Source organism: Heteronotia binoei, chromosome 14 (genome assembly GCF_032191835.1).
Source record: "Heteronotia binoei isolate CCM8104 ecotype False Entrance Well chromosome 14, APGP_CSIRO_Hbin_v1, whole genome shotgun sequence".
Classification (NCBI taxonomy): Eukaryota; Metazoa; Chordata; class Lepidosauria; order Squamata; family Gekkonidae; genus Heteronotia; species Heteronotia binoei.
The window spans coordinates 56284177-56427144 of NC_083236.1; the positions used below are offsets into that span (position 1 = coordinate 56284177).

At 46.8% G+C, this 142968-nt stretch overlaps 2 protein-coding genes across 5 annotated transcripts; one reads left to right on the forward strand and one right to left on the reverse strand.

Annotated features, from left to right (window-relative positions):
- Nucleotides 1-26919: 26919 nt before the first annotated feature.
- On the reverse strand, nucleotides 26920-34163 carry SNX20 (sorting nexin 20). The gene is made up of 3 exons (XM_060254083.1): nucleotides 34001-34163; nucleotides 28275-28438; nucleotides 26920-27595 (listed from the first exon to the last, which is right to left on the reverse strand). The coding sequence occupies exons 1-3, from the start codon at nucleotides 34161-34163 to the stop codon at nucleotides 26927-26929; spliced, it is 996 nt and encodes a 331-aa protein (XP_060110066.1). The 3' UTR covers nucleotides 26920-26926.
- A 32274-nt stretch (nucleotides 34164-66437) lies between these two features.
- Nucleotides 66438-112915, forward strand: CYLD (CYLD lysine 63 deubiquitinase). 4 transcript variants are annotated; one of them, XM_060254027.1, is made up of 17 exons: nucleotides 66438-66534; nucleotides 72131-72799; nucleotides 73511-73813; nucleotides 75549-75654; nucleotides 80627-80722; nucleotides 82957-83073; nucleotides 86943-87322; nucleotides 94732-94897; nucleotides 96105-96246; nucleotides 97247-97369; nucleotides 98230-98321; nucleotides 99714-99780; nucleotides 101822-101954; nucleotides 104675-104783; nucleotides 109132-109250; nucleotides 110279-110495; nucleotides 112400-112915. In XM_060254027.1, the coding sequence occupies exons 2-17, from the start codon at nucleotides 72296-72298 to the stop codon at nucleotides 112582-112584; spliced, it is 2859 nt and encodes a 952-aa protein (XP_060110010.1). In that variant the 5' UTR covers nucleotides 66438-66534; nucleotides 72131-72295; the 3' UTR covers nucleotides 112585-112915. The 4 variants fall into 4 exon arrangements, with proteins under 4 accessions (XP_060110010.1, XP_060110009.1, XP_060110013.1 ...); XM_060254026.1 differs by having other exon boundaries at nucleotides 66485-66745; XM_060254030.1 differs by having other exon boundaries at nucleotides 66485-66745; nucleotides 73511-73678.
- The last annotated feature ends 30053 nt before the right edge of the window (nucleotides 112916-142968 follow it).

Genomic DNA, 142968 nt, shown 5'->3' on the forward strand with positions numbered 1-142968 from the left:
AGGGCAGGGAAAGCTCCTGGGCAGCCCTCAGTCTCTGTATTGCTCCCTGAGTGTCCTCCGCCCAGACCATGGGGAAGGGACCAGGCCACAGAGGGGAAAAGTTTGGGAAACCCTGAACTATATTAGTCAAAGACTGAAAGACGAATTTGAAAACAACTGGCAAATTTTCTATGATGACTATAATCTGTTTTTGTAGTTAGACCTTTGAATGGAATCCAATATCTTTAGGACCAACAAAGTTTTATTCAGAATGTAAGCTTTCGTGTGCTAAAAGCACACTTCTTCAGACGAGGGGATAGGTACAGTGGGCTGAAATACATGCAGTTTGTTGATTAAGAGGGCAAACTCATACAGAGCTGGGATCACATGGTGGAACAGTGTGACAATTTAGAAGGCCATTTGGTCTGGATAGCCATAAAAGGTAATAAAAGTTGGCTGCCAATTGGTATTTCTGCAAGTCTAGGGAAATTACAAAAGGACATGTATTTCCTTGTTGTTGTACACCTAATTTACTTCTCAGCATCAATCTATACATTATAAACATCATTCTAGTCTGCCATTAGAAAAAAAAGAATACAAATGTAAACGGGTTAAATATATGTAATGAGATAAACAGCCAATATACCTATTTTGAGTATGTCAGTTCCAAAAATTATTGTGATACACTATTCTAAAAGAGAAATACATTGGAATACTCAGTGAGAGTGGGTTTGGCATCTGGAATGAGATAAAAAACCCAATATCCCTGTTCAGTCCTGGGAAGGTATAATAATTTGCAATTCAGCAATGTTCTTGAAGTTCCTCTGCTTAGTAATTCCTCATATATGTAAACAATTGCTGTTTTACCCAATTTTTCTTTTAAATAATAATTTAGTGCACCTTTCCGTTGATGTCAGGGGTGCGTGGCGTATGGAAATGAGTTGTGCTAATGAGCTCTGGCACCTCTTTTTCTTCAAAATGACCCCTGCCTGGAAGTTGGCATCCTATAACCCTTGAGAACTGTAACTCGATGTAGGTGATCACAATCGATTAGAGAATCCCTGGCTTGTTCCCTTCGTTGGTGATATTTGAATACCACCCCAAAGAAACCAGCAAGCACAGATTCCAGGCCGAGATATTTTTTTTTTTTATAATTTAAATTTTATTCAAAAAAGTTTCAATAAATTACAACAAATAACACACCCCCATATGGGGTCCAAACCACATCCATATGATTACCGTCACATCTGGTCATATTAGTTAGGCGTTGTAGAAAAACTTCTCGAATTATACACATAAATCAGACAGTCAAAAAGCATTGAAATACATCCAATGAGTATCAGTATATCATAAAGTTTACATATTTTGCGGGTAGTTTCCCGAAAATAGTATCAGAACTGTTCACATACTCAAGGAAGTTGAACCACTTCTGAAGAAACCAATCTCCCGCTTTAGTATTATCCATCATAGCAATAGTGGTAGTCAGTTTATCCTGTAGCAGGACATCCCACACCTTATTGCACCAAATTTGGAGTGGAGGACAGTTAGGTTGTTTCCGGTAGGATGCAATAGAAATTTTGCCAGCAAGCAATAGTAACAAAACAGTAACAAAAGCAATTTGTTAAATTTCTGGTCCAACCAGGTGCTCTCTACTTTGAAACAGGAACTAGTTGCGAGACTTTTTTTTTTTAACCAGTTTCCATAGGTTTGTATGGACATAGGCAAGGCAAGTACCTTGCTGCTTTCTGATGGAACTTGGGTGGTGGCGTGCACAGGTTTTCCCAAGCTAACTGGGGGGAAAATGGAACAAAGGTTGAGTCCAGAGCCAGTTTGGTGTAGTGGTTAAGTGTGCAAGCTCTTATCTGGGAGAATCAGGTTAGATTCCCCACTCCTCCACTTGCACCTGCTGGAATGACCTTGGGTCAGCCCTAGCTCTCGCAGAGCTGTCCTCGAAAGGGTAGCTTCTGTGAGAGCTCTCTCAGCCTCACTTACCGCACAGGGTGTTTGTTGTGTGGGGAGAAAGGTAAAGGAGACTGTAAATCACTCTGAGACTCTGAGATTCAGAGTGAAGGGCAGGGTATAAATCCAATATCATCATCAACAACAACAAAAATTTCTTCTTCTTCTTCTTCTTCTTCTTCTTCTTCTTCTTCTTCTTCTTCTTCTTCTTCTTCTTCTTCTTCTTCTTCTTCTTCTTCTTCTTCTTCTTCTTCTTCTTCTTCTTCTTCTTCTTCCTTAAGGTCTTAATGGTGCCACTGGGCTCAAACTTAGTTCTATTGCTTTAGACCAACATGGCTACCAACCTGAATCTATATTCATGGAAAAAAATTGAGGCGGTGGTGTGACTCTTCCTCCCACCCCACACCCCGCATCTGTTCCCAATCCTTAATAATTTGCTCTCTTCTGTGTGTATAATAGGTTTCCTTATTTAAAAAATCCCCAAAAGATGCTATGGTTTGTATAATGAGCTTAAAGCTTCTAATGGCCGTCTTGCTCCAAATTGCTTCAAGTTCCTTCACTCACTGCACCATATGTGGTGTATTAATTTCCCTCAAGGAATTTAAGTTTAATACATCGCTTTAAAAGGCAGCCATGGAAATTATGGATTTTTCCCCTCCCCACCCTCTTGCTGTCTGCCCCCTTCGGTTTAATTCGGTCCAGCCAAGCAGAGCTTCAAGAATACGTTAAAGTGGGGGTCAGGAAAGCAGACCAGGGAATGGTCACAAACAGGCAGCCAATGTGTATTTTGGGCAAATGACCAATAATGTGATGTGCACGGCTTGCTCTGTGAGATCTCCATGGTGGTCAGATCAGGACCAATGAACAGGTGAAGTGTATTTCACAGAATACTGATAAACACAATTAAAAAAAAGAAGAACCCAGCTGGATGAGACCAATGGTCCATCTAGTCCAGCATCCCACCTCACACAGTGTCCAACCAAATGCCCTGGGGGGAGAGCCAACAAACAGGGCATAGAGGCTGAGGCCTTCATAAGAACATCAGAAGAGCCCTGCTGGATTAGACCAATGGTCCATCTAGTCCAGCATCATGCCTCACACAGTGGCCAACCAGTTCCTCTGGAGGTCCAACAACAGGGCATAGAGGCTGAGGCCTTCATAAGAACATCAGAAGAGCCTTGCAGGATCAGACCAATGGTCCATCTAGTAAAGCATCCTGTCTCACACAGTGGCTAACCAGCTCCTCTGGAGGTCCAACAACAGGGCATAGAGGCTGAGGCCTTCGTAAGAACATCAGAAGAGCCCTGCTGGATCAGACCAGTGGTCCATCTAGTCCAGCATCATGCCTCACACCGTGGCCAACCAGTTCCTCCCAAGGTCCGTCCAACAACAGGGCACAGAGGCTAAGGCCTTCCCCCCCCCCTTTAGTCAATGAAGTTTATGAAATATATTAACAAGAACCATACAAATAAATAACAATATGTGCACAAGGTGGCATACAACCGAAGAGGGCTGTGCTACAGAAGACCAATGCTTTCACATACAGGAACAATATGAACACAATACTTTCCCATCATGCTGCTAGAAGTTATCACTGAAGGAGAATCAATTAGATCCTCCATTAGGAGTAGCAGTTAGTGCTCTGTGGTGGAATGAAAGGGTGCCTCTTGGCTCTGGGATTCAGAATGTGAAGGTTTCCTTTAGCCACCCTGGCTAGCAGCCACTAATAGACATCCTCCACAAATCTGTCTAATCCCCTTTTAAAGCTTTCTATGCCTGTGACCATCACTACATCCTCTGTTAGCAAACTCCACATTTTAATCACTTGTCGTGTAAAGAAGCACACAACAAGCCACAAGTTCAGAAGTCAACTGAAAGAGTGGATCATCTTAGCTGGCAAAAAACATTTGCATTTTTGGCTTTTCGTGAACTTGATAGCTTGTCATGAATTTTGCATACATGCATAGTCGGACGAGGATCCTTGCCAATGGTCGAAAAGCAGAGGCTCCCTCAGAACGTGTTCTTCCCGAGGTCCAAACAGGTTTCTGGTCCTCAGAGGGGCAGGCATGTGTTGGAAGAAATGGAGCTGTTGACCCACACAAGAGAAGCCCATTCATGAGTCTGAATCTCTGAAAGGATCAACTGCAGTTTAGAGTCCTCCTATCAAGTGGTCATTTAGTTACATGCAACACCATTGGATGTGCTGCGTTGTCGTCGCTTCTGACTTACGGTGACCCTATGAATTAACGCCCTCCCAAACATCCCACCATTAACAGCCTTGCTCAGGCCTTGCAAATTGAAGGACAGGGCTTCCTTTACTATATCTATCTATCTATCTATCTATCTATCTATCTATCTATCTATCTATCTATCTATCTATCTATCTATCTATCTATCTATCTATCTATCTATCTATCTATCTATCTATCTATCCATCCATAAATCCATCTATCTATCTATCTATCTATCTATCTATCTATCTATCTATCTATCTATCTATCTATCTATCTATCTATCTATCTATCTATCTATCTATCTATCTATCTATCTATCTATCCATCCATCCATCCATCCATCCACCCACCCATCCATCTACCATCCATCCATCATCTATCCGTCCGTCTGTCAGTCTGCTTATCCATCTGTCTGTTGGTTAGTCGGTCCACTGGTCTGTCTGCAAATCTGTCCATCTGTCAGTCTCTTGCTCTGCTCATCCATCCATCATCTCTCTCTCTCTCTCTCTCTCTCTCTCCATCCATCCACCTACTTACCTACCTATCAGACATTAACTTTATAATCCACTCTCCCCAAAACCCGGCTCAGAGAGGGTAACAACAATGTATGGAACAGGCATGGCCAAACTGTGGCTTGGGATCTGCATATGGATATTTCACACATATTGGTTGGCTCTTGAAGCCCCCCCCCCCGCCCCCATCAGCCAGCTTGGAGAAGGCATTTCTTTCTTTAAATCACTTCTCCAAGCCAAGCCAGCCAGCAGCTTGGAGAATGCATTTAAAGTTAGTTGCTTTCTCTTCACCTCTGCAATCCTTCCTCCTCCACCTACCTACCTACCTTCCTTCCTTCCTTCCTTCCTTCCTTCCTTCCTTCCTTCCTTCCTTCCTTCCTTCCTTCCTACCTACCTACCTACCTCTGACAATCATGTCTTGTGGCTTTTAAAAATCCTATGTGGCTCATGTTAAGCAAGTTTGGCGACCTCTGGCATGGAATAAACAGCCTAAAACAATATGACTACAATAAATATTCTAACAAATTAAATGATTATAATAAAAGCAATACAATACAACTACTACACAGCGAAAAGGCTGAGTCTTTTTTTTAAATAAATAGTCTTTATTTGTTATTCTATTTAGTCCATTACAACAAATATTTGTATTTCCAACACACCCTTCCTCCCCCCCCCCCCGCACCCTTTACTCCTAGTCTCTTCCCCCCAGCCATGGGCACAAAGTCTTAGTCTTCCACGGAATGTCCGTCCCTCCTTCTATCGCTGTCCATTCTAGGTAGGTCTTCCATCTGGTCGTAATTTCCTTGGTTTTCACATCGCATGTTGTCTCCTTGTTAAGTACTGCCACGATGTCTGACTGTATAAATTCAAACAAATAGTTGTGCCAGATTTCTACTGTCCATTTACTTTTGTCCTTCCAACCCAAAGCGATGACCGCCTTACCCACCAATACCATAGCCTTGACTAAATTTTGCATACTCCTTATTATCGGGCCACCTATTGTGCTTACCAACATAAGATTAAACTCTATGGTTAATGTTATATTGCATACTTTTCTGATTATTTCGATAATTGTGTTCCAAAAGGTCTTTACTACCGGGCATTCCCACCACATACGAGCATACCAACCTTTAGAAAGTTTACAATGCCGGCGTAGCGGACTCAATCCTGGAATCATATTAGCTAATTGTGCTGGGGTCTTATACCATTTTGTAAGAAATTTATATTCAAGTTCTTTAAATTTAGTTACTTTGATTTCTTCTATTCCTTTCTTAATTTTTTTCCACCGTCCTCACCGCGAAAAGGCGGAATCTAAATCATAGTGGAGGGGCAATGTAAAATCATCTGATAAGAAGGAAAGGGGGGGGGAGGGGGAAGGAGGTGAAAGAGGAGGAGGCAATTCTAGATGAAACCTATTAGAAAGGAGTCTGTCGCTGCCTTCAACTAGAAGCTTGGTGGACCTGAAGTAGGTCCTGCAGGACCCTGATCTCTTGGAAGCACGGCTTCTTTTTTTTTTGTAGCAGGAACACCTTTGCATATTAGGCCACACACCCACTGATGTAGCCAATCCTCCTGGAGCTTACAGTAGGCCCTGTACGAAGAGGTCTGTAAGCAGGGCTCTTTTTCAAGCAGGAGCTCCTTTGCATATTAGGTCACTCACCCCTGATGTAGCCGCTCCTCCAAGAGCTTACAGGGCTCTTAGTACAGGGTCTGCTGTAAGCTCCAGGAGGATTGGCTACATCAGGGGTGTGTGGCCTAATATGCAAAGGAGCTCCTGCTACAAAAGAAGCCCTGCTCCCGGGAGAGAGTTCCACCGTCTCATGCAGGGTCTTCCTCTTTTCCTGTTGCTGTCGATTTATTGATCTTTTTCTGTTTCAATTTCCTTTGCAAGAAGACTTGACGGGTTTCAGTTATTTAACAAACAGGGCGGGGGGTAAGCAAAAACACCCTCCTCCCCGAACTTTAAAGCATTTCAATTCTTCCCTTCTGTAATCACATCCCTTTTGCATTACTGGCCACCCTCCAATCTGTAGTTGCCTCTATAAATAAATAGAGATAAAAGAAGGCTTTATGATGAAGGAAATGGCAGGTGTCCCTTCATACATACAGAGCTCTCCTTTCTTTTGAAGCGATCAGGGGGCCAGCAAAACTTTGTGTTGGCCTCACTTATGGAAGAGGGGCAGGAAAGAGAGGGGCTCTGGTTCAGTGATAGAGCACCTCCTTGGCAAGCCGAAAGTCCTAGGTTCAATCCCTGCCGTCTGGAGAGCAGTTCTGGGAGAGCACAAGCAAACTTTGAGAGATCCTGCCCAGACAACGGTGAGCTAGAGGTACCAGCGGTAGAAAGTAGCTGCTTCGTGTGCTTACAAAGAGACCAGGCGTGACTTCTGTTCTGGAGTTGCCAGGTGTCAAGGGAAATTTCTAGAGATTCGGGGGGAAAGCCATGGGAAGGAGCTCAGTGAGGATGTGATGTCATAGAGTCCGCCCTCTGAAGGTTTCGTTTCCTTCTGGGGAGCCAGTTTGGTGTTGTGGTTAAGTGTGCGGACTCTTATCTGGGAGAACCGGGTTTGATTCCCCACTCCTCCACTTGCACCTGCTGGAACGGCCTTGGGTCAGCCTTAGCTATCGCAGGAGTTGTCCTTGAAAGGGCAGCTGCTGTGGGAGCCCTCTCAGCCGCACCCACCTCACAGGGTGTCTGTTGTGGGGGGAGAAGATATAGGAGATTGTAAGCCGCTCTGAGTCTCTGATTCAGAGAGAAGGACAGGGTATAAATCTGCATTCTTCTTCTCAGTTGTCTGGAGCTCCGATGTAATTCCCGGAGAACTCCAGGCCCAAACTGGAAGTTGGCAAAGCTAAAATGTGTGAAAATGTGTTTCTTTCCAAAAAGAGAGACGATTTATGCCTTGTCCTTTATTGGATTCATGCCTTGTCTTTTATTACCCAAAGGAGTCTCAGAGTGGCTTACAATCTCCTTTCCCTTCCCCTCCCCACAACAGGCAACCTGTGAGATAGGTGGGGCTGAGAAAGCTCTGACAGAAACTGTTCTTGAGAGGAACAGCTTTGCGAGAACTTGCTACTGACTCAAGGTCACATCAGCAGGTGCAAGTGGAGGAGTGGGGACTCAAACCCAGTTCTCCCAGATAAGAGTCAGCACACTTAACCACTACACCAAACTGGCTCCCCAGGCTGAGGGTACGTCAAACTGGCGCTCAGAGAGCAGCGAGTGCCCCAAAAGACCCCCAAACCATGGCGTAGGCTTTGATCTTTTCTCGGGAGCAGCTTCTCTCACAACATGATAACATTTACCAGCTGAAATTTTCGCCTACCTTGTCATTAAAGGGAACATCTGGTTATCTTAGACAACCTCCATTTCTTAGAGGTTTGGTAAGCAGATCTGGGAATCTGTGTCTGTACTGAACATCTCAAGGAGGGGGGCATGTTTGAAAGGGTGAAAAAGTCAGGGGCGGAATTCTAGCAGGATTTCCTTTGTACATTAGGCCATACCTTCCTGATGTAGCCAATCCTCCCAGAGCTTACAAAAAAGAGCCTTGTAAGCTCTTGGAGGATTGGCTACATCAGGGGTGTGTGGCCTAATATGCAAAGGAGCTTCTGCTAGAATTCCACCCCTGGAAAAAGCAATGGGTGTGTACTCTAACCCGCTGTTCTGCTGTCAGAAAACCTCAGCCTCTTCTCCCCTCTTATGTCTTATGCTGGTGTCTAATTTCCTACCACTTTAAAAATATTTAGCTAAGACCCTCTCTGCTGCCAGTTATCTAGCATGGCCTTTCCACCAGTTCTGTACATAACTGTGCCAGGGCTTTTTTAGTAGCAGGAACTCCTTTGCATATTAGGCCACACCTCCCTAATGTAGCCAGTCCTCCTTGAGTTTACAGTAGGCCCTATACTAAGAGCCCTGTACGCTCCAGGAGGATCGGCTTCATCAGGGGGTATGACCTAATATGCAAAGAGTTCCTGCTGCAAAAATAACCCTGCTGAGCACAGTCAATTTATCCATTTGCAGATTCTCCAGGCAGAAACTCCAGAAACCCCATGGAGGATTAAGCCAGTAGAACTACAGCTTTCCTAGATCAACATTTAACCTGATAACTTTAGATTTCAAAAATATAAGATTAGTGGCATTCATATCCTGGCGGGCTTGGAAGACTGTGGAAACTCAATAGCAATAGGGGCAGGAATCTGGATTTTTGTGGGAGGAGCCTGATGGAATCTGGGATGTTGTAGTAGGTGGGGCCTGGCAGAATCTGGGACATTGTCGCTGAGGCCTGGTGAAATCTGGATTTTTGTGCGTGGGGCCTGGCAGATTCTGGGACATTGTCGCTGAGGCCTGGTGGAATCTGGCTTTTTGTGGGTGGAGCCTGGTGGAATCTGGAATGTTGTAGGTGGGGCTTGGCAGATTCTGGAACATTGTCGCTGAGGCCTGGTGGAATCTGGCTTTTTGTGGGTGGAGCCTGGTGGAATCTGGGATGTTGTAGGTGGGGCCTGGCAGATTCAAGGACATTGTCACTGAGGCCTGGTGGAATCTGGATTTTTGTGGGTGGAGCCTGGGGGAATCTGAGATGTTGTGGGTGGGGCCTGGTAGAATCTGGATTTTTGTTGGTGGAGCCTGGTGGAATCTGGGATGTTGTGGGTAGGGCCTGGTGGAATCTGGATTTTTGTGGTTGGAGCCTGGTGGAATCTGGGATGTTGTAGGTGGGGCCTGACAGAATCTGGGACATTATTGCTGAGGCCTGGTGAAATTCTGATTTTTGTTGGTGGAGTCTGGTGGAATCTGGGATGTTGTGGGTGGGGCCTGGTGGAATCTGGATTTTTGTGGGTGGAGCCTGGTGGAATCTGAGATGTTGTGGGTGGGGCCTGGCAGATTCTGGGACATTGTCGCTGAGGCCTGGTGGAATCTGGATTTTTGTGGGTGGGGCCTGGCAGAATCTGGGACATTGTGGCTGAAGCCTGGTGGAATCTGGATTTTTGTGGGCGGAGCCTGGTTGAATTTGGGGTGTCATGGGTGGAGCCTAACAGAGTCTAGATTTTATGGTCTTCTCAGATCTCAGTATTGATTAAAACTGATTGTACAATGACAAAGTCTAGTTAGCAACCTACTCAATGACTTTCATTATTTTATAAAGGGTCATAAAAGATATTGTTGAAAAGGCACAATAAAGGCACGCACAAACCATTTCACCGAAGATTCTGTTGTTTTCATTTTTGTTTTAAAAAAACCCCATGCCTAGATGGAGCCTCTTGATTGGAATAAGATTTCCTTTTCACCGCTGTCCTGTTTTGTTTCTTTGACAAAAGCTGCCCCCCCTGTACCCTGCTTCCTACTGCCTTTGTAGCTAGCATTTGCGCTCCCCCCCTCCCCTCCCTTAAAAGGTTTGATGATGCATTGTGATTTTCCCTTTTCTACGGGGGCTTTATGAAGGGAGCTGGAGGCAGTTCTCATTAGTCTCTCTGACATCTTTTATCACTTATCAGAGGAACAAGCAAACGGAGAGCAATTCCTTTGATCATGGCAAAAGTAGAAAGACTATTTAAAAAAAAAACCCTATGAAGATTTGCTAAGTAGAAAGTGGGGAAGACAGTCGGCAGCGTGTTTCAAAGGAAGAAACATGATTTAAAGTTGCCAGATTTGCTTGTATGTATTAAAGAATTGTTAATGATGCTACATTCTCTCTCCACCACCCCCTTCCCATATCCTTCATTTTCTTCCTTTGCTTTTTCTTTCTTTTAAACAGGCAAACAAGTGATCGGAGGCAGCAAGGGCAGGTATCAATGAAGTGCGGGGGAAAATAGCTTGAAAGATGGGTTGTCTCAAAGGGATTCGTGGCTTCATCGGGGAAAAAAAAATGGCTGGAAGTGAAGATGGGGGGAAAAAATAAAACAAAAATAGGAGCGTGCAATTTAGCTCTCCCGGGAGAGCAGTGCTGAATGCCGTAAAGGGTCCGGCTCCTTTGAGAGGAAGCAGGATTTTGTCGCGGTGAATGGGGCGTCGGGGAAGGATGTCTGAGGAAATTGGAAACCTTGTCGTTATCCTTCTGTAACGCAGGCCCCTCGATGCTCAAAGAGACCCGGAGAAAAAGGGCCGTCTCTCGAATCGGTATTGTAGGTGAGAAGAAAGCATCATATCTGGGGAATAGACTATTTTGTCAAGCTGATTCTTTCCCCTGTTCCTTCCGTCCTTGTTACTGGAGGACCTTGATGCTTCAGATGGAGCGGAAAGTTCAGTGGCTTGCTTTAACCGGCACCAAGTCGTGTGGCGATGGCTGTCGCTGTCAAGGACATGGGAGGGGGAGATGCCCCGATGTGACCGGCAGGGTCCCATCTCTCCTGTGAGCTCTGTGGAACATTAGCCCCCAAGGTCAATCTTGCTCTATCCAAGGACTTCCTATGTTGGGGGGAGACCATTGCTCAGCGGCAAAGTATCAGCTTGGCATGCAGAAAGTCCCAGGTTTCAGCCCCAGCACCCCCAATTAAAGGATTTTGCAGTAGGTCAGGGGTGTCAAACCTGCGGCCCGGGGGCTGAATCAGCCCCCCCCCCCCCGAGCAACTAGCTCTTATCTGCTTCCTTCTCGCTCTCTCTTGCTTCCTTCTGCATCTCAGCTTGCTTTGCAATCGCGCTTGAGCTACAGAGCAAAACCTCAATTTTTTCCATTGGTTGAGGCTTCTCCCTCTCCTGGTCTCCTGGGAAGGGAAAGAGCCAGAGCTTCCTTTGTCCAGTTCCCTGGATCCCATGGGAGAAATACAAAGAAAAGCACCTTTAAAACCAATAAGTGCTAATGTTTTAAGCATGCTTTATTTTAAGTTTTTAAAGCTTTAGTCATGTTTACTTGTGTCCTTTAAAAAGTTTTTATCTCTGCTACCTAATCTTAAATAGGTATACACATGAGGAGGGCGATGAAGGTGGTGAGGGGTCTGGAGACTAAGTCCTATGAAGAAAGGTTGAAGGAGCTGGGCATGTTTAGCCTGGAGAGGTGGTGGCTGAGAGATTATATGATCACTATCTTCAAGTATTTGAAGGGCTGTCATAGAGAGGATGGTGTGGAATTGTTTTCTGTGGCCCCAGAAGGTAGAACCAGAACAAATGGGTTGAAATTAAATCAAAAGAGTTTCCAGCTCAACATTAGGAAGAACTTCCTGACCGTTAGAGCGATTCCTCAGTGGAACAGGCTTCCTTGGGAGGTGGTGGGCTCTCCTTCCTTGGAGGTTTTTAAACAGAGGCTAGATGGCCATCTGACAGCAATGCAGATCCTGTGAATTTAGGGGGAGGTATTTGTGAGTTTCCTGCATTGTGCAAGGGGTTGGACTAGGTGACCCTGGAGGCCCCTTCCAATTCTTTGATTCTATGGACCTTCACAATAATCCTTTGAGGGCTCATCCAGTTTAGTGTAGTGGTTAAGAGTGGGGGATTCTAATCTGGGAGAACTGGGTTTGATTCCCCACTTCTCCACATGCACCTGCTGATGTGACCTTGGGTCAGTCATAATGCTCTCAGAGCTGTTCTCTCAAGAGCAATTCTTGAAAGAGCTCTCTCAGCCCCACCTACCTCACAGAATGTCTGTTGTGAGGAGGGGAAGGGAGAGGAGATTGTAAGCTGCTCTGAGACACCTTCAGATAGTGTAGAGTGGAATATAAAACCAATTCCTCCTCTCCTTCTCCTCTGAGTGACATGTGGTCTGTCCTTAATGCATTTTATTCTGGTTTCCAAGGGGGTTCAGTGTACTATATATTATTTGAAAATTTTCTGTGACTTGCAGACCACCAACCTGGTTTTGCAAGTAACAGAAAACTTTGGCGTTCTTAACCTGAATCTGAAAATATTAATGTGAAGCTTGAAAAAGCAAATGCGAAACGAGGGCACAGGTACGCCCTTGTTGCATTTCAATGAATTGCCAGTTGTACTCCAAAAAAGGACTTCTGGATCGATTTGACATCCCTGTTATACCTTAATCTTCTTGCGCTTCACCACCAGACTTCCTAGCAAGAAACAACATTGAATTGCGCTAAAGATTATCAAGACTCTTTAAAGTTAAAAAAAGAGGTAAAGGTAGTCCCCTGTGCAAGCACCAGTGGTTTTCAACTCTGGGGTGACGTTGCTTTCACAGAGTTTTCACGGCAGACTTTTTACGGGGTGGTTTGCCATTGGCTTCCCCAGTCATCTACACTTCCCTCCCAGCAAGCTGGGGACTCATTTGACCGACCTCAGAAGGATGGAAGGCTGAGTCAACCTGGAGCCGGCTACCTGAACCAGCTTTCGCTGGGATCGAACTCAGGTCGTGAGCAGAGAGCTCATACTGCAGTACTGCAGCTTTACCACTCTGTGCCGTGGGGCTGCTTCAGGATTCTTTACTGCTGGCTTTTGATACGTTCCGTTTGTTTTGTGTGGCAGACTGATAGTAGCTTATTTCAACATTTGTATTCAATATTCTTTACTAAATTCTTTATTTCAGCTTCATAATTTGAGGCTGGTAATTGCAGAAGCTACGGGCTTTTATCTCAATTTCCAAATTGGGGTTTGCCAACCATACTGCTGCCCCCCAGAATGCCCACTTCCGTTCAGAAGTGCATCCTCCAGAAATGTACTTTCTCTTGTTTAATTTCTAAAACCAGAAGCATGGATATCTGAGTTAGATCCTGAGTCCTCCAGACCTTTGGATCTAGCCCCAAAAGATCTGGTTAGGCAGTGATAAGAAGCAAAGAAACTCTGCATATGCTTTGAGCCAGCTTGGTGGAGAGTACAGACAAGGTTCTGGAAGACCCAGGGTTGAATCTTCACCAGTGTTCTCTCTAAGCTGAGTAAGTGTGAGCTAGCCCACAGTTTTTTTAGCCTCCAGCTCACACATTTTTGTCTTAGCTCAGGAAACATGGCCCCAGAGCAAACTAATGTATGCAGTGGCTCACAATTTGAATGCCAGTAGCTCACAAAGTAGCATTTTTGCTCACAAGACTCCACAGCTTAGAGAGAATATTGCGAACTAATGTATGCAGTGGCTCACAACTTGAATGCCGGTAGCTCACAAAGTAGGAGTTTTGCTCACAGAACTCCACAGCTTAGAAGGAATATTGAGCATCACTCTGGCATGATGGAAGCCAGTTCCTCTCTCTCGGCTTCACCTACTTTACAGGGTTGTTGTCAGGTGGAATTCTAGCAGGAGCTCCTTTGCATATTAAGCCACACACCTCTGATGTAGCCAATCCTCCAAGAGCTTACAAAAAGAGCCTTGAAAGCTCTTGGAGGATTGGCTACATCAGGGGTGTGTGTGACCTAATATGCAAAGGAGCTCCTGCTAGAATTCCGCTCTGGGTTGCTGTGGAGATTAAATGGGAGAAGAGAGCTTGTAAGGCGCTTTGCTTCCCTACTGGAGAGAAAAGGGGCTATAAATTAAACATAGACATGAAGGTTCTCTGTCATATTCCCTACATGAGCCACAGAGTTGAAAATTTTTTTTGAGGGGGGCGGGTTGCTGACTAGGGATGGCAGCCTCCAAGTGGGACCGGGAGATCCCCTGGAATTACTGCTCATCTCCAGACTACAGAGATCAGTTCCCCTGGAGAAAAAGGATGCTTTGGAGGGTGGCATCGCACCCCACTGAGGTCCCTGTCCTCCCCAGGCTCCACACCCAAAGCTCCAGGCTCCACCCCCAAAGCTTCAGGCTCCACCCCAAAGCTCCAGGCTCCACCCCCAAAGCTCTAGGTTTTTTGACCTGGATCTGGCAATTCTACCCCCCCCCCCCGCAAGGTCCCGCAACAGTTTGCATGTTTGCTTGTTTTATTCGATTTTTAGCCTTCCCTTCCCATAGAACAGGCTCAGGGCGGGTTGCATCATAAAAACAATCGACAGTAAAAAAAACCCCAAACAATTTAAAACACATAAAATCTAAAATTACAGCAAGTCTACCCCGCCCGCCCCCAAGGTTCCTCAATAGTTGGAGAACCGTAATCCTGACACAAATGAATTTCATTTGGAGAGCCAGTTTGGTGTAGTGGTGAAGTGCACGGACTCTTATGTGGGAGAACCGGGTTTGATCCCCCACTTGCAGCTGCTGGAATGGCCTTGGGTCAGCCAGAGCTCTTGCATATGGATAAACATACGGAGCAGAGGTCCATCAGTGGCTGTTAACCACAGCATATTGATGGAACTCTGTCTGGGGGTTAGTGATGCTCTGTATTCTTGGTGCATGGGGGAGGAACAGTGGGAGGGCTTCAAGTGTCGTGGCCCCACTGATAGACCTCCTGAGGGCACCTCAGGTTTTTTTTGGGCCACTGGGTGACACAGAGTGTTGGACTGGATGGGCCATTGACCTGATTCAACACGGCTTCTCTTAGGTCCTTGAAAAGGCAGCTTCTGTGAGAGCTCTCTCAGCCCCACCCACCTATAGGGTGTCTGTTGGGGGTGAAGAAGATAAAGATATTGTAAGCTGCTCAGAGACTTTGATTCAGAGAGAAGGGCGGGATAGAAATCTATGGTGGTCTCCTTCTCCTTCTCCTTCTTCTTCTTCTTCTTCTTCTTCTTCTTCTTCTTCTTCTTCTTCTTCTTCTTCTTCTTCTTCTTCTTCTTCTTCTTCTTCTTCATTTCATTATCCTGCTGGCCTCTTTGCGTTCCATCCCCTAGATCCATTGTTTTTGACTCTGCCAATGGGGCTCCCTGGCCAACCTAAGCTAAAACCTTGAAATGGCAGCTGCATTGGCTTCCTATTTTCCTTTGCGCCGCTCAGGGGGGGGGGAAAGAAAAGGTGGGTTTGCTTTTTCTCCTCTCCTCCCCTCATTATTTGATAGTTCTTTTAGGAGTTGCGAGTTTTAACTTTGTCTCCTTTTGATCAGGAGGAAATGGTGGAGCAGGAATGCAGGCGCTGCGGTGACTCCGGCTTTGAACTCACCAGGCCTAAAAGTCTGCAAGAATATTTTTTTTCTCTTTCAGCTTTCTGGCTGGCTCATACCGCTTCCTGATAAAGAGAGATATTAAACTGTCCTTAAGGACGGCTAGAAAAGTAAAGCTTTTCCCATTCCAAAACTCACGATGGAATTGGTTTTTTTAATTATTAAAGGATATAAAAAATTTAAATGCTAGACTTTGGGAATTATTTATTTCTAACGCTTTCTTTTTTTAAAAGCCCCCCTTTTGCTATTTAAAATTAAAAGTTTTGATTCTTTTTTTTTAAACGCACCTGGTTTCTGGTTCATGCCTAGAATGCCTGGCTTGCAGTCGATGCCACAGCACCATCTAGTGGCTGATTAGAGAGCCTTCAGGGTGAAACGCTTCCTGCTGCGTATTCTGAAACTTTTTATAGGAGAATTGTACTTTTCCAGAAAAGCGGCTAGGAAAAAGGGGTGTGGTCCTGGTGGTCTTCGGTGCAAATCCTGCAGCAGCTGCAAATGAACGAGGCGATCTCCAACAATGTTCTCTCTAAGCTGAATTCGTGTGAGCTAGCTCACCGTTTTTAAGCCTCTGGCTCACACATTTTTGTCTTTGCTCAGGAAAAAAATGGCCCCAGAGCAAGCTAATATATGCAACGTCAACGCCAGTAGCTCACAAAGTAGAATTTTTGCCCACAAGACTTCACAGCTTAGAGGGAGCATTCAAGCACGCTGCTTCCCCCCCCCGCCCCCCCTCCCACAGTGGGTTATTGCAGGGAGGGGCTCCAGCAAGACGGTTACATTCAGAGCTTTTTTTGTAGCAGGAACTCCTTTGCGTATTAGGCCATATTGCGGTTGGGGAGGTCATCAGAAAGCACAGGAGGAGGGAAATGTCTGTTGGGCACTCCATTATTCCCTATGGAGACCAATTCCCACGGGGTATGATGGAGAATTTATCTGTGAGTATCTGGGGCTCGGGGGGGGGGGGCTGTTTGTTGAGGTAGAGGCACCAATATTTATTTATTTATATTTATTTATTTATATTTCGATTTATATCCCGCCCTTCCCACCGAAGTGGCTCAGTATAGCATCTGGTGCCTCTCCTCAACCCACCCACCCCCAAGTTTCAAAAACATTGGATCAGGGGGTCCAATTCTATGAGCCCCAAAAGAAGGTGTCCCTATCCTTCATTATTTAAACCAGGGGTGTCATTTGTTATGAGAACTGGATCTGACCTAAATGAGACCTGGTTGGGCTGGGACATGTTGGGCCAGGCCATGTGTGTACCTATTTAAGAGTAAGTAGAAGAGATAAACTTTATAAAGGACACAAACACAATTAAAAAAAAAACTTAAAACATGTTTCAAACATTCGCACTCATTGGTCTTAAAGGTGCTTTCTTTGTATTTCTCCCATGGGATCCAGGGAACTGGGCAAAGGAATCTCTAGCTCTTTCCTTCCTTCCTTCCTTCCTCTGGGGACTGGGGGGGGGGGAGCCTCAGCCAATAGAAGGAAGAGAGGCTTGGCTCAGTAGCTCTGCTGTGGGATTGAGAGAGCCTGGCAAAGCAAGCTCTGCCTTCCCCCCCTTCCTCCCCAAGGGAGGAGCCTCAGCCAATGGAGAAAATAGAGGTTTTGCTCTGTAGCTCCTGTGCAATTGAGCAAGCCTTGGAAAACAAGCTGTGATGCAGAAGGAAGTAAGAGAGAGGGAGAAGGAAGCAGACGGCAGCCAGTTGCTCGGGGGCCTAATAGGAGTCCTCTGGGGGCCTGATTTGGCCCCCAGGCTGCATGTTTGACACTCCTGATTTAAATGATGGCATTTAAAAGGCATGTGGTCCCTTTAAATGTGATGGCCGGAACTCCCTTTGGAGTTCAATCGTTCTTGTCACACCCTTGCTCCTGGCTCCACTCCCAAAGTCTCCTGGCTCCAAAGTCCCCAGATATTTCTTGAGTCAGACCTGGCAACCCTAAATCTCCAGGAATTTCCAAACCCAGAATTGGCAATCCTAGAAGGATGCCCTAGAAACAAGGTGTTGCATTGCAGCTGGGAGCAGCTGGCTTTCCTGCATATTTCCGAAAGAACCAGACATTGTCCTGGACCCCTTCATTTGTTTTCAAGAGTGATATAAGAGCTATTATTTCTTTAATGGCCCAAATGATCTATTAATTGATATGGAAATAGGCCCAGGCTCAGTAGTTTGTAGTGCAAATCCCCGAGGCAGTTTAAACGGATCTGCTGAGATTTTATTTAAATTTGTGGGGGGGGGGGAGTGGATATGAGCTATCTGAGGTTTGTGAGGCAAACTAGGCAGATGGCCGCTGTCTCCTCTTTCCGCTGAGATGAAACCACTCCAGTTATATGTTTTGACTGACGCACCATTACAGGTTTGTCGAGTGAGAGCCGTCATATTGAGGCTCCAAAATCTGCTGTCATGGAAGAGAAAAGGTATAAAAGCTTTTGTGTTTTTTTTGCTGTCAAATCGCAACTGACTTAAGCCCCCCCCCCCCCGGTGGGATTTTCGAGGCATGAGACGAACAGAGGTGGTTTGCCGTTGTCTGCCTCTGCATTGGGCCCCTGGACTTTCTTGGGCAGACCCTGCTTAGCTTCTGAGATCTGATGAGTTCAAACTAGCTGGTCATAAGAACGTCAGAGGAGCCATGTTGGATCAGGCCAATGGCCCATCTAGACCAACACTCAGTGGCCAAAAAAACCCCAGGCACCATCAGGAGGCCCATCGGTGGGGCCAGGACACTAGAAGCCCTTCTGCTGTTGCCCCACCCAAGCACCAAGAATACAGAGCATCACTTGCCCCAGACAGAAAGTTCCTTCTATGCCAAGGGTGGCCAAGCAGTGGCTCTCAAAGCCTCCACTGTCCCATCAGCCAGCTTGGAGAACACATTTTTCTCTTTATATCACTCCCCCAAGCCAAGCTGCTGGCAGCTTGAATAATGCATTTAAAGTTAAATTTGCTTTCTTTCTACCTCTTGCTCCCCTCAACATCTACACTTTCCTTCCTTCCTTCCTTCCTTCCTTCCTTCCTTCCTTCCTTCCTTCCTTCCTTCCTTCCTTCCTTCCTTCCTTCCTTCCTTCCTTCTCTCATACATCTGGCATTCATGACTTGCAGCTCTGAAACATCTGTCGTTTATTCTATGTGGCTCTTAATGTTAAGCAAGTTTGGCCACCCCTGATCTATATCTTGTGGCTAATAGCCACTCATGGTATAGTTATCAGGTTGCCATAAGTCGTCTGACTTTAAAAAAAAAGAAAAAAAAGTTTAATCTGCTGTTCTCTAGGGGTAGCTTCAGTTTCAATGCACCTTATCAGCATATGAGGACAACAATATCATGTTCTTTCTCCCCCACTTCTCATCCCCAGTGGCAAAGGGTTATGTGCAGGTATAGGCAACCTGAAGTGATGCTCATTCACACTGGTATGTTTGTATCTGGTGGGTTCACAGTTTTCTCGAAACAGAAAAAGCCATTGCATGCAATTCCAACGTTTAATAAATCTTCTTAAAATGAAAGATTTGAGTAACAGTCACTCTAGCGAGGTGGTATAACAAGCTTCCAAGGAGGATAAATATTATTTTGGAAGGTCTCCTATATGCTTCAGTTCTCAGTAGATCTGTACTAAGCTGGAAAGTATGAATCTCTATTAAGGGTCGCAGACGTGGAAGCTGTCTCAATATTTCCTTCCAAAAATGGATGCTGATAAATATCAAAAAAATCTAGCAGTACACTAGACCTTTTTTTGTAGGAAAAAAGCCCAGCAGGAACTCATTTGTATATTAGGCCACACCCCCTGACACCACCATTGTTCGCACAGGGCTTTTTTTTTGTAGAAAAAGCCCAGCAGGAACTCATTTGTAAATTAGGCCACAGCCCCTGACACCAAGCCAGCTGGAACTGTGTTCCTGTGCATTCCTGCACAAAAAAAGAACAAGAAGAAAAACCCTGGCAGTACATATAGATAAACAGTTTAGCTAAAAAAACTGCTGCTCTTCTCTGCAGCATTTTTGGGGGCCATACATAGTCATCATCAGAATTGTCTGTTAAGTTTGAACTAGGGAAATCTGCATGGCAATAGGGCTGGGCGGGGAATATTTCGTCAGCATCAGGACTTGTCTTGTAGAAAAAGCCCAACAGGAACCAATTTGCATATTAGGCCACACACCCTTGACATCACCATTTTTTCACACAGGGTTTGTTTTGTAGGGAAAGCGCAACAGGAACTCATTTACATATTAGGCCACACCCCCTGGCACCAAAGCGGCCCCGTGGTGCAGCGGTAAAGCGGCAGTACTGCAGTGCTGTGATCTGAACTCTCTGCTCACGACCTGAGTTCGATCCCAGCGAAAGCTGGTTCAGATAGCTGGCCCAAAGTTGATTCAGCCTTCCATCCTTCTGAGGTCGGTAAAACGAGTCCTCAGCTTGCTGGGGGGAAAGTGAAAAAGACTGGGGAAGGCAATGGCAAACCACCCCATAAAAAGTCTTCCGTGAAAACTTTGTGAAAGCAGCGTCACCCCAGAGTCGGAAACGACTGGTGCTTGCACTGGGGACCTTTCCTTTCCTGGCACCAAGCCAGCCGGAACTGCATTCCTGTGCAAAAAAACCCCAAACAAACCTGGTCAGCATAAATGTTCTTCAGAAGTTCCTCAAAGTCGGCTTCCAGTTCCATGCTGGCATCTGCTACTTCTGCATCAGGTTCATTATACACAGCACAGTTTTGGAAGATCAGTCAGAAATCAGCTACAAAAGCTTCTGGTTTTCTGTACAGTGGGTGATGGGCCTGCAATCTACCCTTAATGGTTGACAAGTCCATTGGCTTCTTAATTATTTTGCAGTAGTAAGAGCGCCGTGGTGCGGAGTGGTAAAGCTGCAGTACTGCAGTCTAAGCTCTGCTCACGACCTGAGTTCGATCCCGGTGGAAGCTGGGTTCAGGTAGCCATCTTGAGGTTGACTCAGCCTTCCATCCTTCCAAGGTCTGTAAAATGAGTAGCTTGCTGGGGAAGGCAGTGGCAAACTACCCCGTAAAAAGTTTGCTGTGAGAACGTTGTGAAAGCAACATCGCCCCAGAGTCAGAAACGACCGGTGCTTGCATAGGGGACTACCTTTTTAGTAAGGCACCATAGCGGGGGACAGGCTCTTGAAAAGCATGAACATGTGAACATATGAAGCTGCCTTATACTGAATCAGACCTTTGGTCCATCAAAGTCAGTATTGTCTTCTCAGACTGGCAGCGGCTCTCCAGGGTCTCAAGCTGAGGTTTTTTTCACACCTATTTGCCTGGATCCTTTTTTGGAGATGCCAGGGATTGAACCTGGGACCTTCTGCTTCCCAAGATGCTCTACCACTGAGCCACCATGGGCTCCTCTCATGGCAGTAAAAGGTACAGCAGTGATCTTTCACGCTTCCTTTGATCTGAAGGAGACAGTCCCATATTGCCCTCCAATTTTGCTTTCCCTTCAGACGTACGGCTTAGACACATTCTATTTGTGGGCTGTACAGATGGCGGCAGAATGGGGACATTCACTCTCCACTTGGAAAATTCCTGAGCGTCGGGACATGGTAGGGTTGCCGGGTGCAACTCAAGAAATTTCTGAGGGTTTTGGGGGTGGAGCCAAGAGGAAGGTTGTGGCTAGGGTTGCCAAGTCCAATTAAAGAAAAATCTGGGGACTTTGGGGGTGGAGCCAGGAGACTTTGGGGGTGGAGCCAGGAGACTTTGGGGGGTGGAGCCAAGAACAAGGATGTGACAAGCATAATTGAACTCCAAGGGAGTTCTGGCCATCACATTTAAAGGGACAGCACACCTTTTAAAATTCCTTTCTTCCATAGGAAATAATGAAGTATAGGGGCACCATTTTTTGGGGCTCATAGAATTGGACCCTCTGGTCCAATCGTTTTGAAACTTGGGGGGTATTTTGGGGAGAGGCACTAGATGTTATACTAAAAATTTGGTGCCTCTACCTCAAAAAATAGCCCCCCCCCCAGAGCCCCCAATACCAACTGATGAATTCCCTATTATTCCCTATGGGAATCATTCTCCATAGGGAATAATAGAATGCCCAGTAGACATTTCCCTCCCCCCCCCACGCTTTCTAAAAGGGGGGAGGGCCTCCAAACCAGGGAATCCCCTGCCCCCTCCCTCACACACACACACACACACACTTACCAGATCTTCTTCCGGAGAACTCTTGCTGTGAAAGTGAAAGCAAAAGAAAGGGCGGGGCTGTTCTCCCAAGCCCTTCCTGCTCCCTGCCCAGCCTTAAAGCGGCAGACATTTTACAAACGGCTCAGGAGCTCTATAATGAAGCCTACAGGTATGTTCTCCCCCCCCCACCCCCCGCTTCTCACTTCTTGAAGACCGGGAGATGAGGCTGCAAACCCAGGGGACTCCCGCCAGAGCGGGAGGGTTGGGAAGGCTAGTTGTGGCAAGCATGACTGAATTCCAAAGGGAGTTCTGGCCAAATTTAAAGGGAACACATTTAAAGGGACTGTAATGTACTGAGTTGTGAGATGGGTTGAAGGCAACATGCTTTATTCGGTGGTACATTACAAGAGAGGGAACATGCGGGCCGGGCCCCGCTTATATACATTACCCGGAACTGCCCCCCAGTCTGACCAGTCCAATCCTGGTCAGTCAAACTTCCCGCCACAGATCTTGATGGGCGACCCGTGGGGTCGCCTCTGTAGCGATCGCCATGCCTCTGTAGCGATCGCCATGCTTATGTTTCAAGACATAACAGGGACTATAAACTGGTACTTGTGGCGTTTGTATTCTAGCAACTGGCAATCCCCAAGATGTCAAGTGAAGCCAGCCAGCTTGCAATCTTGTTTTCCCCACTTGACGCAGCGAGGAAAGCTCCACTCTGGCCAGGGGCTTGCCCATTGCTGCAAGGCAGCTGAGACCTGAGGGACCAACCACTGCTGCCTCCCAACAGCCACTGTCTGCCCAAGCATAACATTTGCAATCAGCTGTGATTTTGATGGCACTTTCCACGACCACAGTTGCTGTAGTCCTGTGGTGTCATGATCCTGGGCCTAGCGAGGCCTGCAGGCCCCAGGGAAGCCTGCTTAGGAGTACTTGGAAGAGCCTACATTTCCCAGGATCCCCTTTATCCCTCTGATTGGGTAGCTAGGGTTTTGGAGGGAAACTGGGCCAGAGAGGGGTGGGGCCTGGGAGGAGAAGATAAAAAGGCCAAGCCCATGAAGGGGGTGTTCTTTTCCCAGGAGGCAGAGCTGAAGAGGAGCTGCTGCCAGGAAGAGACCCTTGCCCTTAGAGGAAGGGTGAGTAGGTTAGGTCTGACTGAGACAGCAGGGAAGCTAAGTTCAGACGGGTTAGGGCATTTGTTTATTTTCCCTTCACCCTTTTACTGTTTTATTGCACCTTGTTAATTTATATTGCACTGAAATAAACCTTTTTGTTGTTGTTGTTCACTCTGCCTGGTCCTCATGCCTATTATTTGGCCTAAACTACAGGAGGCCTAAAGGGCTTGGGATGGGACTCTGGGCCTTCTCAAGGGGAACCCTTAACCCAGAGTGGTGGCAGCACTTGGGAAGACCCCCCTGAGTCGTGACATGTGGGAACAGAGGTTGCACAGGCAGAATGTTTTTCACGTTTTATTGTCAGTGACAGACCCCTGGTGGCTACAGAAGTGTGGTGGCAGAAGCCAGGCCTTCCAGCCTAACAGGAACCTTGCAGGCTGCCTTTGCCTAACCAAGGTCCCTGCCTGATGTAAAGTGCTGAATGCTAGAACTTGGTGGCATCCTATGAATTCAACAGGCAGTAGATTTAGGACAGACAAAAGGAAGTATGATGTGTAGTTAGCTTGTGGAAGTAGGGTTGCCAACCTCCAGGTGAGGCCAGTATTACAGTCTGTCATCTGGAGATTGGGGTGAGGCCAGTATTACAGTACATCATCTGGAGATTGGGGTAGGTATTTGTGGGTTTCCTGCATTGTGCAGGAGGTTGTGCAGTGTTTGTGACCAACACTGAAGTCCTCAAGAGGGCGGAGGTTACAAGCATCGAGGCACTGCTGTTGAAGACGCAACTGCGCTGGGCAGGGCATATTTCTAGGATGGAAAACCACTGCCTTCCCAAGATTGCTCTGTATGGTGAACTTTCCACCGGCCATCGAAATAGAGGGGCACCAAAGAAGAGGTACAAGGACTCCTTGAAGAAATCCCTTGGCACCTGTTGCATCAGCCATCACCAGTGGTCTGACCTAGCCTCAGATCGCAAAGCATGGAGGCACACCATCCACCAGGCTGTCTCTTCCTTTGAGAACGCACGCATAGCTGGTCTTGAGGACAAAAGGAGATTGAGGAAGAATCGCACTGCTACAGCACCAACCCCAAATCACTTTTCCCTGCAGCCACTGTCCCGCATTGGTCTTGTCAGCCACCAGCGAGCCTGCAGCAGACGTGGACTACTGCACCCTTCTTAAATCTTCGTTCGCGAAGTCAAGCCGAGAGAGAGAGAGAGCAGGAGGTTGGACTAGATTACCCTGGAGGTCCCTTCCAACTATGATTCTATGAACAGTTCCCCCTCGAGAAAATGACTGCTTTGGAGGTTGGACTTTGTGGCACGATACTTTTTTGAGGTTCCTCCCCAAATCCCACCAACCCCAGGCACCACTCCCAAATCTCCAGGAATTTCCCAACCTGGAATTGACAACCGTATCTGGAACACTGTGCCACAAGATGGTTTTAAAAGAGATTTAGTCACATTCATGGAGAATCTGAATCCATCAGCGGTGGTCAGCTGCAGTGGCTAAATGGATCCTCCATCATCAGAGGCAGTGTACCTGTGAATACCAGTTGCTGGTGGGTGGCGGGGAAAGACAACTGTGGAAACAAGTTTTGATCTCTTTGTTTCGCTTGTAGGCTTTCTGGGGGTCTACTGTGGGAAACAAGATGGTGGCCTAGAATGGGCCATTGGTTGAATTCAGCAAGGCTCTTCCTATAATCTTAAAAACTGCTCATAATCCTTCCATGCCAGGAAAAGGCCATGGGCTACCTAAGTGGACCATGTCATCACATAAGAACGTCTTGTATACCAGCCGAATCCACAGTTGTAAAGAGCCAATACAATGAAGAAATCCCAATGGTGTAGCGCTATAATAAAATGTTTTCTCACATGGAGAGGAGGTGGCTAAGAGGTGATATTATCACCATCTTCAAGTACTTGAAGGGCTGTCATATAGAGGATGGTGTGGAATTGTTTTCTGTGGCCCCAGAAGGTAGAACCAACAGGTTGAAATTAAATCAAAAGAGTTTCCAGCTCAACATTAGGAAGAACTTCCTGACCGTTAGAGCGGTTCCTCAGTGGAACAGGCTTCCTCGGGAGGTGGTGGGCTCTCCTTCCTTGGAGGTTTTTAAACAGAGGCTAGATGGCCATCTGACAGCGATGAAGATCCTCCAAATTTAGGGGGAGGTATTTGTAAGTTTCCTGCGCTGTGCAGGGGGTTGGACTAGATGACCCTGGGGGGGTCTCTCCCAACTCTATGATTCTATGATTTAAGTCCAATGTTTCTGTGCCATTATTCATATCGTAATCACTACAGGGAACAATAATGTGACAGTCAACAAGGAGAGTATCTGTTGAGCTTGCACATCTCAGAAGGCTAAATTCCAGTGCCCTACATATGGGGAAAGTTCTGTTGCTATTTCAGGAGAATCTATGCCAGCAACAGAAGTGATTGAGCTGTTGTTGGCTTTATTTATGTAATGACGTTCTGGGTCTTGGAAGTTTAGAAACATTGATCAGATCTGGGATCAGCGTCACCCATCCTTGTCAAACCTTGGGAGAAACTTCACGGAAGCTTTGGGTACAATTGGAACGTCTTCCACATGGAGGGCGTTGGAACTGAGCCCTTCGGATGTACAAACTCAACAGGCCCTCTCCTTGTTGACTGTCATGCTATTACTCCCCGTAGCGATTCTGATGTAAATACTGACACAGCAACACTGCACTTTATTGCGAGAAAAACATTTTATTATAGTGCTACACGGTTGGAATTTCTTCATAAGAATGTTCTGTAGACGATTGTTTCAGAGGGGGGTAGCCTGGCTTGTAGAACAGGCAGATTCGAGTCCGGTAGCCAGGGCTCATGTTACAGCAGGAGCTCCTTTGCATATTAGGCCATACACCCCTGATGTAGCCAATCCTCTTGGAACTTACAGTAGGCCCTGTAATAAAAGCCCTGTAAGCTCCAGGAGGATTGGCTACATCAGGGGTGTGTGGCCTAATATGCAAACCTCCTGCTACAAAATGAGCCCTGCCGGTAGCACCTTTGGGACTAGCAAGATTTTGGGGGCATCAGCTTTCAAGAAAGAGTCCAAGCTCCTTTCATCAGATACAAGCTGGAATGGAGACCTCTGAGTCCTTCTATCCCAGTAAGAATGTGGGAGCCATGTAGCGAAGAGGGAACTTAGGATATAGAGCTGAAGTGAGCTATTGTAGACAAGAGCAGGGGTCCCCAACCCCTGGACCATGGATCAGTACCGGTCCGTGGCTTGTTAGCAACCAGGCTGTGGAGTGAGGCAGAGACCTTTGCCTACTCAATTAAAGACCCCCCATGGGGGGCAGGGATAGGGTGTGGGCGAGGGGGCAGTCTGGGGCAGCAAAAACCCCAGTAGAAGAAGAAGATGATATTGGATTTATATCCTGCCCTCCACTCCGAAGAGTCTCAGAGTGGCTCACAATCTCCTTTACCTTCCCCCTCCTCACAACAGACACCCTGTGAGGTAGATGAAGATATTGGATTTATATCTCGCCCTCCACTCCGAAGAGTCTCAGAACGGCTCACAATCTCCTTTACCTTCCTCCCCCACAACAGACACCCTGTGAGGTAGATGAAGATATTGGATTTATATCCCGCCCTCCACTCCGAAGAGTCTCAGAGCGTCTCACAATCTCCTTTACCTTCCCCCACAACAGACACCCTGTGAGGTAGATGAAGATATTGGATGTATATCCCGCCCTCCACTCCGAAGAGTCTCAGAGCAGCTCACAATCTCCTTTACCTTCCCCCTCCTCACAACAGACACCCTGTGAGGTGGGTGGGGCTGAGAGGGCTCTCACAGCAGCTGCCCTTTCAAGGACAACCTCTGCCAGAGCTATGGCTGACCCAAGGCCATGCTAGCAGGTGCAAGTGGAGGAGTGGGGAATCAAACCCGGTTCTCCCAGATAAGAGTCCGCACACTTAACCACTACACCAAACTGGCTCTCCTCCCCCACCGGTCTGTGGAAAAATTGTCTTCCACAAAACTGGTCCTTGGTGCCAAAAAGGTTGTGGGCCATTGGACTAGAGGATACTGTAGCCTTCCAAGTGTATATCACTAGTTCTTGTGGCTCCTGAGAAGACCCACATTTTCTACTCATTGTATGTATTCCTGGACAGCAAGTTCTTTCAGGGTGACCACTTTTCTAGGTCCTTTCTTGGCTTTTCTCTCTTCCAGCTTCTCTTGTAAGGTTATAAAGTCCTTGCCAAGGGCATAAGCCAAGGAGATCATTGTTTCCAGCAGGGGCATAAAATATCTGTGGTTGGGATGGTTCTGGAGGCGCAATAAAGCTTTCTCTCCAAATTCGTAGGCGCTTCTGGGATCGTCCAGGTCTTTGTGGCAGATCAGTATGGCGCAAAGGGCTGGGACCAGCAGAATCGGCTTGTGCTTGGTTAGTTTTTCCTGCAGGGGCACGACTTGCAGAAATATTTCCAAACCTTTGGTGTACTGTCCTCCGCGTAGGCAACTGTAGGCTTCCGCCATTTCAGGTTCTATTAAGAAATTGATAAATATTCTCGAAGTCTGGATGCATTCTATGGAATAGAGAAGTCGCAGATAATCTTGGAAGGCTAATTTCCTCTCTGTGATGATTTCTTCTGAGAAGTTCCCAGTCAAGCTTTTTTTGGGAAAGGGAATGTCTTCCATTTCATCGTAAAATGTCTTCAAAAGATCTGCGTGCAGCCTTTCGAAATCTGAGTACCGGCGCTCAATTATTGATCTGTTGCTGTCAAAACTGCCAGTTTGGATAATGATGATTTGGTATTTCTAACAGGAAACAAACCAATAGGAAAAGAAGAAAAGAAATTAAAGATTTTCAAGCATAGCACAAGTAGAAAGTTGGCGCTATGGCAAACTCAGGACGTTTGTTTGGGTTTTTTGCAAACCAAGGTTAGCTCAAACAACAATTCACAGTTTACAGGTTGCAGCTAACCATGGCTGATGAAAACACTAATACTGGTGGGATGCTAACGCCCACTGTATGCTAACAACGTTATTGCAGTTTTCCTCTATGAGCTCAAGATAGCATATATGGTTTCCTCCCAATTTAGTAACACTGTGAGGTAGATAAGGCCAGGGCTTTTTTTGAAGCAGGAACTCCTTTGCATATTAGGCCACGCACCCCTGATGTAGCCATTCCTCCAAGAGCTTACAAGGCTGTTAGCTTTCAGGCCTACTGTAATCTCCAGGAGGATTGGCTACATCAGGGGTGCGTGGCCTGATATGTGAAGAAGTTCCTGTTACAAAAAAGGCTGAGAGAGATCGACTGGCCTAGTGTCATAGCTGATCGAAGGATATAAATTTGGATCTTCTTGTTCCAACACTCTAAATATTACCTCATACTAGCTCTGGATTAGTCAGTTGACTCTGAAAACAAAACGGAGGAGAGAATTCCGTGATGAGGCAACAGGTCAAGGCTGTTTGGTACTGTTTCACACGAACTTACCACATACTTAGAGAAGGCCTTCTCTACAATTCTGGCAGATGAGATTTCAAAAAGTACTCTGACTGCTCGGAAGCTGAGTTTCTCATTCCTCCAATATTCCTGAAGTTCTTTTGTTGTCATGGAAGAGCTGGGACTCGGGGAGTTCTCCACACTTTGACGAGCACCTGAAACATGATAATCAAGCGCAGGAGTGGAATTCTAGCAGGAGCTCATTTGCATATTAGGCCACACACACCAGGGGGTCCAATTCTGTGAGCCCCCAAAGAAAGTGCCTCTATCCTACATTATTTCCAATGAATGGAAGGCATTTAAAAGGTGTACGGTCCCTTCTAATGCGATGGCCAGAACTCCCTTTGGAGTTCAATTATGCTTGTCACAACCTTGCTCCTGGCTCCACCCCAATGTCAACTGGCTCCACCCCCAAAGTCTGCAGATATTTCTTGGACTTGGCAACCCTAAGAAAGCATGGGCCTTCGTCACACAGCAGGGGCCTTCTACTGGCTGCTACCACTCTGATCAGGATCTGCATGGGAGGGCCCGCCCAGAGCACCCAACCACCCCTGTATCTTCCTTATGAGTAAATACCTCTTAACTGTGACCAGGGAGACGTGAGGACCCAGGCAGTTCAACAACAACACCTGCTTATTTACAGTGCTCAAACAATACTAAGTGGGTGATAAACATTTAGTGCAATAGTAAAATATATATACAGTAAAGGTGATGGGGGAAAAAAAAAGCCCAAACACGACTTGCTAAATGTTCCCTGCTCTAATACCAAAACTCACCCCCTTGGGTAAGGGATCTCACCTGTTGCCTTCTCTCCTGTAGCCTTTTCCAGAGAGAACACACCCTGTCTGTGCCTTGGGCCCTTTTATGCTTTCCTCCCAGGTCCAACCCCTCTCTGGACAAATTTTCCCTCCAAAACCTTGCCACTCAATCAGAAGGACAGAGGGAATCCTGGGAAATGTAGGCCCTCTGTAATTACTCCTAGGCAGGCTTCTGGAGTCTGTAGGCCTCACTAGGCCTGGAATCATAATACCTTCTTTCTTCCAGCTCTCCCAGGAGCTAATCCTTCTCTCTTGGACCTACTTCCGCCTTTAAACCCCACACAATTGCAAGGAGGCTCCATAGACCTCTCTCCCTGCTCCCATTTTAGCTGTATCTGAAGAAGTGAGCAGTGATTTATGAAATAGAGTTGCCAATCCCCAGGTGGGGGCAGGGGATCCCCTGGTTTGGAAGCCCTCCCCCCCACTTCAGGGTCATCAGAAAGCGGGGAGGGCGGGAGGGACATGTCTGCTGGAAACTCCATTATTTTCTATGGAGACTGATTCCCATAGGGTATAATGGAGAATTGATCATGTGGTTCTGGGGGGGCACCAAATTTGCAGCACAGAATCCAGTGCCTCTCCTCAAAAGGCCCTCCACATTTCAAAAGGATTGGACCGGGGGGGGGGGGGTCCAATTCTATGAGCCCCCAAAGGTGCCCCTATCCTTCATTATTTCCAATGGAGGGAAGGTATTTAAAAAGTGTGTGGTCCCTTTAAATGTGATGGCCAGTGCTCCCTTTGGAGTTCAGTTATGCTTGTCGCAACCTTGATCTTGGCTCCACCCCCCAAAGTCCCCAGATATTTCTTGCATTGGACTTGGCAACCCTATCCTGAAAGCTTCTTCCCTGCCACATCTTGTGTTAGTCTTTAAGGTGCTCCTGAACTGCTACAAACAGTCCAACGTGGCTACCAGCAATCTCTTTAGTACAGTGCAACTCTATTGCTTGTGTAGAAAATAGGGGTTGCCAGATTCAACTCAGGAAATACCTGGGGATTCAACTCAGGAAATACCTCCTAGAGAGGCAGGAAGTTCTTTTGTTTCTCCTTATTTGAATTAGAGGGGAACAGGCAGTCTGCAGCTGGCGCTCAAAAGGAAGAGGTGGCCAGTGTGGGGCTCCTGCTTCTGGGAGAGGCCTATTCAAGATTGTGAATTCTGGCAATCACATTTAAAGAGACCACACTCCTTTTAAATGCCTTCCCTTTACTGGAAATGATGGAGGATGGGGCACCTTATTTGGGGGATTACATAATTGGACTCCCTGGGCCAATCTTTTCAAAACTTGGGGAGTTTTTTTTTTAGAAAAGGCACCAGATGCTATGCTGAAACTTTGGTACCTGTAACTCAGATACCAATGGCTTGATTCTCCATTATACTTTATGGCAGAGAGACCAAACTTGCTTAATGTAAGAGCCACATAGAATAAATATCAGATGTTTGAGAGCTACAAGACATGAATGTCAGATGTTTGAAAGCCACAAGGCAGGCAGGAAGGCAGGTAGTAAGGAAGGAAGGATTTTGCAAACCACCCTGTGGAGAAATGCCATCCTTAGTCATGATGATGCTTGGTTGGGAGGGAACATGAAACTGCCAGGCAGGCTGCGGCCTAGTCTTCCCTTTACTCCCCCCCTCCCTTCTGGAGTTAAACCATCGACTCTTGGAGGAAAGCCTCCTAGAGAGGCAGGAAGTTCTTTTGTTTCTCCTTATTTGAATTAGAGGGGAACAGGCAGTCTGCAGCTGGCGCTCAAAAGGAAGAGGTGGCCAGTGTGGGGCTCCTGCTTCTGGGAGAGGCCTATTCAAGAGAAAAAGGACCCCAGGCAGGCAGACCGAGTAAGACATCCACAAGGAAAGGCAAGTTTAGCCCAGGGACAGTAGGATGCATTTAAATCAACCTCTTGTTTGTTGTGCTGTGCTGTGCTGTGTGGAACGTTAACATGCAACTGTTTTTGTTTTGTTTTGTTTTGTTTTTCTTTCCTTTTTCTCTTTTAATTAAATATTTTTACTATTTTGAATGCTGGCAGTCAAACTCTGTACCACATAGATCCCGACCGCTTAGACCACGCTGCTTTATGAAGGGGGGCCTGGGGAAGGGGGAAGGCCTGCAGGTGGATAAGGTGCCAATCCTCCAGGGGTTCCCCGAAGAAGTGCGGTGGTCTCTGTGATACCCAAGTACAGGGTGGCAGAGGACCTTGAGGCCTGGCCTCTGAGCTGGAGAGGGGGATTGGGAATCCTGTTCCTCTCAATCTGAACCCCTAGACTGAGCAGGTGGTGGCAGCAAGCCCAAGTGACCGGAGGAGAAATAGCTCCCTCCAGGAGTTGGCGACTCAACAGGGAGTTGACGGGACCGGGTCTGAAGGCAGAATCGGGCCGGTTCCGTCACACACCCACCAGGCTTGGCTTGACAGTGCCGGATTAAATCCTGTGGAGGCCTCTAGGCAGTCAAAATCTTGGGGGGCCCCTTGCAAATTGTCTCAGAGTTGAAGCACCCGCCCCGCCACCCACGGCCCCTGCTACAGCCTACAGGCACCTTCTCAAAAGCCCCTTTGACAGAGCTATGGGGTGGAGGGGGAGGCAGAGAGAGGCAAACTTGGCAATGACGCCAGCAGCAGCCGCACCAGGCAAGTCGGGCAAAGAGCGGCTCAGATGCTGGCTGCGCATGCAGGCTGGGTGGGCTGCAAGCAGGGGGGAACCAGGGGGGAAAGCTGCCCCGGGGCCCCTAAAGGCATGGGGCCCATAGGCCAGTGCCTACTTTGCCTAATTGTTAATCCGGCCCTGCTTGGAGAAGCGATTTAAAGAGACAAATGCCTCCTCCAAGCTGGCCGATGGGGCGGTGGAGGCTTCAAAAGCCACACAATATGCGTGAAAAAGCCACAGTTTGGCCCCCCTCCCTATGGGGATCGGGCTCCATGGGGTATAATGAGTGCCCAGCGGACATTCGATTCCCCCCCCCCCCCAATTTTTGGATAACCCTGAATTGTGGGGAGGGCAACCTTTGTAGAAATGCTCTCTTGAATAATTTGGTTTTGTGTAGTTCACGGAAACCCAGAAGAGCGGGAGCCTGCCTGAAATGATCAGGAACATATTGAAAACATTTCTTCCACTTCTCCTGGAGAAACCGGCTGCTTTGGAAGGTGGAATTAATAGTATTATATTCCATAAAGGGGAAGGGCACAATGAAGATATGAACATATGAAGCCGCCTTCTACTGAATCAGACCCTCGGTCTACTCAGACTGGCAGCGGCTCTCCAGCTGAGGTTTTTCACACCTACTTGCCTGGACCCTTTTTAGTTGGAGATGCCGGGGATCGAACCTGGGACCTTCTGCTTACCGAGCAGATGCTCTACCACTGAGCCACTGTCCCTACCCAATGGAGAAGGCATGCGCATGGGCAGTTGTTGATTTTGCCCATTTGCATTTCGGCACCTGCGGAAGCCCTTGCTGAGATGGGCGAGACTGTTGCGGCAGCGCTTAGGAAGAGAGCAGGCAACCAGTGCTGTTTTAAACCATGTGGAGGCCCCTAGGTGGTCAAAATCTTGGGGACCCCCTCGCAAATTATCTCAGAGTCGGAGCGCCCGCCCTGCCACCCACGGCCCCTGTTGCAGCCTGCAAGCACCTTCTCAAAAGGCCCTTTGACAAAGCTGCGAGGGGGGGGGGAGCAGAGAGAGGCAAACTTGGTGGCAACGGCAGCAGTGGCCGCACAAGGCAAGTTTTTTTGAGAACCTGGACCTTGTTGGTCCTCCATGAATGTATTGTAAAGATTGGGTTCCAGTGATAACGAAGCCTCCAAACTGAAGAAAGACGGATGAAACGTTTTGATATCTAGAACAGACGTCTTTGGAAGGGCTTCCTTTAGTTCTGTGAACTAAATACCGGGATATTGTTACTCCTTTGTGATTGGAAAGACTGCTTTTAAACTGTCGTCTGTGAATATCTTTTTGTTACATGCCCCATGGTACAGAATGGTAAAGCTACAGTACAGCAGTTGGAGCCCTCTGCTCACAACCTGAGTTTAATCCCAGCAGAAGCTGGGCTCAGGTAGCCGGCTCCAGGTTGACTCAGCCTTCCTTCCGAGGTCGGTAAAATGAGTCCCCAGCTTGCTGGGGGGAAAGTGTAGATGACTGGGGAAGGCAACGGCAAACCACCCCGTAAAAAGTCTGCCGCGAAAACGTCGTGCTGTGACGTCACCCCAGAGTCGGAAACGACTGCTGCTTGCACAGGGGACTACCTTTACCTTTTTTAACTTGTTTATTTGAAGTTCTGTGTGCAAGCTTGGTCAAAACACCGCTGGCCTCTACATTACACTGTCTGGGTGCTTAAAATGTATGTTGTCTCTTAGCGTTTTTTTATTTACACACCAGGCAAATTGGGCAAAAAGTGGCTCAGTTGCTGGCTGTGCGTGCAGGCTGAGAGAGCTGCAAGCAGGGGGGAAATGGGGGGAGGGGGAGACGGCCTGGGCCCCTAAAGGCGTGGGGGCCCATAGATCAGTGCCTAATTGGCCTAATTGTTAATCCGGCTCTGCAGGCAACACAGACCTTTCTAGAAGAACAGCCTGCCTCGAGACAACTTCATTTGTTCAGGCATGACCTGGTAGGATGGCAGGTTATAAATCTTCACTTTGGAAGGGGGAGGTGTTGTTGGCAAAGGTATATTTCGGAGCTGGTATTTGAACACCACCCCCAAGGTGGGTTTTGTTAAGTGGGTACGTATGTCATCTGTTTTGCCTGGTATGCATGTGAAGCCATTTCATTCGAAGTTCCTGTTTTCAGCTGCCAAGTGGCAGGCGGGCTTCGTGCTATTTCAGTTCCGACGCTGAAGGGAATTTCTATTTGAGCGAAATTAAATTTGGTGTAACTCAGGGCAACCAGATGCGAAAATGAGGAAGGCACGTCGCCAGCCTAACCTGGGAGCTCGCTGGTTTCTTTCTGTTCCTGGCTTGCTGGAAACGAAGTCAGGACTTCGTAGCCGTCGTCTTCGTCTGAAGGGGCAGCTGCAGGAGAATCAGGCATGATCCGTGTTGCTTCTTGTTCGTTGCTTTCTCTGGAGTAGGGCTGGCCTCCGTCCATGGCAGAGCTGTCAGAAAAGGAAAAAGGAATCATGAGCGCTTGCTTTTGGGTTGCCAGCTTGGGAAATCCCCAAAGTTTTGAGCATGCTTCCTAGGGAGAGCAGAGTTTGGGGCTGGGAGGGAGGTCAGCATGGGATATGATACAACAGAGCCCTCTCCAAAACAGCCATTTCCCCCTTAGTGTTGCCAACCTCCAGGTGGGAGCAGGAGCACCCAAGGTTTCGTGAAACCAGCCTCAAATAAGAAATCAAAGAAATAAGAAATTCATATTGTTTTACGTCACCAAATGTTATGTCCTGCATTCAAATCCCTATGTACAGCACAGCGCACGCTACAGAGGCGACCAGTGGAACCCAACTGGTCCCCGGATGTAGTTCGCTAATACGCACTGCCAATCAAGATCTGTGGCGGGAAGTTTAACTGACCAGGATTGGACCTGGCCTCACGGAGGGTTGTTCCGGGGCATGTATATAATCGGGACCTGGCCCGCCATTCTCTCTCTTGTGATGTGCCCGCTAATAAAGTATGTTGCCTTCAACACGTCTCGTCACTGAGTACATTACACTGGCGACGAAGGTGGGATCTGGCTAGGAGGACTCCCCAAGCGGGAAGTCGCTGACCTGGCTGGAGATGAGAAAGGCACGGAGCCGCAAGAGACAGAAGCGCCCGCCGCCGCCATGGCGAACCCGAGTGTAATGACGGGCCATCTTGTTGAGTTCAACCCCGCCAACCCTGAGAGGTGGGAGACCTACACGGAGCGGGTCGAATGCTACCTACGCACAAACATGATTATCGACGACAGCCGCATGAGGGGAGATCGCCAGAGGTCTCTCAGCCCCTGCAATGCTCACCGAGAGAACGTACGGGGAGAACATCAGACTCCTCACTGGGCTTTTCTTGCCCCAGCCTTCCATCATTGCCCGCCGATTCCTCTTCCACAAGAGAGATCAAGGGCCCGGAGAAACGGCTGCCGTCTACCTGGTCGCTCTCCGCCAGATCGCAGGGAACTGCAGTTTCGACAAGTGGGAGGAAGCCTTGAGAGACCAATTCGTATGGGGCCTCCGAGACGAAAGGCTGCAGCAAAAGCTCTTCGCAAAGGAGGAGCTCGCCCTTCAACAAGCTTTCAACGAAGCAACCGCGTTTGAAAGAACCACCAAAGCATACAACAACCCGCGAGGAGAAGTCCACCAGGAAGAGATGGTGCCCGGCGACCCAGAGGACAAAGAGGCCTTCCAGCTCCGCCGCCAACAAGGAATGGGCCCGAGAGCCCCCACGCGGCAACGAGCCACAGAGAGACCGACCAACAGCAAGTATGCCAGCTGTGGCGACCCCCACGAGAGACGGGACTGCCCCTATCGCAACATGGACTGCAGGAACAGCGGGAAGGTGGGCCACATAGCATGGGCTTGCCGGGCCAAGGTAACTCGCAGACACCAGGCTGCTCACCATGACTCGACTGATGCTCACACAACAGCATCGACCAGCCTGCAGGTAATGAACTTGCCCCTCACCGCCCCCGACAAAGTTAGACTGTCAGTCCTAATCGAAGGCGTTCCATGCAAAATGGAGGTGGACTCGGGCTCCTCCATATCTATAATTTCGGAGGAGACCCTAAGAAAACTGTGCCCCCGTTGCCGGCTCCAATTGAGATGGCTGATTTTATACTGCGGGACTTTCAGAAAAACCCCGTACACATTTTGGGCTGGGCCATGGTACAGGTAGAGAGGAAGAACTTCAGGGGGCCACTGGACATTCTAGTGGTTAAGCGCCAGCTCACCACATTACTGGGGCTGGCCTGGTTTAGACCGCTAGGTATTCAATTAGTGGGCGTGCAGCAGATGCAAACGAATAACTTCGAGAACGTTTGCCGGGAATTCCCCGAAGTTTTTGATGGGACCCTGGGTGGTTACCTGGGTGGCTGCCCATCACCTTACCTCTCGATCCCCTCGTTAGACCGATAAGACTGAAGGCCAGGCGAGTTCCGTTCGCTCTAAAACCTAAAATAGAAGTGGAGCTGGACCAACTCATGGCCCAGGGAGTGCTGGAACCGGTATCCTATGCTGCCTGGGAAACACCCATAGTCACCCCAGTGAAGCAGAACGAGGATGTGCGAATATGCGCTGACTACAACTGCACTATCAATAAAGCACTACAGGACAACCCATACCCCGTCCCAGTGGTCAGCCACGTCCTGGCAGCCCTAGCGGGTTCCAAGGTTTTTGGAAAACTAGACCTGGCCCAGGGTTGGAGGCTGGCAACCCTAATTGCACTCGATGGACATCTTTGGATGTATGTTCTGGATTTAGGGTTCCTATTCCTCCAACCCCAGCAGGACTTGCCCCGATTTCGGGGCCTCCAACCTGCTGCCACAGAACTGGCCTGCAGGGGGCATGATTATGTCACCTAGAAGTGACGTCATCGTGTAGGGCACACCGCACCCAGCATGATTATGTCACCTAGAAGTGACGTCATCGTGTAGGGCACATCCTGCGGGGACGTGCTAGCATTTGGGAAGAACTCCATGATAACCATAGAGTTTGCCTTCAAATGCTAGAGCAAGGGTGTCAAACTTGCAGCCCGGAGGCCGAATGAGGCCCCCAAGCAACTGGCTGTCGTCTGCTTCCTTCTCCCTCTCTCTGCTTCCTTCTGCATCACAGCTTGCTTTGCCGGGGTTGCTCAATTGCACAGGAGCTACAGAGCAAAACCTCTATTTTCTCAATTGGCTGAGGCTCCTCCCTGGGGGAGGAAGGGGGGGGAGAGCTTGTTTTGCCAGGCTCTCACAATCACACAATCACACAGCAGAGCTACTGAGCCAAGCCTCTCCTCCTTCTATTGACTGAGGCTCCTCCCTCTCCTGTTCCCCTGAGGAAGGAAGGAAAGAGCCAGAGCTTCCTTTGCCCAGTTCCCTGGGTCCCATGGGAGAAATACAAAGAAAGCACCTTTAAGGTCGATGAGTGCTAAGCATATTTTAATTTTTTTTAAAAAAATTGTTTTCTGCATCCTTTATAAAGTTTCTATCTCTGCTACCTAATCTTAAATAGGAACACACATGGCCCAGCCCAACAGGGTCTCATTTATGTCAAATCTGGCCCTTATAACAAATGAGTTTGACACCCCTGTGCTAGAGCATTCCCTGGGTAACGTGCCCTGTGTGATGATGTCACTTCTGGGTAACATCATCGCAGTATGCATGTTTCACATTGAGAATATCACAGGGAAAAGGACTATCGTCATCCCCCCACCACCACCGGCAGCCAGGTAAGACCTGGCAACCCTATTGGGATTTGTTCTTCTGGTTTAGAGTCTGGGTCAGTTTGGTATATTGAAGCTGTGTAACTGGGTTAAAAAGGTAAAAGGTGAAGGTAGTCCCCTGTGCATGCATCAGTCATTTCCGACTCTGGGGTGATGTTGCATCATGACGTTTTCACGGCAGACTTTTTACGGGGTGGTTTGCCGTTGCCTTCCTCAGTCATCTACACTTTACCCCCAACAAGCTGGGTACTCATTTTATAGACCTTGGAAGGAAAGAAGAAGAAAAAGAAGATGACAAAGATGATGATGATAATACTGGATTTATATCCCGCCCTTCACTCTGAATCTTAGAGCGGTCACAATCTCCTTTACCTTCCTTCCCCCACAACAAACACCCTGTGAGTAAGTGGGGCTGAGAGAGCTCTCACAGAAGTTGTCCTTTTAAGTACAACTCCTGCGATAGCTATGGCTGACCCAAGGCCATTCCAGCAGGTGCATGTGGAGGCGTGGGGAATCAACCCGGTTATCCCAGATAAGATTCCGCTCACTTAACCAATACACCAAACTGACTGAGTCAACCTTGAGCCTGCTACCTGGAAAGACTTACCTCCCAGGAAGGGAAGGAGGAAGAGAGAGGGAGGAATAAATCTTCCTAAGAAGTAATTCTCCCTGAAGATAGTTCATATTCCACATTGGCAGCTATCAGCCAATCATAGTAAGAGGGAAGGCAAAGGTGGCCTAAATTATGACCAGTTTATATATTAAAATATATTTAGGCGACTCTCTCCATTAAAAATGCTTACAGTGGCTTAGAAGCTTAGAAACGTAAAATGATAAATCAATGTTAATTAGAACAGATTAAAGGGGGCAGGTCAAGTCCTTCAAAGCAGCAGATAAGAAAGGCATTCAGTCTCGTGGAAAATAAAGATCAAACAGCATGCGGAAACAATTCAGTTCCAGTTCAGAGTGGTAACTAGAGAACAGATTAAATGTACTAGAGAGCATCCTATATAAACAGACGAAAATGGGGGGGAAAGGGGAATACGTGAAACAGCAACAGAGGGGGAGGAGAACCCAGTTCCTCACTTCCGTGATGCGTTCGCCAGCCAGGGCCAGATTAAACCCTGTGGAGGCCCCTGGGCAGTCAAAATCTTGGGGGCCCCCTTGCAAATTATCTCAGAGTTGGAGCACCCGCCCCGCCGCCTGCAGTCCCTGCTACAGCCTTTAGGCACCTTCTCAAAAGCCTCTTTGAGCAAAGCTGCGGGGGAGAGGGAGAGAGAGGCAAACATGGTGATGATGCCAACTGCAGCCGCACCAGGCAAGTTGGGCAAAGGCTCAGTTGCTGGCTGCACCTGCAGGCTGGGTGGGCTGCAGGCAGGGGGGAAACCGGCAGGGGGGGGAGCTGTCCCCGGGCCTCTAAAGGTATGTGGGCCCTTAGGCCAGTGCCTGCTCGGCCTAATTGCTAATCCAGCCCTGTTGCCAGCTACTGTTTTTAAAAGGCCACGAGGGCATGATACGCTCATGATTTATTATACAGTTGCCAACCTCCAGGTGGTACAAATATAGGGACTGTGGTGGATTGAACAAAATGGAAAACTTTAGGTCACGCCGTGTCAAACAGAAACCATCTTGCTCAAGATTTATTCAAATAATATAAACAGCGAAAATCCAGATGCTATTAGTATAGCTATAGAAAGCCTTAATAAAGAAATATGATTCATATGAAATATGATATATAGAATCCTAGAATCACAAAGTTGGAAGGGGTCATACAGGTCATCTAGTCCAACCCCCTGCTCAATGCAGGATCAACCTAGAGCAAGGGTGTCAAACTCATTTGTTATGAGGGCCAGATCTGAAATAAATGAGACCTTGTTGGGCCGGCCCATGTCTGGTTGGGCTGGGCCATGTCGGGCTAGGCCATGTGTGTACCTATTTAAGATGAGGTAGAAGAGATATAAACTTTATAAAGGACATAGACAAACACAATTTTTAAAAACCCTGAAAACATGCTTAAAACATTAGCACTTGTTCAAGTTCAAGTTTATTTATATCTCACCCTTCCCACCGAAGTGGCTCAGGGCAGCTCACAACACATAAAAATCTAACATAATTTGAATTTAAAACATGTTACACAGTTAAAACAATAGAATAATAAAACATATAATGGCGGTCTATCAGAACTACACTCAGCTTCCAATGCCAATTAGTTATAAGCCAGCCGGAAGAGGGCTGTCTTACAGGCCCTGCAGAACTGACCAAGGTCCCGCAGGGCCCTCACCTCTTCTGGCAGTTGGTTCCACCAGAAAGGAGCCATTATAGAGAAGGCCCTGTCCCTGGTGGATTGCAGGCGGGCCTCCTTTGGCCCGGGGATAACAAGCAGATTTTGAGATCCCGATCTCAGTACTCTCTGGGGAACATGTGGGGAGAGACGGTCCCTAAGGTAGGCAGGTCCTAGGCCATATAGGGCTTTAAAGGTAATAACCAGCACCTTGTACTGAACTCGGTATATTATTGGCAGCCAGAGCAGAGTCCGGAGCCCTGGCCGAATGTGCTCCCATCTTGGGAGCCCCAATAACAACCGGGCCGTGGCATTCTGCACTAACTGCAACTTCTGGGTTTGGCACAAGGGCAGCCCCATGTAGAGGGCATTACAGTAGTCCAACCTCGAGGTGACCGTTGCATGGATCACCATTGCTAGGTCGTCGCGCTCCAGGAAAGGAGCCAGCTGCCTCGTCCGCCTAAGATGAAAAAATGCGGATTTAGCAGTGGCTGCTATCTGAGCCTCCATTGTTAAGGAAGGCTCCAATAGTACCCCCAAACTCCTGACCTTGTGCGCCACTAACACTAACAAAAACTGGCAGGGGGATTTCCCCTCCCGGACCACGACGACCCAAGCAAAGGACCTCTGTCTTTGCCAGATTTAGCCTCAGCCCGCTCAGCCTGAGCCACCTGGCCACGGCTTGTAACGCCCGGTCCAAGTTTTCTGGGACGCAGGCCAGCCGGCCATCCATAAACAGATAGAGCTGGGTGTCATCAGCGTACTGGTGACAACCCAGCCCATACCTTCGGGCAATCTGCGCAAGGGGGCGCATATAGATGTTAAATAATGTCGGGGAGAGAACCACTCCCTGAGGCACTCCGCTATCAAGCGTGTGTCTCCGGGACAGCTCACCCCCAATCACGACCCTTTGTCCCCGACCCTCAAGGAAAGAGGAAAGCCAGTGTAAGGCCAGCCCCTGAATCCCCGCGTCGGCGAGGCGGCAGGTCAGTAGCCAATGGTCGACCTTGTCGAACGCTGCCGACAGGTGCAACAACATCAGCACCGCCGAGCCGCCCCTGCCCAGATGCCGTTGAAGGTCATCTACCAGGGCAACCAACACTGTCTCCGTCCCATAGCCCGGGCGAAAGCCGGACTGAAAGGGATCAAGGACGGAAGCATCCTCCAGGAAACTCTGTAGCTGCATCACCACTGCCCTCTCGATAAGTTTGCCCAAAAAGGGCAAGTTCGAGACCGGCCAGTAGTGTGCCAATTCGGCCGGGTCTAATGTTTTTTTCAGGAGGGGGCAGACCACCGCCTCTTTAAGCGGTGTTGGAAAATGCCCCTCCCTCAGGGATCTATTTATGATATCCCGTACAGGATATCTAAGCTCCCTCTGGCAGGATTTAATCAGCCAGGAAGGGCATGGGTCCAAATTGCAAGTTGTTGGGTGTGCAGATAAGAGGATCCTGTCAACTTCCTCCAGGCTGAGAGCACCGAAACCATCCAGAACATGATCCGAAGAGAGGCATGGTGCCTCGGGTTCACAAACTGTCTCTAATATGGCAGGGAGGTTGTGGCGGAGCGACGCGATCTTATCCGCAAAAAAATTCGCGAAAGCCTCACAGCCAATCTCCAATTCGTTAGAATTTGGTCTGCCTTGTGGCAGCGTTGTAAGATTCCGAATTATATTGAATAGTTGTGCTGGGCGCGAAGTTGCAGACGCAATCTTAGCCGCAAAGTATGTTTTCTTTGCGGTTTTGATTGCCATCTCATAAGGCTTCATAATTTCTCTATAAGATGTTCAAGTTGCTTTGTCTCGAGTACACCGCCATTGCCTCTCTAGTCATCTGAGTCCCTGTTTTAATTGCCGCAACTCTTGATTATACCAAGGTGTCGGCTTTAAACGCGGGCGCAGAGGACGCCTAGGTGCGATCTCATCGACGGCTCTGGAGAGCCTATCATTCCAAGACTCCACCAGATCATCCAAGGAATCGCCAGGGAGCCAGGGATCCCATAGCACCATCAGGAACCGTTTCGGGTCCATCAGGCTCCGCAGGCGAGCTAAAATACGCTCTCCGCCTAAACAGGTTTGGGGTGGCACATCCACACGAGCCTTGAGGGCATAGTGATCCGACCATGGCACTGCTTTAGCAGTAATATCGTTCACTAAAACTCCCGCCGCGAAGACCAAGTCTAACATGTGCCCTGCCTGATGGGTGGGCGTTGTAACAATTTGGGAGAGTCCCAGTGTCGCCATGGATGACACCAGGTCCATCGCCCGATTGGAGGCCGCGTTATCGGCATGAACATTGAAGTCACCCAAGACCAGAAGCCTTGGGCACTCCAACGCCCAGCCCGCCGCAGCCTCCATCAGGGATGGTAAGGCGCCAGCCGGTGCGTTAGGCGGATGGTACACCAGCCAGATCGCCAACCCCTCCCCAACGTCCCACATCAGACCGGCACATTCAATGCCCTTGATCTCCAGGGCCGGGAGAGCCCAAAAGGAGTAAGCCTCTTGTATGAATAGTGGCACTCCTCCCCCCTGCCCACTAGTCCGCAACTGGTGAAAGACCGAGTATCCCGGGGGGGGTGCATCTGGGTGAGAGCTACAGTCTCCCCATCGCGCACCCAGGTCTCGGTCACGCATGCCAGGTCCACGTCCTGCTCTAGCAGGAATTCCCGAAGGGTAGCGGTCTTATTATTGATGGACCTGGCATTACATAACACCAGTGACGGAGGCGAGTAATTTCGCCTGGCCCCACTACCTGTCACTGTCGGGATGGGACGCAGGCTGGAAGGTGGCCGAGCGCTGTCATGTCTCAGCCTCCTTCCCTTATAATTCTGCCTGTTCCCACTGTCACACCTTCCCCTCCCCAGGAGTACAGGAATCCCCAGGCCCGTCATTTCCTACTGGTGGCCACCAGCCCCTCAACTGGCAGAATAGTTATACCTATTCCCTCTTCACTCTCCCACCTCCAACCAATAAACTGCCAACTACCAGTAACTAATAGTTATTTAATTTAAATCCCTCCCCCAATCAATCTCTAATTCATTAGCTAACAATAATCAAATTAATACTTCAGTTGGCTCCATAAATAAAAACCTTCCCCAACCTATAACCCATCTCTAATTAGTTTGTCATAAATAAATTTCCAATTTGCTAATCAATAAATATCATTTAAATAACCAATAAATAATTATCCAATTCTATTTAAAAAATTTGGCAGTTAAAATTCATTGGAATTTGTTGGTCTTAAAGGTGCTTTCTTTGTATCTCTTTCGTGGGATCCAGGGAACTGGGCAAAGGAAGCTCTGGCTCTTTCCTTCCTTCCCCAGGGGGACCAGGAGGGGGAGGAACCTCAGCCAATAGAAGGAGGAGAGGCTTGGCTCAGTAGCTCTGCTGTGGGATTGAGAGAGCCTTTCAAAGCAAGCTCTGCCTTTCCCCCTTGGGGAGGACCCTCAGCCAATGGAGAAAATAGAGGTTTTGCTCTCTAGCCCCTGTGCAATTGAGCAAGCCTGGCAAAGCAAGTTGTGATGCAGAAGGAAGCAAGAGAGAGAAGGAAGCATGGGAGAAATACAAAGAAAGCACCTTTAAGACCAATGAGTGCTAATGTTTTAAGCATGTTTTAAGGGTTTTTTTTTTAAAAAAAATCTTTAATTGTGTTTGTTGGTGTCCTTTATAAAGTTTATATGTCTGCTATCTAATCTTAAATAGGTACACATGTGGCCCGGCCCAACACGGCCCAGCCTGACAAGGTCTCATTTATGTCATAACAACATAAGAAATGAGTTTGACACCCCTGCTCTAAGCTGTGGAGTCTTGTGAGCAAAGATTCTACTTTGTGAGTTACTGGCGTGAAAGTTGTGAGCTCCTGCATACATTAGTTTGCTCTAGGCCATTTTTCCTGAGCTAAGACAGAAATGTGTGAGCCAGAGGGTAAAAAAATATGAGCCGGCTCACACTAACTCAGCTTTGAGGGAACACTGCTTGTGAGGTAAGTGGGGCTGAGAGAGCTCTCGAGAGAACTGCTCTGGACAGAACAGAGTTTGTGACTCTTAAGGACTACCCCAGGGATGGCCAAACTTACTTAACATAAAAGCCACAGAATATATGTCAGATGTTTGAGAGCCACAAGACGTGAACATCAGAAGGCTGAGAGCCGGAAGGAAGGCTAGCCAGATAGAGGGAGGTGAAAAGAAAGCAACTTGAACTTTTAATGCATTCTCTAAGCCGCTGGCTGGCTTGGTTTGAAGAAGTGATTTAAAGAGAGAAATGCCTTTTCTTAGCCGACCGATGGGGCAGTGGGGGCTTTGAGAACCACACAATATGTTTGAAAGGGCCACAGTTTGGCCACCCCTAGACTACACCAAACCGGCTACACCAGAGCACTTACACACACACACATGTGCTGCTTCCTGACAAGATATAGCTAGCCAGATACCTTTGGGAAGCTTTCAAGGAGGCAATGAAAAGAACAGCTGTCCCAACCTATTGGTGTTCCTACCTTGCAAGGGACATTTTGCAACATAGAAGTCTTCTCCAATTGCTTTTAATCATTTCCCCCCCCTTTGCCACGAATAACCCATAAAACCCCATCTTATTGCCTGGCACCCAGCAATATATAAAGCAATAAATACAATACTGACCTGCGGCGTTCAGGCAATCGCTGCAAAGCTGCAACCGGGTTTAAAAAGTCCCTAGAATTTTCTGCAAGTATTGCTTTTGGTTCCTCCCCATTCTGAGAATAGCAGCTTTCGCTTGGCACTAAAGTCGCCAGCAAGAAGAAGGAAGTGCTCTATCTGGCTTCCTGGCTCAATTTATTTTCGGTGTTTGAAGAGGGTGGCGACGTCGTAAATAAGAGCAGGATTCAAGGTCTGGTGATCTTTCGTGCTGGGCTGAGTATCCTGTACTTTGAGGGCTGCAAGAGCCTTGATGCATCTTTTCTGTACATTCTGCAGGGGCTAGGATTGCCAGTGGGGAGCTGAGGCCCGGAGACCTTCCAGCACTGGCAGTGACTCTCCAGGCTACAGAGATGAATTCCCCTGGAGCAAAGGGCTACTTTGGAGGGTGGACTCTACATCACTGTACTTCACTGAGGTCCACCCCCTCCCCTAGGTTGCCCGGTCTGACTCAGGAAATATCTGAGGACTTTGGGGGTGGAGCCAGAAGACTTTGGGGGTGGAGCCAAGATCAAGGCTGTGACAAGCGCAATTGAACTCCAAAGGGAGTTCTGGCCATCACATTTAAAGGGACTGCGCACCTTTTAAATGCCTTCCTTCCATTGGAAATGATGGATAGTGGCACCTTCTTTGGGGTTCATAGAATGGGACCCCTTGGTCCAACCTTTTTGAAACTTGTAGGATGTTTTGAGGAGACATTCCAGATGCTATACTGAAAATTTGGTGCCTCTACCTAAAAAAACAGGGGGCCCCAGAGCACCAGATACCCGCGGAACTGGTCTCCATAGGGAATAATGCCCAGCAGACATTTCCCTCCCCTCCCCTGCTTTCTGATGACCCTGAAGTGGGGGAGAGCCTCCAAACCAGAAGATCCCCTGCCCCAACCTGGGGATTGGCAACCCTACTACTCACCGTTTCCCACCCGGCCCATCACCTGAGGAAATCCCACCTCCAAATGTGACATGTTGACATCACATGGAAGTGACATCATTCACTGCAGAATTTTCCTTGGTGGTCACCCATCCAAGTACTAACCCTGCTTAGTTTCTGAGGGCTGAGGCCAAACATGGGCTTTATTTCTTTTTCTCTCCTACTATATCATTGGGAGCTTTGTTTTTCGGTTACAGTGTGTGTTCCCTATTCACTGTGAGTGCCACCAATGACACAGAGCATGAAACTTAACATGCCAGCAGATATATCCGCCACGACGATATGTGGCGAATATTTCTGGGCTGTAATTCACAAGGCACAAAGCCCCCTTGATCTGACTAAAAGCAAAAGGAAATGAAGTAGCGTGATATCTTTTTCTTATTTCCACTGAGCTCAGCAAACTTGAAACCTCAACAGCTTGGTTATTGGCTGATAAGCAGGTCACTGTTAAAATAAGATCCACAGATGTGTGAGGGCTGTACAACTAAAAAAGAAAGAAAAGGGGGAGAAATCATTTTCAACCAGCTTCCTGTCAAAAACATAAAAAGCGGTGCCAGAAAACAGCCTGATCATCTCACCCACAACAAGGAAGAAGCTGTTAAAGATGATTTGCTTTAAAATCTGGGGTAAGATAATAAAATACTAGAGACAAATGAGTTCTTGAAAATTCTCTATTTCTGAGAGTGTTCCAAAAATACAATTCCTTTTTATATTTGAAATGAGGGTTTTGGAGGTTTTTTATTTTTAAACAAGTGAATACTCCTAAAGAAACAACACTGGATTAAGTCAAGATACTCATTCGGGTAGATTGAGGGACCCTGCAACTCTATATATAATGTGTGGCCCCCATCTGTGGGTATCTAAATCTGTGGATTGGAGTCACATGGGGATAGAGAGCCAGTGTGGTGTAGTGATTAAGTGTGCTGACTCTTATCTGGGAGAACCGGGTTTGATCCCCCACTCCTCCACTTGCACCTGCTGGTATGGCCTTGGGTCAGCCATAGCTTTCGCAGAGTTGTCCTTGAAAGGGCAGCTTCTGGGAGGGCTCTCTCAGTCCTAGGTATTTCACAGGGTACTTGTTGTGGGGGAGGAAGGTAAAAGAGATCGTGAGCCACTCTGAGATTCAGAGAGAAGGGTGGGATACAAATCCAATATCTTCATCATCATCATCAGGGGTTGTTTTGTAGAAAAATAGGTGGTGGAGCTCATTAGCATATGTTGCCATTACCCCACCAGCTAAAAGCAACCTGACACAAGAAAGGAGAGCCCTGGGTGAGTGAGACCTGCTTGGGCTGGCTAGAGAACCAGCCAGCCCAAGCAGGCCTTGCTCATTTGGGGTTCTCCTTGCCCCGCCCCCCACAGTCAAAAGGCTAGCAAGCCACCTGCCACCCAAAAATTACATAAGTGGAGAAAGGGTGGCGTGGGCTTCTCCAGGGGTTAATGAGGGTTGCTAGGGGTGTGGCAAAGCCCCTGGTGACTGGCTGGCTGCCCACTCTCCTAATCTCCAGGGATTGTTATGCAGCTGCACCTACTATTCAATGGACAAGGTAGGTGGGGAGGAAGAGGGGGGGCGTCAGAAAGGTTCAGGAGCTGTGCTCCTGTGAGATCCTGTTGAATTCAAGGCCTGAGCATCATCCAGGTGGGGCCAGGAGGTCTCCTGGAATTACAACTGATCTCCAAACAACAGAGGTCAGTGGAGGAAATGGCAGCTTTGGGGGATGGACTCCGTGGCATCACATCCCTCCTGAGCTCCTTCCCCTCCCCAAACCCTGTCCTCCCCAGGCTCCACCGCCAAATCTCCAGGAATTTCCCAGCCCTGAGAGAGCAACCTTACATGAACACTAAACAGATTTCCCTGCAAATGTGGCAGCATCAATGTCCAGGAGCTACTCCAGGCCTGACTGTGGTGGCGTCTGGGAGCCACTCTATGCCCAGCCCAGAGCACGTCCCAGTAGAGCTGTCAAGCCCCGGTCCGGGCGGGGGTTCCCCACCCGGGAGGTTCCCAACCTGCCGGCCCTCCCCCGGCGTTGCCAGCCCCATGATGTCACCCGGAAGTGACATCATCGCACGGCGTCCACTCTAGCAGTTTCCGGGAAAACTCTATTGTTTCCCCAGACAATCTAGCCATTTTTGGGGGGAAACTATGGTACAATAGGTACCATAGAGTTTCCCCCTCCCAAATGGCTAGAGCGTCTGGGAAAACCACAGAGTTTTCCCTGAAATGCCTAGAGTGGATGCCACACGATGTCACCAGTGTGATGACATCACTTTCGGATGATGTCATCGAGCCACGCGTACAACGCACGCACAAAGATAGTCCCCCCCGCCAGAGGCATGGAGGTACTTGGCATCCCTACCTCCCAGATACCGCTGTGGCTGGAGGCTTGGAGCTTGGTTTGCCAGCCTCCAGGTGGGTTAAACAAAGAGAGAAGTCACCAGAGAACTGCAAAACAAAACACAACCTCAAGGTTATGATGACAAAATTACTAGTATTGCAACAGATAACAGTACATAAAGAGAACAAGTTCCTTGATGAAAAATCATGAAGCGTCACTATCCAGTATCCAAACGGACTTGATACCGACTCCAGTAGAGGCAAAGGCATTCAAGTCTCACACGTAGTTGAAGTTGGAATTCCCCGGAACAGGTCGTTGACTTCTGCCACACCTGTTTCAGTCCTTTGTCAACATGGGGATATTCCACAGTACTTATATAGAATACAGTTTGCAATATTCAAACATTATACATAGGGATCAACCAGTCTCCACAAAATCCTCTCTCACATAGGGCACACACTCCTACCGGCTCAAGGCCACCAGGGATCTCCTACTTTTACAACTGAACTCCAGCTGGCAGAGATCAGCTCCCCTGGAGAAAATACAATATAAGTAACTGGTACCGATGTCTATATGGAAAATCTGCAAAACCACCGGTCAGCAATAAAGATATTCACACTCTCAATGTGCGTACATGCATTTGATTTAGTGCAACTATAAGACAAAATAATACCAAATAATACAAAGGAACAATAAGGTATCTGTACTCTCCCAGTTCATGCACTCTGAAATTTCTACACCGCAAACAGCCTTATAGTCCATAGCGAAGTGATGTAGGGTGGAGTCCTTAATAGTTCCGCTTGCGATGTTGTAATGGAGAGAATAAGGAACCATATAAAAAGGAATCCTCATGGCTTCGCTTGTCCAATACTTCGTCAGCCTCTTCTTTCACCGTTTTCCGGAGCCACAGTAACTTTGTTTCAAACCCGGACCAACGCATGCTCTAAACCTTTGCTGGTGGCAGAAGGGTGGACTCTGTGGCATTCTACCATGCTGAGGCCTCTCCCCTCCCCAAACGTCACCCTCTCCCGGATCCACCCCCAAAGTCTCCAGGTATTTTACAGCATAGAACTGGCGACCTCCTACTGGGAGCCATACCTGGCTCAGCAACTGGGGAGTGCAGATGCCAAGGCCAGGTCCAGAGGTGCCTGCTGAGGCCTGAAGCCATGCTGAGCTCAGTGATGTGTGTGAGGGAATCCCATCCTACCCTCACCCGGGGCTTTCTTTTTGTAGCAGGAGCTCCCCTGCATATTAGGAGCTCCTCTGCATGCCCCCCTGATGTAGCCAATCCTCCAAGAGCTTACAGGGCTCTTAGTCCACGGCCTACTGCAGTGGTGGCCAAACTTCCTTAATGTAACAGCCACATAGAATAAATGTCAGCTTTTTGAGAGCCACAAGATATGAATGTCAGATGTTTGAGACCTGGAAGGGAGGGAGGAAGGAAGGAAGGAAGGAAGGAAGGAAGGAAGGAAGGAAGGAAGGAAGGAAGGAAGGAAGGAAGATGTGTTGCAGGAAATTCACTACAAAGCAGCACCACGCAGGTTAGGTGAAGCAAACAGTTCTTTATTAAAGGCGCCAAAACACTTAGCTGTGTCTAGTGACTCAAAGGAGCTAAGTGTCCTTCTAACATCTGCACAGAGGTAGGTAGGTATGCGTGGGTAGCATAATACAAATCTTATTCATAGCCCTACCCAATGCCTGCAATTCTTGCTGTGTGATTAAATAGCCCAACTGTTCTAGCCCCCCTCCCCTTGGTCTAATAATCAGAAGTACGGGGAGCGACTGAACAGGCAACTGCCATATTCTGACACATACGCGTCCTCTGCTTATTTCTCTAATTACTTGATTATTGGCGCACACTGGGCGGCAGGGGGTGTGTGCGGATTGGCTTTGATGAACCGATCGCTGCTGCTGTTTTCAGCTGCCTCAGGGATCTCTATAGGAAACGGCAACTGTTGAGACTGTTGCTGTTCTGCCTTGGCTTGAATGCTGTCCATCTGGTGGATGTGACCATCCCCTACACTCTCCAGGTTGAAAACAATTCCCTCAGAGTCCTTTTTCAATTTAGAAAGTTCAACCAGAGTTTTCTCATAGCTAGGAATGACTGGCCACACAATAGGTTTAATCTTGCTCTTCCAAAATAATAGGGTCAGAGAAATTAGGATGAGCAGTATGAGGAAGGCCACAGAGGATATTACCATTAGGACTATTTTATTATTTATTTCCTTCGGCGTTTCCTGTGCAGTCTGGATGTAGGCAGGAGAGCTCCATGCACTCCACGAGCCTTGGGCCGAACTTTTAGTTTATACCGTGAGCTTGGCTGAAACTCCCTTTTCAAAAGTGTTAATGGGACATGTTGAAATATCTTGGTGTTGTCACTCGTGGTCCAATTGGCAACTTCAGGCCAGTAGGCTATCTCATATATTAAAGAATCCTTTAAATAGCCTTGCGACAAATGGGGAATGGAGAACTGAACCAGATATTCATCTTCCTTTTCTTGGTATGTGATTTTTAAGTCAAGCACCGCATCAGGCTTAATGATTTCAGTGATTTTCAGTTCCTGGCAGTGTCTACATTGTTGTTCTGTTTGTATTGTCAGGCAGGCTCTGACAGAATGATAGATGAGATCGCCCCTGAGAAAGTATTTGCATCCCAGCTGGTTTTCCACTGGGCACGCATGCTCATTCCCATTGTAACGTAAAGTGAAAAGGATGGGAGTTTCATTTAAATTTATCTCCATCCCTGAGATCTGGCAAGTTAGGGCAATATCTCCATCTAACTGGTCTGCAAATCGACTGAAGCACTCAAAAGTGAGGCTCAGTTCTTCATCTGCACAAATTCCCCATCCAGACAGTGCCCAAGTCCCACTTTCTGCAGTAATAGCAGGAAGGAGAATTAGGAAAAGAACTTGACGCAGCCATCTTGAGCTCCTATTCCATCCCATGCTGATAAGTATGCCTGTAAATTAGACAATTAAAATGGGGCTCGGTGAGTAGAGCTACACATGGCTGATGGGAAATGATTAAGTATGCTAGATAATACCAAGTCTGAATTTCTATCGCTCTAGGTTCTTAAACTGGGTTACAGCTCTAACAGTTTGCTCCTCTGAGCAGTTCATTTGATCATATTATGTTTCCTAGCTCTTCTGGGTTACGTCACCTTGAGCTCAGGGGTGTCCGCAGATCGTCCCCCTGCGGCACCTTTGAATCAGGCAGCTGGAGGGGGGTCACAGACGCGGCACCCCCATAGAGAGACCCTGAAGGGGTTTTCCTTTGGCATGGGAAGTCAGGGGCACAGCGGCAGCTGCTCCTGTCCTTCTTGCATGTCCCAAGGCTCCGCCGCCATGATAGCTGACACAGCAGGAAAAGGTGATCATCCGACTGCTTTCGTCACTCCTTTCAATAAGCTTTTGATGTATCGTTTCTCTACCCCAGGCATGGCAATTCTTCTTGACAAGTAAGTGTGCTTCCAATACCACTGGCTAATGGGTCGTTTTACATAGCAAGCGGGCAGCTCAAAGGAAGGGAAAAAGGTTGACTACACACCTACTTTTCCTGTGAATGAGGCCTAGGGTTGCCAAGTCCAATTAAAGAAAAATCTGGGGACTTTGGGGGCGGAGCCAGGAGACTTTGGGGGTGGAGCCAGGAGACATTGGGGGTGGAGCCAGGAACAAGGATGTGACAAGCATAATTGAACTCCAAGGGAGTTCTGGCCATCACATTTAAATAGACAGCACACCTTTTTAAATGCCTTTCTTCCATAGGAAATAATTAAGGATAGGGGCACCATTTTGGGGGGCTCATAGAATTGGACCCTCTGGTCCAATCGTTTTGAAACTTGGGGGGGTATTTTGGGGAGAGGCACTAGATGCTATACTAAAAATTTGGTGCCTCTACCTCAAAAAATAGCCCCCCCAGAGCCCCCAATACCCACGGATCAATTTCCTATTATTCCCTATGGGAATCGTTCTCCATAGGGAATAATAGAATGCCTAGTAGACATTTCCCTCCTCCCCACGCTTTCTAAAGGGGGGGAGGGCCTCCATACCAGGGAATCCCCCATCCCTGCCCCCTCCCTCTCTCTCACACAAAAATACTTACTTGGTCTTCTTCCAGCAGAACTTGGCTTGCTGTGAAAATGAAAGCAGGGCTGCACAGGAAAAGAAAGGGAGGGGCTGTTCTCCATGGAAACTGTTACTGACCCTTTCCCATGAAGCCCTTCCTGTTTCCTGTGCAGCCTTAAAGGGACACATTTTAAAAACGGATCAGAAGCTCTACAATAACATGATGCCTACAGGTATGTTCTCTCCCCCCCCGCCCCCAGATTTTTTGAGAGCGGGGGAGGAGGCTGCAAATTTGGGGGTCCCCCGCCAGGGCGGGAGGGTTGGGAAGCCTAATGAGGCCTTGAAAAGTTAAAGAGCAACTTAAAGTATCGGTAACAATCTGAATTGGACTGAATACAAATACTGAAATTGTCCTGGATTATAATTGGATATATGTTAAGGAGACTATTATTTGACTGCAATATAGTCTGAACATAAATGAGATTTTTTTAGAGAGATCTGTACCTGTCGTCCGACTGCAATTGAAATGATAACATTTAAAATCACAGCTGGAGGAGATTTGGAATGACGGACTAATTGTATCTTTAAGTTACTTTTGAACTTGGATGAAGAGACCGAGTTTGCTGACAGAAAAATGGCACTGCCAAGAGAAATGTTTTACAAAAAAGATATACTATGGAGTATTACTTATCTGAAACAGGATCTTGGTTCATTAACAGAGTTGATTAGAAAGCAAATGGGAGCTTTTATGCTGAAAGCTAGCGAAATCTCAAATCTACATGAGCAGAATGCTAAAGAGATTCTGGTGACATCTATGGAATTAGAAGGGGAGAGTGATCCGCTGCGAAATGAACAACCCCCCCCCCCCCCAAATGGAACCTTATGGCGCAGTTAAAAAACAAGACCGGAAATTGAGATTGAGTGAAGTTTTGCTGAGAGGAACAAATGGCATAGAATCTTTTCCACCATTACCTGACAACTGTTAGACTCGGTTGGATGTCACTGACTGGCCCAATCGTTTGGGAAAATGAAGGTTAAATGGGAACAAAAGAGATGACCCCCCTTGGACTATCCACAAAGAGAGAAAGAGTTCAAAAATCCTTCTTCCTGAAAAATTTCTACATCTTGATTTGTTGGCTGAGATGCACCTTCTCTCTTCTCAATGCAGTCATCCCTGTCGGTAACTGTCATCACCTTCAGGGGTCTCGGGGATTTGAAGAATATGTGATGTCTCTTTCTTCTTCCTTATACTAGTTCTCCTAATCTTTTCCTAGGGCAACACAAAAAGGGCTAAGTGTTACAGAATACTAGAAATTGTTCCGGGAACACAGTGCTATGAATCTTTTAGGGGTTGACCTCAAAACACAATTTTCTCCAAGAATTTCCTTGAAATAAGCAATCATTTACTCCAGTGGAGTCGAGAGCTAGTTTGGTGTAGTGGTTAAGTGTGCAGAGTCTTATCTGGGAGAACCGGGTTTGATTCCCCACTCCTCCACTTGCACCTGCTGGCATGGCCTTGGGTCAGCCATAGCTCTGGCAGAGGTTGTCCTTGAAAGGGCAGCTGCTGTGAGAGCCCTCTCAGCCCCACCCACCTCACAGGGTGTCTGTTGTGGGGGAGGAAGGTAAAGGAGATTGTGAGCTGCTCTGAGACTCTTCGGAGTGGAGGGCGGGATATAAATCCAATATCATCATCATGATTCTTGACTGACTCCCTCCTATGGTACCAGACAGACAAGACTTGAACACAAAGGGTAAAGGGCTCTGGTACCCTGGAACACAAAGAGGGTTCCCTTCTCCAAGCGCTTCCTCCTTTTCCTGACCCAAATGCGGTCTCCCGATTGGTAAATGCAGTACTGAGGAGTTCAGCAATCACTTGGAAATTTGATTGCCTCTTATTCACACACACACAAGCCACAAATTCCCAGCCCAAACCTTATCACCGACGGTCAAACAGGATCCCTCTGGTCCGCTCTAAAGGTCGGGATATTAGGGGGTGATCAAGCCGCTCCTCACTCCAAATGGGAGTGGCCAGAAACCCAGTTACATATACTCACCTCTGGAGGATTTTCCCAAGGGTCTGGTTCAGCCTCCTGCTGGGGTCATTGGACGATTGGGGCGGCGATGTCGAACTGTCAGAACTCAGGGAGCCAGACTCGGTCAACAGGACCATGGCGCCTAGTCAAGGTCCAGGAGTTCTGTGGCATGAGGCTGGCGAACCCGAGGGCTAAGGGGGTCTAAAGGACCCGCCTGCCTATGGCGGTTTCCACCCCCTTTCCCGGGCAATGCACCAGAAAATGTTGCAGGAAATTCATCACAAAGCAGCACCACGCAGGTTAGGGGAAGCAAACAGTTCTTTATTAAAGGTGCCAAAACACTTAGCTGAGTCTAGTCACTCAAAGGAGCTAAGCGTCCTTCTAACATCTACTCAGAGGTTAAATACCTTTAGGATACCTTTATGTGGGTAGCATAATACAGATATTTTTATCTCACTCTCTAATGTCTACAATTTCCAGCAGGGGCGGTTAACACCTTTTTGCTAACATAACACCTTACATGATTCCTGTTTTTCTCAACTTCTTGTGGTTTCGGCGTACATTTCCTGTTAACATATATCTAACATGTCATGGAGGCTCAGCTGCCCTCTATCCACAACCTTTCTTCCTGCATGGATTCAAGTTAGTAACAAAGGACATATTTTCTTTTTCATTTCTGCCTTAAGATGGGGGAGAGGTGGAAAGAAAGCAACTTTGACTTTTTCCAAGTTGCTGGTTGGCTTGGCTTGAATAAATGATTTAAAAAGACAAATGTGTTCTCCAAGCCAGCTAACAGAGTGGTGGGGACTTCAAGAGCCACACAATATGTGTGAAAGAGCCACATGTGGCCTTCGAGCCACAGTTTGGCCACTGCTGGCCTACTGCAGGCTCCAGGAGGTTTGGCCACATCAAGGGCATGTGGCCTAATATGCAAAGGAGTTCCTGCTTCAAAAAAAGCCCTGTGCCAACCAAGTCTCACAGGCCCCCAGCGACAGGAGGTCAAGGTAAGGAGGGGGAAGGAAGAGCATTGTGGGGGGAGGAGGAGGGGGATTATCAGAGAAGGGGGGCAGGAGAAATAAAGAGGGGGTAAGTGCACTGATAAGGAGAGGTGGGAGATTAATGGAGAAGGGGTGGGGGCAAATGAGAGGGGGTGGGTTGACAGATTAGGAGAAGGGGGAGAAAGTGGCGGGAGATTGTAAGAGAAGGGGAGGGGGAAATTGACCCAGAAGGGGTGGGAAAGAAAGAGAGGTGGGGAAGAGTGAGGTTAGGGTTGCCAATCCGCAGGTGGGTAACAACTGAAATAAACCACTTTGTTACTTATATATTGCAAATAATTGCTCCACAGATAGCTCTTATATCCTATTCATGTATTTTTCACCAAAATTCTTACAAATATCCATGAATACAGCACAACTCAAAATACAAATTAATTTTCAATTGCTGTAATGGTACCAAAGTCCACTGTCTGTATCCTTTCGTTGATAGACGTGTGCAGTGCCAATGAATGTGCTATTTCTTGCTTGGGTAGCAGTCCAAAATCCAACAGGTGCAGCGACACGGGTTCTAGGTTCAGTCCATGTTTCATTCACCCTTCTACTGGCCACTTTTCTTATGTTCTGGAACCCGTGCTTAAGGCAAAGGCTCACACGACACGTTATGTCTCTTCAGTTTGCACAAATGGTTCATGCAGTATTAAAAACACGACCACAAAGTATTCTTTCAACAATTTTAGGAAAGTTCTTTAAAAATATAAATGTAAATATAATAAATGTAATATATGTAATAAATGTAAATGTAATAAATGTAAAGGGAAAAGTTCACATAACACGTTATGTCTCTTCAGTTTGCACAAATGATTCGTGCAGTTTTTAAAACACGACCACAAAGTATTCTTTTAACAATTTTAGGAAAGTTCTTTAAAAATATAAATGTAAATATAATAAATGTAATATATGTAATAAATGTAAATGTAATAAATGTAAATAAGGGAAAAGTTCACATAACACGTTACGTCTCTTCAGTTTGCACAAATGATTCGTGCAGTTTTAAAAACACGACCACAAAGTATTCTTTTAACAATTTTAGGAAAGTTCTTTAAAAATATAAATGTAAATATAATAAATGTAATATATGTAATAAATGTAAATGTAATAAATGTAAATAAGGGAAAAGTTGACATAACATGTCTCTTCAGTTTGCATGAATGGTTCGTGCAATTTTAAAAACACGACCACAAAGTATTCTTTTAACCATTTTAGGAAAGTTCTTAAAAAATATAAATTCAAATATTCACTGCACAGTTTCTTCTCTTTGGATTTTGTGGAATACTAGGATTTAGCCTACGGTTTAATTATTATTTTAAATGAAATGTAAAGAGAAACAAAAGGACGGTATCAGCAATTATTTAAAAAGTGAAAAAGGATTTTCGAAGGCAGCTTTACTAGTTAGGCAACAAACTAATTCTTCCTGTTTGAAAAGGCCTATGGTTAGAGCAGGTGGTTTGTAGGAGGTTTGGCTACGCTGGTGGGTCTTCCCCTACTCGCTGCCAGCGTGGGGCAGCACACCGCCCTCGTTCCAGCCCTTGCTGCTAAATGACATCATGACAAAATACAAAAAAGGCCTGCTACCATCTGCGCAGTGACATTCTTGCTATTATGGGTTATTTGACTGCCATCCAATTCCAGAGGGTCAATTAGTTGATCAGTTGACAGTATCCGGCCTGAGAAAGCTAGCTGGATCCTTATATTTTCCTTATTTACCTGGCCTTTCTCCCCAAAGCAGCTTACATTGTTCTCCTTTTCTTTGTTTTATCTGCACAGTGACTCCATAAGGAAGATTAGGTTAAGAGTGTGTGACTGACCCAAGGTTGCCCAGCAAGCTTCCATGGCAGAGTGGAGATTTGAACCTAGTAGGATTGCCAATCCCCAGGTGGGGGCAGGAAATCCCCCTGGTTGGAGGCCCTCCACCTGCTTCAGGGTTATCAGAAGGTGTGAGAGGAAGTGACTGCTGAGCACACCATTATACCCTATGGAGACTGGTTTCCATAAGGTACAAAGGAGAATTGATCCATCGATATCTGGGGTCTTGGGGGCCCCCTGTTTCTTGAGGTAGATGCACCAAATATTCTGCATAGCATTCGGTGCCTCTCCTTAAAACACCCTACAAGTTTCAAAAGGATTGGACCAGGGGTTCAATTCTATGAGCCCCAAAAGATGGTGCCCCTATCCTTCATTATTTCCAATGGAGGGAAGGCATTTAAAAGGCATGTGGTCCCTTTAAATGTGATGGCCAGAACTCCCGTCAGAGTTCAATCATGCTTGTCACACTCTTGCTCCTGGCTGCACCCCCAAAGTCCCCAGATATTTCCAGAGCTGGAACTGGCAACCCTACCATGTTCTAGTAACTGAGCCAAATTAACTACCTAAGTGTACACAGTGCTTTGAAGGATCAAGGCTCAATGAAGTCTTGGCCAGATGAAGCCCAGGAATTGGGGGGAGGGGGGAGGCTCTTACTGCCTTGGATGCTTTCATGGCCTTGGAGAGCCAGTTTGGTGTAGTGGTTAAGTGCGCAGACTCTTATCTGGGAGAACCGGGTTTGATTCCCCACCCCTCCACTTGCATCTGCTGGAATGGCCTTGGGTCAGCCATAGCTCTGGCATAGGTTGTCCTTGAAAGGGCAGCTGCTGTAAGAGCTCTCAGCCTCACCCACCTCACAGGGTGTCTGTTGTGGGGGAGGAAGATAAAGGAGATTGTGAGCTGCTCTGAGACTGAGCTTCGGAGTGGAGGGTGGGATATAAATCTAGTATCTTCTTCTTGCTGGTTCCATCAGTTCTTATGGCTAGCTACAGAGCCAGCTGTGGTGTAGTGGTTAAGAATGTGGACTTTAATCTTGGAGTACCAGGTTTGAATTCCTCCACATGCAGCAGCTGGGTGACCTTGGGCAAGCCAGAGTTCTCTCAGAGCTGTTCTCTCAACAGCAGTTCTCTCAGAGCTCTTTCAGCCCCACCTACCTCACAGGGTGTCTGTTGTGGGGTGAGGAAAGGAAAGGAGATGTAAGCCACTCTGAGACTCCTTCCGGTAGTGAAGGGTAGCGTATAAAACTAATTCTTCTTTTTGTTTCTATGCTAATTTTGAGATTGGACCCAGAACCCATGCTTCTGAACCTGTCTGAACCCGTGCTACTGAAGTTAAAACAGACACCTTCTCAACTTTGACTCTCGAAACGTATCCCGAAAATCTTGTTTGTCTCTAAGTTGCTAGAGGATTCGAAACTAGCTCTTCTGCTGTGGACTAACACCACTGCCCTCTTAAACTCCTTTCCCAACAGGTTCTCTCCGGAAGTTATTGTATATCAACACCCAGGGGTCATTTTGTAGAAAAAGAGGTGCCAGAGCTCATTAGCACAACTCATTTGCATATTCCACACACCCCTGACATCACCGGAAGGTGGACTCAATTATATCAGCTCAGCATCTACCTTAAAAGGCTTCTTGAAAATGAGAATTGTCACAATAAAACCTTACTCCCGTCATACTTATAAAATTACTTTCTCCTATGTGGCCACAGTGGCATGATGGTTTTCATATGTCTGCATTATACGTTTAGGTCATTTTCCTACCTTTTAGGGGAAGCGGGGATATTAGGAAGTTTGTCAAATTTTAGAGTTTAGCAAAATTCTCACAGGGGGTTTGAACAATGGAGCTCAGAAGCAAGTATTTTGGGGGTGGAGGTGGTAAGAAAGAGCACAATAAAATGTAGAGGTTCCAGAGCTCCGCTCCTGTGAGCTCCTGCTCAAAATGAGGCTTGTCTATACCCAACATTCCTATGCTCACATAAGACCACAAGTCACTGCTTAGAGAAACCAGCTACGGAATCTACATCCTTGTACACACTGAAACACGTTGAATGAAAATGAGTTTGCCCTTTGTGGGCAAATGAGTGTGCCCTTTATTATGTGCTAGTTCTTCCGATATCTCCTTGCAAGGCTGCAAAGGATGAAGATGGAACCAGAACAAACGGCAGGCAAGGAGATGTGTTAGGGAGCAGCCCGTGTCTAGTGTGCTCGAAAGAGGCATAATTACGGGGTCCTGTGAGTCTTGGAGATCTACACGAGGTATGCTGCGTGCAAGGGAGAGGTTCTTCTTCCTTCGACACATCAAGAGTGCCAGGGGACATTCAAAAACAAGCAAGGGAACAGAAAGTAGCTCTGTCCTACACCAGAGAGCGAATCATGGCCCCCCGTTTCAGGAGATTGAAGGAGAAGTCCAAGACCAGTGGAAGACAAGCGTATACCCTCTGACTCAATATTAAACATATGTCAATGTAATGAGGAGAAGGAAGCCGGGATACAGAGAAGCAAAGAATCAATCTAGGCTTTCCCCCTAAAACTGAACATCTTGATAACGGGTCTGACTAGTGGTAGGAGTCCATGCACAAGGGACTCTTTGGCATTTGCTTCCTACAGGGAATAGTACAAGCACCCGGGGCTTTTTTTTTTTTTTTGTAGCAGGAGCTCCTTTGCATATTAGGCCACACACCCCTGATGTAGCCAATCCTCTAAGAGCTTACAGGGCTTTTCTTATGGGGCCTACTGTAAGCTCTTGGAGGATTGGCTACACCAGGGGGGTGTGGCCTAATGTGCAAAGGAGCTCCTGCTACAAAAAAAGCCCTGCCAGCGCCAAACGAATCTCTGCCGTGTCTCAGCATGCTATCTCCTCCAGCTTAGGTCCTGATCTTGTAGGGAAGCTCCATCTCATTGTTCTCCTCCTCCTGCCTCTCCTGATGGTTCAGACCAGCCCTTTGCTTTTTCAAGTGCTTTTCTCTTACACCCCTCGTCCGCTGGTTTCTCCATGGTCCCGCCCTCTTCCAGTTCGTTGCTTGGTAACGTGCTGTATGCTTCCCTACCCTCCAAGTCCACTTGTAGCCTCAAATCTCCCAGGTCCGTGTCGTCTTCCAAACAAAGCTCAGAGGTGCTGTTCAACAACTCGCTGCTGTCGTCCTTGATGCTGTGCATCATAGCTGTGATCTCCAGGCTTTTCTTGTCCCTGAACTCCGTGATATCGTTCGATAGGATGTCATGTACCATCACGGGCTCCCGGTGGCAAGCATTCCACTTGGGCCCAGAAAAGAGGACCAGCTTTTCCATAGACCTGTAGGGAAACCAAAGATTTATTATTGTTTGAAGACCTGAACTTCAAGGCAGTCACCTTATTTGAGAGCTGGTTTGGTCTGGTGGTTAAGTGCGTGGACTTTTATCTGGGGGAACCGAGTTTGATTCCCCACTCCTACACTAGCAGCTGCTAGAATGGCCTTGGGTCAGCCATAGCTCTTGCAAGAGTTGTCCTTGAAAGGGCAGCTGCTGTGAGAGCTCTCTCAGCCCCACCCACCTCACCCACCGGCATGTGGCAGCCTCCCTGGGATTTGGCTGGCCGGCCAGAATTACTGCAAGGCCTGGAAAAGTTACTATCACAGTTCAGTTTGCACTTGATTATCCCAGATGGTGTGGCCTAATATGCTAATGAGTGTATGACCTAATATGCTAATATTAGAGGATGTGGTCTAATATGCTCGTAGGGTTCCTGCTGGGCTTTTTCTACATTTTCCTAGGGCGGCGGGCCGGGTGTGTGTGTGTGTGTGTGCGCGCGCCAGATTAGGCTCTCCCCACATGACTTCAAATAGAAAAACAGACATTTTGCGTGGCTCAGTGGTAGAGCATCTGCTCAGCATGCAGGCCACAAGTTCTGTTCCCAGAATTTTGCTGGCCTGAATCATTCTCCCTCAGCAGAGCACTGTTTTTTAAGTTGACAATTTTTTATGGCCCGCCAATGATGTTATAAATATCCACATGGCCCTTGGCCAAAAAGAGGTTCCCCACCCCTGCTTTAAAGAGACCCCTGAGCAATGAAGGCACAATGGACCTGTGCTAAGTGATCCTCAACATGCATACTTGCTTAAGAAGAAGAAGAGTTGGATTTCTACCCCACCCCTTCACGCAGAATCTAAGAGCGTCTTACAATTTCCTTCCCTTCCTCTCCCCACAACAGACACCCTGTGAGGCAGGTGAGGCTGAGAGAACAGGTCTGCAAGAACTGCAGCTGACCCAAGGTCACCCAGCTGGCTGCATGTGGCAGAGTGAGGAATCAAACCCGGTTCTCCAGGTTAGAGTCTGGAGCACTACACCAAACTGGCTCTCGAAGAGTAAGAGCAGGGATTAACTCATCCTGGCTTGTTTGCATTCTTATGGAGCTTTTGATGATCATGTTGTTGACAAGTCATGGCTGGATTGGTTGTAATGATATCGAGGGGGGGGGGAGAGACGTGGGTCCTGCCCTTATCCTGTCATCCCACTGAACATAAATTAATTAATTCAAATAGTTACGTATATCCCATCTTTTCTTTTGGCTCACATTTGAAACCTTTCTGCAATCTAAAGACTCTCCTTCCAACTTAGGGGGTTCTTTCATTGGAGGAAGACCCTCTTAAAAGGGAGGAAGGCTCTTTAGGATGGAGAAAGGCTACTTGGAGGACGGATAATACCCCACTGATTTTAAGGCTATTGATAAAAGGAGTAACTGGGTACTGCTTTACCAGCAAAGTTGCTTTCTAGATAATTTTGTGGCACTTCAGATCTTTTGTAATCTGCCCAAAACAGGGGTTCCCCAACCCCTAGGCCACAGACCGGTACTAGCCCGTGGCCTGTTCACAACCGGGCTCTGCAGCCTGGCTGCCCTGCCCCCTGTGGCGCCGTGCAGCCTGGCTGCCTCCCCTCGCAGTGCCTCCTCCACCCTCTGTTTTTACCATTTTAAGGCCGGGAAAGGGGCAGTGAAGTGCCTCCTCCCCCAGCTCTTTAAAGGCCGCCTCCCCTGCTGTCGATCAGTAGATCAGCTGGGAAAATCGCCACAGTAGCAGCGGGCGACCCGCTGAAGTGGCGCTGCCCCTGCCTCCTCTCCGCTTCCTTCCTGGTGATTGGTGGTGGTTGTGGTGGGGGAGCCGAGGAAGGTGGTGCTTCACCTCCCCTTTCCTGGCCTTAAGATGGTAAAAATGAAGGGAGGAGGAGGCGCCATGAGGGGGGCGGTGAGGCTGCACGGTGCCACGAGGGGGACGGGGCAGCAAGGTTGCATGGCACTAGGGGGTGGGGCTGTGGTGGGCGGGCCAGCCCTGGTGCCAAAAAGGTTGGGGACCACTGGCCCAGAGTATCCATGACTTTAGGATGGAATGAAGACTCAGGTGGTGGTGATGGGTTTAATAATAAATAATAAACGATCTGTCAGCATTAACTAGTCCACTGGAAACTGGCTTACTGTTTGCTTACTCCTACAATACACCAGCAGTGAATTCTTATGCATATGTACCTGGAAGTTAAAATCCATTGACACAGGGTCAGGTTGGGTGCATACAAAGAGAGAAATCTCACAGAATCTCTTGGGAGTGGTAGTCAATACTACTCAAATTGGGGGAAAAAATCCTGGGATCCCAATGAAAAGAGCAGATGGTGGCTATCTCTAAGATCATGTTCCTGGTCATCGCAAAAAATCCTTTTCTTTATATTTTGACTGTCCACTTTATAATACAGAAAGAACAATGTGAAGTGGCTATCAGACCCATATGGAGAAGCCATTTATAAAACCGGGGGGGGGGGGGGAGAACCTACTCAATCAATCAATCATTTTATTTATATCCCGCCCTCCCCGCCGAGGCAGGCTCAGGGCGGCTAACAACTTATAGCTATTACTCCATTAATAGCTATAAAGACAATCTGCTTTGTATGACAACTGTTAATGAAATATTCGCCCATGATTTAATACTTGCCGAATTAGAGAACCCTACCTTCTGCAACATTCTGAAATTCAGTTCTTTCGGAAAGGGGCTACTGACCTGTCCACCTAGACAATCTCTCCCATGAGCCCTTCACAGACATTTTGCGTGGCTCAGTGGTAGAGCATCTGCTCAGCATGCAGGCCACAAGTTCTGTTCCCAGAATCTCCAGTTAAAAGGATCCAGTGGTGTGGAAGGCCCCTTTTCATCTGAAATCCCGGAGAGCCGCTGCCAGCCAGAGTCGGCAATATCAACCTTGAAAGACTGCTGGTCTGACTCGGTCTGATGCAGCTTGGTGTGTCCAAAATGGAGATACAACCTATAAACCCGGCACTGTGATCACGAACAGCAGTTTGTGTGATCACGGTCTTTCGTCCAGAGGCAAGGTTAATCACAGGGCTTTCTTTCCACCCACTTCAGATACCTGTCGCTGAACTTCCTTTCCTGGAGATAACAAGAATTTAATCCTTCTCCTTAAGACTCGGCAAGGCTACACTGCATGAACTTCTCAGGCCAGCCCCACCTTTTGCTTTAACGAGCCAACAAACAGAAAGCACCTGTTACCTTCTCTTTGTCCTGAAACAGCAGAGGCAGCAGACCAGGGCATGCTGGAAAGCTCCCCAGCATTTAGATGCCTTCATCTCCTTTGACTGCAACTTCCAAGCCCAAGAGTCAAATAACAGGCTCTCAGACTGAGCTACTACAATCCAAAGTCAAAACAACCCCTTCGGACACTGGCCTTCCAGAATCCCCTTCTGGCCTGGGTAGAGACCCTTGATTAGTTAGCACCAAGCAAACCTCTTGGACCCTTTAATATGATCATGCCATCTCAGTGGCTGGGTGCCGCCATTGTGACACCTCTCAGCCAATGGTTTCTCCCTATACTTCTAAATAATTTGCATACTAGGTGTGTATTGGTGGAGAGGCACAAGCCCTTGGGTGCAAAAGAGGAGAGGGAAACTGAGCAAGGATGAGAAGTAGAGCTACTCTATAGATGCAAGGGGATGCTTCCTTTTATATCTGTAATCACAGTAATGCAAAACTGTTGAGAATAAGGAGGTTTCTTCCTCCTTCACCAGCATGGAGTAATGGTTAGACTAGGATGTGGAAGGTTTGAATCCCTGTTCTGCATTGGGTGATCTTGGGCCATTATAATCTCTCAGCCTACCTCACAGGATGGTTTTTCTGAGGATAAAATGAAGGAGAAAGGTAAGCAGCTTTGGGTCCCAACTGGGGAGAAAACTGGCCCAAGGTCACCAAGTGAGCTACCATGGCAGAGTGAGGATTTGACTCCCAGATCCAATCTGACACTTTAACCACTACGCAACATTGGCCCATTAGACAATCAAAAGCCAGACTAAGCTGCTGGTAGTCCGACAGGCAGCCTTGTTAAAGTAAAATCCATCCCATAATTATAAGTTACCAATTCAGGGCTTTTTTTGTAACAAGAACTCCTTTGCATATTAGGCTACACACCTCTGATGTATAGCCTCCAAGATCTTACAGGGCTCTTATTACAGGGCCTACTGTAAGCTCTTGAAGGATTGGCTACATCAGGGGGGCGTGTCCCAATATGCAAAGGAGTTCCTGCTACAAAGAAAGCCCTGGTAACATCAGCATAAAGTATGAAAATATAACTGGTCATCGATAAATTAGAATAATAATAAAGACCTTTTTTTTAGCAGGAATGCACAGGAACTCAGTTCCGGCTACCTTGGTATCAGGGGTGTGTGGCCTAATATGCAAATGAGTTCCTGCTGTTTTTTTCCTACAAAAAGCCATGTGCAAAACAATGGTGATGCCAGGGGTGTGGCTTAATATGCAAATGATTTCTGCCAGGCTTTTTCTACCAAAAAAGCTATGATAACAATATAAAATATAAAAGGGCATTTCCTTACATATAGATTTTTTTTAAAAAAACCCTGTAATTGTACACACATACACAGAGTTCAGATCTTGTCTCTGAGTTAGACAGATCTGTTAGGCTTTAGGCAAGTCATGGTTACTTGTACTCAACTGTACAATATGTGAATAAAGTGCTGTTTGTGAAGATAAGTCAGATAAATGAGTTTCAGACACATCAGTGAGTGGAGTAACACCTTTCTACATCCATTGCCTTCAGCAGAAGAAAGATGTTTCTTTCGAATGACACAGTTAGCAACACAAATGCAATTCAAATTTGCCTGTGTCATTTACTCACTAGGTAACTGCAGGCAAGGCATTCTTGGTCTCTTTCTTGTGGGGATAGTAAAACAGGGCTACCTTATGGGGCTGTTGTAAAGCTTATAGTTAAATTCACCCTATGCCAGGTGTTTCCAAACACTGACAGCGTTATATAAATGCCAAGGTTCTATACATGGCATTAGAAATCTAAGCCTATCCATCCATACACAAATGCAGTTATAATAGTGTGTATAGAGAGGTCCGGCTGTCCTCAGCCTGGGCCAGGGTCTTTTTGGTCCTGGCCCCAATCTGGTGGAACTCTCTGCCAGACCTTTTGCAGTTCCACAGGGCCTGTAAGGCAGATGTTCTGCCAGGCTTTTGGTTTAGGGCAGCATTTGGCTTGCACCTCTTTTTCCTACCCCCCCCCCCCCAAACACTTTGGAAGTTGTCCCCCACCCCACCCCACCCAACCCCAGCAGGATGCCCTGGTAGTCCAGGATCTGAAAATCTATAGAGGGGCACCTGAATTCAATGAGTTTCATTATTTTGTATTGATTTATGTGTTTTTAATTGTGCATTGCCTAGTGCCCGGTGTGAGCCAGGATGGGGTGATCAGTTAAGTGTAATAAATCATTATCATAATAAAATGTATAATGAATTTTAATGTATAGTGTACTTATACATACAACTAAACCTTGTGCATATGTATTTTATTTTAATAGTATATATCAGGGGTAGTCAAACTTGCTTAAGGTAAGAGCCACATAGAATAAATGCCGGATGTTTGAGAACCACAAGACATGAACATCAGATGTTTGAGAGCAGGAAGGAAGGAAAACAGACAAGGAAGAGAGATGTGGAAAGAAAGCAACTTTAACTTCAAATGTATTCTCAAAGCTGGTGGCTGATTTCGCTTGGAGAAGTAATTTAAAGAGACAAATGCCTTATCCAAGCTGGCCGAGAGGGTGGTGGAAGCTTTGAGAGCCACACAAAATGTGCGAACCACATGTGGCTCCTGAGCCACAGTTTGGCCACTCCTGGTATATATGATATTGCAATAAAACCTTTTAAAGACAGTATCCATCCATACATTTATTTAGCAGATTTATATTCCACCCTCCCCCATATGGGTTCAAGGCTGATTAGGAGCATAAAAACAATTAAAATAACAAAATTAATACTCTACAATTAAACACCACCACATAACTAATACAATGTATATATATAAATATATAATAAAACTAATATATAATAAACATCTAATTCTGCTTTTTATAAACTAATGCACTTTCACTAAAAAAAAGTAAAACGTAGGGTAATGTCAATTCATTTGCCTCCCGCCGCTCAAAATTAAGAAATCAGCCGGACTGAACCACGCGCAACGATCTCTGTCCACCCTTCTCCAACCAATAAAGGACGGAGGTAAACTCAGAAATTTCAACCAATGAAAACGTTCCTCTACCTTTCCCTCCGCCTCCTCTCTTTCTCCAATCACAACTAAAAGAAAAGGGCAGGTGGGCGGGAGCAAATCCCCTTAAACCAATCCCACTCAGAGAAAAGGAGAGGGTGGGACTCGCCTTGCCTCCCCAACCACTGAGAGAGCCAGGAAAACGAACCAGCCAATCCCAACGGCCACCTTGACTCTGACTCTGCCGCTCTCACCAAACTTGCTCGGGGCTGGAAATTCCCTCCGTTCCCGGCTCCCGGGCGCGAGCCGGGGGGGGCGGGCGAGCACTCTGGCTTTTGGCCCTGAGCCAATCGGAGAGGCGAGTTGGCAGCGCCGCGGCCTGCCATTGGCTGTCGTAGGAAGGCCGGCTCGGTCTCGCGCGTCGCAGCGGGGTAGGGTGCGCGCGGCGGAGGCTCTTTGCGCTTCTGTGAGGGGACGAGAGGGGGCGGGAGACGGGCGGCGGCTTCTCCTCAGACGTTGCTCCGGAGGGGTCGTGAGGGGGGAAGGAGCCGCTGCTGCCGGAGGCCGAGAACCCCAAGGGGGAGAGGAGGGCGGAGAAGAAAAAGATGGTCGTTCCTCAGGCGACTGGCCGGGTGGGAAACGGTGAGTAGTAGGGTTGCCAATCCCCAGGTGGGGGCAGGGGATCCCCCGGTTTGGAGACCCTCCTCCCGCTTCAGGGTCATCAGAAAGGAAGGGGGGGAGGAAATGTCTGCTGGGTACTCCATTATCCCCTATGGAGACAGATTCCCATAGAGTATGATGGAGAATTGATCCATGGGTGTCTGGGGCTCTGGGGGATGTTTTATGAGGTAGAGGCACCAAACTTGCAGCATAGCATCCGGTGCCTCTCCCCAAAGTACCCCCCAAGTTTCAAAAAGATTGAATCAGGGGGGTTGATTCTATGAGCCCCAAAAGAAGGTGCCCCTATCCATGATTTCCTATGGAAGGAAGGCATTAAAAGGTGTGCGGTCCCTTTTATATGTGATGGCCAGAACTCCCTTTGGAGTTCAATGATGCTTGTCACACCCTTGCTCCTGGTTCTACCCACAATTTCTCCTGGTCCCACCCCCAAAGTCCCCAGATATTTCTCGAATTGGACTTGGCAAACCTACCCCCAACATTTTCTTTTGCTTTCTTTTTAAGTGGTTTTTGTCTGTCATGTCTTAGGGGGTTGGTTGGAGCTGTCAAATAGTTTAGTTTTCATTCTTGGAGGGTAATAATGATGTTAACTCCTATTATTTGCAGTAAAATAATAATAATTTTGGGGGGCTTTTGAGTTTTTGAGGATATGTATGATTGTATTTATTTTTATTTATTTAGTAGGCTTATATCCCACCCTTTCCCATAACGGGCTCAGGGCGGATCACAACATAAACTGAACCCTACAGTTTAAAAACAGTGTAATAAAACAGAGGTGGCCAAACTTGCTTAACGTAAGAGCCACATAGAATAAACATCAGATGTTTGAGAGCCACAAACCATGAGCATCACATGTTTAAGAGCTCCAAGACAGGAAGGAAGGAAAGAAGGAAAGAAAAATGGAAAGAAAGCAAATAGATTGGGAGGGCGTAGGGGAGAGGTGAAAAGAGAGTAACTTTAACTATAAATGCTTTCTTGAAGCCACTGGCTGACTTGGCTTGGAGAAATGATTTAATATTTAAATGCCTTCTCCAAGCTGACCTGTGGGGTGGTGGGGACTTCAAGATCCACACAATATGTGTGAAAGAGCCATATTGTGGCTCCTGAACCACATTTTGGCCACCCCTGCAATAAAATGAACAAACCAAAGAACAATAGAACAAAATAAGGTGCATCATAGGCGGGAAGGGCATATTTTACAGAACAGAGCAATTATTGGTCCAAGAAGAATCTGTTGGTCATAATTTGACTGGCAATTTTATTTACTAATAGTATTTGGGGCGTTGAGTTTTTGAGGATGAGGATGATAATTTTTCTACAAATAAGAGTATTTGGGGGCTTTGACTTTAATTTTTAATGTGGATGTATTTTAAAATAATATTTTGTGCCTTCTGGGGGATTTAAATGTTTGCGATGGCTTTTTCTGCTTTCTTGTTTTTGTTTGTTCAGGAATTAAAATTCTGAATTTGGGTATTTAAAATATTCTCATGTAGGGGTTTAAAATTTTAGGTAGTCTGTTATGGCTATTTGAAGTTTGCATAGAGGGCTTTTAAGTTTCATATATGGGAAGTTCGTGTTTTGTATCTTTTGGAGGATTTTAAATGCTGTATGATCTTTTCTGCATTTTGAGTTCGGGGGAATTTTAAGCTCTGGGTAGTTTGGGGGAGAATTCAAACTGATTTTGAGGCTTTAAAGAGCTTTTTTTGTCTTATGGGTTTTTAAAATTTATTGTGATGTTTTGGGGGTTTAAAAGCATTGATAGTTCACACAATGTAGAGCTAACTGAAAGAATTCTGTGCTGCAGGTTTTGGGTGGTGGAGGCTTTTGATATAGATATTGAAGTTGAAAAGAACTTCCTTTTTTGTCTTTTCTGCTTTTGTCTTTGCTTTATCTTTTACTTTTTGTATATGTTTTCAGAAGTACCTTTTTGAATTCATAATTATTAATTTATGGTGTGCTGTACTGCAGGAGGGATAGAAAAATCTGAAGAGATGTACCAGCCTTTTAATGGTTAAAATGTTTTTATTCTAGCACCAGTTTTCATGGACTTCAGCCTGCTTTGGCAGATGCACAGTGCTTTAAGCCACCAAGGGGACAATAGTCCTCAAAAGCTTATGTGAGGGGGAAAAAATGTTCACCTTTAAAATGCCACAAGTTTAAGATTTATCTTTGCTGTAAAAAACTATATCACAACCATTCCTTTGAAGTAAGTTGTAGCAGATGGTGTTGGTAATGATAGCTAGTAGCTTGGATGTCTGTAAAAGGGTGCCAGATTCATGGAAATTATTGTCTGTTGTAGGTGGCTAGAACCTGCAGGCTCAGAGACAGTCTCATTCTTATATGATATAGGAAGCCAGGGATCCTGGAAGTGGGGTTTGTTTTTTTTTTTTTTTTGCTATCTTCTGGACATGGAACAGGGGTGTTTTGGAGGGGAGGTATTTGTGAATTTCCTGCATTGTGTTGGGGGCAGGATTAGATGACTCTGGAGATCCCTTCCAACTCTATGAATCTGTGATTGTAAGCTAGTATTTTTCAGGGGGAGTGAGAAAATATGCAGGCCAGTGAATGTATTGGGTTTGCCCAGCGATGGGGCCGGTGTGTTCACTTGAAAAGGGACTAAGCTAATATTTCTTCCTGCTCTTGTGTACATGCACTGGTTTCTACGTGAATGTATAGTCTAAAGAGTGCAAGCATATGTCTGAATACTGGACGTTTGGTGGTGGTAGAAAGTGCTGTCAGTTTGCAACTGATGTAACATAAGTACTAACCAGAGCTTTCCCTGCTTAGCTTTCAATGTCCAATGAGATCTGGGCCCAGGGATAAGCAAATGGAGAGGCTTTCCAGGAGCATCTGGGTAGTGTGATCTAGAAGGGTAGTTCTTACGTTCATGAAACAGTCATAGGCCAGCATATAACAAAACCCGAGACGGTTGAAAAACTCATTTAAAATCTTGATCTTTTTCTGACCATTAAGTCACCTCCTCCACCAACACAGTTCCAGTCATCCAACTGTGTTCTCTCCCCCTCCCCCCAAAGCTTTACTGGATTTGTTACCACAGAGTACGGTGTCAGAATTCCTCCTAGGTGAGACAAATAAAGGCAGAGGGAAAATGTGCCATTCATTTCACCATCACTGACTTGCCTCTTTGGGATTGCAGTCATCCATCTCTTCCTAACTTATCTTCTGTATAATTCCATGAAAAGAGAAAAGGACCTATGGACTGAAAAGGGGAGGTGGAGATAGAAACAAGACGGGTGGTATTTTCATTCTGTGGCTCTTGTTCTAAAGGCAAGTTTCCAGTCCAGACTTACAGACTGATAAGATTTCGATGGTGTAAGCTTTTGAGAGTAAAGGCTTCCTTCATCAGGTAAATTCCACCACAGACCTCTGTGGCTACATGCCTGAAAGTGGCTTGTTCTAAGAATTTCCTTAATGGGTGAGACAAGATTTGACTAAGTGGAATGTCCTTGTTCAGAAGCAGTGAGCTTCAGGATATCTTAGGGGCTGCAGAGATTTGGCCTCCATGCCCTGCTTGCCTGGACTTCCAGGTGTGGAAAAAGGGGATGCTTGACTAGATGGACCATTGGCCTGATCTAGGATGGCTGCTTATAGTTTATTAGCATGAAGTTTCCCTTTTGTAATCACAGCAAACAGCCATCAAGAGACCTGCCTCTTACTATGTTGTTGAATCCTTTTTGCTTAAAACCATATAGACTAAAGACATCCCTGTGTCCTGCACTCAGGAATTCTCGGCTTGTTGAGAATGACGTCTGTGCCTTTGAAACAATTCTCATAGCTGCCTGGGAGCTGGTTGGCGAGCATGGTGCTTCCCACATGAGTGGAAGAATGTCTGAAATGACTGAGTGATGTGGGTAGGGCCAGTTATGTGGGTCTTTTCAATGGAATGCTTGATTCTGTGGGGGAAACCCTTGTGATCAGTCCCATGCATATGGTTTTGTCATATTTTTTTTTTTGACATTTTCACTCTATGTGGGAAGCACTCTCAGATAAAGCAACTCCCATGCAGCTGGGAGAATGCTTAAAGGGCATCAGTTTCTCTCAAAGCAAAAATTATATAAGTAAAAAAGTGTGATTCAGTGGATAGATATTTGTACCTTGAGTCTCTGAGGCACCTGGCTCCCACACCTGTCACGGGCTTTATACTTTAAAAGCTTTCTTTCAGATTAGTTTACTCAGTATATAGTTTTTAGTTACATCTAATTTGTGGCCTTGTTTGGGGACTTTTACAAATGCTGTTTTTTCTCAAAGCATCCCTTGTCTATATAATAATAAGCTTGTGAAAGAATCTGAAGAAACAACTCATGTTACTCATTGAGAACTACTGTAAAGCCTAGAGGAGGGGTGGCCAAACTTGCTTTTAATGGAAAAGCCGCATCGAATAAATGTCAGATGTTCGAGAGCTGCAAGAGATGAACGTCAGATGCTTGAGAGTTGGAAGGAAGGCAGATAGATGGAGAGAGGGAGAGGTGGGAAGAAAGCAACTTTAAATACATTCCCCAAGCTGCTGGCTGGCTTGGCTTGGAGAAGTGATTTAAAGAGACAGATGCCTTTTCCAAGCCGGCTAACAGGATGGTGGAGGCTTTGAGAGCCGCACAATAGGTGTGAAAGAGCCACACAATATGTATGTACGAATCATATGTGGCTCCCAAGCCACAGTTTGGCCACCCCTGGCCTAGAGTAATACATTCCGACAGTCCACCTGTGTCACCAAATTTGCAACATGTCTAAGTTGGGAAATAGTATTATAAAATATCAGGGGGCTTTGTGGGTGGGCAGGCTTCCATGAATGTATGCAGGCATGTGGTTATATGCTGAATCCTCCCTCTGCTTTCACCCTATCCCTAATCATGCCCACCCTAAAGGCACTTACCCTAGGTGGGCTGCGTTCTGGCGCAGTTGAGTAGCATTGGTGGCATGGATTTATGGGGCAGGATTCCTGAGGGAGAGTTCCAAGATCCTGGATTCATCCTCCTCCTCAGGAGAGGCTTGCAAACTATTCTGTGGTTTCTAGTAGCATATCAGATATGTGCATTTGTTCAAATAATAAGGACTTAAATAGTCCGTACTGGGTATGGCCAGTCTTACTGTTGTGGAGATGGTCAATAAGAAAGTATAGGAGTCAGTCAGTGTTATACATCAGAGAAAATCCTCAGTGTGACCTTTGTGGCTACCTTAGAAGTGTTCTTGTTCTTGACAGCTGCTTGCTGTCATAGGTCTATAAAAATCAGTGATGAGGTTTGCTTTCAAAATGGGTTTGTTTCCTTGTGGTTTACTCTTATTACGGGTCCTTCGACCTCCAGTGATGCCATCTTTATTTTTGTGTCCTAGGTCATCTGCTCTGAATTTAGCTCACTTTGAACATGAATGAAGAATCTTTAACCCGTTATTGGAGCCAGGCCTTCTAGTGGAATCTTCCAGTTCCTATTGCAGCTATGCTGGCACCTTTCCTGCCTTGAAGATCTCTCTTTGTATTTGTGCAAAGTTTGTGCCGCGATGAATTCAGGCTTGTGGAGTCAAGAGAAAGGCAGCTCATCTTACTGGGAAGAGCGTATATTTTACCTGCTTCTCCAGGAATGCAGTGTTATAGACAAACAAACTCAGAAATTATTGAAGGTCCCTAAGGGGAGCATTGGCCAGTTCATTCAAGATCGCTCTTCAGGAGGACATACCAGAAGCATCCCTAAAAGTAAAAAAGTGCAAATAGGAATCAAGATTTTGGAGCAGCCCCACGCCATCTTGTTTGTGGATGAGAAAGAAGTTATAGAAATAAACGAGAAATTAGCAGAACTGCTCTTGGCAATTACCAATTGTGAGGAAAGATACAGTATATTTAAGAACAAAGACAGACTGGCTAAAGGCCTCCACATAGATGTTGGTTCACCGGTGAGAGTGCAGCTGAGATCGGGAGATGAAAAATATCCTGGAGTTGTGCGCTTTAGAGGACCTTTGTTACAGGAAAGATCGCTGTCTGGGATTTTTTTTGGAGTTGAGCTTCTGGTAAGTTTCTTGTGTGTATGTCTTAACTTTACAAGGGAAAGCGTTTTGAAGAATGAGCAATGCACATTCACCAAGTGTTTTGTTTTATGTGTGTGTGTGTGTGTGTGTGTGCATGTGTGTGTCTGGAAGTCCTACTTCTGGGAACCTCAACTGGGGCTTGGACATTCAGAGAGGTGGCTCTTTATTGCCTGCCTCTGTGTCCTGGCCCAGGTATTCCTTGGAGGTCACCCATTCAAGTACTTGTCAGGGTGAGCCCTGCTTAGTTTCTGAAATCTGATTAGATCAGGCTTGCCTGGGCTATCTAGATCAGGGCTTCTTTCACCAAGCATTTTGAAGAATGAACACCAGAAGGGTTCAGTGTGTGGTGTACTTAGTCTCCTCCCCCTCCTCTAATTTTAATCTTTCCAACTCCCCTGTGAATTAGGTTGGGAGAGAATGATGAGCCCATGGTCACCCTGTGAGTTTCAGAAGTGAGTAGGGATTTGAATTCAGGTCTGCTCATTCTACTCATTTTACGTGGGCATAATGCTGCTCTTCAGCTGTAGGGGCCCCAAAAGAATGACGTAAAGGGGGTCTACAGGCGGAATTAGTGGGAATTGCCAATCTGGCCTGGATCCAATCCCATATTAACATCTGGTTTGCGGCTGATGCCAATGCTGAATGAATTGTGCGTGTGACCTTTTCTCTCTCCCTCTCCAACCTCAAATCTAGGAAGAAGGTCGTGGTCAGGGCTTTACCGATGGACAGTACCAAGGCAAACAGCTGTTCAGATGTGACGAGGACTGTGGCGTTTTTGTTGCGCTTGACAAACTGGAGCTTGCGGAAGACGATGACAATGAACTGGAGAATGACTATGCAGCTCCAGTTGACTCCATGCAGGTAGAACTTCCTCCTTTGGAGCTCAACTCCAGGGTTTCTGTGAAGATAGGAAAGAATATAGAGTATGGGACAGTAATATTCTGTGATGTCTTGCCAGGAAACGAGAGTTTAGGATACGTTGTTGGAGTGGACATGGTAAGAAATTCACCTGATTCTTGTAACCTTTTTGCATGTGTGTTAAATGGAAGTACATGCAATATTGAAGGGGGTGGTGATGGTGGGCATATCTGCCAGCTAGTCCATTTTAGACTCATGACCCTTCATTCTCATTATCATCATGTATAACTGTGTTTCTTACAATTACCATCCAGCAGCTTTTTAAAAACAACATGAAGTCAGACTTGTAAAAAAGCAGCTTGTCTGGTTTCTTGGGGGTGAGTTGAAGCAACAAGTCTCCTCCAGAGAAAGTCAGAAAACTGACAAAAGTTTTGACTTTCTTATTCGTCCACAAGTGATAACTGTGAGGGCAGAGACTAGTAAAGATTAATATGGGCTACTAATCTTTTTAAAAGTCCCTATTAAGCTTAACTTGAAGGTGATTGTGCAAGCTTTCTCTGTTCGTAACTGCTTCTATGCACTCTCCTGCTTAGCTGAGTAACATTTCAGTTGGCACTACTGACTTTTTTCAGTTCTCTGAAAAGATGACCATTTTGAATTTTTTTGTTTGTTTGCCAGTGGGAAAAATGCTACGCTGTTGTTTCATGCCAATGCAGAGTTCTCAAAAGCACTTCAGTAACCTGCGAGATTCCACATCTTGACCCCTAAGCCATGTTTGAAATTGGAGCGCTTACTGGTGCTTTGCAATGAATGAGCATTAATCCAAACTGTTACATTTTTATAACACTAGCAGGCATTCAGTGTGGGAAAACAATTTGTTTTGTGCTTTTTCACATGTAAATGAATGCACTTGTTTACTGTCGCTGCTTAGCAAAGAAGCAAGCAAGTCTTCTTTGTGCTGAAAATGGCTCTTTGATACTGCGAGTATGAGAGCCATTGGTGTGTGTACCTGCTTGCGGGGCTTCTGTGCTGCTGACAAATCTTGCTTGGCTTTTCCCTCACTACTTGAACGTTGTAATTATCAGTCCCCGAGTGTCTGTGGCAAACCAAATGATGTTTGCAGAGTGCCATTTGTGTTCTGTGAATGTGGGAGATAGAAAGACACTCCAGAACAGGGGTGTCAAGCTCATTTGTTATGAAGGCCAGATCTGACATAAATGAGACCTTGTCCGACCGGGCCAGGCCATGTGTGTACCTATTAAAGATTCAGTGGCAGAGACACAAACTTTTTAAAGGACACAGATAAACACTACCAAAGATTTTTTTAAAAAATTGAAATAAAACATGCTTAAAACATTAGTACTTTTTGGTCTTAAAGGTGCTTTCTTTGTATTTCTCCCATGGGATCCAGATAACTGGGCAAAGGAAGCCCTTGCTCTTTCCCTCCCTCCCCAGGGGACCAGGAGGGGAAGAAGCCTCAACCACTGGAGAAAATTGAGGTTTTGCTCTGTAGCTCCTGTGCAATTGAGCAAGCCTTGTAAAGCACGCTGAGATGCAGAAGGAAGCAAGAGAGAGGGAGAAGGAAGCAGACAAGAACCAGTTGCCTGGGTGCCTGATAGGAGCCCTCCGGGGGCCTGATTCAGCCCCCAGGCTGCATGTTTGACACCCCTGCTCCTGAAAGTGTTGCTCTTGAAATGCTGCTGCGAGGCAGTGGTGGAGCAGCCCGCTCTCTTCCCACTCTGCTTGGCTTTTCCCTCACTACTTGAACGTGCCCAAGACCTTTTACCAAAATCTCTAGGCGCCGCTTCAGTGTCACATTGTGGGGCTCGCCTCTTGGGGCCATTTGTAACCAGGTTTCTGAAATAATTTTTAGGACAATCCGATTGGAAACTGGGATGGAAGATACAATGGACAGCAGCTCTGCAGTTTTGCAAGTGTTGAAAGCACACTTCTCTTGCATATCAATGATGTTATCCCAGGTACGCTTTGTATATTGTATTTTTTTTTTTTTAAAGTCACAGCATTAAGCTCACTTTAACTGGATTCTAGATTGTCATTTTAGTTTTGGTCTGGACCTAACTCCTTTATTTGAGTTCCAAACACAGCAACTTGGAAGAAAGCCCACAAATCTATTGGCTGCCTTAGCTGTTGTGTGGTATGGCTTCCGTTGTCTCATTTTGCAAGAATAGCATCTTTCACCCTTGATGTTTTGTGAGCTTTCCTGCTCTCTTTCGAAAACAAGGAGAAGCTTAGTAATACAATAGTCTTCGTGCAGAGCCTGGACCTCTCAAAACAGCCAGGGCTTTCTTGCCACAGCAAAAGAGTCACTGCCTTCAGGGCAGTAGGATTTTCAGCTACATACTGCTTGGAATGTGCAGGCTGGGGTCATCCGCGGGTGGTTATGGGAAACAGGGTTCCAAAGCGCAGTGGTGAGCAGCAGTCATAAGATTTCTCTCTGGGGCCTCTGCCTGTAGATGCTCATGTCAAAGGAAGAGAGTTCTCTAGTTATTTGCTCATTGCAGGTAACTTGGAAGAATCATAGAGTTGGAAGGCACCTCCAGGGTCATCTAGTCCAACCCCCTGCACAATGCAGGAAACTCACAAATACCTCCCCCTAAATTCAGAGGATCTTCATTGCTGTCAGATGGCCATCTAGCCTCTGTTAAAAACCTCCAAGGAGGGAGATCCCACCACCTCCTGAGGAAGCCTGTTCCACCGAGGAACTGCTCTAACGGTCAGGAAGTTCTTCCTAATGTTGAGCCGGAAACTTTTTTGATTTAATTTCAACCCATTGATTCTGGTCCTTCCTTCTGGGGCCACAGGAAACAATTCTGCACTATCCTCTATATGATAGCCCTTCAAGTACTTGAAGGTGGTGATCTTCAAGTACTTGAAGGGCTTTCATATAGAGGATGGTCTTGTTTTATGCCAGGTGCGAGAGACACTTTGCCCCATTTCATTGCCTCTTGAGGAAGGGGCCATTCTCTTTAAGCTTTAGGCTTTGGAGGTGCTTGGAGTTGAGCTAGACACGATGTTGGAAGACCTGTGATAAGATTGCCAGTAGATTATTAAAATATTAGCCCCTGGGTGGTTGTGATATACAGATTAAATCATAGGGTTGCTGCTCTTGGATTTATGAATTAAAATAGCAACCCTGGCCCTCTTGTAGCTTCTCAGTATGTGTGAGAAGACTTGGAGATGGTAACAGCCATAAACAATTGCTGAGTGCCAAGAGCAGCCAAAATTAGCAGACTCCGAGATCAAGATGCTAGGCATGCAGTGAGGTATAGACATTACATCAGGAGAAGCTGACTGCAGGCCAGAAAGTTGGATTCTGAAAGCTGATTGCAAGCAAAGATCGGTTACATTTATAATCTATTCAGAGTAAAACCTGGCTGTTACGTGCGATGAACCATTTAGTTCTGCTATTTTGATCTGGACTGTTTGCTGAAGGAAGAAGTTAAGAGATCCATTCCTTTGGGAAAATCTCATGCAGAGTTGGTCAATAGAAAGGGATGTCTTTGCAGAGGAAGCAAAGAGAGGTCTTGTTTTATGTGAGGTCAGAAAGGCACAGGGCAGGAAGAAGAAGAGGATTAGGGGACAGGAAGTCAAATGAAAAATGTGGGAATATGTAGTTTGGGGAGAGAAGACGGAAACTGGTCCTGGAAGACTGAGCAGCTTAATGAATCGATAGTGGAGAAGGAAAAAGAACAGAAGAGATGTGGAAGTGGCACAGAGCTCTTGGGATGGTGGACAGCTCAGTGGAACAGTATAGTGACAGAGCAGCAAATAGAAAAAGAGCAGTACCTGTTTGGTGGTACAGATAAGTAGTAAGCGGAGGGCAGGATGGACAACGAACCATGGGGTGTGAGTAGGTCTCTTGGATGTGGTAGTTAAGCTCGTTGACTGAGTTGTAATACTGGGCGCCAAGGCTTGCAGCCACCATCTTATGGGACTGGAAATCCTTGGCCGTGGATCTCTGTTGCTGTCTTTTGGTAGTGCAGGCAGGGAAGAAATAGAAGGAAACACAGACTAGAGAGAATCATTTCGAGCTGCTGATGGCGAGCTGCCACCTAAATGCAAGGTTGGTGGGGAAATACTCCAAAGCCAATAAATAGTGTGAAATAATGCATTATGTCTGCCTTGGTGGCTGTGTCACCCCTCCCCCCCAAGACTGTATTCATTTGTTTAATAAAGCAAGCATTGTGCGTTGGATTGTTTCCTTGCACTTTCTTCAAAGGAATACGTCCTAATGATGCCCACATATGGTCTTACAGAAGAATTGGCGCTTATGAACAGTGCTCAGGACTACAGGCAATCTGTTCCCATCCCCCCCCCATTCTAATTTTTTTGTTCAGAAGCTGTGAAAGCATAGTCGCTTGTGTGCTTTCTTTTTGACAGGATATGTGCATTTTCTCCAGCTCGCATGCAGGCAGGAGACCCCACCCAATCAGGATGAATGGGGTGGGGGAAGGTTTGACCAATGAGCAGCTGCTGGGCGAGCCACATTGGAGCCCTAGGGCAAGGAGGGATCATACAGGGTGATCAAGATGTATCGCTTCAGTCTCAAGGGATAGGGAAGAGCAAGCCAGCTTCAAAGAGACCTGGGATTTAAAATTGGTCTGTGTGTGGGTGAGCTATTGGGCAAACAGGCAGGCCTGAATTCAAATCCTCACTTTCCCTTCAGAAAGCTTTGTGGCAGGCCTCGGGCTGGTTTCTCAGGCGAACCTGCTTTGCAGGGTTGTCGCGAGATGAATTAGAGCTCTCTGCAGGAAAGAAAGGATCAGAATGAAAGTCTCCTTTGTTTCATCGGGCATACCCTCCGGTAGCAGTTAAATCATGCATAGCACTGTAAATCATACTTCGGATAAAACTCTGTCGGCCTTAAAGGTTCCCTCTAACTCAGACTTTGTTCTGCTGCTTCAGACCGACACAGCTACCCAACTGAATCTGGCCCAGTGAATTGCTACGGAGGGATATGCCAGGTGAAACGGAGAAAAAGATTCCTCCTAGTGTTTCGTTTGTGCTTTTAATGGAATTATTTTATAACTCTTAACTGCGTTTCTAATTGTTTGGATGTTTTAATAGTTTTATGTTTGGCGCTTTATGGACCCTGATACGGTGGAAAGGCATAAGAAAAATGTTTTAAATAAACAGGAGAAAGGATTTTTCTTTAAAGCACTTGAGAGTGCATGGAAGTAAGTTAAAAAAAAAGGGGGACTCACAGATGCAACAAACGTATTTCCCTCTAAGCTATAGTTCCACTGAGAGTGATGGCACAGCATCTTGTATGGTATAAGGGCCAGGATAGAGCAGGGGATTCATCATCTGTAGGAACATACAGGAAAATGGGGGAAAAAATTAAACACTCGAAGAACAAATTTGAAAAACACCTTTTGTGATGAAATGGGGCCCTAAGACAGATGATACAGAATGTTTTCCTTTCAAATGTAATTATCAGCTTCTAAGGCCTTGAGGCAGTGCTCTTTAGAGAAAAAAAATGAAACTAGTACTCTTCTCCCCCCCCCCCTCCCCCTTTGAAGAAACAGTCTTTCCAAGGGAAGTTTCCTTTGCTGGCTGGCTGGAGATAAGCTAATGTACTCCAGCAAAAGTAACTGAATTGTGCTAATAGTGTTATTCCCAAGGGGCAACTTGGTTAAAATGTAATTGAACAGCTATATTCCGATTATGAAACGTGAAGGAACACTTTCATTGAACACTCGTTACAGATATCTGGCTTGGTTAAGATACCTCAGATGTTACGCAGAGAAAATGACAATTTCCCCCCAATATTTATATTTAACCATAATTTTCCCTCGTATTACTAGATTTCCCTCATCATTTATGCCTTAATTTCCCCCCAGTTACCCACATTGTTCGTTCTACCCCCTAAATTTTTCCAGCCCCTCCCTTCCAAGATACTGTTTTTTGAAAACAGTTCGTGGAAATTTTAAGTCCTTGTATAACCTAGACATGTTAATATTGGGTGGGCTGTGACAAAAAATAGCACTTGTGTAGTTAAAAAGCACAGTTCCTAATCAACAGGTTCCATAATGGAGAATACGGGACAATAAAAGCCGTACTCGGTGCAGATTCAAGTGGGTGGCCTCAAGTGTTGGTCTGAAGTAGCAGAACAAAGCTTGTCATGCTCATTACAATTATGTTTAAGGGCTTATTAGCAAAAAGTTGAAAAATGACAAGGAGACAAAAGCACCTGTGGTGATGACAGCTTCTCAAAGTGTATACCTGTATGAGCAGAGCTCTGTTAGCATGTTTACCGAAAATCCCAATACTTCCCGCTAGATTTCAGCACTGTGCAGAGGCAGAAACTTGAGTGCCATTTGCCAGCATTGAGCATGTAGCCTGCTCAGTTGTAAATAAGTGTGCAATGTGGTCAAAGGTGCCCACCTCCTGCACCCTCCTCCCAGTGCCTCTTTGTGCCTCCCCCCAGGGAGTGGAATTACCCACTTTGGGAACCGCTAATTTATACCTTGCCTATGGGAACCTAAAGCAGCTTGCAGTGTTCTCTTCTAAGTTTTGTTCTCACAACAACAGCCATGTGAGGTGGGTTAGCCTGAGAGGGCCAAAGGTCACCCAGCAAGCTTCCATGGCATGAGGCAGGATTTGAACCTGGGTCTCCCAGATTCTGCCACTAACCACTGCTCCTGCTTTTTATATGCTCTGAAGAGGCCTGTGCTTCCCGTAGTACAATTATCAATTCTGAGAATATCCCTGCAACAGGGAGGCTTTATGTTGGTGTCTGTTCCGGAGGGATGCTGAGCCGCAGGTGAATTCCTTGCAAGTTATTGTTCTAAAGGATTGACAGTGCTGTTACCTTGCAATGAACTGATGCTTTGATGTGGGCCGGTGGTTACTCAAGATCTGTGGTGTGTGCATCCTTTAAAAAAAAAAAAGAAGTAACAAAAATTCTGTTCCTCTGCTCTGTTTTAGAGGCTATGTCTCAGGATAGGAGACCTCCTAAACTTGCCTTTACCTCTAGAGGGGGCTGTGACAAAGGGTTCAGTCATAACAAGGCAAAGTCAACAGGTACTTTTATTCATCTCATTTAGTGAAGCATCAGGTGTGTGTCTTATTATTTTTTCTGTAAGTGAGAATTGTTACGTGCCGTCTCCTTGAGGGGGATGGAGGCTATAGAATTGGCTCTGCGTATACTTCCTACTCTAGTAGTGTGGCTCCCTGATACTAGGGAATGTATAGCAAGCTACTGCCTTGCCCTGCAACAGGGGTCCCCAACATGATGTCTGCTAGCACCTTTCCAGTGCCCCACAAGTGTTTTTTTTTTAAAGTGGGTGAGGCCAGGTGGGATTTTGGCCAGCAAGGGTTCTGTTGGCTACTGGAGATTTGATTGACTGTGCAAATTTTTAAAAATGTTGCTTTAGTGGTGGCAGCAGCACAGGGATCTTCGCTGCGTGACTGAAGGGAAGCTGCGGCAGTCATCTTGTGGCTGGCTCCACCTCTCATGGCGGGCTTTTTGTGGCTGTGCCTACCATAGAATCATAAAGTTGGAAGGGACCTCCAGTGTAATCTAGTCCAACATCCCGTGCAATGCAGGAGGTTCACAAATATGTTTCCCCACCACCAGCACCACACACAGCCAATGGCCCCTGCTCCATGTGCAGAAGATAGCAGCAAATCTCCTGGATCTCTAGCCAAACTGTCCTGGAGAACAAAATGCTGCCATACCCCAATACTATACCATAGAATGTCAGAACTCTGGAGGTGCCTGCAGGCTCAGAAAGGTTGGGGACCTCGTTCTACCTAGTCAGGAAATGAATAAGGGAATTTTGTATGTAACCTTTGAGGTGTAAAGATTCTCATGTTAGATGACATTATTGGAAGGGTTGCAGTTTGCCAGATTCCTTCTCCTGCCCCCAGCCAGACTCCCTTGCTTTGAATGCCAGTAGAGAGTAAAGAGCCCCATGGTGCAGAGTTGTAAAACGGCAGTACTGCAGTCTGAGCTCTCTGCTCACGGCCTTAGTTTGATCCCGGCGGAAGCTGGGTTCAGGTAGCCGGCTCAGGGTTGACTCAGCCTTCCATCCTTCCGAAGTCAGTAAAATGAGTACCCAGCTTGCTGGGGGGAAAGTGTAGATGACCGGGGAAGGCAATGAAAAACCACCCCGTAAAAAAGTCTGCCGTGAAAACATCGTGATGTGATGTCACCCCAGCGTTGGAAACGACTGATGCTTGCACAGGGGACTACCTTTACCTTTAGTTACTGAGAGGCTGCGTAACCCTAAACACAGAATGTTAGATCCTGTTGTAGCAGATGTGTTTACATGACTGCTTTGTCTCTGAGTGTCCTTTCCCTAAACGCCATCTCTCAGCTTCAGCTACTCATCCGTAAGTGCAGTGATGTATATGCCTTGGGGTAACTCTTTGGCAATAACTCATAGTTATACATGCCATTCTGCACTTTGAGAGCCACTGATTGATTCATCTTCACAGTAACCCTGAGAATTAGGCTGAACTGAGAGGGACTGACTTCCCTAAAGTCCACCCCAAAGGTGGGAATTTGAACCTAGGTCTCCCACATCCTAGTTCCGACATGCTGACCACAGCACTGGCTCCTTAATGCAGTGGTTCTAACTCCAGATGGTTTGTCTAGTGGCCTATTATTAATGTCCTCCAAGGAGATTCCTCTTTTGGTCATTCAGAAAAACAGGGAGTTTGTGTTTTTACTCCTGAACACCTTCCAGCAAACTGTCTTCTCACTGAAGTCATGGAGCTCACTTACAAACAATGTTCCCTCTAAGCTGCAGAGTCTTGTGAGCAAAAAAAATTCCTTTGTGAGCCACTGGCATTAAAGTTGTGAGCTACTGCATAAGTTAGTGTGCTCTGAGGTCATCCTTCCTGAGCTAAGACAAAAGTGAGTGAGTTGGAGGCTAAAAATCTGAGAGCTAGCTCATGCTAACTCAGCTTAGAGGCAACACTGCTTACAAGTACTGTGGGATATGGAAGGATGTTGAAGAGAACTGCTTTTTGTTTAGCTCAAAAATGTGAGCCGATAACTAATCTGTTTTAAGAGTGTAGGTGTGTGAGAATTATGCCATGTTGCAAGGGTCAGACTAGAGGGAGCTGCCGGTTTTATTTCTGTACTTAAAGGCTGTGAGTTCCTAGGGTTCCTTTGTAGACTTTGCTGAAGTTAAGTAACAGCAAGGAGTACTGCTTTAAAGAGCCTCGGGGCTGGCTTTCCATTAGCGTGACAATGCCGCTTTGTGCGTGTGGTTTTTCTTCCCTTTATGACATGGTTTGTATCTTAGGTGCACCGTCTGACCCTGGAAGCCGAAACAGATCAGAATTTTTCTATGCCTTAAATGGCTCTTCAGTGGATTCCCAGCCGCAGACAAAATCGAAAAACACGTGGTATATTGATGAAGGTAATGAGAGAACACATGTTGTTGCATTTGTGTGCATAACAGCAGATTGTGGCAGTGAATGAACACCTTATTTGGCCTTGGTGCTTCATATAGGGAGCATAAAGGAAGCTTGATTTAGCAGCCCTGATTGTGTTGTGGAACAGCCCAAGTAGCCCAGCCTAGCTTGATCTCATAAGGACATAAGAGAATCCATGTTGGATCAGGCCAGTGGCTCATCCAGTCCAACACTCTGTTACAGAGTGGCCAAAAAACCAGGTGCAATAAAGAGGTCTACCAGTGGGACGAGGACACTAGAAGCCCTCCCACTGTTGCCCCCCCCCAGCACCAAGAATACAGAGCATCACTTGCCTCCATCAGAGAGTTCCATCTATACCTTTTGGCTAATAGCCACCGATGGACCTCTGCTCCATATGTTGATTCCCTCTTGAAGCCATCTATGCTTGTAGCTGCCACCACCTCCTGTGGCATTGAATTCCATGTGTTAATCATTCTTTGGGTGAAGACTTACTTCCTTTTATCTGTTCTAACCTGACTGCTCAGCAATTTCATTGCGTGTCCATGAGTTCTTGTATTGTAAGAAAGGGAGAAAAGTACTTCTTTCTCTCCCTTCTCTATCCCTTGCATAATCTTGTAAACCTCTATCATGTCACCCCTCAGTCATCATTTCTCCAAGCTAAAGAGCCCCAAACACCTATAGGAAAAGTGTTCCAACCCTTGAATCATTCTAGTTGCCCTTTCCTTTCCTTTTCCAGTGCTATAATATCTTTTTTGAGGTGTGGTGACCAGAATTGTGCACAGTATTCCAAATGAGGCCGCACCATTGATTTATACAGGGGCATTATGATGCTGGCTGATTTGTTTTCAGTACCCTTCGTTATAATCTCCACATAGCGTTGGCCTTTTTTTTATTGCAGTCACACACTGTCTCAACATTTTCATTGAGCTATCTACCACGACTCCAAGATTTCTCTCTTGGCCAGTCTCTGCCAGTTTGGTCCCCATCTCATCAGAACTTGGAAAGCTAAGCCATAGATAGTTCTTGGATAGGGGACCACCAAGGAAGATCTGGACTGTGCAGTGCAGAGGAAGGCAACAGCAAACCAACTCTGCTGAACTTCTTGCCTTGAGAACCCCACCATGGAGGTTGCTGCAAGTCAGTTGCAACTTGTTGCCATGCTTTATCTCTGCTGTGTTGTGGATTGATAACGCTTCTGATGAACCTTCCTACTTTTCTTCATCTGTCAGGCACTGTTTGACCTAGTGCAGCGTTTCCCATTTGCAGGGTGGTGACCCGGTACCAGGCCATGCAAGCCTCAATGCTGGGTCACCAGGGGCGGCCCGACTGCCCCCTCCCCTCTATTTATCTTTAGCACCGTGCTACAGCCCCTGCCCCCCCCCCCGCTGCCGACTGTAGCACACTCTGAGCATCCTCCAGGTGGAGGATGCTCAGAGAGCGCTACAGAGACTGCTCACTGGCCAGAAGTCCTCCCCCATCCCTCTCTGATGTTCGGAAACATCAGAGAGAGCGGGGGAAGCTCCTGGCCAGCACGCAGTCTCTGTATCACTCCCTGAGCGTCCTCCACCTGGGCCACGGGGGGGGAAAGTTTTGGAAACCCTGATCTAGTGTGTTTGTCCTCTGCAATGATCAGCGTTCAAAGATCTACCAAAGTAAGGGGCTTGATGTTAGCCCAGGGAAAGGTTTTAATGTTTGCTTTGAGCAGCTGCACTGCCCATACTATATTAAAGAGTGCTTTTAAGCCCTTCACTTCAACAGCAGTTAGCTTGAATGGGAGAGGCAGACTGCTGCGTGAAAAAACAAAGCTCCTTAGGCTCAGGCAGCGACTTCTCTGGTTCCTAGCCAGTATTTAGCAAGATAACATACGGCATTTTATTTGGCACATCTTCCACCGTTAAACTTGAGCTTTTGAGTCATCACAGAGAATGTCTGAGGCAATGTGCTGTGAAAGGTTTGACTTTGCCCTCCTTATTAGACAAGCTAGGATGCAAGACGCTTATAAATAGTAAGTTACCAGCATAGCAGCTTGTGACCTCATGCGCTGAAGATTGACTCATGATTTATTTACATATCTTCAGGTAACAGGCTGGCGACTCGATCCTTTTGTGAACTCTCAGAGACAGTCCCTGCCTTGGCTAGATGCAGATGCAATACTTGGAATTGTAGATTTTTTTTTTTAATGGATTGCAGCAATAGTTTTCAAATGCTTTGTCTTCAGGGGAGACTTTGTCTGCTTAGCGTCTCCTGTGAAACACACGTATGCTGGAGAAGAATCTAGGGGCAGGGGTGCTGAACTCATTTGTCATGAGGGCCGTGAGAGCTTGTTGGGCCCGGCCGTGTGTGTCATAAAATGTAATGACAGGTAGCCGAGATATAAAATTTATAAAGGACTCAGACAAACACAATTAAATGTTTTAAACATTATGTTTAAAAGGTTAGCACTCTTGCAATATTTTTGTTTATTAGCCGTTCTGGTAACTTGACACCTTTTGCTCTGAATCATTGCATAAAAATTTGGAGTCATTGTCTGTGCTGTAGCAATCTTGAGTATTATGTTCAGGCGTTCTTCAGGTGTGTGTGTAAGTTGCAAACCTACTTTTGATTTATTTACGGAAATCTCATGACAGAAATCTCATGGTCAATGCTTTGAGCCTAAGATCCAGGGGAAAACTTGAAATGGCTGGGCATTTTGAACTTTTGTACATAAGATGCTTCGTGTGCTTGTTGGCCAATGGAGAAAATAGAGGCTTTGCTCTGTAGCTCCTGTGCGATTGAGCAAGCCTGGCAAAGCAAGCTGTGATGCAAAAGGGAGAGAGAGAGAGAGAGAGAGAGAAGGAATCAGATGACAATGAGTTGCTTGTGGGCCTGATCGGAGTCTTCTGGGGGCCTGATCCAGCCCTCAGGCCACACACTTGACACCCCTGACCTAGGAGCGTGTATACTCTGTTCATTTAGAGCAGTAGCCAAACCTGGATTGTTTTGTTTTTCCTGTTTGTGAACTGCAGCTGCAAACACTTTCATGGAGAAGAGCGGTAGTAGTAGACAAGTTGTCTTTCAGTAAAGTTTACCTCTCACTACTCATCTTCTCATTGAAGAGCCTCTAATAAGATTCCAGAGACTACAAAAATTCTAGCTATTGTCCGTAACGGGATAGCCCAGGCAAGCCTGATCTCGTCAGATCTCAGAAGCTAAGCAGGGTCAACTTCGGAGACCTCCTTGAAATACAGGGGGTGGGGGCAGGCTTTATTCAGCCACCTCTCTGAAAACCTTCCAGGCTTCCAGTATGGGTCGGTCACCAGAGGTTGCCATGACTTCAAGGTGCACACATGCATATTTAAAATACAACACTCCCCCCCCACCACCAACCAACCATAAAAATTCTAGATATTGTAGTATCTCTGTGTTAAAGTAAAGCCCAGTGTCGTTCTGTTTTCCCCCATCTTACCAGACTGCAGACTGAGGAATTGATAGACTTTGAAATGTGCTTTGAGGAGCTATCCTAAGCAGAATTATACCTTTCTAAGCCCATTAATTTCAGTGGACTTAAGAGGGTGTAGCTGTCCTTAGAATAGCACTTGTTAGCCTCTCTTTTCAGGCTTATGTCTTTATTTACTATCTTCTGGCCTGAAGTTAGAAAAACATCTGTCCCTTGATAGCTCACATTTTGTCTGAGAAGTGCCCAGTATATTGTGCAAGTGCACCTCTTTTCATAACAGAGTATCATTTGAGGGAGTGACTGCATTCTTTTTTGTTCTCTTGTTGTGTGACAGCACAGTGTGTTAGTTCAGGCACTTAACAGGTTCTTGTTAAACTCTCTAACTGTTGCTGATTGCCTTTATTTTCATTTCAACAGTTGCTGAAGACTCTGCAAAATCCCTGAACGATTCGTCCCCTGGGTTTGGGCATTCTTCACCACCACTTCAGCCTCCGCCAGCAAACAGTTTATCTGCTGAAAACCGATTCCATTCCCTGCCTTTCAGCCTGACAAAGATGTCCAGCAGTAACAATGCTATCGGACACAGCCCTCTCTCTTTATCCGTTCAGTCGGTTGTCGGAGAGGGGAGCTCCGGGAACCTCCAGGACAGCCCTCCGTCAACAGTGGCGCCCATCAACATGCACGGACTCGAAGTAGGTTCCTTGGCCGAAGTGAAAGAGAACCCTCCTTTCTATGGAGTAATCCGGTGGATCGGGCAGCCTCCAGGAGTGAATGAAGTGCTAGCTGGACTAGAACTGGTAATTAACATTCATTTCAAAAGACTTCATTGGTTTGGTTCATCCGCTGTACAGCATCTTTTGAAAACAGGACACCTTTTCCTACAGTTCGGGATTATGGACCAAGTGTCATTAATAGAATCTCGTATATGGCCAGTGTGAAATGAATTGGCAAGGTTGAAGCTGGCAAGGCAAATTTACTAGGAGTGTGCAGGAAATTTTTTTTATAAATATTGGAAAATATCATATATATATATGAATGATATTTTCCAATATTTCCAAATTCCAGTAATGGTATGACATTCCGATTTGGCAGTGTTCAGGCTTACCAAATTTTACCCAGGGAATTTTAGCCTGCCTTTGCTGACGCTCAAAGCGCTGTACACTGCTTTTTTAAAAGTTAATCTAGGTTATTATACCACTGTTTTGAAGACCCACAAAACCTCACCTCTTTTAATATCCTTCTAGCACTGGCCTAGTTAGGGAGGAACTAAAGCCCTGTGCTGAAATGTAATTAAAAGCATTGAAAAGTTACAGATCTTCATGTGGTCTCTGTGCAGTCCCACACATGGGTCTTGCCTTCGGCAACGGATCCTAACCTCAGAGACTCCAAAAACTCGCTTGAGCATTATTTTTGGCATGCCTTCTGGCTCGCCCTGGCGTGCAGGCACCGACTGTGCATGCCTGGAGTGAGTGGAAGGCGCCCCTCCCACCCAGTTTCTTCTAACCACTGCTCGGACAACACCTTCCTCGTTGCATTCCTCTCCTTACCTCATTCTTCTGTTCGTCTCTTCGTGTTCCCTGTGGTATCGTATTCTTCCTTTTTCTTCTCTACTATTTTTCGTCCATATCTGTTTAACAAAAAAAGGAGCCTTATTTCTGCGCTTTTCTTGCCTTTCCCCTTTTCCCCTCCCCTGTCTGGAGCGTATGGAAAGGAAAACTACTTTCAAAAAGTGCTGCAGCTGTGGGGCTAAAATCCTGTCCACTGACAGTCATTCCCACTGGCTTTTCTGCCTCGAGGGTCGAATCCTGCACCCACTGAGCCAGTTTTGGCAAACAGGTGCGGAAAAACAGGGCCGCCAGGCTTCAGAGCTTTCTTCTAGAAAAGTCTCTCCAGGCTATGCCCACTTCTAGCAATTCACCGCCTCCCCCATCTCGAGAGGGAGATTTGGTTGCATCGGCCACTGTGGCATCGCTAAGAAAGCATAAGTCCGACAAATCTGCTTCCCACCATTCTGAGTCCAGTCACAGGTCTAAGAAGTCGAGCCATTGCTCGGATTCATACGCTTTGGCTCCCAAAAAACATGGAGAATCTACTTCCAAAACCAACAAGGCTTCTACTAATTCGACACCTCCAGCTTCGATGGCCTCGACTTCGACTTCCACCTCGACTCCGATGGCCTCTACTTTGACACAGCATACCATTCCAACACTCCTACCTGCAGAACTTGCAGTTCCCACTGATGTCATCACTGAGATGCCCCAACTCACTCAAACCGCAGATGTGATTCTGATCCCATCCAGATCTCCATTGATCCATGGCTCTGGATATCCTGGAACCTGACACCAGGAAACTTCTGGATCCAAATGCATTCTGTGATATAGGGGTTTCTCCCCTTTATAGAGAACTGAACACATATCGAGACGTCGGGGTTTCTCCCCTGTATAGAGAGCTTCGTGAATCATCCACCCAAGTCTCAACACAGCTTTATTGAGAGATGTCCACTCAGTTCTCGATACGGGTCTACAGGGCACCTCTCTCCTACAAAAGGGATCTTCCTCACTGCCATTCTCGCTCTCCCATCTGCTCAGAACTCCGCAATGACTACCACTATTGATATGACTTCTCCTCGGCCTCAAGATCACCTTTGCCTCTGTACCGGAGGGCTTACAGACACTTCTCCAGATCTCCTTCACATGAAAGGTTTCTATGTTCTCGGTACCGTGATCATGCTGAGTACAGGCACTCTAGGAGTCGACATGCTTCTCCTACATACGTTCCTCAGCTCCAAGCCTTGGCCTTGACCTCCACTTCGGGCCCGGCTCCTAGATTTCCAATCCGAGCTCCTCATTCACCGATTGCAACGACACCCTCGGTTCCGATTTGGGCTCCTCGCTCATCAGTTGCAACCATGCCCTCAGCTCCCATAGCTTCACTGAAAGATCCCATCAAACGACCGTTTCCTTCGACTCTGGATCAGCCTCTGCTTCCTCCAAATGACTCCGACTCCTAGTCAGTGAGTTCTAGGTCCTCCGGCTCCGGCCTCCCCCGGCTCCAACACGCCTCGCCTGGACTGCCTTTCTCCATCCGATGGCTCTAAGGCCTATCTCAACCTAATTTCCACCATGGCTGAGGCTCTTAATGTCTCCTTACCTTCTGACACCCTGGCAGTCACTGATGTGGTACAGTCCGACCTGCCTGCCGGATATTTACTTCCAATTCTCCCTGTCCATCTTGAGGGATTTAAGGAAGCCTGGGACAAGCTGGCCTCCATTGTGCCAACTCCGAGGAAGTTTGTCTCTTTATAGAGTCCATGCCCTGGATTTGAAGTTTCTCTCCTCTGACCCTGCTCCGAACTTGATAATCGTACACTCGGCTTCGAAGGCAAAGCCCTCTGGACACCCTGCTCCCCTGGACCAGGAAGGGCGTAAACTCGGCACCCTAGCACGGAGGATCTATGGCCTGGCCACCAACAAATCAAAAATTAACAATTATTTGGCTTTCCTTTTGGCTTATGTTTTCAACCTTGCCAACCAGTTCACACCCCTAATTCCTACTTTACCAGATGCTTCTCAAAAGCTGGCTCATCAATTGGTCTCAGAACTCTCCAGAGTCAGCAAACAACAGATCAAGACCGTTCGACATGCAGTATCCTGCTCCTCCAGGGTCTTTGCGTCATCAGTAGCGCTTTGCTCAACCAACCTCCAGACTGACATCAAACAGAAGATAGAGGACCTACCGTTTAATGGTCAAGGGTTGTTCCACGCATCCACAGATGAGGCCCTCGCATCCGTAGATGATGGCCGTAAGCATGCTAAGCGCCTAGGTGTCACCCAGCAACAGCAGCCCCCGACCCTGGAAACAGCCCTATCTGAAACACCAGTGTTTCCCTAAACAGTCAGAATACTGGCATTGGAAGGGACCCCAGACCAAACATTCCTACCAGTCCTACCAGCGAAAGTCACGCTCACAACCAGGCAAGAAGACTACGCCACCCTCTAAGCAGTCTCTTTGACTTCCCACTCCTGCTTTCTCCAGGTCACACAAGGCTTTCCCCGTTCCTCAGGACTTGACAAAAGATCACCACAGACACCTGGGTACTTACCATAATTCGGATAGGTTACTCCATAGAGTTATTTCGCCCCCTTGCCATCACCGTTTTACTTTAATACCGCCGTCCCCATTTCCTCACGAAGAAATCCAAGATCTCCTTTGCAAAGGGGCCACAGAACCCATTCCCCTCCACCTCCAAAAGACAGGGTTCTATTCCAGATACTTTCTAGTCCCAAAACAAGACAGAGGCAGAAGTCCAATTCTAGATCTCAGGAAACTCAATGATCAGATAATTTACAAAAAATTCAGAATGATCTCCGTTCGGTCAGTCCTGCCGTTGATCCCACAGAATACCTGGATGGCATCCCTGGACCTTCAGGATGCCTACTTCCACATATCAATAAGGCCCCAACACCGGAAATACCTGAGATTCGCTATGGGCCACCACCACTTCCAATATCGGGCCCTCCCATTCGGACTGTCCATGGCCCCTCGCATTTCCACAAAGTGTATGGCAGTGATGGCTGCAGCTCTTCGTTTCTGAGATATCACCATCTTCCCCTACCTGGACGACTGGCTCCTGACTGCTCAGTCACCTCAACAGCTTCAACGGGACATTCAAGTCATGCTAGCCCTTCTGGCATCCTTAGGTCTGTGTGTGAACCTTGCCAAGTCACAACTTACCCCTACCCAGGACTTACAGTTCATTGGTGTCTGCTTCTGCATGCACCTTCATATGGTTTTCCTCCCTCAGCCGCACAGTGTACAAATCATAGCAACTGCCACTACTATTTGTCAATCTCCAACTCAATCCAATCTGCTGTTGTGTTTCAACGTCTTCTGGGATACATGGCAGCAACTACATCTGTCATCAGATTCGCCAGGCTTTGGATGAGGCCTCTGCAACTCTGGTTTGTCCATGTCTTCCATCCTCACAGACAACCTCAAACCACGACTCTCACCGCACCCAAGGAGGCCCTACTCTCCCTCCACTGGTGGACCCTTCAGTCCAACTTGCTTCAGGGGATGCCTTTCATCCCACCTTCCCCTACTGCAAATATCACCACAGATGCCTCGAAGTGGGGTTGGGGAGCCCACTTAGAGGACAAGACTGTCAGGGGTCTGTGGTCTCCCGCAGAGAGGAAATTCCACATCAACTGCTTGGAACTAATAGTGGTCCACAGGTCCCTTCAATCCTTCCTCCCTTCTCTAACGGGTCGTCATGTTCAAATAACATCAGACAACATGTCAACCGTCTTCTACATAAACAGATAGGAAGGAACAAGATCTGTTCGACTTTGCTGTCTTTCCATTGCCCTGTGGAAATGGTGCATCAAAAATACATTTATCTCACTGCAATCCATCTACCCAGAGTGGAAAATACTCTAGCAGACTCTCTCAGCCGGTTTTGACTGGACAACCACGAATGGTCACTCATTCCTGCACATCTTCATCGCATCTTCCATTGCTTCGGGAGTCCCAGTGTAGATGTCTTTGCCACACGACTCAACACCAAATGCCGTCGCTTCTACGTGAGGGGGAGCAACGATGCATTTCTCTACGTCTGGATGGGAGGTCTCCATTACCTGTTCTCTCCATTTCCACTCATCACACGCTCGATCCTCAAGATCGTCCGAGAACAGACAGACTGCATTCTCATCACTCCGTGGTGGCCGAGACAACCGTGGTTCTCAAGGCTTCTTCAGCTATCGCGCCACTCCTATCGTCGTCTCCCTATGGTACCCAACCTCCTCACTCAACATCCTCAAATTCTACACCTCACAGCGTGGAGGATCCATCCATAACACTGCCCCCAGAAATGGAACATGTTATCATCAACGCTAGGAAGCCTTCCACTAGACATTCTTACCTTCTTAAATGGAAGCGCTTCTCCACATATGCACAGTCTCATGACATTAATCCTGACATCGCTCCCATCTCCTCTATTCTACAGTACCTATTGTCCCTGCATGTTTCAGGACTTAGTTACTCTTCACTAAAGGTTTATTTGTCCGCCATCTCATCGTTCCATGTCCCTGTTGATGGCCAGACAGTTTTTTTGCACCGTTTGTCTAAAGCTTTCCTTAAGGGACTTTTACATCTACATCCCCCAGTTAAACCCATCCTTCCTGCCTGGAGTTTATCTCTGGTTCTAGCTCAGCTTGTTAAACCACCTTTCGAGCCGTTAGCATCTATTGATCTACGTTTACTTTCCTGGAAGACTGCCCTATTGGTTGCCCTTATCTCAGGCAAACAAGCAAGTGATCTATGTGCCTTCCACTCTGATCCACCTTATACTGTCTTTCATAGTTCCAAAGTAGTTCTTTGGGTGGACCCCGCCTTTCACCCGAAGGTCGTCTCTCCCTTCCACCTTTCAAGTGCTACATCCTTACCAGCTCTCTTTCCAGAACCCAAGGACTCAGGTCAAAGAATACTGCATACTCTCGACGTGAAGAGAGCCATCTATCTTGCACATACACAACCTTTCGAAAAGGACCTAATTTGTTTGTAGCCGATGGCATTCCCCATAAAGGCTCCAAGATATCCTCCCAAAGACTTTCCAAATGGGAGTCTAGTGCAATCCGGTTGTGTTACGAGGTTGCTAAACAAACATTGCCTGTCGGACTCAAAGCTCATTCTACCAGAGCTGTCTCAACTTCTTCGGCATTTCTGCAAGGAGTATCCTTGGAGGACATTTGTGCCGCTGCGACCTGGTCTTCTCCGTCCACATTTGTCGCTCATTATGCCATGGTTTGTGCTAGACGTCATGCCTCCTTCGGCCAGGCAGTCCTCTGCTCAGTCTTTCACTAATCCTCCTCCAGTGAGTGCAAGGTGAGTGCCCATATGTGAACTAACTATTACGTTTGCTTACCAATTGCCAGCACCTACCTCCTTTGTTTAGCTTGTTAATCACCCATGTGTGGAACTGCACAGAGACACCATGATGAAGGTAAACAGGTTGCTTACCTGTAACTGATGATCTTCAAGTGGTCATCTGTGCAGTCACACGCACGCACCCACCCAGCCTTCCCCTCTTTGCTTCTCTCCTGCATGGATGTCATTAGCAGCTGGAAGAAACTGAGTGGGAGGGGTGCCTTCTGCTCGCTCCAGGCATGCGCAGTCAGTGCCTGCTCCCCAGGGCGAGCCAGAAAGCGCGCCAAAAATAATGCTCAAGCGAGCTTTTGGAGTCTCCGAGGTTAGGATCCATTGCCGAAGGCAAGACCCATGTATGTGACTGCACAGATGCCCACTCGAAGATCATCAGTTACAGGTAAGCAACCTGTTTTTCCTAAAGCAGATTACTATCATTATTAAAAGCCTGTTTATCATTACCAAAGGCCATGTAGCAGCATGTAAGTATTGCACTCAATAACCCTTGAAATCAGAAGCACACACTCGGAACACAGAATAGTGGACCTCAACACCTTCCTTCCAAAACCCCCAGCCTTCTAGAAATTAAAGGAAATAATTTGGGGTTGGGGAGACTAGGGGGGAAAAGGTAGGGAAAAGGACTTAAGAGAAAGCAAGAAGAACTTAAACAAGAAGCCTGTAGTTTTTCAGTTTTCAGGAGGGAGCTCCTGCATTTCCATAAAAGAAATCAGCCTTGTTCCAATAGAATCTAGTCAGAGGAAGTTTAAGAAAGAGCCTTAAACTTTTAAAAAGGTTTGCTATTCCATCTCAAGGATAGTTTATTAAACCGTAATCAGATTTCAGTATAGGAAGTCACTTGTTCTAAAAAAACACTTAAAAAAAACCCAAAACAAGAAGAAAAAAAATGAAAGAAAACAAACTGAAGCAAGGGTAGGGTAGGACTTCCACCCTCTCTGTAGACTTCATTTTCAAGATCAAAACACTTTAAGTGAGAGGTTTTTTAGGAGACTATGTTAAAAACGTGACTTTGAGGGTCTGTGTTGCTGATAGAGCTCTTTCCTCAACTCTGAACCTTTGGAATTGGAATAGGTTTCACTTTGCAAATCCCTTTATCGTAGCTGCTATCCAAGCTCTGTTAATGTTCATCAGAAGCCCCAGGCTGAGCAGAAGATGCTCCCATGATTGCACCCAGACTCTGGTTTTGTGGCAGAAACTAGGTTGCTTTTGACATTATATCCCCCAGTCCTTTGTGCCTTTTAAAGATTTTCCCTTTTGCGTTTTCCAGGAAGAAGAATGTGCAGGCTGTACAGATGGTACATTTAAAGGGACTCGATACTTTACATGCGCACCCAAGAAGGCGCTCTTCGTTAAGCTGAAGAGCTGTAGGCCGGATTCCAGGTTTGCTGCATTGCAGCCTGTATCAAACCAGATTGAACGCTGTAACTCCTTAGGTATTGCTTGTTGCCTCCTCCTTCTTTTTAATCCTTATGTTGTGTTGCTTTCAAGATATTTTGGGAGGGGGTGTGGTGAGATAAGATATTTATATCCCGTCAAAAAATTAGAGCTCCCCAAAATGAAATAAATGAAGTCTGTTTCATTCTTTCTTTTGTTCCATAAGCATCAGATATGATTTCAAATGTTATTTCTTATGACAGTGGTGCCAACACCAGTTGAAACATTTAAATAAGTAACTCCCTTTCATACAGCAGTTTGATGAGAGTTCTTTTGTGACATTGCTGTGAAATGTGGGACATATTTGAGATGCGTTGATTACAGCTGGTGTTTTTCATTCCTGCACGGTCTGAGAATCGTTAGCATCTCTGCTCTTAGTCAAGTGCTTATTTACAAAGCAGAAACTTCAGATGAAGGTTAGTCCTAACCTGTGGTGCTGTGCATGTGGCATGTGTGAACTGCCGTCTTGAATTCAGGCTTAACATCAGCAGCTTTGCTTGTAATTCCTAGGAGGTGACTTTTGATCCGTGTATAAAGAAACAGTTATTTTTACATAGTACAAGTACCAGGGCTGTTTTTGAGCAGGAATGCACAGGAACACAGTTCTGGCTGGCTGGGCATCGGGGTGTGGCCTAATATGCAAATGAGGTCCTGCTAGGCTTTTTCTACCCCCCCAAAAAAGCCTTGACAAGTATCCTCCCTCCCTTTGAGGAAAATATTATGGTTTGGATCCAGACTAAAGCTTCCATAAGTGCAAGGATTTCTGCTCACAGAGCAGTTTTCTAGCCCCCTGCCTCCAATGGCAGGCTGAAATCTTATTCCAGGGGCTCACATCTCCTCCCAGAACAGCTTTTGAAGGGGCATTTTTGGACTTGCGGGGTGGGTGCAAAAATGGCGCTTCATGCATGGAAGTCCCTGTGCCTGCGGAAGGTGTAGCGTGGACCCAACCCAGTGTTCCAAGTCCAACATTTTCTAGCTGCAGAGAAGCCAGATGACTTAAGGTATGGGAGAAATTCTGCCACTTCTGCAGCTTCTGTATTTTGGCAGTGCTGGAGGAAGGGGCAGTGGCTCAGAGGCAGGCAACATCCTGCACCTCTTTCAGGTACTGTAGGAAAGAACCATCTGTACAATAGAGCCACTCCTTTATTGCCCCTCTATGCTTCAGAGTTCAGACTCACACTTAGCTCTCCCCATGTTGTTCTTAAGCTTTTGGCGGCTATCTAAGCGAGGTGGTTGAAGAAAATACTCCTCCAAAAATGGAAAAAGAAGGCTTGGAAACGATGATCGGGAAAAAGAAAGGAATCCAGGGCCATTACAACTCCTGCTATTTAGATTCCACTTTATTTTGGTAAGTTTCTCAGAGCTATAGTTTGAAGTCCCAGGGCTGAGAAAAGAGAACGCAAGTGGCCTGAACTCAGTAGGTAACTGCTAGCTGGCACACATAGTCGCGTGGTGCGGTATTAATCTGAAAACTTTCTGAAACTCTTTGGGCATAAATATGTACTTGGAGGCTGGCATTGTGGAAGAAAGTGGGGTACAAATGAACATATGAAGCTGCCTTCTACTCAGTCAGACCCTCAGTCCATCAAAGTCAGTATTGCCTAACTCAGACTGGCAGCGGCTCTCCAGGGTCTCAAGCTAAGGTTTTTCACCCCTATTTGCCTGGACCCTTTTAGTTGGAGATGCCGGGGACTGAACCTGGGACCTTCTGCTTTACCAAGCAGATGCTTTACCACTGAGCCACCGTCCCTCCCCTAAATGCCTATAAAAATTCTGCGAAGTATATAGCCTTTTTCACACACACTAAATAATGCACTTTCAATCCACTTCCGGCGCACTTTGCAACTGGACTTCACTGTGTGAAGTTGACACTCCGCTTGCACACTGTCACTGAAGTGGATCGAAACTCTTATTTAGCATGTGTGAAAGTGTCCTATATGTTGTCACACTGGTGCCCTCAGGTCGAAGGGAGTTCAGACAAATGCTTCCAATCTTGCTGCCGTCGGTGAGAAACAGTTTAGCAGTTTTCCCCTGGCTAAAAACAAATCCTTTGTGGTGGTCGGAAGTGCTTCCAAGTGGCAACCAACTGATGGAATTCTCGGGGCAGGAAAAGCGGTTTGCTGTTGCCTGCCTTTGCAGAGCAGCCCCAGACGTCCGTGGTGGCCTCCCATCCCAGTGCTAAGCAGGGTTGACTGTGCTTTGGCTTCCAAGGTCTGACAAGATGGGGCTAGCCTGGGCCATCCAGATCAGGGCAAAATTGTGGTGAGAACCAAATAATTCCACACGCTTTTATGATCATCGGCCTGCCGGGTTTTCTGGAGTGAAAAGTATTTTCTCCTCTCTTTCAGTTTGTTTGCCTTTAGCTCGGTTTTGGATACTGTTCTACTTAGACCAAAAGAGAAAAACGACGTAGAGTATTATAGCGAAACTCAAGAGCTTCTGCGGACAGAGATAGTGAATCCTCTCAGAATGTAAGTAAAGGAAAATGTGCCATGCTCTAGTTTTTGCTATAAAACTCTCATCCTTGCTCACTGCTACTAGTCATCCTGATATAATGTTCAGTTGTGTGTGTGTGTGTGTGTGTAGGGGGGGAGGGCATTGTAGGAAGATCAGAATGTGTTCTCAGTTCACACAGTTCAGGTTGACCCTAAAACAGAGGTCATTAGCTTTTCCAGAGCTGGGTCCCAATGAGCACTGGGCCTAACCAAACTCAAGTATGTGACAGGAAGTGATTCACACAAAACCCATGTGACAGGAAGCCACTGAGTGCACTGAGGCCAGGACCATGGGTGGCAGACCAAGAGAAACATGGAAGAAGAAGGTGATGAAGAGGGTGATGAAGAAGATGAGGATATTGGATTTATTTCCTGCCCTATACTCTGAATCTCAGAGTCTTAAAGTGGGCACAGTCTCCTTTACCTTCCCCCCCCACTCCACAACAGGACACCCTGTGAGGTAGGTGGGACTGAGAGAGCTCTTGCAGCAGCTGCCCTTTCAAGGATGACTCCTGTGAAAGCTATGGCTGACCCAAGACCATTCCAGCAGCTGCAAGTGGAAGAGTGGGGAATCAAACCCGGTTCTTCCAGATAAGAGTACACACACTTAACCACTACACTTAACCACTACAAAGAGACGTACCCCTGGAGGTGTTTAACACAGTGAGGAGCAAGCTAAAGGTCAGGGGCCTTGGAGGAACCTCTGAACCAGGGAAATTCTATGGGAGGCTCAGACATTATATTTCGTTCTCATGCTGGCGATGTTCCGCCTTCACGAGCAGCCTCTCTTTGCGGTTCAGTCTGTCTCTCTCCAACCAATCATCTTTACGTTGCAGATACGGATACGTGTGCGCGACAAAAATAATGAAGTTGAGGAAAATCTTAGAAAAAGTGGAAGCAGCTTCTGGATTCACTTCTGAAGAGAAAGGTAACGGGATGTTTTGAGCTTAGCTCTGTGGATGATGTTGCACGTTGGAAGAAGGTTGATCCGTCCCTAAAACAGCGTTTCAAGACTGCAAGAAAGGAACTGAACTTAGACGCAGTTGAAGGATTAAAAACCTAGTTCCTTATGAACCAGGGACTTAACATCAGACATCCTTCCCCACCTCCTTTGACTAGAATAAAAGGACTTAGATCTCCATTTCTGTTCCTGTCCGATGAAGGGAACTTTGGCTGTTGGAAGCTCATGCCCTGAAACGCTTGTCGGTCTCCGAGATGCCTCGAGACTCGAATCAGGTGGGATGTCTTGAACACCACCATTTCATCTTTCCATACAGATAACCAGATTTCATGGAACAGTTAGATTCAAGTCCAGACCAACAAGCATTTCAGGGTGTAACCTTTTGAGAGAAAAAGTTCCCTTCATCAGACATTAACTCTTGAAAGCTTACACCAGAGGTGGCCAACTTTGCTTAACGTAAGAGCCACACAGAATAAGCATCAGATGTTTGAGATCTGCAAGACGGGAAGGAAGGAAGGAAGGAAGGAAGGAAGGAAGGAAGGAAGGAAGGAAGGAAGGAAGGAAGGAAGGAAGGAAGGAAGGAAGGAAGGAAAATGGAGGGAGGGAGGGAGAATGGAGAGGTGGAAAGAAAGCAACTTTAAATGCATTCTCCAAGCCACTGTCTGGCTTGGCTTGGGGAAGTGATTTAAAGAGAGAAATGTCTTTTCCGAGTCAACTGTTGGGGCGGTGAGGGCTTTGAGAGCCACACAGTATGTGTGAAAGAGCCACGCGTGGCTCCCGAGCCTCAGTATGGCCACCTCTGGCTTACACCCTGAAGTGCTTGTGGGTGTCCAAAGTGCTATTGGACTTGAATCTTACTGTTCTACTGCAGATCAGCACAGCTACCTTCTGAAACAGATTTATGGAAAAGACTAGGCTAAAACTGCACCCCCCCCCCAAAAAAAAAAATACTCCCTCGCCCTCCCCATGTCTAGCTCTCGCCCCACCCCTTGCACAGAGTAATGTATACTCAATTGAGTCTTCTTCCGGGAGAACTGAGCTTGCGTTCAGTTTTCAGAAAATTTCCAGAAATTCTTTACAGAACTTCTGCAGTATTCTAATAGAAGTTCAGTTGTCTTTGGACATCGTGGCAAGTTTCAAGCTGGGTGAGTTTTACGCTAGGCTACTGAAAAACCATCTGAAGCATTTGACTCATTTTGTATTCGATTAGGATGAATATTTAAGACTATCCCAGCATAGTCTTTTGAGGCCAACTGTTCACGTGAGAGAGACATGATCTTACGAACTGCTGTTGCAAAGTACCTTTGGTTGGTATCCTGGCATAACTTCTCTTTCTCTCCCCCTCCCCCTCCCCCACAGATCCAGAGGAATTCTTGAATATTTTGTTTCATCATATTTTGAGAGTTGAGCCGCTGTTAAAAATAAGGTAACATATTTTTCTGCCATGTAATTTTACAGCAAAATAAGCTACTTTCTAGTTTTGTTTTTTTTAAAGGCCAGGAGGCGTTCTGCCTTTCAAAGAATATTTGGCTCATTTCAAGGTTTTTTTACTTTTAAACTGTCAGAAGCATAACATTTTACTTTAATCTTAGTTACTTTTTTTGTAGTAGCAAGAATAAAAAATGCTTCTCAAAATGGGTGGATAAACTTGAGAGATAATCTGTGACTTGCAAGACTTCAGTTGCTGATCCTTAAGCCTTCTGCATCAGGGCTGGAGGGGCTTTGTTTTAATCCCTGTCTCTGCACTGTTTTCCTGTTCACAAGAAGAAGAATTGCAGATTTATACCTGGCCCTTCTCCCTGAATCAGAGACTCAGAGCGGTTTACAATGTCCTATGCCTTCTCCCCCCACAACAGACACCCTGTGAGGTGGGTGGGGCTGAGAGGGCTCTCACAGCAGCTGCCCTTTCAAGGGGCAACTCCTGCGATAGCTATGGCTAGCCCAAGGCCATTCCAAGCAGGTGCAAGTGGAGGAGTGGGGAATCAAACCCGGTTCTCCCAGATAAGAGTCCGCACACTTAACCACTACACCAAACTGGCTCTCCCCTCTTTGCTTCCCCCCTCCGTGGCTGTTTGCTTTGCAGGGTAGATGTGCAGATATCATCAGGTGTGTTTCCACCTGTGGGGCAAAGAGAAGGTCCATTTGACATAGGGTTGGCAGCCTTGCAGGGCTCTTTTTCTAGCAGGAGCACCTCTGCATATAAGGCCATGCCCCCTGATGTAGCCAATCCTCCTGGAACTTACAGTAGGCCCTGTACTAAGAGCCCTCTAAGCTCTTGGAAGATTGGCTACATCAGGGGGGCATGGCCTAATATGCAGAGAAACTCCTGCTGGAAAAAGCCCTGCCAGTTGGAATTGAAAAAGTCAAAGTTATGGATTCTTTTTCAAATGCATTGTCATGAGTCAAAGCTTAGAAAAAGCCTTTTGGTTGAAAATGAGGTCTGAATTTTTGGGATAGTCTCGTTTAGCTCTTCTGAAATAATATTTAAGAAAATATTGCACATCAAAGAATTGGCTAGCGTTGGGCTGAAGTCCGCCCTTTCCTTTTGGTGCGCTGACGTCCGCCTTAACCACTGCTCAAATTGTGGGAGTTTGGAACTTTCACCTACAGAAAAAGGTTTACCTGGACTGTTGGATTTTGAAATATTTATATAGGTTTTTTTGTCCTTCTCCCATTCATGTTCTGTTCTGCATAAGTGTTTTTTTTGTTAAAGAGATATTTTCTTTGCTGTTGTAGTAGTCCCCTATGTTTATAGCTTTAAGACCATTGCTTACATGGAAGCACAGCTTTGGATCCCCGTCACTTCTATCTGTGTTTCTCACTCTGGTTGCTAAGCCTCCAGGTGGTGGCTGGAGTTCTCCCACTATTATAGCTCATCTCCAGGCAACAAAGAGCAATTTGCCTGGAGAAAGCGGCTGCTTTGGAAGGTGGACTCATTGGCATTGTACCCCATTGAAGTCCCTCCCCTCCCCAACCCCTGCCTTCCTGAGGCTCCGCCCTTCAAATCTTTAGGTATCTCCCAATCCAGAGCTGGCAATACTAATTTGACAGGCAGGGGTGGAATTCTAACAGGAGCTCCTTTGCATATTAGGCCACACACCCCTGATGTAGCCAATCCTCCAAGAGCTTGCAAGGCTCTTTTTTGTAAGCTCTTGGAGGATTGGCTACATCAGGGGGGTGTAGCCTAATATGCAAATGAGCTCCTGCTAGAATTTCATCCCTGTTGACAAGGAAGGTGAGAAATTTAAAAGGGGGGGGCAGAATGTCACAGAGGCTAGAATCTCCTCTCTTCCAATGCCACAGCTCCAATTTGGGTCTGATCTCCCCACCCCATGTAGCTGCTTTTAGGACTGCAGTCACTAAATTTTTATGTTACCCTGGATCTCCAGCATCACATGTCTTTTAGGTGCCGACTCTAAATGCTTTTCCATTGGAATCTGTTTTTAAAACATTCTGGTTTTTCTTAGATCAGCAGGTCAAAAGGTACAAGACTGTTACTTCTATCAGATTTTTATGGATAAGAATGAGAAGGTTGGCGTTCCCACCATTCAGCAGTTACTGGAGTGGTCCTTCATCAACAGCAATTTGAAATTTGCAGAGGTTTGGAGAATAGAAGTCGCTTTCACTTTCTGTTAATTGGATTTATATTTCCCTGGTAGATGCTTGTTCCGAGGAAAGCAGCTTGAAGTGCTGTAGTGTCCTAACAGGTGCATGTTACAATAAGGGAAGGGGATCCATCATATTTTTTGAGTCAGAAAATTCTTCTGGAGCGCCTTGGAGCATCCAGATGGCCTGTGGAACAGGGACGGGCTGTGGGTGCCCAGGGGAGCATCCAGAGTGCTCATGCACCCTGTCCATCACTTTCTGGGTGCTTCCTGGCTGTCCAGGCAGCCAGGGAGGCGCCCCACAATTAGGTAGCACTTTTAACATGGTACGTTTTTAAGCTGGCTCTAGGTCAGGTGGGGATGGGTTGTGGGCGGGAGCAGGACGGCAGGCAGATGTTACATGTTTGGATGTGCTTTTTTTGTCCGCTCGCCTGCTGTTCCTGAGGCAGCTTAAACTGCCTGTCTGGCACTGGCCAACCTTTTATGATGCTGTAGTTCAGCTTTCAAGTCTTTTAAAAAGCTGTACATCTAAGTACCGTGCGGCGTAGCGGTTGTTGTTGTTTTATTTATATTCCACCCATTTCCCCATTTGGGAGCTCAGAGCGGAGTACATCGAGATAGTAATAAAATCACAATAAAATTACAATAATATCATAATAAAAACCAATTACAGCATTTAGTAAAGTGCAACAGGATGGTCCAGCAAGATGATATAGCAGAATAATATGGCAGAATGGTACTACAGAATGGGAGAAAGGTACTACGGAATAGCACAAAAGGTAGTACCACAATACGGTAGTTCAGTTGGGGGAGGCCAACCGATATAATAAGTAGATGCCCTCCGTTAGGGGAGGGACGGTGGCTCAGTGGTAGAGCATCTGCTTGGTAAGCAGAAGGTCCCAGGTTCAATCCCCGGCATCTCCAACTAAAAGGGTCCAGGCAAATAGGGGTGAAAAACCTCAGCTTGAGACCCCGGAGAGCCGCTGCCAGTCTGAGTAGACAAGACTGACTTTGATGGACCGAGGGGCTGATCCAGTATAAGGCAGCTTCGTATGTTCATATGTTAGTGTCAGATCAGGATCTGAAAGACCCGAATTTAAATCCCTTTTCTGCCCTGGAAGCTCACTGGGTGACCTGAGGTCATTCCCACGCTTTCAGTCTAACCTATTTAACAGGGGTGCTGTGAGGCTAAAAATGGAGGAAAGGAGAAGGATGTCAGCTGCTTTGGGTGCCCGTTGGGAGAAAAGGTGGGGTATAAATGAAGTAATTAAACACTGGCCAAGATGCGAGTTCTGTGGGGCCTTTCAAGCCCGCTTTTTGGAAGACTGAGGCTGCAAACGTTTGTCTGGGAGTAAGTCCACTGAACACAGGAGGAACTGCATCCAACATTAAAAAGGCATAGGATCTGTGTCTGAGTCGCCCCGAGTTCAAAAGTTAGTTCCAGCTTCTCCAGAATTGTGACCAGTGTTCCCTCTAAACTAAGTTAGTGTGAGCCAGCTCAGTTTTTTTAGCCTCCGGCTCACACATTTTTGTCTCGGCTCAGGAAAAACAGCCACAGAGCAAACTTAATTTATGCAGTAACTCACAGCTTTCATGCCAGTAGCTCACGAAGTACAGTTTTTGCTCACAAGACTCCACAGCTTAGAGGGAGTATTGATTGTGACACTACTGAACTATTCAAGAGGGCTTTTCTCCACCCAAGTAATAGAGTTGCACTGCACAAAATGGTTTTACAGACTTGTCTGAATAAACAGTTACGGTCTATACTGATGAGTTTAGCTTATCGGAAGTAAGATCCTATTTCTGTAATATTTGTACCACTTAATGTGTCGTTACTTGAGTTCTTTCTGGTGGCTCCAGATTTCTAAGCAGACATTGGTTATTGAATACCCTGCTTTGGTTGATTGTACTGGCTCACTTGTGTTTCATCCAACTTGAGTCCCAGCGAGAAAGGCAGATTATAAATAATGTAAATAAAATAAACTACGGATTGTCTTATCGCCGTCGTTAGATAACAAAGATTTTCTTATCGCTGTTGTTAGATAAGAAAGATAAGATGTCACTCAACTGCCTACATTCCTCAGCTAGTTTACTAGTGTATTCCTCTCTCACGCTTTCCTAGCCCTTCTTTCCTTCAAGGAAGTCAGAATAGTGTGGGGTAGGGCACTGTTTCATTATGCCCTATCCAGTAATTGGGGGTAAGCATAGTTTTCCATTCCCTTTGCGAAACAGCTCTGGGGAGTAAGTTAGTATCAGATAAGATGTCCAGTGAGCTTTGCAGGCCGAGCATGTATTCTAACCTGAGGCTCTCTGGTCTATGTCCAGCACTGTCACTGTGCTACATTGGTGGAAAAGAACACCAGTAGATATCTGAAGAAGTAAATGTTGACTCATGGAAACTCATTCCCTGACACAAATTTTATTAGTCTTTAAGGTGCTGCTGGACTCGTGCTCTTTTCTACAGACAGGCAAACATGGCTACCTATTTTGTACTACATTGGTGCCCTCTGTCCATCTTGCCTGTGTGTATGAAATAATCCATTGTGTCTCTGTGGTTTCGATCCAGCGAGGCTCTTGTTTTGTGTTTGAAATGGCTCTTCATGCATTTTGAAAAAGACCTCTAGTTGCTTAATACCATAGGCTGGATCCAGCAGCAGGGGAAGCCAATATTTGGATCTGTGAATGCATTTTTTTCCCTCTCTGCCTGGTTTTTAGGCACCTTCATGCCTGATCATCCAGATGCCTCGGTTTGGGAAAGACTTCAAAATGTTCAACAAAATTTTTCCTTCTCTGGAGCTGAATATCACAGACCTGTTGGAAGACAGTGAGTATGAAACAACGCGGCAGACCTAACGATCCCTAGAAACTGCATTCCGTCCGACATCCTGCAGTGAGGCTGGTGGCGTGTTGTCCACATGGGTGGAATATGGGAGTTGAAGTGAACTGCTACGCTTCATTAGGCATATGCAAATATAAAAGTGGGCTGGTGTGTTCCTCGCAGTAGCTGAAGAACTGCACAGGTAGTTTAGGGACAGGCTTCACGGGTGGCACATCTTGGTAAATTGCCCCCCCTCCCCCTTTCTTCCTCTCGTTAACTTGATTCTGAACAGTATGGAATCGCATATGTGCATTTCTCTAGTTAAAAAAAAAGGTAAAGGTAGTCCTCTGTGCAAGCACCAGTCGTTTCCGACTATGGGGTGATGTCGCATCACGACATTTTCACAGCAGACTTTTTACGGGGTGGTTTGCCCTTGCCCTCCCCAGTCATCTACACCGGGGTCCCCAAGCTCCGGGCCGTAAACTGGTACCGGTCCGTGGCCTGTTAGTAACCGGACAGTGAGTAGTATAATTATTTCAGTATATATTACAATGTAGTAATAATAAGAAGACGACGACATTGGATTTATATCCTGCCCTCCACTGCAAATTTCAGAGTCCCAGAATGGCTCACAATCTGCTTTACCTTCTTCCCCTACAACAGACACCCTGTGAGGTGGGTGGGGCTGAGAGGGCTCTCACAGCAGCTGCCCTTTCAAGGACAATCTCTGCAAGAGCTATAGCTGACCCAAGGCCATTCCAGCAGGTGCAAGTGGAGGAGTGGGGAATCAAACCTGGTTCTCCCAGATAAGACTCCACACACTTAACCACTACACCAAACTGGCTGTTTTCCTTTATCTTCTCCCCCCGACAACAGACACTCGGTGAAGTGGGTGGGGCTGGAGAGGGCTCTCACAGCAGCTGCCCTTTCAAGGACAACCTCTGCCAGAGCTATGGCTGACCCAAGGCCATTCCAGCAGCTGAAAGTGGAAGAGTGGGGAATCAAACCCAGTTTTCCCAGATAAGAGTCCGCACACTTAACCACCACACCAAACTAATAGAAATAAAGTGCACAATTGTATCATCCCCAAACCATTGCAGGGGGAGGGCCCCCACCCCAGTCCATGGAAAATTTTTCTTCCACAAAACCGATCCCTGGTGCCAAAAAGGTTGGGGACTGCTGATTTACACTTTCCCCCCAGCAAGCTGGGTACTCATTTTACCAACCTCGGAAGGATGGAAGGCTGAGTCAACCTTGAGCTGGCTACCTGAAAACCCAGCTTTCGCCGGGATCGAACTCAGGTCGTGAGTAGGGGTGTGCAAAAAAAAAAAAAAAAAAAAAATTCAGAAAAAATCAGATTTGGAAATATATGGGGCCAAAAAATTTGGGATACCATATATTTCCGAATACCAGTACTCGGAATAGCCGTATATACGATAGATGCGCAGCTATTTCCGAATATACGGCCCCATTATACCCTATGGCCATTTAAATTAATGGCAAAATAGGGTATATTGGAAGCCGCCTGGAGGGGAGGGGGTTTGAGGGAGAGATCCAAATTTGCAGGGGACTCTCCCCTACAAACCCCCCAAATCCCAAAAAGATTGGGCCAGGGGGTCCCATTCCAGGGGCACCCAAAGAGGGTGCCCCTATTGCACCATTATACCCTATGGGCCATTGAAATCAATGGCAACATAGGGCATAATTAGAGGCTACTGGGGGGCAGGGGGTTTGAGGGAGAGCCCCCAAAACTGCAGGGAACCCACAGGGGACTCTCCTCTACAAAACCCCCAAGTCCCAAAAAGATTGGGCCAGGGGGTCCAGTTCCTGGGGCACCCAAAGCCAAACCTAACTTCACATCACAGAATCTCTATAGGACCCAAATGCACTACATTCATCTATCTACTCTATGAACCCTGCTGGCCTGGAACCAATATAAACTCAGTTGCCAACGTCACTGCCACACAAAACACAATCCGCTCAAGGTCTGCTCTGCAGACCTGGCTGCAGCAAGCCCAGATGCCAGCTCTCCTGCCCTGCCCCAAACAACGTGGGGAGAGCTGGCCAAGCACAACAAGCATGCTGGTTCTGGGTCTCTCACCCAGATGCTAGCTTCCTTGCCACAGAACACACAATCTGCATATGCCAGCTCTCCAGCCCTGCCCCAAACCACAAAACTCTCAAACAAGAGAAGCGGTGGACAGATCCAAACAACAACAACAGATCCAAACAGATCACTGAGAAAAGGCCAACAAACTCAACTGTTAAAAAAGTGACCTTTTTAACAATGAAAATTAGGCCAAACAGCCCCCCCCCCCCCAAGAACCAGAATCAGAAGAGAAAAGGAACAGCAGCAGCACAACACAGCAGCAACAAATCAAACACAGAATCCTTTTAAAACAGTAAAAACTTGACTTTTAACAATACAGGAACTTTACCAACCCCTCCCCCCAAAAAAAACCTTCACCCTAACCCCAAGAAATCCAAGCCACCCAAATCAGGAAAAGTAAAAGGACATTGCACTTTTAAAAATCCTCTCACTAAAGTAAGATATGGGCAAATTGACAACCCCCCCAGGTCCCCACCCCAGCAGAACCCCCTAACCCTAACCCCAAATAAGCTACCTAGTACTCACCCACCCAAACCTGGATAAGCAAAAGGACTCTGAGTCTTAAAAAGTCCTTTTACTAACTAAAATAAAAACAAGAACCCCAAGACTGTCTTACCTTAGACGTTTTCTCCAGGCAGGTCAGGCAAGGCTGAGAGAGAGCAGCAGCAGCTGAGGCCAAGGGCCAGCGCAGCACTATCTCTCTCTCACACCAACACAGCAGCGATGGAATGGAGTCCAGCCAGGCAGACTCCTTAAAAAGGTTCCCTGGCCCTACACAGAGCAGTTTCAAAAAATACCACTGCTCTGTGATTGGCCAGAGAGCACTGTTTACTTGGATACCCAAGTAAACAAAAGAACAACAGTGTTGCTGATGGCTGGGGGATTAGCCCAGCCATCAGCTACACAAAAGCCCTACAAAGCATGCATTTGCAATGCATTTTGCAAATGCATGGTTTGGATAGGCTGCTGGGGCTCCTCTCCCCCTCCCTCCCTGATCCCAGGGAGGCTATGGGAGAGGCGGGAAAAGGCTTCCAAAGGCGGGAAAGGAGGCAAGCAGCTCCCCTGAGGCTGCAGAAGCTCCTTTCCCGCCTTTTCCATGGACTTTCGTATACTTCCGAATATCTATTTGGAAGTATACGGGGAGCCGTATACGGCTCCTGTATAATGGCTTCAAAATGGATTCAGAAGTATACGGCGCTGTATACTTCTGAATCAGGGGTGATTCGGGGGTTTCTTTGATTTGGCCAAACTGAATGCACACCCCTAGTCGTGAGCAGAGCTTAGGACTGCAGTACTGCAGCTTTACCACTCTGCGCCACGGGGCTCCTGTTTTCTCTGGTTACAGTCTTACTAATAATCACATCAGTATTCACCTCCTCTGAACTTTCAGTGATAAACGCAGAATGCCTGGGAGGTCTGTGTTTGGCTCCGATCACCTGTACCTCCTTAGCTGTGGAAAGTTGATTCCGTGTGTCTTCAGGCTGTCTCCCGAGTTTGCATCTCTTCTCCCTCCCCGCCCTGTTTTCAAGGAGGTCAGAATGTGCATGAGGTTTCCTGGGAAATATCCCATCAGATCCAAAGATAGGCTGCGTCAGGTGCCTTAAGACTATTCCTCATTCTTCTTGCTGTCAGCTTGTTAACAAACACAGGGCAGGTTGTATTAAGCTCATCACTCCCACCTGGGACAATGGTAACTGCTTGTTCAGTCTTTTCACCCTCCTGTCTCCTCCATTATAGCTAGTATGTGGGGAGGGGCCATGGCTCAGCAATAGAGTGTCTGTTTGGCACGCTGAAGGTCATAGGTCCAATCCATGGCATTTCCGCTTAAAAAGAATCAAACGAGGTGCTGTGAAAGACCTCTGCCTGAGACTCTGGAGAGCGGCTGCCAGTCTGAGTAGAGAGTACTGACCTTGATGGACCAAGGGATGTAAGCATAAGGCAGCTTCTTGTGTTCCTTTCTGGAAAGGCATCTGCAGAATAGAAGAGCTGGTTTTGAAGTACTGGAAGTTCCTTTGTTTGATTTCAGCAATGCTTTGTAAATGACATTTGGGGTTTTTTCCCCCCCTTTCTATGCAAAAAAAGCATAAAAGATTTGCTACCCAAAGCAGTCCTCATCGACGTTCGGCACGTGTAAGTCTGTCGGCTAGGGTACTCAAAGACAGATCTGATCCCCATTTAGGGGTTGACTGCACCCTTTTTGCTTTACCAAGTGATGATCTGTGGCTTTGTTCTTACAAAACGCAGCTCCCAGGCAATGCCGTATATGCGGAGGGCTGGCGATGTACGAATGCAGAGAATGCTACGACGACACAGACATCTCCGCTGGCAAAATTAAGCAGTTCTGCAAAACTTGCAACACACAAGTAAGCTTCCTCTTTCGGAGCGGTGGTGGCATGGGGGTGGGTTTGAACTTGGCAGGAACCTTTCCGGGGGCGGTGACCATCTTGTGTAGCACTTGGGGCAGGGGGAGTCAGTGGGATGTTTAAATGCCTTCAGTAGACAGGATTAAACTGCATTTGTTTTCAGGTTCGGTTACCTTTACTGGCATTAAAGGAGAGATAAAAGAGGGGGGGGGGGAATAAATGTGTGCACGTACGCATACAAATAGATGAAACATGACAACATGAATCAAGACAAAAGAACGTTCTAAAAGGGTCTAAAACCCATACAAAAATCAGTCAGTCTAATACAGATTTAAATTACAATACATTACTGCATTTAAGAAGAGCAGCCTGCAAAAACTTTGCCACAGCATCAGTTATGTTCCCATCATTGCTTTTTAGTAGATACAGCCGTTTGTAAGAATTGGGAAGCTCTAAGGTACTATCAAGGATTAACGATAAAATGCTGGGCTGAATATTAACATAATGACTAGGGTTGCCAATCCCCAGGTGGGGGCAGGAGATCCCCCAGTTTGGAGGGTCATCAGAAAGCGGGCCTGGAGGGGGGGAGGGAAATGTCTGCTGGGCACTCCATTATACCCTATGGAGTCTGATTCCCATAGGGTATAATGGAGAATACCAGTGGCTTGGGGTAGGGAGCTGTTTTTTGAGGTAGAGGCACCAGATTTCCAGCATAGCATCCAGTGCCTCTCCTCAAAACACCCAAGTTTCAAAAGGATTGGACCAGAGGGATGAGCCCCAAAGGAAGGTGCCCCTATCCTTCATTATTTCTAATGGAGGGAAGGCATTTCAAAGGTGTGTGGTCCCTTTAAATGTGATGGCCAGAACTCCCTTTGGAGTTCAGTTATGCTTGTCACACCCTTGCTCCTGGCTCCACCCCCAAAGTCCCCAGATATTTTTTGAATTGGACTTGGCAACCCTAATAACAACAGCATTCTAATAACACCTGAGACACACTTTCAATGTGTTTTTAATCCTCTTGATTATAGGTTCACCTTCACCCCAAAAGGCAGAGTCATAAATTCAATCCGGTGTCTCTTCCCAAAGACCTGCCCGACTGGGACTGGAGACACGGCTGCATACCTTGCCAGAAGATGGAGTTGTTTGCAGTTTTGTGCATAGAGACGAGCCACTACGTGGCTTTTGTTAAGTATGGCAAGGGCGACTCCGCCTGGCTCTTCTTCGACAGCATGGCGGATCGGGATGGTACGTCTTTTCTCATTTGACCCCCTACCTCTGTTCCTCATTTCCGCATTGGCTTTTTAGGGAGCTCCCATGAGTGCCCCTGAAAAAGGTTTCATCTGAATTGTGCTATAGGTTGTGTGTTTAATCCCGAGGTCTCCCCAACATGGTGCCCATAACAGCTTTCCTGGCAGCTGCCTAGTGGAGAGCCAGCGTGGTGTAGTGTTTACTGTCAGACTAGTCCAGGGGTGGCCAAACTGCCGCTCAGGAGCCGCATGTGAATCTTTCACATCTATTGTGGGGCTCTCAAAGTCCCCACCGCCCCAGTGGCTGGCTTGGAGAAGGCATTTGTCTCTTTAAATCAGTTCGCCAAGCCAAGGCAGCTGGCAGCTTGGAGAACGCATTTAAAGTTAAAGTTGCTTTCTTTTTACCTATCCCTCCCTCCAATCAATTTTCCTTCCTTCCTTCCTTCCTTCCTTCCTTCCTTCCTTCCTTCCTTCCTTCCTTCCTTCCTTCCTTCCTTCCTTCCTTCCTTCCTTCCTTCCTTCCTTCCTTCCTTCCTTCCTTCCTTCCTTCCTTCCTTCCCTCCCTCCCTCCCTCCCTCCCTCCCTCCCTCCCTCCCTCCCTCCCTTCCTTCCTTCCTTCCTTCCTTCCTTCCTTCCTTCCTTCCTTCCTTCCTTCCCTTCCTCCCTCTCCTTTTATGGAATTTTCCAGGTGACCTCAGGCCAGTCACATGTCCTCAGTGTACTGATTCTCTGTTACAGATTTTATTTTCAGCATGACACAATATAGAGATCCAAGCCCTTGATTTTTTTTCCATTTTAATGCAATCTTTTACTGCATCCCATACCTTTTTAACCACTCTGTCCTATTTTGAATGTGCTTTAAGAACATAAGAGAAGTCATGTTGGATCAGGCCAATGGCCCATCCAATTCATGTCACACAGTGGCCCAAAACCCCAGGTGCCATAAGGAGGTCCACTAGTGGGGCCAGGACACTAGAAGCTCTCCCACTGCCACCCCCCAAGCACCAAGAATACAGAGCATCACCGCCCCAGACAGAGAGTTCCATCCATACCCTGTGGCTAATTTCCACTGATGTACCTCTGCTCCATCAGAGTCTGAGACTCCTGATTTAGAGAGAAGGGCAGGGTATAAATCTATGGTCTTCTTTTTCTTCTTCATATGTTTATCCAATCCTCTCTTGAAGCCGTCTATGCTTGTAGCTGCCACCACCTCCTGTGGCACTGAATTACTTTGATTCCCAGTAACCAGCTAATGTCACCCTTGCCATCATTAATAGATTTAAAATTACTTCTTGCACGGTTGGGTAAACCCCCTCTATAAAATGAAGCAGAAGGATCTCAGTTAAACCGACTGCTGTCTCAGAAGTCCCGTCTCCGTTGTGCTTGCTCCTATCTCAGTAGGCCCATCTTGCTTTGGAATAGTTCAGTGGTTTTATATAGAAGATGATGATATTGGATTTATATCCCACCCTATACTCTGAGTCTCAGAGCAATCACAGTCTCCTCTACCTTCCCCCCCCCACAACAGACACCTTGTGAGGTGGGTGGGGCTGAGAGAGCTCTCACAGAAGCTGCCCTTTCAAGGACAACTTCTGTGAGCCCTTTCAAGGACAACTCCTACGAGCTATGGCTGACCCAAGACCATTCCAGTGGCTGCAAGTGGAGGAGTGGGGAATCAAACCCGGTTCTCTCAGTTATGAATTCCTGCACTTAACCGCTGTATCAAACTGGCTCTTTTATAGGGTGGAACAGGGTCAAATCTGTACTGTTACCCCTGCCGATGTACTCGTAACTGTCTCAGGACAACATAGTTTGATTAGATTCATTATCTATGCTTTCTTTCTGTTTTTAATTTTAATCTTTTCTTTTTCTCTCCTCCTCACCCCCCACCCCCCGCCCAAGGAGGTCAAAATGGCTTTAACATTCCTCAAGTGACTCCATGCCCAGAAGTCGGGGAGTATTTGAAAATGTCTCTAGAGGAATTGCATTCCCTGGACTCCCGGAGGATTCAAGGCTGCGCGCGAAGGCTCCTCTGTGACGCTTACATGTGCATGTATCAGAGCCCGACCATGAGCTTGTACAAGTAAAAACTTGCCACTTGGCAAAGGAGGATGGGGGGAGCTTGTCGGTGACCCTGGGGCCCAGCACAAGAAGGCTCTGCGGCACCGTCAGCTCACTTGCTTGCACATCCGTTGCTGGCAATGGACTCCTCACGGAAGTGGGAGCAAGACGTCTACAACGAAAGAAGTGAATGTTATAAAGACAGAGGGGTGGGGGGGACAACACCCTACCAGTGAAGTACTTGAGTATTTTGAAGTACTCTTACTTAAGTACTTAAGCATTTTGCACTCTAGGAAGTGTGACTGTGTGTGTATGTGTGTGTGTGGTATTTTTTAAAATAAAAACGTCTCAATGAAGTTATGAAGATGTTCAGGCTACAATTTGGAGGCACTGCAGTGTGCGCGGAGCAACGTGTGTATCTTGTCTACTTTGCCATGTGGAGCATTCTGCATAGACATCCAGGAGAACTGCAAAAACCCATTGGGCGCAACGCACGTTCCTTAAAACATCATGCAGGTTGTACAGTTAAAGAACGTCACCATTCTGGGTCACTGAGCGATGGCCTAAATCTCAACATGGACATTTTTGTTGACTTTTTAAAAACGAACAAACAAACCACAGCACAAAGTTAAATGGGAAAACAAAAAGCCTTTTGTAGCTCTTTGCGTGAGAGTTCATAGACAAAATCTGTTGCGGGGATTGCTCCGCTGTGTTCCTGTGGACCAAGAACGCTCTGGGTCTTTTTTATGTGGCTAGTGACCGCCTTCAGGAAACGGTCAAGAGTTAAGCTGATGCAAATGTTTTTGCAGCCACAGAATGCCTTTCCAAACGGTTTCCCAGGAAGCCAGCGCACAGAGGGGGCTTCATCGCAGTGGTCATCAGCGCAGCCTGCTTTAAAAAAAAATCTGACCTCCCATCCTCAGAACGTTTGTGGAACCATCTGCAAGCAGGTTGTGCGGATGACTCATCCTGGGAAAACATGTTTGCAATGCGCGCACCCACACAAAACCATCCCCAAAGGCGTTTTGCAGCTGCAAAATGTTACATCGCTACTCTCTCTCCAAGTTGGTTTGACCTGCTGTGCGTCTCTTCTCTCTCTCCCCCCCCCCATTGAAAACTCCTTAGCAGATAGCCTGCATGCCTGCTGTTAAAGATTTCTCTTCTTTTTTTTCAGAAGCGGAGCAATCTGTTGGGTGTTCCGACGCCCATAGTTTTGCTTGCAAGAGTCAAAACATCAGTTTTCAGTTGTGCTTGGAGACGGAGGCAAAAAAGCTAGTTCAGATTGGTTTGAGAAGATCAGTAGGGATGTTTGCGGATTACTCCCATTTTTTACTGTCTTTTTTCTATATCTTGTCAGATAACTGTGTGTGTATGTGAAACAGAATGTGTGAATGCATGCGGAGAAGAAAAGTGTGAGGCACAGAGAGATGAATTGAGAGAGCATGAATTGCAGGCCCTCATTGAAGGAAGCAACGCTTCCCCGCCTACCCGGCTCAGTCGTTACACACTGGGGAACAGTACTGCCATTTTTGTCTACTGTTTGGGCAGTTGGTGATTAAGGGAGGACGTATACAAAGGGCCCTTCTTTACCCGCTTTGCTTATTCAGCTCACCTTCGTACAGCGTTCAGGAGCTGCGTGCCTCAAAAATGGATTTCGGCAGCATCGTGCAAAGTTGATTTGAGAGGATAGTACTTAGAATACCTCAAATTGTTAGGGTGATTGGTCCCCTATAGTCCATGACCCCCTTGTGTACCATGCACAGGTGTTTGGGACACAAGATGACGGCCTGAAGGATGTATTAGCTTTTTGTCTCAGGGAATGTCGTTGAAGGAAATTGGTAGTCTGTTCAGTAGAAGCTGTTATTTGTGATCTCCCCCACCCCTCATCTGGGTAGATATCGTGTGTTTTTGATTAATTTGAAGTCTTTTAAAGGATTGCTAATGTGTTGGGTTTTTTTAATCTAGCAGGATTAAATTGAATCAGTTTGTAGTGAAATAGTTCAGCCTGCCTTTCGGTGGGTACGAAAAAAAATAACTCAAGTTTCAGTTTCCCTGTAAAATATTGAGTGTATTTTTTTTTTTAAAAAAAGATGAACTGTGAGTCAAATAGTTATTTGCAGTGGGAATAATCCTGTTGCAGTCGCCTTAAGGTCTTTTAAAAACAACTTTGTTGAAAGAGAAGCTAAATTGTACAAAACGTGAACAAAAAATGCGGCTGTTGAAGGGAAGAACGTGTTGCATGCTATGTTGCAACAGCACATTAATAGCTTTCAGCGTGTGTGTGTGTTTGAGGTGTGTATGTGGGGGGGAGGAGCTGGTTTTCATGAATAGTTTTGTCTTGATCACCTTGCTGCACAGGTGGTAATGGAGACAGTAGCACTTGTGCATCTAGGACTGGTTTCCGTGAGCCACAACTGAAGTGTGTAGTTGTTAGCTGCACACTCGACATCTCAGGGTGGGTCTGCTCCTGCCGGGTTGAATCCAGTGACTTCCCTCTGAAGAAGGGAAGGCAGTCATTAGAACGAGCTTGATGTTTTTATTCGGCCTCTGCATTGCAGTTTGTTTGGGCTAGAACTGCACGGTCGTTAACTTGCCTAAAATCGCTCTCTGCATCATTAAGATGTCCCGTGCTTTACGCAGTGAAGGATCGAAGCCCGTAACCTAGGGACCTTACAGTTTAAAACAGAGACTTGGAAGACAGGAAATGGGTAAGGGAGGAAGGTCGAAGCCAGGGATAAAGGGGGGAAGAATGGGCACGCACTGCAGTTACACATCCTGGGCTTAGTTTTAATAGAACCAAGGAAGCATGCTCAAAGTAGCATGGAGAGAATCCAGCTGTCTCATTTGTCTCTAACTGCATCAGGGGATCCAAATTAGTCCTTATTTTATTGCAAAACAACCGAGGTGGCCAAAACCCTGAAGCCTCAGTGCTGAAAAATGGCAGACGCTTATTCCTGGGCTTATAGCATCCCTTTATCTACTAGTATTCCTCTTTTGAACATCTTCCCAAATAGCCCCGTAACTCTATTATGGCCTCTCCCTCTCTAATGATTTTTAACTGATTTTCAAACTGTGTCTGAACCCCCTGTAAGCCAGAGTTTGGCCACAGGAGTCGATGTTGCACACAAGAAAAGGGCGGGGGGGGCAGTGTACCTAGTAAGTGCACCATCCTAGAACTCTACAAATCCTATTTTATCCCCTTTCTTTGTGAACGCTCTTCAGTCTCAGTCTTCAGCTGGCCCTCAGTGTGGTATGAGCGGAGAGCAGGCTGCAGCCCTGGGAGCTCTTCTAGTGTGGGTTGATGTAGCTCATAAGGGAAGGAATGAGGGGATCTTTGTGGGCAGGATGAGGCACGGATGGGTGAACAGCAATAAGTGTTGATGACTCAAGGAGAAGAGCTCAGCGAACAGCTGCAGAGAAAAGAGAGCTGTAGATTTTGCTGTGGGAATGGGAGGCCGGCCGAGAAGACCTTGTTAGGTCTCAACAAGTCATAGGAAGGAGAACGAATTGGGTTGGGGACCCTGCGGTGTTGGAGTCTCGGAAAGCAGAAGTAGTAGAAAGCCCAGAACTTTCCAATATACCCGTCTAACATTCTTTAAAGATCGAAACAGATGAATGCGCTGTTTTCCTTTGATCTGCACACTGGCAAAAATATTCTCAAACTAGAAAAGAGAGCCGAAGTGATCAAGGGGGTCAAAGCGCCACCCCTAAAAGGGGAAACAAAAACATTCTGGAGGCTTTTCAGTTTAGAAAAAAGAAGATTCAGGTGAAATGGCACAAGAGTTGTTTAAAATTATGCATAGCGTGGAGAAGCGGGTGTGTCTTTATATCTTCTCATGTAATCTTTTGACTTGATGTCACCCAGTGAAGTTAATGGACTGTAAAGTCAGGAGAGTCACTGGACCGTCTATCCTCACGCTATGCATAATTTATGGAATTTGCATCCCAAGACAGAGAGATGCCCTTTAGATGGCTTTAAGGAGGGAATAGATATATTAATTGCCGTTTGCTTCATAAACGACTACTAGAAATGATTACTAGATGGAACCTTTGTGTCCAGAGATGGCTTACCTCTGAGTAACTTGCTATAGAGGTCAATAACGGGGGGGAAACATTGACCTCTGTGCCCAGCCCTGCTTGTGGGCCTTGCGGGGCATCTGGTTGACCATGGGGAGAAACGTGGTACAGATGTAGATAGATACGAGATCTGATCCAGCAGGGCTCTTGCTTTATTTGCTGCAGACAGTTCTCTTTCCGATATCATCTCAAGAAGGGATTGAAATGGCTTGGTGGATTAGCTGGAGAAAAGGTGAGATCGCGGGGAAAGCCTTGCATGGTTTTCCAGTAGCCGGTTTGCCCGACTGCTCGCTGTTGGTTAACGGCTCTTGATGCCTGTCGGTGGTCTTTGCCAGAGGGGAGAACTGGACTCCCTAGTGATCCAACTCTTCAATTTTGTGGCAGCTCATTCTTCAAAAATGACTCGGAAAATGTGGGGATTCTTCCCTCAAATATAGCTGTGCTAGCCGTGTGTAATGCCTTCTGTTTCCCCTGGGATCTTTGAGACATGTCAGTGTTGTCTGGGCAGGGGCCACACCCCCTTATCCAGGAAATGCAGTAGCCACTCCTCGCATGCAAGGTTGTATTGCTACATTCTCACAGTAACCTGGTTAGCAACAGAACTTACAGAGGGTCTTCATGTCTGGGGTTGCGCAGTAGAAAAAATTCCATTGCAAATGCATATATCGATGACAGAGCAAGCCAACAGAACGCTTGTCGTTTGGACAAAACCAGCTCTGAGCTCAGTAGTTCTTAATGGCCAGCTCCCAGGGAGCAATTTTTGGAGGATGTTCATATTTTTGAAAGTTTGCCTTCCTCGAAATCTTTCCTCACCTTTCTGCATGATCCTTGAATTGTATTTTGTTGTGCAACGAAGCCGTGGGTTTTGATTTCCTCTTCGTTTTTGATCTATATATAACTTAAATAACCTCTTGGAGGTATTCCCTGGAGAAACGGGACGTCACAGTACCAATACAAACTTGAAACGATGGGCCCTTGTCAATTCTACCTGTAGAGAAGCTGGTTTTATACGAGCAGCTCCTCCGTATGATTGGGGTAACGTTTAAAGTACCCTCCTCCCCCCATAGTTAACATACATCCAGCGACAAAAAGTGCATGCTGACCTTTGATCTTTCCATTTTCATATTGAAATGACAATTCTAATGTGTTCCTATTTGCTATTAACTTCAGGTCTGAAACTATTTTGCATTTTTTACACAACTCACATTTCAGAGGATGTTCTGATGTGTCCTCTGCTCCCCAAGTGTGCAAGCGTAGGTAGAGTGTTGCCTAACACGCTGTATTCTAGAACAATGACGTGACAGCAGCAGTCCATGTTTGTTCTTGCGCTGTGTGAATGATGGGCCCCCTTTGTGTATACTTCTAAGGACATGGGAGCTACTTCCCAGTGGTGAGATATGTATGTTGTTATTGAAGGACTGGTCACAAGCAGGGCTTTTTTTGTAGCAGGAACTCCTTTGCATACTAGGCCACACACCCCTGATGAAGCCAGTCCTCCAAGAGCTTACAAGGCTTTTAGTACAGGGCCTACTGTAAGCTCCAGAAAGATTGGCTACATCAGGAGTGTGTGACCTAATATGCAAAGGAATTCCTGCTACAACCCGCCCCCCACCCCGGTCACAAGATTTGACCGGTGACTGGCAAACGACTTACTTATTTGTGTGCGTGCGGATATTCCCTGAATGCACCAGTTTCACTGTGTACCTGTGGCTTATTTCGAATTCATTACAGTGTCTTTTGTTGACTAGGGTTTTCATAGTTTCAGGAAGTCCTTGGCCCTCTATCTTGTTCATTGGCCCTGTAGGAGAGCAGGTTGGCTGCATGAGATAAACAGCTGATCTGATCCAGCAGGGTTGCTCTTAATATTAGGCTTGTCTCCTAGCCCCGGAACACTTGGGAGTAGCCACAACAGGCTAAGAAAGGGTCTCCAGGTTTGCCCGGCCTGCTGTAAGTTGCAGCTTTTTCCCAACAGGAGTGCAGTCTTTTAAATTCTGTCGCTTCTGTTTGTAATTCAGCGTACATCTCCAATCTGCTGTTGATGGTAGCTGAAGTACATTTATTTTTGTAATAACTTTAATGCTTTGAAAATATTTTACACTGTTTGAATCAATTACATCTTTTTTGATTTACTCAAATGCACAAGCGCACAGCCCTGCATTACATCTATGAAGGTCGGAGCCCCATGGGAAGGTCCATGCCAAATGCATTCTGGTGTTTTTATACGTACCTTAACTGCATGCAGATCTTACTGCGGCGAAACCGTTCTCAAGCTACTAAAGCCGTCTTGCGAATAAATTGGAGTGTGCTAGCCCACTTCTTCTAAGTCCACTGAGGTCATTGGGCTTAGAAATGTGTAACTTGGCGTAGGATTCAATGTTTAATCATTTATTCCCTAAAAGGGAAAAAGCAAAATGAAACACCAAAACAGGCTGCAAAGGAAAAGTCTTCTAAAACTATGAGAATGGGGTTTTGCAGAATGCTGCCCCACTTAGTTTAAACTTTTTTTTTTTTTATTATTTAAGCAGTGTAGTTTCTGGTTTTAAATTTGCATACAAGTGTAAAGAATTGAGTCAAGATGAATCAAAAGCAAGTGCAAGTAATATGGGGAGGGGAAAAGAGAAGAGGCTGCAAGCCAAACTTCTGTTGGATGGTATCTTTTGTGTTCTGTATTTTATGTGATCGGGGCATTTTAGTTCTGGGTTTTTGTTACTGACCCTGAGACCTTGATGGGCAACGGATTGCAAATTTTAGATAGCTTTTATAATTCAAAGACAAGTACTCCTTTAGGAACTGTTGCTGCCATCGGGATGGAGCAGTGTGAGCTGCTTGTAGATGAGTGGCATGGGGTTCTGAACATCAGAGCTCTCAGTCAATTCCCCGCCCCCACCACCATGCACCTGTATTTCTCCGCTGCAGGCCCTTAGCGATGACACTGTAGAGTCATAGCGTCGCTGTAGTCTTCAGCTGGTGGAGTTACCCTGCTAGAAACAAATTTTGAATTACCTTCCTTTTTGCACTCCCAAGTGCTAGTGAGAGAGTAGAAGGCCCTGCTCCTTTCCCAGTCTGAATTTCTTCCCCTCTTGTTCGTAATGTTGCTGCAAGATCCTGCGCTCCCAATTTTAAAACTGTCATTGCATTCAAACTTCATGAGTCAACTAAGAATGAGTTGTGAAACTGAGTTGTGAGATGTAAAATGAGAATGAGTTGGTAAGCCCTTGGGCTTGTGTACCCAGCTGGCCCACGGAGTTGAGATTGAAGAGTGTTGGCTGAAAAAAATTGCAACTCGGTGGTGGTGTCCAAATCCAGCATTTTAAGAAATGGTAGGGTTTTTTTTTTTTTGTCTGCAACTAGGGTTCTAAACCCAACAGTATCAGATCTGGATGTCAGAACAAACTGAGTTCTAAACCAGTAAGTCTTACATTTTGGTGTAAGGAGTAAACTGCACCATTCTCTTCATGGACAAACCACAATTCAGATGGGTTTTACTGTCTTTGGGAAAGTGTTGCTTTTGAGCTGGTATGAAACCCCCCAATGTGTGTGGTGATCGTTTCCCCACAATTTGGTACCTCCCTCAATGTTGTTCTCCTTGCATGGACAACATGCATGCGTGAACTTAAGTGCAAAGTTGAACACACTTAGAATGAATGTCATCTTTCTAAAATATCCCTCTTTTTCTGTTTTGGTTCATACAATGTTCTTGCATTCTGATACTCTGCTTAATGCTTTCATGTGTTAACTCTGCAACCCAAAGCTGAATCGGTAGATGTAAAATGGTTTTGTTTAAGGTAGTAATTCACACTTCATACAAGCTTTCATCCGGTAGCAGGACATCCAAACACTAATTCTGTGTTCCTGGGTGTGAGATTGAAGGACTGTGATTGAGTGCATGTGAAGGTTGAACCTTACTTTATTTTTAATTTTTTTTAAAGAATCTTTTAAGATTGCCTGTTTTTAGGGTTGAATCTTATTTATTTGCCACTGTAACAAAGTGTGTTTTGCATTGGCTTTGCACAGTTTGTGGTATTTTGTTAAATAAACTGCCTGTGTTCGGTGCAGCGTGTCCTCAATAGATTTGTCTCCACCAAGAACGGAGGGAAGTCTTTGGTTAGCCGGTTGCTGTAATACAGCCTTAATTTTCCCAGAGATGAAGAGACTGTACCATATCCTGTTTCTGTATTGATATTTATTAAACGTTCTGTTTTTATGACTCTCTCATTTCTTTGAGGACTTAGAAGACACGTAAGGTTTGATGTGCTAGGGCAAGGGTCTCCAGCATGGTTGCCATGGTGCCCACTGCTAACCGTTCCTGGTGCCCGCCAAGTATACCTGGTGCTTCCTTTCCTGGAGCCCACCACCCGCTTTTTCAAAAGTGGGTGGGGCACTCACCCAGCCGATCTTCTCACTGGCCACTGGAGGTCCAACCAGCTGGGCAGATAAAATAATTTTCCAGCCGCAACTGCCTCCACGGCGTTGACTTTATTCTATCTCCCTTCTGTTTCACCAGTGTACTTTTTGAAAACCATCTTTCGTCTCTCTTGCACTTAGGCTTCCTCTGTGCAGTTGGCTCCACCTCCTGCGGTAGCCATTTTGTGGTTGCACTCCCCCCCTCCCCCCCGGGTCAGAATTCCAAAGGTGCCCACAGACTTTAAAAAGTTGGGAATTCCCTGTGGTAGGGATTTCATACTTGATGTTTAGTTCTTTTTGCAGGTGGTTTGTAGATGGTGCGGGAAGGGCAAACGGGAGGGCATATGGATTGTTAAACCTTGTAGGTTAAAGCACCTTACAGCCATGACTCCTTGCTGTTTGAAACCTAGGTACGACAAGAGATCATATGTCTGTGCTGGATATACTGTTGTGCGCATCACAACAGCTTGGGGTTGGCCTGATCCCAACCAAGCGTAGTATCTGAGCCATGGTGTGTTGTTCTGATCCTCTTCGAACCTTTTGCATATGCATCACAATATGTATGTGCCTAGTTGGAGGCTGCAGGTAGCGTAAAATGCTGCATTGTATCAGAATCCTGCAGTGTGGCTTGTCAGGTTCAATCGGTGTGTGTGTGGGGGGGGGGCTTGTGGTAATATATAAGTCCATGTCTGCTTTCACTCTGCGTGTATCCATCCTTAACACAGTGAAAAGTCTTGGCTCACTGCTCGCTATACACAACACCATTTCAAATTAGGTAGATCCAAGCGGGCAGCCGTGTTGGTCTGAAGCAGCAAAACAAAGTAGGAGTCAAGTTTCACCTTTAAGACCAACAAAGTTTTGTTCAGAACGTATGCTTTCGTATGCAGGCACACTTCTTCAGATGAGGGAATAAGGTACAGTGGGCTGAAATACATGTAGTTGTTAGGTTAAGAGTGCAAACTGATACAAAGCTAGGATCCCATGGCAAAACTGTAACAAATTAGAAGGCCATTTGGTCTGGATAAAAGGTAATAAAAGTTGCCTGCCTTTGTGGAAACCTCTGTTCCTTTTATCATCTTGGAGTTAGGCAGGTTTGCTTTGTATTTCTGCACAAGCTACTTCAGGCTGAAGTGTATGCATAAGATGCCATCTTGTGGCAGGCAAACATAATTTCCAGTTCATCTCTTTTAAATAGCCCTTAATTCTGTAAAAACCACCCGTGCTGTTTTTTCATTAATTCTTTTAAAGTGCTGCTTAATTTAAGGTATATCCTAGATATGGCACATAACCTGGAAAAAAAATTTAAATGCTGATTTTTTTTTTAAAATGTATTCTAGAAGTTTTGTTCCATATGGGTCCTAAGGAGTTCAGCAACTGTACATGAGTTGAGAAGGGTGTAACTACGTAACTCATGACTTTCCTGGGAAGGGCTTGTAGCTCAGTAGTAGAGCATATGCTTTGCATATTAAAACATCCTTTCTGTGTCTCCTGACTTGCAGAGTTGCTGTGGTGTAATGTGCAGACTGGAGCTAAATGGCAGAAGTTGGTTGTATATGTTAAAATGATCTTGTGAGGTATGGCAGGCTAAGAGAGTAACGGACCGTAGAGGCTGAGTGAGCAGAGATATGAATGGAGATCTATTCAAAGTCCAGAGTTGCCACCCTCCACCTCCCACGCTTCATTGGTACTTCTTTGGAAGACTTGTTTACTTGAAGCAGATGCGGTACAGAGTCCCTGCGTGTGAGTCAACCTAACTCCTCTGTTCTTGAACATGCAGCAACAAGTGTATCCCTTTCAACTAGGGTTGCCAATCCCCTGGTTTGGAGGCCCTCCCCCTGCTTCAGGGTCATCAAAAGCAGGGGGGGGGGATGTCTCCTGGCGACTCCATTCTTTATGGAGACCAATCCCCTTAGGGTATAATGGAAAATTGATCCATGGTTATCTGGGGCTCTGTAGGGGATGTTTTTTGAGGTAGATGCACCAAATTTGCAGCATAGCATCCGGTGCCTTTCCTCAAAACACCCTCCAAGTTTCAAAAGGATTGGACCAGGGAGTCCAGTTCTGTGAGACCCCAAAGAAGGTGGTCTTATCCTTCATTTTTCAATGGAAAAGCTGTGTGGTCCCTTTAAATGTGATGGTCAGAACTCCCTTTGGAGTTCAATTGTGCTTGTCACACCCTTGCTCCTGGCTCCACCCCAATGTCTCCAACCCCCAAATCCCCAGGTATTTCTTGAACTGGACTTGGCAACCCTCAATGATATCCAAAGTAGCTTGTATTCTTTTTTATCCACACAGATTCTTGTGAAGTAGGTTAGGTTGACAGTGTGCCTGGCCTAAAGTCACCCTGCAAACTTTCATGACACAAGTGAGAATTTGAACCCAAGTTTCCCATATGGTACTCTGACACTTTAAATAGACCGTACAGGCTCTGTGCTTTGGCCTTTCTACACCTGGTAACCTGTGAGTTCCGAACATGACATCACAGTCATGTGACAGGAAGAGGTGGGAGAGCTGGAGTTATGTACGTGCCACCATCAAAACCAAGACTGGGCAGTAGATGAAGAGTTGACTCCACCTCCTGCTGTAGCCATTTTGTGGCTGCACCCACCCCCCTGCATCAGAATTCCAAAGGTGCCCACAGGCTTAAGAAGGTTGGGAATCCCCTGTGGTAGGGATTTCATTCTTAAAGTTTAGTTCTTTTTGCAGGTGGTGTGTAAATGGTGCTGGTAGGGGGAAAGATTCAAATTCTCACTTGTGGCACATAGTCAACCTAACCTACTTCACAAGGCTGTGTGAGGATAATCAACTCGGGATGTTTTCTGTAGCAGGAAGTCCTTTGCATATGAGGCCACACACCCCGATGTAGCCAATCCTGGAGTTTACAGTAAACCCTGCACTAAGAGCCCTGCAAGCTCTTGGAGGATTGGCTGCATCAAAGAAGATATTGGATTTATATCCCGCCCTCCACTCCGAAGAGTCTCAGAGCGGCTCACAATCTCCTTTACCTTCCTCCCCCACAACAAACACCCTGTGAGGTGGGTGGGGCTGGAGAGGGCTCTCACAGCAGCTGCCCTTTCAAGGACAACCTCTGCCAGAGCTATGGCTGACCCAAGGCTATTCCAGCAGGTGCAAGTGGAGGAGTGGGGAATCAAACCCGGTTCTCCCAGATAAGAGTCTGCACATTTAACCACTACACCAAACTGGCTCTCCATCAAGGGGTGTGTGGCCTCATATGCAAATGAGTTCCTGCTACAGAAAAAACCCTGGTTGTCTCCTTCTTTCAGGTGTCTCTCACTTTACCTTTTGAAAACAGAATTAACTAATGAATGTCACTCTGTAGAGAAGAATACCAATCTTTTTCTCACACGGTGTATGTTCAGCTAGTCCTTTTTAACCAGTTGGGTTACTGGATCTTCTGTGGAGTAAATGCTCAATCTAGTTTAAAAAGAAAGCTCCAACTGCAAGTTCAACACACCACACGCAACATACCCAACAGTTCATGGATGAATAACATTGTCGTCTTGGAAATGAAGACATTTGCAATCCATATAAATTTCATTTCTCCTAGTGCCGCTCCAGATTATTCATGTTTCCCGCTGACCAGTAGGAGGCAGGCAACACCAAAGAACATTCTGCTCCTAAGGACACACCCCCTGATCTCTTCAGGAGATGGGATGCTGGCAACTTGCTCCTTCATTCACACTGCTCAGAAGCAAAAGACTGATGCTTTGTTTGAACTCCAAAAGGGAAGCAAATGTATGAAGCTGAGCTAAGCTGCCTACAGCAAGTTTCAGCAGGGATATGAATTTAAGTCTTGATACTGGAGCCTTTGCCCAAAATATAGTCCCTCTCAAGCAGGGGTAGAATTCTAGCAGGAGCTCCTTTGCATATTAGGCCACAATCCACCCACCCCTCCATTGTAGCCAATCCTCCTGGAGCTTACAAGGCTCTTTTTTGTAAGCTCTTGGAGGATTGGCTACAGCAGGGGTGTATGGCCTAATATGCAAAGGAGCTCCTGCTAGAATTCCACCCCTGCTCTCGAGTATGGCGGAAAGGCCATTAAATTTGGATAGAGCAGACCCAAGTAAATGCCTTGCTATAAACCTCACTGGACATTTCGGAGTAAGTCCAGGGCTTTGTAATCTATTCTTTACTGTGTGCCTAATGCAAAGGCAAAAGAGATGAATCCAGAACTGGGGGCCTGTGAGTAGTCGTCTTTCAGGCTGCGGAACTCTTTGCCACTTGAAGCTCATACAGCTCCTTCCCTTGCCCTGCTTATTCTAGAGAGCCCTTGGAATGTTGAGTGTGACAGTGTCCTATTCCTTTAAGGAGGCTTGGAACTGTCAGGGATTGAGTCATCCTTGACTACAGGTGGTACATTGTCATCAGGTGTGAGCCACTTAACCAGTTTGCATTGTGATTGGCTAAGACCACTAGAAATACAGTAGCCAGCTACCAGTTCAGTGTGGGTTAGGAAAGGACGATACTGGCGCGGCATACTGTTTGGATGATGGATATTGGAATGATGACTTTGGACCGACTACTCTCTTGAACTCTGTATTTGTACCTCTGCCTGGCTCTACGTGTGTGTAAGTGTATGACTCTTGGACTGCCTACTGACTCTGTTACCTGCCTGAACCCAATGCAGTTTGTTTAACCTGCTGTCTGTTTTGAGTGTCTTCCTTGGGACTGCTCCCTGTGACTAGTGAGTCCATTGGTCACTGCTTCTACAGCTCTTGACAGAGTGAGCCTTTACACTTACTTTCTAGCACTGATAACTTGCTTTTGCGTCTTCTGGTGTTCATATACTTTGTTGGGATTCTTATATCTTGGCTTTATTTAGCTTATTTATTCATTGGGATTCTTAATTTTTTTTTTTTTTGCTTTAGCTTATTTATTTTATTTCGATAATTTATATTTCGCCCTTTCCCAGACGGGCTCAGGGCGGATAACATCATTTTAAAACAGTAAAACAGCAATTAAAACCAAAAAAAGTAGACAATGCAATTTGGCGGCTCAGTTGGCCACATCGTAACATACTGAGCATCAGATAGTATAAACTCAGTATTTCAGCAGGGGTGGTATCACAGCATAGGGTCAGCCGATGGAATAGGACACTTGCTGCCTCAACTAAATGCCTGGCGGAATAGCTCCGTCTTACAGGCCCTGTGAAAAGGTAACAATTCACTAAGGGCCCGGATCTCTGAGCGGAGCTGATTCCACCAGGCTGGGGCCAAGACCGAAAAGGCCCTTGCCCTAGTCGAGGCTAGTCGGACATCCTTTGTGGTCAGGGACGGTCAGTAGATGTTGAGGGCCAGATTGTAGTGTTCTCCGAGGCATATATGGGGAGAGGCAGTCCTGTAGATATGTCGGTCTAGGGTTGCCAATCTCCAGGTGGGGGCAGGGGATCCCCTGGTTTGGAGGTCCTCCCCCCGCTTTAGGGTCGTCAGAAAGCAGGGGGGGGGGGAAATGTCTTCTGGGAACTCTTATTCCCTATGGAGATTTATTCCCATAGAAAATAATGGAGAATTGATCCGTGGGTATCTGGGGCTCTCGGGGGGCAGTTTTTTGGGGTAAACGCACCAAATTTTCAGGGTAGCATCTAGTGCCTCTCCCCAAAATACCCCCCAAGTTTCAAAACGATTGGACCAGGGGGTCCAATTCTATGAGCCCCAAAAGAAGGTGCCCCTATCCTTCATTATTTCCTATGGAAGGAAAGAATTGAAAAGGTGTGCCGTCCCTTTAAATGTGATGGCCAGCACTCCCTTTGGAGTTCAATTATGCTTGTTGCAGCCTTGATCTTGGCTCCACCCCTAATGTCTCCTGGCTCCACCCCCAAAGTCTCCTGGCTCCACCCCCAAAGTCCCCAGATATTTCTTGAATTGGACTTGGCAACCCTATGTCGGTCCCAGGCCGGGTAAGGCTTTGAAAGTTAAAACGAGCCTTGAAACGGATCCAGTACTCAATCGGTAGCAAGTGCAGTTCGTGCAGCACTGGCTGGATGCAGGCCCTGCTAGGAGATCCTATTGATATCGTGCCTTTCACTCCGGTGGGGATCTGAAGCAGCTTACATAATCATCCTCTCCTCTGTTTTATCTTCACAAGAACCCCATGAAGTAAGTTAGGCTGAGCGTGTGTGACTGGCCCACGGGCATGCAGCAAGTTTCTGTGGAATGCGTGGGGATTCAAACTTGGATTTTTCAGATGGTAGTCTGACACTTTAACCACTCCAACATACAGGCTCTATGGACGTGTGTGTTGCTGAAAGTTCTACTCTGCCTTGTGCTGTGGACAAAGATAGAAAGTAGCATGGGAACTTTCCGAAGTGAATAATCAACTGCAGGGGTGGAATTCTAGCAGGAGCTCCTTTGCATATTAGACCACACACCCCTGATGTAGCCAATCCTCCTGGAGCTTACAAAAAAGAGCCTTCTAAACTCTTGGAGGATTGGCTACATCAGGGGTGTGTGGCCTAATATGCAAAGGCACTTCTGCTAGAATTCCACCCCTGGTCATGTTTGTTACAAAAGGCATCCAGTAGAGTTCTAACCTCCAGGTGGGGCCTGGAGATCTCCCAGAATTACCACTGATCCCCAGACTACAGAGATCAGTTCTTGTGGGGAAAAACCTGTTGCTTTGGAGGGTAGGCATTATGGCCCACTGAAGTCTCACCCCTCACCATCCCCAAATCTTCATGAATTTCTCAACCAAGAGATGGCAGCCGTAGCATCCAGCCTGTCTCCGGTGCTCTTCCTAAGATCTTTTGCAATCAGTTGATTTCAGCTTCTGTTATTAATGCTTGCTGTAAGGATTGTGCCTTTCTCATTTTTAATCGTACGGTGCTTTCAGTGTTGGAAAGAGGCCTATAAATCACAAAATTCTGTCTACTGAGGGCACAGAGACAGCGGAGAAGCATTGGTGACTAAGAAAGGAATTGGAGGGAAAACCAACGCTTTGATCAACTCTTTTAATCAGCTGTTTTGATGACAAGAAATAGGATCAAAATCGAAAGTAGGTAGAGTTGAGATTGCTGATTGGTTTAGGGCAGCCCGAATTCGTGGGCCCTTCTGCACCCCCTGTGGGTGTCATATCAATATCTCCAGGCCTTAAATTCAGCAGGAGCTTTCTGATGCCCCCCCCGTCCTCCCCACCTACCTACTTTGTCCATTGAATAGTAGGTGAAGCTGCATAACAATCCCTGTATTAGGAGAACGGGTAGCCAGCCAGCCACCAGGAGCTTTGCCACACCCCAAGCAGCCCTCACTAACCCCTGGAGAAGCCCGCCCCACCCTTTCTCCACTTCTTATGTGATTTTGGGGCTGAGTGGCTTGTTGGCCTTTTGACTGGGGAGTGACGGCCAAGGAGAGCTACAGGCGAGCGAGGCCTGCTTGGATTGGCTGAATCTCTAACCAGCCTAAGCAGGCCTCGCTCATCTGGGGCTCTTTTTTTGCGTCGAGTTGATTTTGGCTGGTGGGGGGGGTGGCATATGCTAATGAGCTCCACCACCTATTTTTCTACAAAATGATCCCTGAATATCTCCAAATCCACGAAAGGGCTGCGTAGGGTTTGTTGCTATCAATGAACCAGGGACACTCGGCCCTGTGTCTCCTCAATGGATCTTGACGGAACCGTTTGCTCACCCTCTGAATCTCTGGCGGAGAGACGCATCGGGCCAGGTGCCAGCTGGCAGAGACCATCCTCCTTCAGGCCGAAGAGGAACGGCTCGTTAGCGGAAGGAAGGGCTTTGAAGCACTGCCAACGGCAAAGGAAGCTTTCTCAAGAAGCATTTGAATGGTCTTCTTTGCGGAAATAGACCAGTGGTCTGATTCTGCTGCTCTGCAGAATGCGTCAAGCAGACATTGTTTGGGACGGCATATTTATAAAGCGAAGCAAAACAGAACTGATCAGAACGGCTTCTTAAAAACGGAACCGGGTTGTAGTGTTGTACTGTTTGCCCTGAGGAAGAGCCCTGTAAGCTCCAGGAGACCAATTCTGTAAGTCTCAATTAGAAAGGTGGGCTACGAATGAAGTCCATGCAGATTTCAACGACACCTGTTAGCAGAAATCCTGCCGGTTCCCAAGCACCGCCTTGCATCCTTACTTTCAGGGGTCGTTTTGTAGAAAAATAGGTGGTGGAGCTCATCCAGAGATTGTTATGCAGCTGCATCTACTATTCAGTGGACAAGGTGGGAAGGAGGAGGTGGCAATCTCAGAAAGGTTCAGGAGCTGTGCTCCTGTGAGCTCCCACTGAACCCGAGGCCTGCTGAAGTGTTTTCTCCAGGGGAGCTGATTCCTGTGCTCTGGAGATCGGCTGCAATTCTGGGAGATTTCCAGGCCCCACAAGGAAGTTGACAACCCGATTAGTCCCTGAGAAGAAGGGCAATTCTGGGGCCAAATGTGAAAACTTTGTGGGCAAGATTTGACACACGTGCTGCTTTCAGTTATTTCCCGCACGAGTGTTCATAAACGCAGGCCTGCGTTGCGCTTTCTCCCGTGTGGTGCTGCAAAACACTTCCATTTAGGAAGCGAAGGCTCTGCTCCCGGCGTGTCAACTCCAGCGAGTTTCTTTCCACGAGCAAAAGGAACACAGGGCAGGCGAGATGGTTTGTTTTTGAACGTCTGGTGAGTCAAATTAATTAAAATCTCACTTTTTGGCATCCAAAAGGCACGTTGATTCAATTCATAACCAATTATGCCAGAGCCGAGGGAACGTTAGTCTAACCTGAAAGGAAAATCGTTTTATTGAAACAGTAGGCCTTGGATGCGCACTGTTGATTCTGGAAACAACAGCGGCCTATAATGAAGCAGCAGTTTTGGTGGCCCTCCCTGGCCACGGGCTGAGGCTGCTTGGTACTCACAGCGATTGTATTGATCGTTCCACAATTGTTTGACAGACATTTCTTTTTGTGTGCGTAGCCCTCCCCCTACGGCACCTCTGCCAAGCAGGTTGTACCTGTTGGACTTCCGCCTGTCACATTCATGCTTAAAAGCACAGGGGCTTCTCCAGACAAAAAGGAACAAAGGCTAGATTTTGTTTCTGTTTCGGCTGGAGGAGCATCGTTCAGCTTTCCCGTTGCTTTGGGGCTGTGGGTGGAAATCTGGATTATTAGGGCTGACAGCTCTAGGTTTGGAAACCGCTAGAGATTTTGAGGGCGGAGCCTGAGGAGGAAGGTCGGCTGTATGGCATTATATCCCATTTAAGTCCCTCCTCCCATCAAGTCCCACCCTCAAGCTCCACCCCCAAATAGAATCATAGAGTTGGAAGGGACCTCCAGGGTCATCTAGTCCAACCCCCCAAAGTCTTCAGGTATTTTCCAACCCAAGTGAAGTGTGTTATGATGGGATGGCAGCTTTACCTGGGGAGCAGAGCTAATTTGTGTTCAGAGAGGCTTTCTGTGTGAGTGACAGGCATGCTCAGGGCTTTTTTTTTTTTTAGTAGGAATGCACAGGAACGCAGTTCCAGTTGGCTTGGTGTCAGAGGGTGTGGCCTAATATGCCAATGCGTTCCTGCTGGGCTTTTTCTACCCAAAAAAACTCATGGGCATGCTTAAATAATGCTGTTTCAATCCACTTCAGGGGCTGTTTGCAGGTGGATTCTGCCACACAGCAAAGTCCAATTGCAAAACTGCACTGAAAGCGGATTGAAAGTGTGTTAATTAGTGGGTGTGAAAGCGCCATGTGTGGAGTGAGGGGCTGTAGAAGGCAGGGACAGAAATGTGTGTCGTGGGTGGAAGTTATTAGCCTGGGTGGCAAGTTGGAAATCTGAGCTTTTTTGGGACGTTCTTGACCTAGTGGCATGTGAAAAAATAGGCCGGTATGTCTAGGTCTGTTTAAGGAACCATTATGCTGTTGTACCAATCTAGGCTTCCCAATCCCCAGGTCCCAGTGGGGGATCCCCCATTTTACAGGCTGTCTGACGGGGGATGCCCCGCCCCCACAGTCACCATGTAGTTTTAGAGCTCCTGCAGGTTTAGAAACCTGCAAACAGCTCCGCTTTTAAAATGTGTGCCTTTAAGGCTGAGCAGGAAGCAGGGAACAGGAAGGGCTTCATGGGAAAGGGTCAGTAACAGTTTCGTGGGAGAACGGCCCCTCCCTTTGTTTTGCTTTTGTTTTCAGAGCAAGTAAAGTTCTGCAGGAACAAGACCCAGTAAGTATTTGTGTGTGTGAGAGAGGGACGGGGCAGGGATTCCCTGGTTTGGAAGCCCTCCCCTGGCTTTAGAAAGCGTGGGGGAGAGGGAAATGTCTACTGGGCACTCTATTATTCCCTATGGAGAACAATTCCCATATGGAATAATGGGGAATTGAGCCGAGGGTATTGGGGGCTCTGGGGGGGCTATTTTTGAGGTAGAGGCACCAAATTTTTAGTAAAGCATCTAGTGCCTCTCTCCAAAATACCCCCCAAGTTTCAAAACGATTGGACCAGGGGGTCCAATTCTATGAGCCCCCAAAGAAGGTGCCCCTATCCTTCATTATTTCCTATGGAAGAAAGGCATTTAAAAAGGTGTGCTGCCCCTTTAAATGTGATGGCCAGCACTCCCTTGGAGTTCAATTATGCTTGTCACACCCTTGTTCCTGGCTCCACCCCCAAAGTCCCCAGATATTTCTTGAATTGGACTTGGCAACCCTATACCAATCTGAAGCAGTTATGCTTATGAACCATACAGAACCCATTTAACTGTTCCTTGCATATTAGGCCGCATACCCCTGATGTATTCAGTCCTCCTATAGGCCCTGCACGAAGAGCCCTGTAAGCTCTTGGGGGATTGGCTACATCAGTGGGGTGTGGCCTAATATGCAAAGGAGCTTCTGCTACAAAAAAGCCCTGGTTTTACTTATAAATCAAACTCTTATTTATGATTAAGAGAAACAACTTGTTTTATTCCGAATTTTTAAAAATATCGTTTTTCGCTCAGAGTTCGGTTACCAACCTCAGGTAGTGGCTGGAGATCTCCTGCTATTACAACTAATTTCCAGGTGGCAAAGATCAGTTCACCTGGAGAAAATGGCCGCTTTGGAAGAGGGATCCGATGGCAATACACACCGTTAAAGTCCCGCCCCAAACACCACCAGACTCAACCCCCTCAAATCTCAAGGTCGTTTCCAACCCAGAGCTGGCAACCCCTACCTCAGAGCCGCCCCATTTGCTGACCGTTGTGTCAGTCTGCCATATACAACTAAGCCGTCCTGTTTGGTGTAGCGAGTGGAGAGTCAGTTTGGCATAGTGGTGAAGAACGGTGGGCTCTAATCTGGGAGAACTGGGTTTGAGTCCCCACTCCTCCACATGCAGCTGCTGGTATGACCTTGAGTCAGCCACAGTTCTCTCAGAGCTGTTCTCTCAAGAGCAGTTCTTCTATGAGTTCTCTCAGCCTCACCTACCTCGCCGGGTATCGTGAGGAGAAGGGAAAGGAATTGTAAGCTGTTCTGAGATTCTGAGTGAAGAGTACAAATCCAATCTCCTCCTCTTCCTCTTTTTCATCTTCATCTTCTTCATCTTCTTTTCCTTGTGTCTAACTAAACATTCTGAGGCAAGAGCCGCTTTTGGTGGCAGCAAAAATAAGCAGGGAGCACCAAGGAAGGCAAAGAGGCAACATAACAGACATCACCTCAGAGAAGTGCCTTTACAGAGGTTATGCATAAAGGGGTCATTTATTTATTTATTTAGAAAGAGCAAAAACGTTACAGCGCTGCTTTCTCCCTCTTCCAGAATCAGTCAAATTCAGGAAAAATGCTCCGAATCCTGTTATTAGCAGAAATACAGGAATCTTGGGGCACATTGAAGACTAACACAAATCCAGGCCTCCGTTTGGGCAGGACCTCACAGGAGCGGAACTCTGGAATGTCTAAATTTTACTGTGCTCTTTCTTTCTCTCACCCCCTCTCCAATACTTGCTTCTGTGCTCTATTGTTAGACACCCCCCCCCCCGGTGAGAATTTTGCTGAACTCTAAGATTTGACCAACTTTCTCATATCCCCCCCCCCCCCCACACACACACAAATGGGAAAATAACCAAAACATATAAAGCAGAAGATGGAAATCTTCATCATGCCACTGTGGCCCCATAGGAAAAAGTAATTTTAAAAAGTATGCAGGGACTAAGGTTTTATTATGACAATGATAATTCAAGAAGCATTTTAAGGGGGACGCAGAGCTGATATAATTGGGTACCCCTTCTGGTGATGTCGGGGAGGTGTGGCCTATGCACATGAGTTACGTAAATAAGTTGTGCGAATGAGCTTCAGCACCTCTTTTTCTACAAAATGACCCCTCACACAAATCTATTCTGGGAGCTGCTCCTGCAGACGAAAAATCCACAGCTTCCAGTCCAGCAACATGCATTTGCCTCCCTTTTGGAATTTTGGTCCTCCCCTTGGGACTCAGCTGTGCGCCAGAATCAGCAGAGCCAGTTTGGTGTAGTGGTTAAGCGTGCGGACTCTTATCTGGGAGAACCGAGTTTGATTCCCCACTCCTCCACTTGCAGCTGCTAGCATGGCCTTGGGTCAGCCATAGCTCTGGCAGAGGTTGTCCTCGAAAGGGCAGCTGCTGTGAGAGCCCTCTCCAGCCACACCCACCTCACAGGGTGTCTGTTGTGGGGGAGGAAGGTAAAGGAGATTGTGAGCCGCTCTGAGTCTCTTCGGAGTGGAGGGCAGGATATAAATCCAATATCTTCATCTACCTCACAGGCTGACTGTTGTGGGGGAGGAAGGTGAAGGAGATTGTTAGCCGCTCTGAGACTCTTCGGAGTGGAGGGCGGGATATAAATCCAGTATCTTCATCTACCTCACAGGGTGTCTGTTGTGGGGGAGGAAGGTAAAGGAGATTGTGAGCCGCTCTGAGACTCTTCGGAGTGGAGGGCGGGATATAAATCCAATATCTTCATCTACCTCACAGGGTGTCTGTTGTGGGGGAGGAAGGTAAAGGAGATTGTGAGCCGCTCTGAGACTCTTCGGAGTGGAGGGCGGGATATAAATCCAATATCTTCATCTACCTCACAGGCTGACTGTTGTGGGGGAGGAAGGTGAAGGAGATTGTTAGCCGCTCTGAGACTCTTCGGAGTGGAGGGCGGGATATAAATCCAGTATCTTCATCTACCTCACAATGTGTCTGTTGTGGGGGAGGAAGGTAAAGGAGATTGTGAGCTGCTCTGAGACTCTTCGGAGTGGAGGGCGGGATATAAATCCAGTATCTTCTTCTTCTTCAGAACCACCTCAAGTTCTTTTGGCCTGCAGACAGGGTCTGCCCTGCCACTAGACAAACGAGGCAATTGCCTAGGGTGCTGGCCTACTGGGGGTACCAAATCAGGCACCCTTCATGTGACTGTGACATTATCAGTGCAGGGGGGAGGGCGCAACAGAAGTTAGTCGAGCCTATGGTGCCAGACAGCCTAGGGCTGGCCCTGCATCTGGTGTTCTGCCGGATTCTCTGTCGGAAGCCTACAGAAGCAGTTTTGCAGAAGAGAATCCTATTTTTCTCAGCCTTCTGTTCCGCCAGGTCATGAATCAAGAGTGTACACAATGCAGCGCTTACAGGGGTAATGAGATGGGCAAACTGCTAGTAATGAATGCAGAGTTATATGCCCAAAGGTGAACACACTCCTCCTTTTGCCCTCCCCTTTCAAGCCAGGTGATGATCTTTCGACGACAGTGAAACCCAGCAGCTGCTGTTCATGCAAATAAGCTCCAATAGCGTATGGCTCCTACCCATCATGCCATTCTCCAGCCCTCATTAGCACGATGCTGTTATTGGCTGTTCCCCGGCTCCCCTCCCCCTTCCTGAATATCTAAAGATGTAGGAATGTTGTGGCATCGATTACCTTTAAAATGCAGTTCCCCGTGAATTAGCAGTTCCTTTATTGATTGCATGATTTTTTATTACACACACCTGCCTAGAAGAAGAAGATATTGGATTTATATCCCGCCCTCCACTCCGAAGAGTCTCAGAGCGGCTCACAATCTCCTTTACCTTCCTCCCCCACAACAGACACCCTGTGAGGTGGGTGGGGCTGGAGAGGGCTCTCACAGCAGCTGCCCTTTCAAGGACAACCTCTGCCAGAGCTATGGCTGACCCAAGGCCATGCTAGCAGGTGCAAGTGGAGGAGTGGGGAATCAAACCCGGTTCTCCCAGATAAGAGTCCGCACACTTAACCACTACACCAAACTGGATAGACACAGCCGCTTTCCCTTCTCCATTGGCAAACTTTTACAGCCCTCCTGTGGAGAGGTGAATGTGGCTGGTTGATCCTTCTTCTTCTTCTTCTACTTCTTTCAGCTGAAAGTCATGTCAACCTCTGGTGAGTGACTGCTATGGAGAACCTGGTGGATATTCAGAGAGGTGGCTGAAGAGAAGATGATGATGATATTGGATTTATATCCCACCCTTCACTCTGAATCTCAGAGTGGCATTCAATCTCCTTTACCTTCCTCATCCACAACAGACACCCTGTGAGGTGAGTGGGACTGAGAGAGTTCTTCCAGAAGCTGCCCTTTCAAGGACAACCTCTGCCAGAGCTATGGCTGACCCAAGGCCATTCCAGCAGCTGCATGTGGAGGCGTGGGGAATCAAACCCGGTTCTCCCAGGTAAGAGTCCGCACACTTCACCACCACAGCAAACTGAATAGAGCCTGCCCTGTCCTCTCTGACTGGGTATTTCAGGGACAGTCTTCCACCCAAGTACAAACCAGAGTCGACCCTGCTTAGCTTCAGAGAGCGGATGAGATCAGGCTTGCCTGGGCTATCCAGGTCAGGGCGTGATTGGTTGGTTTCTTGTGCATGGGCCTGGTAAGATGGGGATGCTTGGGACTGAACATGAGATGTTCTGCATACAGGAGCTCAGCTGCCGAACCCCAGCCTGTCCCCTCATGCCTGAGGTGGGGCAGTAGGGTTGCCAAGTCCACTTCAGGAAATATCTGTGGAATTTGGGGGTGGAGCCAGGAGACTTTGGGGGTGGAGCCAGGAGCAAGATTGTGACAAGCACAATAGAACTCCAAAGGGAGTTCTGGCCATCACATTTAAAGGGACGGCACACCTTTCAAATGCCTTCCCTTCATTGGAAATAATGAAGGATAGGGGTGTCTTCTTCGGGGGCTGTTAGAATTGGACCCCCTGGCTCAATCCCTTTGAAACTTGGAGGGTATTTTGAGGAGAGGCACTGGATGCTATGCTGCAAATCTGGCGCCTCTACCTCAAAAAACACCCCCCCCCACAATGCCTCAGATACCCTCAGATCAATTCTCCATTATACCCTATGGCAGGGGTGGCCAACGGTAGCTCTCCAGATGTTCTCATAGGGCTGAGAGGGCCCTCATAGCAGCTGCCCTTTCAAGGACAACTCTGCGAGAGCTATGACTGACCCAAGGCCATTCCAGCAGCTGCATGTGGAGGAGTGGGGAGTCAAACCCGGTTCTCCCAGATAAGAGTCCGTGCACTTAAGCACTACACCAAACTGGCTCTCACCAGAAGTGGGGAAGTGCAGGGGTCCCACAGGTGCCCTAGAGTCAGAGTGCACCCTCTTTAATTGCTCGCCATCTTTCTTTCCATAATGGGCAACAAGCCACGTACCTTGTAAAGGCATCTTCTGTGCAGGTAGACCAGGCCTCTGAAGGAATTTCCAGGGAGAATGCATCGAGGCAAAGAGGCACACCGCGAGGCAAAGAAACTCCGGTGATAAATAGACCTGTGCATATTTCTTTACCCTCATTCCTCACTTGCCAAGTCGGATGCTATTTTCATTAGGTCATGTTACCCATCCATGTCATTTTATACCAAGGTGCTGTATATCACAACTTGGGGGTGGAGGTGCTTGTAGCGGAACACGAATGAGCTTGTAATGGTCCATCTGCTTTGATTTTATTTAGTGATCCCTCAAGGGCTGGGAGCTGAAGTGAGAATAACAATGCTCCGGTCCCATCTGCTATTGTAGTATCAGCTCCAGTTTGAATTATCACATGTTCTGAGTGGCTGGCATCTGTGCTCGCATAAAGCTACCGTGGAAGTGTGGCTTTCCAGATGTTGTGTTGACATAGTTTTCAGCCAGCCATTAACTTCAGCTCAATAACTGGGGCGGGGAGGGAGGGGAGGGGACTGTCGCGAAAAGTTGATTAGGACCAGGGGTTGCTTTGTAGAAAAATAGGTGGTGGAGCTCATTAGCATAACTCGTTAGCATATCCCCCTCCCGCCAAAAGCAAACCGATGCAAGAAAGGAGAGCCCCGGGCGAGCGAGGCCTGCTTGGGCTGGCTAGAGATTCAGCCAGCCCAAGCAGGCCTTGCTCACCTGGGGCTCTCCTTGGCTGCCCCCCCTCCAGTCAAAAAACCAGCAAGCCACCCACCACCCAAAATCACATAAGAAGTGGAGAAAGGGTGGGCTTCTCCAGGGGTTAATGAGGGCTGCTGTGGGTGTGACAAAGCCCCTGGTGGCTGGCTGGCTGCCCGGTCTCCTAATCCAGGGATTGTTATGCAGCTGCACCTACTATTCAATGGACAAGGTAGGTGGGGAGCAGGAGGGGGGAGAAAGGTTCAGGAGCTGTGCTCCTCTGAGCTCCTGCTGAATCTGAGGCCTGATTAGGACTATGTACAGATGAAGGATCGCAACACAAAGCGGAGGCTTCGATGGGAGGTTTCAAGCCTTGGTGAGTTCGGTTTCTCACTGTCTCTGACCGACGGTGTCAACCCCTAGGAATAGATGGAAAGCAACAGCGTGTGTGGCTTGTCCAATTCCACCTGCAATGTTTTGTGGCTATTTAAGGCCATCCTGCAGGTTTGGGTACTCAGAATAGATCGGGGTGGCCAAACTTGCTTAACATAAGAGCTACATAGAAGAAATGTCAGATGTTTGAGAGCCACAAGACATGCATGTCAGAGGAAGGAAGGAAAATAGATAGGGAGGGAGAGGTGGATAGAAAGCAACTTTAACTTTAAATGCCTTCTCCAAGCCACCAGTTGGCTTGTCTCGGAGAAGTGGCAAATGTCTTCTCCAAGCCAGCCAACAGGGCAGGGGGGCTTCGAGAGCCACGCAATATGTGTGACAGAGCCACATGTGGCTCCCCAGCCACAGTTTGGTCACCCCTGGAATAGATGGTGGTCACTCTCTGTAAGCTGTGGAGTCTTGTGAGCAAAAAAAAATTAACTTTGGGAGCTACTGGCAGTAAAGTTGTGAGCTCCTGCATAAATTAGCTGGCTCTGGGGCCATTTTTCCTGAGCTAAGACAAAAATGTGTGAGCCGGGGGTTAAACTGTGAGCTAGCTCACACTAACTCAGTTTAGAGGGAACACTGGTCGTGACAACACAGTCATTTGCTAATTGGGCACCAGAGCTGACTGCAATCCTTATAAGGAACGCTGAGGTTGAGTCCTAGAACAGTTGAATAAATGCCTCTGAGCATGGACAAAGTGTCTTTCTTTCATCACTAAGCAGCTGCCATTTGCTCCTCTCTTGATGTCAAAACAGCAGCAGTGCGTTTCTACCTTAGCCCCACTGCCCCATCGCCAAATTTCTTTTGATGGCTGCTCCATCTCAGCTGTGATTGGAGTAGGACTGCCATCTTCCAGGAATTGCAGATGCTCTCTAGACTAGTAAGGTTGCCAGTCTCCAGGTCCAGCTGGCCGTTCCCCTAGTTTTTGGGGCTTCTGCCCGCTGCTGGCCAGTGGGAGAAATCCCACCCCCCCAAAAGCAACGTTCCTGATGTGATGACATTACCCAGAAGTGATGTCATCATGTTGGGGATGTTGCACAGCAACACTCTGGTTTGAGGACAAAACTCTATGATTCGAAGCTGGGTTTACCATAGAGTTTTGCCCCCAGACTAGAGCGTTGCCATGCAACATCCCCAATGTGAGGATGTCATTTCCGGGTGATGTCAACATGTCGGGATGTCCTGGAATGTCTCACAAATCCCCCCGCTGGTGTGGCATGGGGGCCTGGCAACCCTATTTCCAAGATCACTCCCCCCGGAGAAAATGGCAGCTGGGGGGGGGGAGTGGAATCTATGGCATCACATCCTCACAGTGCTCCCTCCTGCCCAAACTTTACCTTCCCCAAGCTTCACCCCTAAATCTCCAGGAGTTTCCCAACTTTGAGTTGACATGCCTAAGTCAGAGAGACCATGGCTTAGAGCACACCTTAAGAAGGTTGTTCTGCCTGGCTATGTCGAGAGAAAGTGGACCCCTTCTTCAGAGTTGCCCAGGTAGGGTTGCCAAGTCCTCTTCATCCTCCAGCGGCGGACATTTGCGTGCGCGATGTGCGTGCGTCTGATGAAATGACATCACCCGGAAGTGACGTCATCAAAATGGCGGTGCCCGTGTGGGGTTGCTCTAGGCTTTTCCAGGAAAACTCTATGGTTTTCCCAGAAGCTCTAGTTATTTAGGAGTTTAAAACTCTATGGTACCTATTGTACCATAGAGTTTTACCTCCCAAATGGGTAGAGCATCCGGCGCGGTGCCATTTTGATGATGTCACTTCTAGGTGATGTCATCGCATCAGCGACGCAGGGGGAGGTTCCCCCCACTGGCCCTATGTGGGCCGGCGGGTTGAGAACCTCCCCGATGGGTGATTCCCCGCCTGGACTGGGGGCTTGGCAGCCCTATGCCCAAGGCATTCTGGGAAGGCCAGGTATAGGCCATTTTCTATTAATGGGCTGGATCCTACCAACTTTTTCGCTGGAGAATGAGGGAGCAGAAGCATCTATTTTGAGCACTCAAGAGTCCATCTCAAGTATTAAAGGACCCAGGGCTTTTTTGGAGCCAGGAACGCAGTTTTGGCTGGCTTGGTGTTGGGGGTGTGGCCTAATATGCAAATGAGTTCCTGCTGGACTTTTTCTTAAAAAAACCCACCCCTGTATGAAAAATGGTGACATCAGGGGATGTGGTCTAATATGCAAAATATATTGAGAGCCGGTTTGGTGTAGTGGTTAAGTGTGCGGACTCTTATCTGGGAGAACCGGGTTTGATTCCCCACTCCTCCACATGCACCTGCTGGAATGGCCTTGGGTTAGCCATAGCTCTGGCAGAAGTTGTCCTTGAAAGGGCAGCTGCTGTGAGAGCCCTCTCAGCCCCACCCACCTCACAGGGTGTCTGTTGTGGGGGGAGAAGACATAGGCGATTGTAAGCCGCTCTGAGTCTCTGATTCAGGGGAAAGGGCGGGGTATAAATCTGCAATTCTTCTTCTTCAAATGAGTTCCTGCTGGACTTTTTCTACAAAAAATCAAAAGCCCTGATGGGACCTATGTGGCCAAAAGCCATATTGGATGTTGGGGCTGCAGTGAGTAGAGGTGTTAGGCGAGATCAAGTGGAGAATCCGGTAGGATCCAATCCAGCGCTGACCTATTAAGCCCTATAAGATCAGACCAGAAAGAGGGAGAGGTGGGCTCATATATCTACTCTGCCACGAAGCTCACTGGGCAACCTTGAAAAACTCACGTACTTCATGAGCAGAGCCTTATTAGGAGCCTTGTTTTGCCGGTAAAATGGTGAGAAGGATCACCCTAAACATGGAGAAAGGGCAGAATAAAAATATATCGAGGGAGGGCAAAACATTAATTCAGGAGCAGTGGTACATATTCTTTGTTTAAACTTCGTTCGGATTTTCTCTTGGGGCCAATTCGCCCATACATGTTAGCTTCCCAGTGACCAAGTGCTTCGTGTCTTGTAGCCAAATGTGAATTCTAAAGAATTCTGTCTTCTCCTTCCCGTTTCAGGGTAGGGGGTTGCCACAGCGTTCATAGGTACTTCTTGGTTTGGTAAGGTTCATTTTGGGTTTTTTGAGACCTACCTAGTAGGGTAAAGATAAGATAATACCCAGGGCTCTTTTGGAGCAGGAATGCACAGGATCGCAGTTCCAGTGGACTTGGCATCAGGAAAAGGAAAGGTCCCCTGTGCGAGCACCAGTCGTTTCCGACTCTGGGGTGGCGTTGCTTTCACAATATTTTCACGGCAGACTTTTTACAGGGTGGTTTGCCATTGCATTAAAATGGCAAAGATTAAAAAGATTACACACCCTGATGGCGTCTTTAAAGTGCTCTTATTCGGTCCTTACATCACACCAGGGGTGGGGGGATCCCCCCAAGAGGGGGTGGGGAGGAAAAGGTGCTGGCACGGCAACCGTTGCTGTCCTCATGCAAAGGGCTTGGCGGAACATCTCTGCCTTACAGGCCCCGGGAAACTGTAAAAGCTCCCGCAGGGCTCTGTTGTCTTCTAGCAGAGCGTTCCATCAAGCGTCCCTTGCTGAGGACAGCCGGACCTCTTTTGGGCCCAGGGATCACCAGCAGATTATTTCATTACGTATGCTAAACCCAGTTTCACCAAGCATGGCTATATATATCCACAGTTTTGTTGCTCAGTCACACAGTCGAGTCTGACTCTTCGCACAGTATTCAAATATATTTCTCTTTTAGAATAGCATATCAGAATAATGGTGGGTTTTTTTGTATTGACATAGGGCGTTTTCGCACTGACCTTACTCCGGAGCGACGTCCCTCTTCACCGCGCAGCGTCTGCGCGGATTTCGCACACGTTGCTCCGCAGAACCCGGAAGAGCCACAAAGTCCCGCGGCTTTTTGCGTCGCAAATGTAAACTGGTTTTTGGCGGTTTACATTTGCGACGCAAAAGCCGCGGGACTTTGCGGCTCTTCCGAGTTCTGCGGAGCAACGTGTGTGAAATCCGCGCAGACGCTGCGCGGTGAAGAGGGACGTTGCTCCGGAGTAAGGTCAGTGTGAAAACGCCCATACTCAAACAAGGGCTGTTTATCTCTTTACATATACTAAACCCATCTTCCACTATATTTTAATGTATTCTTTTCTAAGAGCAACTCCTACGAAAGCTATGGCTGACCCAAGGCCATTCCAGCAGGTGCAAGTGGAGGAGTGGGAAATCAAACCCGGTTCTCCCAAATAAGAGTCCACGCACTTAACCACTGCACCAAACTGGCTCTCTGCATGCACACAAAAATTTACATTCTGAATAAAACTATGTTGTTCTTAGAGGTGCTACTGGACTCCTACTTTGTTCTATCAGAAGCATTGCTACTAGCAACGTGCTTTCCCCTTTTTTTTTTGAGTCCTGGATTCTCTTGCATTTGCCAGTTATGTAGCAGGATTCTCCCCCCCCCCCCACCACCAATCCGTTGGCATGCGAGGTGGTATGGCTCTCCTTGCGAAGGTTTTAAGCCAAGGGCCTGGGCTTTTGAATTCTTAAATATTACTTATGCGTGTGTTTCTCTTGCAGTTACAAAAGAGACGAGTTTATGTTGAAGTGTTGCAATTCAAGAGGTTTATGTTTCTCATTGTGTCCCGAGACCTGCGGGTACCAGCTGTCTTTGGGGCCGCCGTCGTATTCCGTTCCCCTGGCTAGCATATGAATTGTTGATTAGATTCTCTTTTGATTCAGTTGATTACCATGAATAATAGGGCAAGGCAGGCTGTCAGCATTTTGACTTTAACTATAACTGTTACAATTAATTATGGGTTTAATTAGCATACACGTCTGGCGGCAGAGAATATAACACTTCATAGTTAACAGATGACCCTACAGCTGTACCCAAGAGTATGATACGGGGGCCCCGGGACAGAGAGAGAGTTATTAATAAATGGTTTCCATTGTTTGATGCCCTTATTTATACAAATTAGTAGGCACTAGATAATCAACTTAAACTGTATAATTTATAATAATTGATTTCATTTTGACTGACCACCGGTCAGTTCCTGGAAGAAAAATGGCCCTATTAGGATAAGTTTAATCCTAAACATAGCTAATGAATCCTATTACTTTAAGGTCATATTTGAAGCTTTTGTTAATTGTCAGAACCATTTTAAATTGATTAGAGCTAAATTAAATCAATGTAATGTTTAGAAAAAACAATATTTCTAATGGATGAGGCTGGGCTGACCTCGAATAAACATATTTATCAACCGATTTCAGTGAATGAGAAGGCTAACAGCTGAGC

Bases quoted from the DNA above. Each gene is read 5' to 3' on its own strand.
- SNX20 (XM_060254083.1), bottom strand. From the start codon at position 34,163: ATGGACGGAGGCCAGCCCTACTCCAGAGAAAGCAACGAACAAGAAGCA. The intron at 28,439-34,000 runs GTTAGGCTGGCG...ATCATGTTTCAG, and splicing joins AGAAACCAGCGAGCTCCCAG to GTGCTCGTCAAAGTGTGGAG. The intron at 27,596-28,274 runs GTAAGTTCGTGT...GTTTCCTGTTAG, and splicing joins AGGCCTTCTCTAAGTATGTG to AAATACCAAATCATCATTAT.
- CYLD (XM_060254027.1), top strand. From the start codon at position 72,296: ATGAATTCAGGCTTGTGGAGTCAAGAGAAAGGCAGCTCATCTTACTGG. The intron at 72,800-73,510 runs GTAAGTTTCTTG...CCTCAAATCTAG, and splicing joins TTTTTGGAGTTGAGCTTCTG to GAAGAAGGTCGTGGTCAGGG. The intron at 96,247-97,246 runs GTAAGTTTCTCA...CCTCTCTTTCAG, and splicing joins TTAGATTCCACTTTATTTTG to TTTGTTTGCCTTTAGCTCGG.